At 41.8% G+C, this 144,179-nt stretch overlaps 1 protein-coding gene across 16 annotated transcripts; it reads right to left on the reverse strand.

Annotated features, from left to right (window-relative positions):
* Positions 1–52,989: 52,989 nt before the first annotated feature.
* On the reverse strand, positions 52,990–114,325 carry TAB3 (TGF-beta activated kinase 1 (MAP3K7) binding protein 3). 16 transcript variants are annotated; one of them, XM_074028958.1, is made up of 12 exons: positions 114,165–114,325; positions 96,987–97,088; positions 93,060–93,145; positions 92,706–92,809; positions 91,907–92,024; positions 84,811–85,002; positions 79,470–80,916; positions 78,221–78,381; positions 71,697–71,790; positions 68,111–68,194; positions 59,344–59,445; positions 52,990–57,150 (listed from the first exon to the last, which is right to left on the reverse strand). In XM_074028958.1, exons 6-12 carry the CDS (start codon positions 84,910–84,912, stop codon positions 57,002–57,004), a joined length of 2,139 nt encoding a protein of 712 aa, XP_073885059.1. In that variant the 5' UTR covers positions 84,913–85,002; positions 91,907–92,024; positions 92,706–92,809; positions 93,060–93,145; positions 96,987–97,088; positions 114,165–114,325; the 3' UTR covers positions 52,990–57,001. The 16 variants fall into 16 exon arrangements, 12 of the variants coding, with proteins under 12 accessions (XP_073885059.1, XP_005593292.1, XP_073885062.1 ...); XR_012429803.1 differs by lacking the exon at positions 91,907–92,024 and adding an exon at positions 71,078–71,216 and having other exon boundaries at positions 56,843–57,150; XM_005593235.5 differs by lacking the exon at positions 91,907–92,024.
* Positions 114,326–144,179: the final 29,854 nt, after the last annotated feature.

Below are 144,179 nucleotides of genomic sequence, written 5' to 3' on the forward strand. Positions count from 1 at the left end.
TGGTTTCACTTGCCTTGTTCCTTACCTTGTCTTGTCTTGCCTTGCCTTGTACCTTGCATTGCCTTGCCTTGTGCCCTCCCTTGCCTGCCTTGTGCCTTGATTTGCCTTGCCTTGTATCTTGCCTTGCCTTGCCTTGTAACTTGCCTTGCCTTGCCCCTTGCCTTGCCTTGCCTTGCCTTTCGCCTTGTCTTGCTTTGTGCCTTGCCTTGCCCTGTCTTGCCTTGCCTTGCTTGTGCCTTGCCTTGCTTGTGCCTTCCCTTGCCTTCCCTTGTGCCTTGCCTTGCCTTGTTCTGTGCCTTACCTTGTTCTGTGCCTTACCATGCCATGCCTTGTACCTTGCTTTGGCTTGGGCCTTGCCTTGGTATGCCTTGCTTTCTGCCTTGTCTTGACTTACCTTGCCTTGCCTTAATTTTTGTTTTGTCTTGCCATTTCCTTGTGCCTTGCCTTGATTTGCCTTTTGCCTTCACTTGCCTTGCTTTGTGCCTTGCCTTGCCTGATGTCTTGCCTTGCCTTTTGCCTTGCCTTGTCTTTTGCCTTGCCTTGCCTTGTTCCTTGCATTACATTGTTCCTTGCCTCATGCCTTGCTTTGGCTTGCCTTGCCTTGGTCCTTGCCTGGCTGTGCCTTGCTTTCTGCCTTGCCTTGACTTGCCTTGTGCCTTGCCTTGCCTTGCTTCCTGCCTTGCTTTGCCTTGCTTCCTGCCTTGCTTTGCCTTGCTTCCTGCCTTGCTTTGCCTTGTGCCTTTCCTTGCTTTGTGCCTTGCCTTTCCTTCTGCCTTGCCTTGTCTTCCTTGTGCATTGCCTTGCCTTGTGCTTTCGCTTGCCTTGCCTTGTGCCTTGCCTTGCTTTGTGCCTTGCCTTTCCTTCTGCCTTGCCTTGTCTTCCTTGTGCATTGCCTTGCCTTGTGCTTTCGCTTGCCTTGCCTTGTGCCTTGCCTTGGGCCTTGGTTTGTGCCTTGCCTTGCCCTTTGCATTGCCTTGCCTTACTTTGTGCCTTGCCTTGCTTTTTGCCTTGCTTTGCCTTGTGCCTTGCCTTATTCCTTGCTTTGTTCGGTGCCTTACCTTCCCGTGCCTCATGCCTTGCTTTGTCTTGCCTTGACTTGGGCCTTGCTTCTCTGTGCCTTGCTTTCTGCCTTGCCTTGCCTTGGCTGGCTTTTTGCTTTGTCTTGCCCTTCCTTTGTGCCTTGCTTTGCCTTGACTTGTGCCTTACCTTGCCTTTTGCCTTCACTTGCCTTGCTTTGTGCCTTGCCTTGCCTCGTGTTGCCTGGTGCCTTAACTTGCCTTGTGCCTTGTCTTCTCTTCACTTGTCTTTTGCTTGCCTTGCCTTTCCTTTTGCCTAGCCTTGTCTTGCCTGGCTTTGCCTAGCCTTTTGCCTTGCCTTGCCTTGGCTTGACTTGTGCCTTGCCTTGCATTGCCTTGCCTTGTGCTTTTCCTCACCTTGCCCTTTGCCTGGATTTGCCTTGCATTGTCTTGTGCCTTGCCTTGACTGGTACCTTGCCTTCCCTTGCCTTCTGCCTTGTGCCTTGGTTTGCCTTGCCTTGGCTTTGCATTGCCTTACACCTTGCCTTCTGCCTTACCTTGCCTTGTTCCTTGCCTTGCCTTATGCCTTGCCTTGTTTTCTGCCTTGGTTTGCCTTGTGCCTTGCCTTGCCTTGCTTTCTGCCTTTCTTTGCCTTGTGCCTTGCCTTGCTTTGTGCTATGCCTTGCTTTGCCTTGTGCCTTGTCTTGTCTTGCCTTGTCTTGTGCCTTGCCTTGCCTTGACGTGACTTGACGTGCCTTGTGCCTTGCCTTGATTCGTGCCTTACCTTGCATTGCCTTGTGTCGTGGCTTGCCTTGCGCCTTGGTTTGCCTTGCCTTGTGTTGCCTTGTGCCTTGGTTTGCCTTGCCTTGTCTTGCCTTGCTTTGTATTGCCTTGTCTTGCCTTGCTTTGCATTGCCTTGCCGTGTCTTCTGCCCTAACTTATACCTTGCCTTGTCTTGCCTTGCCTTGTGCCTTGCCTTACCTTGGTTTGTGCCTTGCCTTGTCATGTACCTTGCTTGCCTTTCTTTGTGCCTTGCCTTTTGTTGCCTTGGCTTGCCTTGTGCCTTGCCGTGCCTTGCCTTGTGTTGCCTTGTGCCTTGGCTTGCCTTGCCTTGTCTTGCGCTTTGCATTGCCTTGCCTTGCCTTCTGCCCTGATTTATACCTTGCCTTGCTTTGTGCCTTGCCTTACCTTGGTTTGTGCCTTGCCTTGTGCGCCTTGCTTGCCTTGCTTTGTGTCTTGCCTTGCCTTTTCTTGCGTTTCCTTGCCTTGTTTTGCCTTGTGCCTTGCCGTACCTTGCCTTGCTTTGTCTTGCCATGCCATCTGCCTTGCCTTGCCTTGCCTTGCACCTCTTTACCTTTCCTTGTGCCTTGCATTGTCTTTCCTTGTGCCTTGCCTTGCCTTGCTTTGACTTGTACATTGATTTGTCTTGTCTTGTTACTTGCCTTCCCTTGGCTTGTGCCTTGCCTTGCGTTGCCTTGTGCCCTGCTTTTGCCTTGGTTTGCCTTTCCTTGTTACTTGCCTTGCCTTGGCTTGTGCCTTGCCTTGGCTTTTTTCTTGCCTTAGCTTGTGCCTTGCCTTGCCTTGCCTTGTGGCTTGCCTTGCCATGCCTTGTCTTTTCTTGTCTTGCCTTGCCTTGTGTCTTCCTTTGGGCTTTGCCTTTTGTTACTTTGTGTTTTACCTTGCCTTGACTTTTGCCTTACTTTCCTTTTCCTTGCCTTGTGCTTTGCCTTGCCTTGCTTTGTGCCTTGCCTTGCTTTGTGCCTTGCCTTGCCTTGTACCTTGCATTGCCTTTCCTTGTGCCTTGTCTTGCCTTGTTCCGCGCTTCACCTTCTCTTGCCTCGTGCCTTGCTTTGGCTTGTCTTGACTTGGGCCTTGCCTTGCTGTGCCTGCATTCTGCCTGCCTTGCCTTGCCTTGTGCCTTGCCTTGCGTTTTGCTTTGCCTTGCCTTTCCCTTATGCCTTGCCTTGACTTGACTTGCGCCTTGCCTTGACTTGACTTGCACCTTGCCTTGCCATTTGCCTTCACTTGCCTTGCCTTGTGCCTTCCCTTCCCTTCCCTTGTGCCTTCCCTTCCCTTCCCTTGCCTTTTGCTTGCCTTGCCTTGCCTTATGCCTTGCCTTGCCTGGCTTTGCCGTGCCTTGTGCCTTGCCTTGACTTGTGCCTTGCCTTGACTTGTACCTGCCTTATCTTGCCTTGCCTCGTGCCTTGCATTGCCTTGCCTTGTGCCTTGCATTGCCTTGCCTTGCCTTGTGCCTTGCATTGCCTTGCCTTGCACTTTTCCTTGACTTGCCTTGTGCCTTGATTTGCCTTGCCTTGTTCCTTGCCTTGCCTTGGCTTGTGCCTTGCTCTGATTTGGCTTGCCTCGTAACTTGCCTTGTGCCTTGCCTTGCGATGCCTTGTCTTGTCTTCTCTTGCCTTTCCTTGTGCCTTACCTTGCCTTGTGCATTGCCTTGTGCCTTGACTTGACTTGCCTTGGCTTGCCCTATGCATTGCCTTGCCTTTCCTTGTAGCTTGCCTTTGCCTTGCCTTGTGCCTTGCCTTGCCTTGTGCCTTGCCTTGCCTTGCTTGTGCCTTGCCTTGCCTTGTCTCGTGCCTTGTCTTGCTTTGTGCCTTGCCTTGTGCCTTGCCTTGGTTTGCCTTGCCTTGTGCCTTGCCTTGGTTTGCCTTGCCTTGTGCCTTGCCTTGGTTTGTCTTGCCATGCCTTGTGCCTTGCCTTGCTTTGTGCCTTGCCTTGTGCCTTGCCTTGGTTTTCCTTGCCATGCCTTGTGCCTTGGCCTACTTTGCATTGCTTTGCCTTCCCTTGTGCTTTGCATTGCCTTGCCTTGTGCCTTGCTTTGTGCCTTGCTTTGCCTTGGCTGGTGTGTTGATTTGCCTTGCCTTGTTATTTGCCTTCCCTTTGCTTGTGCCTTGCCTTGCCTTGCCTTGCCTTGTGCCTTGCCTTGCCTTGCGCCTTGTCTTGTGTCTTGATTTGCCTTGTCTTGTGCCTTGATTTACCTTGGCTTGTGCCTTGATTTGCCTTGGCTTGTGCCCTGCCTTGCCTTGGCTTGTGCCTTGCCTTGCCTTGGCTTGTAACTTGACTTGCCTTTCCATGCCTTGTCTTTCATTACTTTGCCTTGTGCCTTTCCTTGCTTGTGCCTTGCGTTGTCTTATGCCTTGCTTTACCCTGTGCCTTGCCTTTCCTTGTGCCTTGCATTTGCTTGTGCCTTGCCTTTCCTTGTGCCTTGCCTTTCCTTGTCTTGCCTTGTACCTTGCCTTGCCTTGCTTTGTTCCTTGTCTTGTTCTGTGTCTTACCTTGCGTTGCCTCATGCCTTCCTTTGGCTTGCCTTACCTTGTACCTTGCCTTGCTGTGCCTTGCTATCTGCCTTGCCTTCATCGCCTTGCTCTGTGCCTTGCCTTGCCTTGATTTTTGCTTTGCTTTGCCATTCCCTTGTGCCTTGCCTTAACTTGCCTTGCGCCTTGCCTTCTTTGCCTTTTGCCTTGACTTGCCTTGCTTTGTGCCTTGCCTGGACTTGCCTTGCTGATGCCTTGACTTGCCTTGTTCCTTGCCTTCCCTTCACTTGCCTTTTGCTTGCCTTGCCTTGGCCTTGCCTTTCCTGGCTTAGCCTTGCCTTGCGCCTTACCTTGCCTTGATTGTTCTTTGCCTTGTGCCTTACCTTGCCTTGTGCCTTACCTTGCCTTGTGCCTTTCCTTATGCTTTCCCTTGCCTTGCCTTGTGCGTTGCCTTGCCTTGGTTTGTGCCTTGCCTTGTGCCTTGCTTTGCCATGCCTTGTCTTGCCTTCCCTTGCCTTGCTTTTTGCCTTTCCTTGTGCCTTGGCTTGCCTTGCACTTTGCATTGCCTTGCTTTTGCCTTGCCTTTGACTTGAATTCCCTTGCCTGTGCCTTGCGCTGCTCTGTGCCTTGATTTGCCTTGCTTTGTGCCTAGATTTGCCTGGCCTTGTGCCTTACCTTGTGCCTTGGCTTGCCTTGCACTTTGCCTTGCCTTGCCTTGCCTCGTGCTTTGCATTGCCTTGCCTCGCGCTTTGCATTGCCTTGCCTCGCACTTTGCATTGCCTTGCCTCGCGCTTTGCATTGCCTTGCCTCGCGCCTTGCCTTGCCTTGCATTGCTTTCTGCCTTGCTTTGCTTTGTGCCTTGCCTTGCCTTGTGCCTTGCCTTGCCTTACCTTACCTTGTGTTGTCTTGCCTTGCCTTGTTCCTTGCCTTGCCTTGCGTTGTGCCTTGCTTTGCCTTGTTCCTTGTCTTGACTTGACTTGTCTTGTGCCTTGCCTTGCCTTGTGCCATGCCTTGTATTGCCTTGCCTTTTGCTTTGCATTGCCTTGCCTAGTGCCTTGCCTTGTGCATTGCTTTGTGCCTTGCCTTGCTTTGCTTTTGTGTGTGTGTGTGTGTGCCTTGCCTTGCGCCTTGCCTTGTGCCTTGCCTTGACTTGACTTGCGCCCTGCCTTTCCTTGCCTTGCTTTGTGACTTGCCTTGTCTTGTGCATTGCCTTGTGACTTGCCTTGTCTTGTGACTTGCCTATCCTTGCCATGTTTTTGGCCTTGACTTGCCTTGAGTCTTGCCTTGCACCTTGCTTTGCCTTGTGCCTTGCCTTTCCTTGCCTTGCTTTGTGCCTTTCCTTGCCTTGTGCCTTGCCTCACCCTGTCTTGCCTTGCGTTATGTATTGCCTTGCCTTGTGCCTTGCCTTGTGCATTGCCTTGTGACTTGCCTTGCCTCGTGACTTGCCTATCCTTGCCTTATTTTGTGCGTCGCCTTGTGCCTTGGCAAGAAAAGGGAAGGCAAGGTATGCCAAGAAAGGGCACAAGGCAAGGCACAAGGCAAGGCAAGTCACAAGACAAGACAAATCAACCCACAAGGAAAGGCAAGACGAGGCACAAGGCAAGGCAGTGCAAGGCACCAGGCAGGCAAAGCAAGACGAGGTAAGGCAAGGCACAAGACAAGGCAAAGCAAGGAAAAGCACAAAGCAAGGTGCAAGGCAAAGCAATGCAAAACACAAGGAAAGGCAAGGCAAGGCAAGACACAGGGCAAGCCAAGTCAAGGCACATGAAAAGGCAAGAAAAGGAAAGGCAAGGTGTGGTAAGAAAAGTCACAAGACAAAGCAAGTGACAAGCCAAGTCAAATCAACCCACAAAGAAAGGCAAGGCAAGGCACAAGGCAAGGCAATGTAAGGTACCAGGCAAGGCACAAGGCATGGCAAGGCAAAGTAAGGCAAGGCATGAGGCAAGGTACCAAGCAAGGCAAGGCAAGGAACAAGGTGTGTTAAGGCAAAGTAAGGCATGGTACAAGGCAAAGCAAAGCCAGGCACGAGGTAAGGCAAGGCAGAATACAAGGCAAGGCTAGATCAGGCAATGCAAAGCAAAGGGCAATGTGATGCAAGGCAAGGCAGAAGTCAAAGCAAGGCACAATGCAAGGCAAGGCAAGGCACAACGCAAGGCAAGGCAAGGAACAAGACATGGCAAGGCAAGGAACAAGATATGGCAAGGCAAGACAAGGCGCAAGGCAAGGCACAAGGCTAAGCACAGGCAAGGCACAATGCAAGGCAAGGCTAAGCCAGGTAATGCAAAGCAAAGTGCAAGTAAAGGCAAGTCAAGGCAAGGAACAAGGCAAGGCAAAAGGAAAGGTGCAAGCAAATGGAAGGCAAGTAACAAGGCAAGGGATATCAGCGCACAAGTCATGGCAAGGCAAGGCAAGGCAAGGCAAGCCACAAGGCAAGGCGCAAGACATGGCAAAGCAAAGTAAGCAAGTCACAAAGCAAGGCAAGGCACAAAGCAAGGCAAGGAAAGGCAAGTCACAAGACAAGGCACAAGACAAGGCAATGGATAACGTAAGGTGAGGCAAGGCACAAGGCAAGGCACAAGCCATGCCTTGCCTTGTCTTGCCTTTCCTGGTATCTTGCCTTGCCTTGCCTTATGCCTTGATTTGCCTTCCCTTGTGCCTTGCCTTGTTTTGGCTTTTGCCTTGCTTCACCTTGTGCCTTGCTTTGTGCCTTGTCTTGTGCCTTGCCTTGCACTTTGCATTGCGTTGTGCCTTGCCTTTTGCCTTGCCTTGTGCCTTGTTTTGCCTTGCTTTGTGTGTTGCCTTGCCTTGCAGTGCTTTGTGCCTTGCCTTGCCTTGCTTTTTACCTTGCCTTGCCTTGCCTTGCCTTTTGCCTTGCCTTGCCTTGCCTTTTGCCTTGCCTTGTGCCTTGTTTTGCCTTGCCTTGTGCATTGGCTTATGCTGTGCCTTGCCTTGTGCCTTGCCTTGCTTTGCCTTGCCATTCCTTGTGCCTTCCCTTTTGACTTGCCTTGCCTTGCGTTGCTTTGCCTTGCCTTGTGCCTTGCCTTGCTTTGCCTTGCCATTCCTTGTGCCTTGCCTTTTGACTTGCCTTGCCTTGCGTTGCTTTGCCTTGCCTTGTGCCTTGCCTTTCCTTGACTTTTGCATTGATTTCCCTTGCCTTGTTACTTGCCTTCCCTTGACTTGTGCCTTGCCTTGCCTTTTGTCTTGTGCCTTTCTTTTGCCTTGGTTTGCCTTGCCTTGCATTGCCTTGCCTTTTGCCTTGCATTGCCTTGCCTTGTGCCTTGCATTGCCTTGCCTTGTGCCTTTCCTTGCCTTGGCTTGTGCCTTGCCTTGTCTTTTTTTTTTTTTTTTGCCTTGCCTTGCCTTGTGCCTTGCCTTATTCTTTGCCTTGCACCTTGCCTCGCCTTGTTCTTTGCCTTGTCTTGACTTGAACTGTCTTGCCTTGACTTGCCTTGCCTTGTGCCTTGCCTTTCCTTTTGCATTGCCTTTTGTCTTGCCTTGTGTATTGCCTTGCATTGGCTTTGCCTTGCCTGTCTTCTCCTCTCCTTGTGCCTTGCCTTTTTCCTTGCCTTGCCTTTCGCCTTCCCTTGCCTTCCCTTGCCTTGCCTTGCCTTGCCTTGCCTTGCCTTTTGTTTTGCCTTGCATTGCCTTGTGCCGTGCCGTGCCTTGCCTTGCCTAGTGCCCAGCCTTGCCTTGCCTTTTGCCTTGCCTTGCCTCATCTTGTGTTTTGCCTTGCCTTACCTTGTGCCTCGCCTTGCATTGCCTTGCTTGCACGATGCCTTGCTCTGCTTTGCCTTGTGCCTTCCTTGCCTTGCCTTGCGTTGTGCCATCCCTTGTTTTGCCTTGTGCCTTTCCTCACTTCTCCTTGTGCCTTGCGTTTCCTGGACTTATACCTTGCCAGGCCTTACCTTGAATTATGTTTGTGCCTTTCCTTGCCATGGCCTTGCCTTGCCTGGCCTTGTCTTGCCTCGTCCCTTGCCTTGCTCCTACTTGTTTTGTCCGATGCCTTGCCTTGTGCGTAGCCTTGTGCCTTGCCTTGCCTTTTGCCTTCACTTGTTTTGCTTTGTGCACTGCACTGCATTGCCTTGCCTTGCCTTGCCTGGTCCCTTGACTTGCCTTGTGCCTTGCCTTCCCTTCCCTTTGCTTGCCTTTTGCTTACCTCGCCTTTCCTTGCCTTGCCTTGTGCCTTGCCTTGCCTTGTGCCTTGCCTTGCCTTGTGCCTTACCTTGCCTTGCTTGTGCCTTAGCTTGCCTTGCTTGTGCCTTAGCATGCCTTGTGCCTTGCCTTGTCTTGTTCCTTGCCTTTTTCTGTGTCCTACCTTGCCTTGCTCCTTGCCTTTTTCTGTGCCCTACCTTGCCTTGCCTCGTGCCTTGCTTTGGCCTGCCTTGACTTTGGCCTTGCCTTGCTGTGCCTTGCCTTGTGCCTTGTCTTGCCTTGCCTTGCCTTGCCTTGCCTTGTGCCTTGCCTTGCCTTGCCTTGCCTTGCCCTGTGCCTTGCCTTGCCTTGCCTTGTGCCTTGCCTTGCCTTGCCTTGTGCCTTGACTTGCCTTGTTTTGTGCCTTGTCTTGCCTTGTTCCTTGCCTTGTTCTGTGCCTTACCTGGCCTTGCCTCATGCCTTGCTTTGACTTGCCTTGACTTGGGCCTTGCCTTGCTGTGCCTTGCTCTTTGCTTTGTTTCGACTTGCCTTGCCTTGTGCTTTGCATTGCCTTGTTCTTTTCTTTGCCTTGCCATTCCCTTGAGCTGTGCCTTGCCTTTTGCCTTCACTTGCCTTGCTTTGTGATTTGTGTTGCCTTGCCTGGTGCCTTGACTTGCCTTGTGTCTTGCGTTCCCTTGGCTTGCTTTTTGCTTGCCTTGCCTTGCGCCTTGCCTTGCCTTGCCTTGACCTTGCCTTGCCTTGCCTGGCTTTGCCTTACCTTGTGTCTTGACTTGCCTTGACTTGAAACTTGCCATGGTTTGTAACTTGCCTTGCTTTGAGCATTACCTTGCCATGCTTTGTCTTGCCTTCTCTTCCCTTGCCTTGCCTTGTGCTGTGCCTTGCCTTGCTTTGCCCTGTACTTTTCATTGCCTTGTGCCTTGCCTTGCTTTGTGCATTGCTTTGGCTTGCTTTGTGCCTTGCCTTGCCTTGTGCCTTGTGCCTTGTGCCTTGTGCCTTGCCTTGCTTTGCATTGCCGTGCCTTGTGCCTTGCCTTGCATTGCCTTGCATTGCCTTGCCTTGCCTTGCCTTGTGCCTTGCCTTGCCTTGACTTGTGCATGAGTTGCCTTGCCTTGTTACTTCCCTTCCCTTGGCTTGTGCCTTGTCTTGCCTTGCCTTGTGCCTTGGTGTCCCTTACCTGGTGCCTTACCTTACCTTGCCTTGCCTTGCCTTGTACCTTGCATTGCCTTGCCTTGTGCCTTGTCTTGTGCCTTGCCTTGCCTTGTACCTTGCATTGCCTTGCCTTGTGCCTTGTCTTGTGCCTTGCCTTGCCTTGCCTTGTACCTTGCTTTGCTTTGCTTTGTGGCTTGCCTTGCCTTGTCCTGCCTTGCCTTGTGCCTTGCCTTTCCATGCCTTGTCTTGCTTTGCCTTTTGCCTTGCCTTGTATTGTGTCTTGCCTTGCCTTGTGCCTTGCCTTGCCTGGTGCCTTTCCTTGTTCTGTGCCTTACCTTGCCTTGCCTCATGCCTTGCTTTGGCCTGCCTTGACTTGGGTCTTGCCTTGCTGTGCCTTGCTTTCTGTCTTGCCTTGACTTGCCTTGCCTTGTGCCTTGATTTTTGCTTTGCTTGCCATGTGGCTTGGCTTGACTTGCCTTGCTGCTTGCATTGCCGTTTACCTTCACTTGCCTTGCTTTGTGCCTTGCCTTGCCTGGTGCCTTGCCTTGCCTTGTGCCTTGCCTTCCCTTCACTTGCCTTTTGCTTGCCTTGCGTTGCCTTGTGCCTTGCCTTGCCTTGCCTGGCTTTGCTTTGCCTTGTGGCTTGACTTGCCTTGCCTTGTCTTGCCTTGCCTTGCCTTTGCTTGTGCCTTGCCTTGCCTTCTGCCTTCCCTTGCTGTGCCTTGTCTTGCCTTTTCTAGTCTTGCTTTGTGGCTTGCCTTGCCTTGCCTTGTGCCTTGCCTTGCCTCGTCCTGTGCCTTGCCTTGCCTCACCCTGTGCCTTGCCTTGCTCCTTGCCTTGCTCCTTGCCTTCTGCCTTGCCTTGTATTGCTTTGTGCCTTACCTTGCCTTGTGCTTTGCCTTGCCATGTGCCTTGCCTTTCATTGTTTTGTGCCTTGGCTTGCCTTGTGCCTTGCCTTGCCTTGTGCCTTGCTTTGCATTGCTTTGCCTTCCCTTGACTTGTGCATTAATTTTCCTTACCTTGTTACCTGCCTTCCCTTGACTTGTGTCTTGTCTTGACTTGTGCCTTGCGTTGTGCCTTCGTTTTCTTTGCCTTGTGCCTTGCCTTGCCTTGGCCTAGTTCTGCCTGGCTTTACCTTACCTTGCCTTGTGCCTTCCTTTGCTTTGTTTTGTGCCTTGATTTGCCTTTCCTTGTGCCTTGATTTGCCTTGGCTTGTGCCTTGCCTTGCCATGCCTTGTCTCTCCTTATCTTGCCTGGCCTAGTTTTGCCTTGTGCCTTGCCTTGCCTGGTACCTTGCCTTACCTTGTGCCTTGCATTGCCTTGCCTTGTTCCTTGCCTTGCCTTGTCTTGTGCCTTGTCTTGTCTTGTGCCTTGCATTGCATTGTTGCTTGCTTTGTTCTGTGCCTTACCTTGCCTTGCCTCGTGCCTTGCTTTGGCTTGCCTTTTCTTGGGCCTTGCACGGCTGTGCCTTGCTTTCTGCCTTGCCTTGACTTGGCTTGCTTTGCCTTGCTTTTTGTTTTGCCTTGCCATTCTTTTGTGCCTTGCCCTGACTTGCCTTGCACCTTGCCTTGGCTTGCCTTTTGCCTTGCCTTGCCTCGCTTTGTGCCTTGCCTTGCCTTGCTTTGTGCCTTGCCTTGCTTTGTGCCTTGCCTTGCTTTGTGCCTTGTCTTGCCTTGCTTTGTGCCTTGCCTTCCCTTCGCTTGCCTTCTGCTTGCCTTGCCTTCCCTTGTGCCTTCCCTTGCCTTGCCATGGCCTTGGCCTTGCCTTCCCTGGCTTTGCCTTGCTTTTGCCTCGCCTCGCCTCACCTCGCCTTGCCTTGTGCCTTTAATTGCCTTGCCTTGTGCCTTGCCTTGTGCTTTCCCTTGCCTTGCTTTGTGCTGTGATTTGCCTTGCCTTGTGCCTTGCCTTGCCTCATGCCTTGCCTTGTGCCTTGCCTTGCCATGCCTTTTCTTGCCTTGCCTCATGCCTTGCCTTGTGCCTTGCCTTGTCTTGCTGTGCACTTTGCATTGCCTTGCCTTGCCTTGTGCCTTGCCTTGCCTTTTGCCTTGCCTTGCCTTATGCCTTGCCTTGCTTCCCGCCTTGCTTTGCCTTGTGCCTCACCCTGATTTGTGCCTTACCTTGATTTGTGCCTTACCTTTCCTCTGCCTTGCCTTGTGCCTTGTCTTGCCTTGCTTTGTGCCTTGCCTTGTGCTTTCCTTTGCCTTGCCTTGTGCTATGATTTGCCTTGCCTTTTGCTTTGCCTTGCTTTGGCTTGTGCCTTGCCTTGCCTTGCCTTGCCATGTGCCTAGCCTTGTCTTGTGTCTTACCTTGTGCCTGGCCTTGCTTTGCCTTGCCTTGCCTTGCACTTTACGTTGCCTTGCCATGCCTTGTGCCTTGTCTTGTCTTGCACCTTGATTTCCCTTGCCTTGTGACTTGCTTTGCCTTGTGCCTTGATTTACCTTGCCTTTTGACTTGCCTTGCCTTGACTTGTGCCTCGCCTTGCCTTGACTTGTAACCTGCCTTACCCTGCCTTGTAACTTGCCTTGCCTTGTACCTTGTCTTGCCATGCCTTGCCTTACCTTCCCTTGCCTTGCCTTGTGCCTTACCTTCCCTTGCCTTGCCTTGTGCCTTGCCTTGCCTTGCTGTGCCTTGCCTTGCACTTTGCATTGCCTTGCCTTGCCTTGTGCCTTGCCTTGCCTTGCTGTGCTTTGCCTTGCACTTTGCATTGCCTTGCCTTGCCTTGTGCCTTGCCTTGCGCCTTGCCTTGCCTTGTGCCTTGCCTTGCCTTGCCTTGCACTTTGCATTGCCTTGCCTTGCACTTTGCATTGCCTTGCCTTGCCTTATGCCTTGCCTTGCCTTGCCTTATGCCTTGCCTTGCGCCTTGCCTTGCCTTACTTCCTGCCTTGCTTTGCCTTGTGCCTTACCTTTCTTTGTGCCTTGCTTTTCGTTCTGCCTTGCCTTGCTGTGCCTTGTGCCTTGCCTTGTGCTTTCCCTTGCCTTGCTGTGCCTTGTGCCTTGCCTTGTGCTTTGATTTACTTTGCCTTTTGCTTTGCCTTGCACCTTGCCTTGCCTTGCCATATGCCTGGCCTTGCCTTGTGCTTTACCTTGTGCCTGGCCTTACCTTGCCTTCCACTTTGCATTGCCTTGCCATGCCTTGTGCCTTGCCTTGCCTTGCCTGTGCCTTGATTTCATTTGCCTTGTGGCTTGCCTTGCCTTGTGCCTTGATTTACCTTGCCTTGTGACTTTCCTTGCCTTGCCTTGTGCCTCGTCTTGCCTTGTGCCTCGCCTTGCCTTGCCTTGTAACCTGCCTTGCCTTGTGCCTTGCCTTGCCTTGCCTTGCCGTGCTATGCCATGCCTTGCCTTGTGCCTTGCCTTGCATTGCATTGTGCCTTGGCTTGCCTTGCCTTGTCTTGCCTTGTGCTTTGCATTGCCTTGCCTTGCCTTGTGCCTTGCCTTGTGCGTTGCCTTGCCTTGCCTTACCTAGGTTTGTGCCTTGCCTTGCTTTGTGCCTTACCTTGCCTTGTGCCTTGCCTTGCATTGCTTTGCCTTGCCTTTTACCTTGCATTGCCTTGCCTTGCGTTGACTTGTTCGTTGATTTGCCTTGCCTTGTTAGTTGCCTTCCCTTGCCTTGTGCCTAGCTTATGCCTTGGTTTGCCTTGTTTTGTGCCTTGCCTTGTCCCTTCCCTTGCCTTGCCTTGTAACTTGACTTTCCTTGTGCCTTTCCTTGCCATGTCTTGTCTTACCTTCCCTTGCATTGTGTTGTGCCTTGCCTTGCCTTGTGCCTTGCCTTGCCTTCTCTTGTCTTGCCCTTTGCATTGCCTTGTCTTGCCTTTTGCCTTGTTTTGTCCCTTGCCTTGTGCCTTGCCTTGCCTTTCGCCTTGCCTTGCTTTGCTTTGTGTCTTGCCTTGCCTTGTACCTTGCTTGCCTTGCTTTGTGCCTTGCCTTTTCTTGCCTTTCCTCACCTTGTCTTGTCTTGTGCCTTGCACCTTGCCTTGCCAAGCCTTCTGCCTTGCCTTGCCTTGTGACTTGCCTTGCATTTCTTTGCCTTTCCTTGTGCCTTGCCTTGCCTTGCTTTGACTTGCTTTGACTTGCTTTGACTTGTGCATTGATTTGCTTTGTCTTGTTACTTACCTTCCCTTGGCTTGTGCCTTGCCTTGCCTTGCCATGCCTTGTGCCTTGCCTGGCCTTGTGCCTTGCCATGCCTTGTGCCTTGCCTTGCCTTGCCTTGTGCCTTGCCTTGGTTTGCCTTGCCATGCCTTGTGCTTTGGCCTACTTTGCATTGCTTTGCCTTCCCTTGTGCTTTGTATTGCCTTGCCTCGTGCCTTGCTTTGCCTTGACTTATGTGTTGATTCGCCCTGCCATGTTACTTGCCTTCCCTTGGCTTGTGCTTTGCCTTGCCTTGTGCCTTGATTTGCCTTGGCTTGAGCCTTGCCTAGCCTTGCCTCGTACCTTGCCTTGCCTTGCCATGCCTTGTCTTTCATTGCCTTGCCTTGTCCCTTTCCTTCCCTCGCCTTGTGCCATGCTGTGCCTTGTGCCTTGCCTTTCCTTGTGCTTTGCCTTGCCTTGCCTTGTGCCTTGCCTTGCCTTGCCTTGTGCCTTGCCTTGCCTTGCCTTGCCTTGTGCCTTACCTTGCCTTGTGCCTTACCTTGTTCTGTGCCTTACTTTGTCTTGCCTCATGCCTTCCTTTGGCTTGCCTTGCCTTGTACCTTGCCTTGCTGTGCCTTGCTTTGATTGCCTTGCCCTTGTGCCTTGCCTTGCGTTGCTTTTTGCTTTGTCTTGCCATTCCATTGTGCCTTGCCTTGACTTGCCCCTTCCCTTGATTGCCATGCCTTGCTTTTTGCTTTGCCTTGCCATTCCATTGTGCCTTGCCTAGACTTGCCTTGTGCTTTTCCTTGCTTTGCCTTTTGCCTTCATTTCCTTGCTTTGTGCCTTGCCTTGAATTGCCTTGTGCCTTACCTTCCCTTCACTTGCCTTTTCTTGCCTTGCCTTGTCTTGGCCTTGCCTTGCCTGGCTTAGCCTTGCCTTTTGCCTTGCCTTGCCTCGATTGTTTGTTGCCTTGTCTTGCCTTGCCTTGGGCCGTGCTTTGCTTGTGCCTTTCCTTATGCATTCCCTTGCCTTTTGCGTTGCCTTGCCTTGGCTTGTGCCTTGCATTGCCTTGCCTTATGCATTGCCTTGCCTTGTGCATTGCCTTGCTTTGGCTTGTGCCTTGCATTGCCTTGCCTTGTGCCTTGCTTTGCCATGCCTTGCCTTGCCTTCCCTTGCCTTGCTTTGTGCCTTTCCTTGCCTTGCTTTGTGCCTTTCCTTGCCTTGTGACTTGCTGTGTGCCTTGGCTTGCCTTGCGCTTTGCATTGCCTTGCCTTGTGCCTTGCCTTGCCGTGTGCCTTGAATTCCCTTGCCATGTGCCTAGGCTTGTGCTTTCTCTTGCCTTGCGCTTTGATTTGCCTTGCCTTGCGCCTTGATTTGCCTTGGCTTGTGCCTTGCCTTGTGCATTGCCTTGCTTTGCTTTGTGCCTTGCCTTGTGCCTTGCATTGCTTTCTGCCTTGCTTTGCCTCGTGCCTTGCCTTGCCTTTCTTTGTGCCTCACATTGCCTTGTGCCTTGCCTTGTGCATTTCCTTGCCTTACCTTGTGTGTTGCCTTGCCTTGTTCCTTGCCTTGCATTGTGCCTTGCCTTGCCTTGCCTTGCCTTGCCTTGTCCCTTGTCTTGCCTTGACTTGTCTTGTGCCGTGCCTTGCCTTGTGCTTTGTGTCTTGCCTTGACTTGTGCCATGCTCTGCATTGCCTTGCGTTTTGTTTTGCATTGCCTTGCCTTGCCTAGTCCCTTGCCTTGTGCATTGCTTTGTGCCTTGCCTTGCATTGCGTTCTGCCTTGCCTTGCTTTTTTGTGTGTGTCTTACCTTGCCTTGTGCCTTGCCTTGCCTTGCCTTGCGACTTGCCTTTCCTAGCCTTGCTTTGTGCCTCGTCTTGCCTTATGCCTCATCTTGCCTTATGCCTCGTCTTGCCTTATGCCTTGCCTTATGCCTTGCCTCACCTTGCCTTGTCTCTCGTTATGCATTACCTTGCCTTGCTTTGTGCCCTGACTTGCCTTTTGCATTGCCTTGCCTTGTGCATTGCCTTGTGACTTGCCTTGCCTCGTGACTTGCCTATCCTTGCCTTCCTTTGTGCCTTGCCTTGTGCGCACAAGGCAAGGCGCAAGGAAAGGCAAGGTATGGCAAGAAAAGGCACAAGGCAAGGCAAGGTTCAAGCCAAGGCAAGGCAAGTGACAAGCCAAGGCAAATCAACCCAGAAGGCAAGGCAAGACAGGGCACAAAGCAAGGCAATGTAAGGCACCAGGCAAGGCAAGGCACAAGGCAAGGCCAGGCAGAAGGCAAGGCATGGCAAGGCAAGGCATAAGGCATGGCAAGGCAAGGCGCAAGGCAAGGCACAAGAAAAGGCAAAGCAAGGCGTGGCACAAGCAAAGCAAGGCCAGGCACAAGGCAAAGCAAGGCCAGGCACAAGGTAAGGCAGAACGCAAGGCAAGGCAAGGCACAAGGCTAGGCACAAGGCAAGGCACAAGGCTAGGCCAGGCAATGCAAAGCAAACGGCAAGGCAATGGAAGGCAAGGCGGAAGTCAAGGCATGTCAAAGCAAGGCAGGAGACAAGGCGTGGAAAAAGACAAGGCACAACGCAAGGCATGGCAAGGAACAAGACATGGCAAGGCAAGGAACAAGACATGGCAAGGCAAGGAATAAAACATTGCAAGGCAAGACAAAGCACAACGCAAGGCAAGGAACAAGACATGGCAAGGCAAGATAAAGCACAATGTAAGGTAAGGCAAGGAACAAGGTAAGTCAAGGCAAGGCGCAAGGCAAGGCACAAAGCAAGGCTAGGCCAGACAATGCAAAGCAAAGGGCAAGGCAATGCAAGGCAAGGCAAGGCAGAAGTCAAAGCAAGTCAAAGCAAGGCACAAGGCCTTAGCAAGATATGGCAAAGCAAGACAAGACACAATGCAAGGCAAGGCGCAAGGCAGAAGGCAAGGCGAGGCACAAGCAAAGGGAAGGCAAGTTAACAAGGCAAGGAATATCAACACAAAAGTCAAGGCAAGGCAATGCAAGGCACAAGGCAAGGCAAAGCAATGCAAGGCAAGCCACAAGGCAAAGCACAAGGCATGGCAAGGTAAAGCAAGCAAGGCACAAAGCAAGGCACAAGGCAAGGCAGAAGGCAAGACAAGGCACAAAGCAAGGCAAGGAAAGGCAAGTCACAAGGCAATGCAAGGCAAGACACAAGGTGTAAGACAAGGCACAAGGCAAGGCAATATGTAGTGCAAGGTGAGGCAAGGTGCAAGGCAAGGCACAAGCCATGCCTTGCCTTGTCTTACCTTTCCTGATATCTTGCCTTGCCTTGCCTGGTGCCTTGCCTTGTGCTTTTCCTTGCCTTTTGCCTTGATTTGCTTTCCCTTGCGCCTTGCCTTGTTTTGGCTTTTGCCTTGCCTCACCTTGTGCCTTGCCTCACCTTGTGCCTTGCTTTGCCTTGCCTTGCCTTGCCATGTGCCTTGCCTTCTGCCTTGCTTTGCACCTTGCCTTGCCTTGCACCTTATTTTGCCTTGCCTTGCACCTTGTTTTGCCTTGCCTTGTGTGTTGCCTTGCCTTGCTGTGCTTTGTGCCTTGCTTTGCTGTGCCTTGTGCCTTGCCTTCTGCCTTGCCATTCCTAGTGCCTTGCCTTTTGATTTGCCTTGCCTTGCTTTGCCTTGCCTTATGCTTTGCCTTTCCTTAACTTGTGCATTGATTTTCCTTGCCTTGTTACCTGCCCTCCCTTGGCTTATGCCTTGCCTTGCCTTGGCTTATTCCTTGCCTTTTTCCTTGCCTTGCCTTTCCTTCCCTTTTGCCTTCCCTTTCCTTGCCTTGCCTTCCCTTTGCTTGCCTTGCCTTGTTTTGCCTTATCTTCCTTTTGTTTTTCCTTGCATTGCCTTGTGCCTTGCCTTGCCTAGCCTAGTGCCCAGCCTTGCCTTGCCTTTTGCCTTGCCTTGCCTTGCCTTGCCTTGCCTTGTATTGCCTTGCTTGGGCATTGCCTTGCTTTGCCTTTTGCCTTGCCTTTCATTGCTTTATTTTGTGCTTTACCTTGCCTTGCCTTTTGTCTTGTCTTGCCTTACCTCATGCCTTACCTGGACTTGCCTTTTGCCTTGCCTTTTGCCTTGCCTTGCCTTGCCTTGCCTTGCCCCTTGCCTTGTGGCTTGCCTTGCCTTAACTTATGCATTGATTTTCCTTGCCTCGTTACTTGCCTTGCGCCTTGCCTTGCCTTTTACCTTGGTTTGCCCTGCCTTGTGCCTTGCATTATCTTGCCTTGCCTTTTGCTTTGCATTGCCTTGCCTTGTGCCTTCTCTTGCCTTGCATTGTACCTTGATTCACCTTGCCTTGTGCCTTGCCTTGCCTTGGCTTATGCCTTGCCTTGCCTTGTGCCTTGCCTTACCATGCCTTGTCTTCTTTTGCCTTGCCATGCTTTGTGCCTTGCCTTGTCTTGTGTTGCCTTGCCTTGTGCCTTGCCTTGCCTTGTGTATTGCCTTGCATTGGCTTTGCCTTGCCTGGCTTCACCTCTCCATATGCTTTGCCTTGTGCCTTGCCTTTTTCCTTGCCTTGCCTTGCCTTTTGCCTTCCCTTTCCTTTCCTTGCCTTGCCTTTTGTTTTGCCTTAGATTGCCTTGTGCCTTGCCTTGCCTAGTGCCCAGCCTTGCGTTGGCTTTTGCCTTCCCTTTCCTTGCCTTGCCTTGCCTTTTGTTTTGCCTTAGATTGCCTTGTGCCTTGCCTTGCCTAGTGCCCAGCCTTGCGTTGCCTTTTGCCTTGCCTTGTGTTTCGCCTTGCCTTGCCTTGTGCCTCGCCTTGCATTGCCTTGCTTCAGCGTTGCCTTGCTTTGCCTTTTGCCTTGCCTTTCATTGCCTTATTTTGTGCTTTGCCTTGCCTTGCGTTTTGACTTGTCTTGCCTTGCCTTGTGTTGTGCCTTACCTGGACTTGGCCTTTTCCCTTCCCTTCCCTTCCCTTGCCTTGTGCCTTGCCTTTGGCCTGGCCTTGTCGTGCTTTGCCTTGCCTTGCCTTGCTGTATGCCTTGCCTCACCTTGGCTTTGCCTTGCCTTTCCTTACATTGTGCCTTTTTTTGCGTTGTGCTTTGCCTTGCCTTGCCTTGTGCCTTGCCTGATTTGCCTTGTGCCTTTTCTTACCTTGCCTTGTGCCTTGCCTTGCCTTGCCTCGTGCCTTGGCTTGCCTTGCCTTGCCTTGCATTCCCTTGTGACTTGCGTTTCCTTGCCTTATGCTTTCCCGGCTTTTACCTTTGCCTTGCTGTGCCTTACTCCTTGCCTTGGCTTGTGCCTTGCCTTATGCCTTGTCATATTTTGTCTTATGAATTGCCTTGCCTTGTGTCTTGCCTTGCGTTACATTGCTTTTTGCTTTGCCTTGCCATTCCCTTGTGCCTTGCCTTCACTTGCCTTTGCCTTGACTTGCCTTGCTTTGTGCCTTGCTTAGCCTTGCATTGCCTGGTGCCTTGCCTTGCCTTATGCCTTGCCTTCCCTTCACTTGCCTTTTGATTGCCTTGCCTTGCCTTGGTCTTGCCTTGGTCTTGCCTGGCCTGGCTTTGCCTTGCCTTGCCTTGCCTTGTGCCTTGCCTTGCCTTGTGCCTTGCCTTGCCTTGCCTTGTGCCTTGCCTTGCCTTGTGCCTTGCCTTGCCTTGCCTTGTCTTGCCTTGTCCCTTGCCTTGTGCTTTCCCTTGCCTTGCCTTGCACCTTGCCTTGCCTTGACTTGTGCCTTCCCTTCCCTTGCCTTGTGCATTGCCTTGCATTGCCTTAGTTTGTGCCTTGCCTTGTCTTGTAACTTGCCTTGCCTTGTACCTTGCCTCGCCATGCCTTGTGTTGCCTTGCCTTGCTTGCCTTGTTTTGCTTCTCCTTATTACTTGCCGTCTCTTGACTTGTGCCTTGCCCTGCGCCTTGCATTGCCTTGCCCTGTGCCTTGCATTGCCTTACCTTGTGCCTTCCCTTCCCTTGTGCATTGCCTTGCGTTGCCTTAGCTTGTGCCTTGCCTTGTCTTGTAACTTGCCTTGCCTTGCATCTTGCCTTGCCATGCCTTGTGTTGCCTTGCCTTTCCTTGTGCCTTGCCTTGCCTTGCTTGTGCCTTACTTGTTTTGTGCCTTGCCTTGCATTGTGCCTTGCTTTGCCTTGCCTTGTGCCTTGCCTTACTTTGCTTTGCCTCGTGCCTTGCTTTGACTTGCCTTGACTTGGGTCTTGCCTTGCTGTGCCTTGCTTTCTGCTTTGCCTTGCCTTGTGCCTTGCCTTGCCTTGCTTTTTGCTTTACCTTGCCATTCCATTGTGCTTTGTCTTGCCTTGCACCTTGCCTTGCCTTGCATTTTGCCTTCACTTGCTTTGTGCCTTGCCTTCCCTGCTGCCTTGCCTTGCCTTGCCTTGTGCCTTGCCTTGCCTTGCCTTGTGCCTTACCTTGCTGAGCCTTGCCTTGCACTTGCCTTGCCTTATGCCTTGCCTTGCATTGTTCCTTGCCATGACTTGCCTTGCCTTCTGCCTTGCCTTGCCTTGCCTTCTGCCTTGCCTTGCCTTGGCTTCCCTCTGCCTTGCCTTGTGCCTTGTGTTGGATTTCCTTGCCTTGGCTATGCCTGGCCTTGCCTTGTTTTGCCTTGTGCCTTGTCTTGCCTTGTGCCTTGCCTTGCCCTGTGCCTTGTCTTGCCTTGACTTGTGCCTTGCCTTCCCTTGGGCCTTGCCTTGTGCCTTGCCTCTCCTTGCCTTGTGCCTTTCCTTGCATGGCCTTGGCTTGTGCCTTTCCTTGCCTTTTCTTGTCTTTCCTTTCCTGGCCTTGCCATGCCTTGTGCCTTGCTGTGCATTGACTTTGGCCTTGCCTTCCCTTGCCTTTCTTTGTGCCTTGAGTTGCCCTGCTTTGTGCTTTGATTTGCCTTGCCTTGTGCCTTGTGTCTTGCGTTGACCTGCCTTGCCTTGTGCCTTGCCTTGCCTTGCTTGGTGCTTCGCCTTGTGTTGCCTAGTGTCTTTCCTTGCCTCACCTTGTTTTGTTCTTCCCCTTTTGTTGCCTTGTGCCTTGCTGTGTTTTGCCTTGCTGTGCTTGTTCTTTGTCTCACCTGGCCTTGTGCCTTTCTTTGCCTTGCACCTTACCTTGCCTTGCCATGACTTGCCTTGCCTTTGCTTTGCCTTGCCATGTACCTTTCCTTGCACCCACCCTTGCACTGCCTTTGACATTACCTTGTCTTGACTTGTGTTTTGCCTTGCGTTGCCTCACTTGTGCCTTTCCTTGCTTTGCCTTGTGCCTTTCCTTGCTTTGCCTTGTGCCTTTCCTTGGCGTGCCTTATCTTGTGCTTTGTCTTTCCTTGCTTGTCTTGACTTACCTTGCCTTGCCTACCCTTGTGCCTTGCTTTGCCTTGCCTGGTGCCTTGCCTGGACTTGCCTTGTGCCTTGCCTTTCCTTGTGCCTTGCGTTGCTTTGTGCCTTGCCTTGCCTAATTTGCAAGGCAAGGTACAAGACAAGCCAAGGCAAGGCACAAGGCAAAGCATTACAATTCAGAAGGCAAGGCACAAGCTATGGCAAGGCAAGGCACAAGGCAAAGCATTACAATTCAGAAGGCAAGGCACAAGCTATGGCAAGGCAAGGCCAGGCAAGGCACGAGGCAAGGCAAAACAGTGCTAGGGACAAGGCAAGGCACAAGGCAAGGCATTACAATTCAGAAGGCAAGTCGAAGCAAGCACAAGGCAAGGCACAATCCAAGGCGAGGCAAGGCACAAGGAAAGGCACAACTCAAGGCTTAAGGCAAGGCAAGGGAAGGAACAAGGCAAGGCACAAGGCAAGACTAGGCACACGGCAAGGTATGACAAGACACAAGTCAAGCCAAAAAAGGCAAAGGAAGGGAAGGCATGTCAAGCCAAGGCACAAGGCAAGTGTAGGCAAGTCATAAGAAAAGGCAAAGCAAGGAAGGCACAAGGCAAGGCTAGGAAAGGTAAAAGGCAAGGCAAGGAGGAAAAGAAGGCAAGACATGGCAAGGCACAAGGCAAGGCAAGTCACAAGGGTAGGGCAAGGCAGGAAAAAGCGCAAGGCAAGGCACAAAGCAAGGTAAGACTAGGCAAGGCAAGACAAGGCACAAGGTAAGGCACAAGGCAAGGAGCAAGGAAAGACAAGGCAAAGCAAGGCACAAGGCAAGGCAAGAAGCAAGGCAAGGCAATGCAAGGCAAGGCAAAAGTCAAGGCAAGGCAAGACACAAAGCAACACAAGGCAAGGCACAAGGCAAGGCACAAGGCAGTAGACAGCTAGGCAAGGCAAGACTAAAGCAAGGCAAAAGGCAACCCACAGGAAGGCAAGGCAAAAGGCAAGGAAAAGCACAAGGCAAGACAAAACAAGGCACAAGGCAAGGCAACGCAAGGCAAGGCACTAGGCAAAGCAAAGGGAGGCACAAGGCAAGGCAACAAAAGGCAAAAGTGGAGGCAAGGCAACAAAAGGCACAAGTGGAGGCAAGGCAACAAAAGGCACAAGTGGAGGCAAGGCACGAGGCAAGGCAAGGCAAGGCAAGCCAACTCATGGCAAAATGCAAGCCAAGGCAAGACAAAGCAAAAGCCAAGGCAAGCCAAGGAAGAAGGCAAGGCAAGGCATGGTAAGGCACCAGGCAACGCAAGGCAAGGCACAAGGCAAGGCAAGGTGCCAGGCAACGAAAGGCAAGACACAAGACAAGGCAAGGAAAAGCACAAACCAAGGCAAGGCATGGAAAGTCACAAGGCAAGGCAAGTGAAGGCAAGGCGTTGCCATGACTTGCCTTGTCTTTGCTTTGCCTTGCCTTACCTTGTGCCCAACCTTGCCTTGCTTTTGACCTTGCCTCCCCTTGCTTTGTGTTTTGCCTTACCTTGCCTTGCCTTGCTTGTGCCTTGCCTTGCCTTGTGCCTTATTTTGGGCTTTGCCTTTCCTTGCCTTGTGCCTTTCCTTGCCTTCCCTATGCTTGTGCCTTGCTTTGCCTTGCCTGGACGTGCCTTGTGCCTTGCCTTGCGTCATCTTGCCTTGTGCCCTGCCTTTCCTTGGTTTGTGCCTTGCTTTAATTGCCTTGTGCCATACGTTCTTGTCATACGTTGCCTTGTGCATTGCCTTGCCTAGTGCCATGCCTTGTCTTGCCTTCTACCTTCCCTTGCCTAGCCTTGTACCTTGCCTTGCCTTGTGTTTTGTCTTGTCTTGCCTTGTGCCTTATCTTGCCTAGCCTTGTACCTTGCCTTGCCTTGTGCCTTGTCTCGTGCTTTGCGCCTTGCCTTGCCTTGTGCCTTGTCTTGCCTTGTGCCTTGTCTTGTGCTTTGTGCCTTGCCTTGCCTTGTGCCTTGTCTTGCCTTGCCTTGCCTTTTGCCTTGCCTTGCCTTTCATTGCCTTGTGCTTTGCCTTGCCTTGCCTTGCCTTTTGCCTTGTCTGGCCTTGGCCTGGGTCTTGCCTTTCCTTGCCTTGTGTCTTGCCTTGCATTGCCTTGCCTTGTGCCGTTGCTTGCTTTGCCTTGCCATGGCTTGTGCCTTGCCTTGCCTTTTGCTTTGCCTTGCCCTTTGCTTTGGCCTTGCCTTGTCCCTTCCCTTGCCTTGCGTTGTGCATTACACCTTGCCTTGCCTTGCCTTGCCTTGTGCTTTGCCTTGCCTTACATTGTGTCATGTCTTGTGTTGCCTTGTGTTTGCCTTGCCTTGTTTTGTGCTTTTCCTTGCCTGGCCTTGCCTTGCCTTGTAACTTGCATTGCATTGCATTGCCTTTGGCCTGGCCTTGCCTTGCTTTGTTTTGTGTCTTGCATTGCCTTGCCTTTTACCTTGCCTTGTGCCTTGCCTTGACTTGGCCTTTTGCCTTGCCTTCCCTTGTCTTGCCTTGTGCCTTGCCTTGCCTTACCTTGCCTTGCACCTTGACTTGCCTTGCTTTGTGCCTTGTGCCTTGCCTTGCCTTGCCTGTGTTGCTTCGTGCCTTCCCTTGCCTTGCCTTGTGCCTTTTCTTGCCTTGCCTTGGACCTTGCCTTTGCTTTGTGCCTTGCCTTGCCTTGCCTTTTGCATTGCCTATCCTTGCTTTGCCTTGCCTTGTGTCTTGCTTTTCCTTGCCTTGTGCCTTCCCTTCTTTTGCCTTGCCTTGCCTTGTGCCTTGGCTTGCTGAGCCTTTCCCATGTGGCTTGCCTTGCCGACCTTCCTTTGTGCCTCGCCTTGCCTTGCTTTGTGCCTTGACTTTCATTGGATTGTGCCTTGCCTTGACTTGGCTTGTGTCTTTTCATACATTGCCTTATGCCTTGTCTTGCCTTGAGCCTTGCTTTGCCTTGCCTCGTGCCTTGTCTTGCCTTGCCATGTTTTATACTTTGCCTTGGCTTGTGCCTTGCCTTGTTTTGCCTTATGCCTCATCATATTTTGCCTTATGCATTGCCTTGCCTTGTCCCTTGCCTTCCCTTGCCTTGTGCCTAGCCTTGCCTTGTGACTTGCCTTGCCATGGCCTTGCTTTGCCTGGCCTTTCCTTGCCTTATGCCTTGCCTTGCTTCAACTTGCTTTGTGCCTCGCCTTGCCTTGTCTTGTGCCTTGCTTTTTCTTGTGACTTTCTTCTCTTGCCTTGTGCCTTGACTTGCCTTGTGCCTTCCCTTGTTTTGCCTTGTGCTTTGCCTTCTCTTGTCTTGCCTTGGCCTTGCCTTGCCTTACCTTGCCTTGCCTTGTCTTGCCTTGCCTTGCCTTGCCTTGTGCCTTGCCTTGTTTTGTTCCTTTCCATGCCTTTCCTTGTCTTGTGCCTTGGCTTGTCTTGTGCCTTGCCTCGCCTTGCCATTTCTTGTGTTTTGTTTTGCTTTGTGTGTTGCCTTCTGCCTTGCCATGCCTTGTGTCTTGTCTTGCCTTGAGTGTTGCCTTGCCTTTCCTTGCTTTGTGCCTTGCCTTGCCTACCCTTTCTTTGTGCCTTTCTTTGTCTTGTACCTTGTTTTGCCTTGCCCCTTGCCATGACTTGCCTTTGCTTTGCATTACCTTGTCTTGTGCCTTGCCTTGTGCCCAACCTTGATTTATCTTTCACCTTGCCTTGCTTTGTGTTTTGCCTTGCCTTGTGACTTGCCTTGCCTTGCCTTGCCTTGCTTGTGCCTTGTTTTGCCTTGGCTTGCTGTGCCTTATCTTGTGTTTTGCCCTGCCTTATCTTGTGCTTTGCCTTACCTTGCTTTGCCTACCCTCGTGCCTTGCTTTGCCTTGCCTTGCGCCTTGCCTGGACTTGTCTTATGCCTTGCCTTGCCTTGCCTTGCCTTCTGCCTTGACTTTCGCCTTGACTTTCCTTGGCTTGTTCCTTGCTTTAAATTGCCTTGTGACATGTGTCTTGTCATACCTTGCCTGTGCCTTGCCTAGTGCCTTGCCTTGCCTTGCCTTGTGCGTAATCTTGCCTTGCCTTGCCTTGATTTGCTTTGTGCCTTGCCTTGCTTTGCCTTGGCTTCTGCCTTGCCTTGACTTCCCTTGCCTTGGTTTGTGCTTTCCCTTGCCTTGCCTTGTGCCTTGCCTTGCCTTGCCTTGTGCCTTGACTTTCCTTGACTTGTTCCTTGCTTTAAATTGCCTTGTGCCATGTGTCTTGTCATACCTTGTCTATGCCTTGCCTTGCCTTGTGCCTAACCTTGCCTTGTCTTGCCTTGATTTGCCTCGTGCCTTGCCTTGCTTTGCCTTGGCTTCTGCCTTGCCTTGGTTTGTGCTTTCCCTTGCCTTGTACCTTGCCTTGCCTTGCCTTGTGCCTTGCCTTGCCTTGTGCCCTGCCTTGCTTTGCCTTGCCTTGTGCCTTGCCTTGCCTTATGCCTTGCTTTGCCTTGCCTTGCCCTGTGCCTTACCATCCCTTCCCTTGCCTTGCCTTTTGCCTTGCCCTACCTTACCTTGTGCCTTGCCTTGCCTTGTGCGTTTGTGTTACCTTGTGTTGACTTGTGCCTTGCCTTGCTTTGTTTTGCCTCTTGCCTTGCCTTGCCTTGTGCCTTGATTTGTCTTGCCTTGGTTTCTGCTTTTCCATGCCTTGCCTGTGCCTTGCCTTGCCTTGTCTTGTGCCTTACCATGGCTTGACTTGTTTTTCTCCTTGCCTTGCCTTGCCTTGTGCCTTGCCTTGTTTTGTGTTTTCCTTACCTTGCCTTTTCTTATGCCTTTGCTACACTTGCCTTGTGCCTTGGCTTGACTTGCCTTCCCTTCCCTTGTGCCTCACCTTACCTTGCCCTGCTTGTGCCTTGTCATAGCTGGCCTTGTGCCTTGACTTACCTGGCCTGTGCTTTGCCTTGCCTTGCCTTCCCTTGTGCCTAGCCTTGCCTTGCCTTGTGCCTTGCCTAACCTAGCCTTGCCTTGCTCCTTGTGTTGCTTTGCATGGAGCCTCACCTTGCCTTGCCTTGTGCCTTGCCTTGTTCCTTGCCTTGCCTTGACTTGTCCTTGCCTTGCCTTGCCTTGGCTTGCCTTGCCTTGGCTTGTTCCTTGTCTCGACTTGCCTTCTGAATTGTAATGCCTTGTGCCTTGCCTTGCCTTGCCTTGCCTTGTGCTTTGCCTTACCTTGCTTTGTGCCTTACCTTGCCTTGCCTTGTTCCTTGCCTTGCCTTGCCTTGTTCCTTGCCTTGCCTTGAGCCTTGTCTTGCCTTGTGCCTTGCGTTGTCCCTTGCCTTGCTTGTGCCGTGCGTTGCCTTGCCTGGCCTTGGCTTATGCTTTACCTTGTCTTGTAGTGCTTTGCCTTGTGCCTTGCCTCGTCTCTGCTTGTTTCTTGCCTTGATTTGCCTTCTGAATTGTGATGCCTTCCTTTGTGCCTTGCTTTGCCTTGTCTTGTACCTTGTCCTTGCCTTGCATTGCCTCCTGCCTTGCCTTGTCTTGTTTCTTGCCTTTCCTTGCTTTCTCTCTTGCCTTGACTTGCCTTGCCTTGTGCCTTACCTTGTTTTTCCTTGCCTTGTGTATTGCTTTGCATTGGCTTTGCCTTGCCTGGCTTTGCCGCGCCTTGTGCCTCGCCTTTCTTTTGCCTTGCCTTGCCTTTTGCTTTGCCTCGCCTTGCCTTGCCCTGCCTCACTTTGCCTTGCATTTCCTTGCCTTGTGTCTTTTGCCTTGTTTGCCTGGCTTTGTGTCTTGCCTTCCCTTGTGTCTTGCCTTGACTTGCTTTGCTTTGCCTGGCTTTGCCTTGCTTTGCTTTGCCTGGCTTTGCCTAGCCTTGCCTTGCTTTTTGCCTTGCCTTGTGCCTTATTTTGCCTTGCTTTGTGCCTTGTTTTGCCTTGTGCCTTGCCTTGGCTTGACTTTCCTTGTGCCCTTCCTTGACTTGCCTTGCTTTGCCTTGCCGTGTTCTGTGCCTGGCCTTACCCTTTGCCTTGCTTTCCCTTGCCTTGCCTTGCCTTGTGCCTTGCCTTGCCTTGCCCCTTGCCTTTCCTTGCAGTGCCTTGCCTTACCTTGACCTGCCTTGTGCCTTACCTTGTGCCTTGTCTTGCCGTGTGTGTTTTTGTTTTGTTTTGTTTGTTTGTTTTGAGACGAAGTCTTGCTCTGTCACCCAGGCTGGAGTGCAGTGGCGCAATCTTGGCTCACCTGCAAGCTCTACCTCCCAGGTTCACACCATTCTCCTGCCTCAGCCTCCCACGTAGCTGGGACTACAGGTGCCTGCCACCATGCCCTGCTAATTTTTATGTATTTTTTAGTAGAGATGGGGTTTCACTGTGTTAGCCAGGATGGCCATGCCTTTTGTAGTGTCTTGCCTTTCTTTCCTTGCTTTCCCTTGCCTTATGCCTTGAATTGACTTGCCTTGCCTTATGCCTAGCCTTTTCTTACCCTGTGACTTGCCTTGCCTTGTCTTGCATTGTGCCTTGCTGTGCCTTGCCATGCCTTGTGCCTAGACCTGCCTTGCCTTGTGCCTTTCCTTGCCTTGTTTCTCCCCTGCCTTGCCTTGTATCTTCCCTTGCCTTGCACTTTGCCTTGCCATGCCTCGCGCCTTGTTTTGCCATATGCCTTGTTTTCTGCCTTGCCTTACCTTGCCTTTTGCCTTGCCTTGCAATGCCTTCTGCCTTGTCTTGCCTTGAGTGTTGCCTTGCCTTTCCTTGCCTTATGCCTTCCCTAGACTTTCTTTGTGCCTTGACTTGTACCGTGTTTTGCATTGCCATGCCTTGCCATGCCTTGACTTGTGCCTTGCCGTGCGTTGACTTGTGCCTTGCCATGACTTGCCTTGCCTTTGCTTTGCATTGCATTGCCTTGCCTTTGCTTTACATTGAATTGCCTTGTGCCTTGCCTTGCCTTTCTTTGTGCCCAATCTTGCCTTTCCTTCCACCTTGCCTTGTGTCTTGCCTTGCCTTGTGCCTTGCCTTGCTTGTGCCTAACCTTGCCTAACCTTTCCTAGTGTCTTGCCTTGCCTCGTCTTGCCTTGCTGTGCCTCGTCTTGCCTTGCCATGCCTCGTCTTGCCTTGCCGTGCCTCGTCTTGCCTTGTCTTGCTCCTTGCCTTGCCTTGTGTTGCCTTGCTTGGGCGTTGCCTTGCTTTGCCTTTTGCCTTGTCTTTCATTGTCTTATTTTGTGCTTTGCCTTGCCTTGCCTTGCCTTTTGTCTTTTCTTGTCTTGCCTTTTGTCTTTTCTTGTCTTGCCTTTTGTCTTTTCTTGTCTTGCCTTTTGTCTTTTCTTGTCTTGCCTTGTGCCTTGCCTGGACTTGCCTTTTTCCTTGCCTTGTGCCTTGCCTTGCCTTGCTTTGCCTTGTACCTTGTCTTGCTTTGCCTTGTACCTTGCCTTGCTCTGCTTTGCCTTGCTTTGCCTTGTGCCTTGTCTTGCTTTGCTTTGTACCTTGCCTTGCTCTGCCTTGCCTTGTGCTTTGTCTCTTGCCTTGCTTTGTTCCTTGCCTTGTTTTGCCTTGCCTTGTATCTTACCTTTCCTTTCCTTGCCTTGTTTGTGCCTTGCCTTGCCTTGTGTGTTTGTCTTGCCTTGTCTTTTGCCTTGCCTTCCTTTGTTTTGCCTTTTGCCTTGCCTTGCCTTGTGCCTTGACTTGCCCTGCCTTGGTTTGTGCTTTTCCTTGCCTTGCCTTGTGCCTTGCCTTGACTTGCCTTGCAGTTTGCCTCACCTTGCCTTGCAGCTTGCCTCGCCTTACAGCTTGCCTCGCCTTGCCTTGTGCCTTGCCTTGCCTTGTGCCTTTTCATGCCTTGCCTTGTTTCCCTCCTTGCATTGCCTTTTGTTTTGCCTTGTACCTTGCCTAGCCTCATGCCTTGCCTTGTCTTGTTTTCTTCCTTCCTTGCCTTGCCTTTTCTACATTTGCCTTGTGCCTTGGCTTGACTTGCCTTCCCTTCCCTTGTGCCTTGTCTTGGTGTGCCCTTCCTTGTGCCTTGCCTTGAGTTGCCTTACTTGGCCTTGCTGTGCACCGTGCCTGGCCTTGCCTTTTTCCTTGCCTTCCCTTGCCTTGTGCCTTGCCTTGCCTTGCCTTGCCTTATGCCTTGTTTTGCCTTGCTTTGTGCCTTGTGCCTTGCCTTGCCTTGGTGTGCCTTCCCTTGTGCCTTGCCTTGGTGTGCCTTTCTTGTGCCTTGCCTTGAGTTGCCTCACTTTGCCTTGCTGTGTGCCATGCCTGGCCTTGCCTTTTTTCCTTGCCTTCCCTTGCCTTGTGCCTTGCCTTACCTTGCACCTTGCCTTTCCTTTTCATGCCTTACCTTTCCTTGACCTGCCTTGTCCCTTGTCTTGCCTGCCTTTACTTATGTCTTGCCTTTCTTGCCTTCCCTTGCTTTGTGCTTTGACTTGCCTTGTCTTGCTATATGCCTAGTCTTTCCTTGCCTTGTGATTTGCCTTGTCTTGTGCCTTGCCATGCCTTATGCTTAGACCTGCCTTGCCTTGTGCCTTGTTTTTTCCTTGCCTTACCTTGTGCCTTGCCTTGCCTTGTGCCTTACCTTGCCTTTGCTTGCCTTGTCATGCCTTGTGCCTTGCCTTGTGCCTTGCTTTGTGCCTTGCCTTCCCTTGCCTTCCCTTGCCTTGTACCTTGTCTTGCCTTGAGCATTGTCTTGCCTTTCCTTGCCTTGTGCATTGCCTTGCCTAGCCTTTTCTTGTGCCTTGCCTTACCTTGTACCTTGTCTTGCCTTGCCATGTCTTGCCTTGTGCCTTGCCTTGTTTTGCCGTGTGCCTTTCCTTATATTGCCTTGCCTTATGCCTTGGCTTGTTTTGCCATACCTTGCCTGGTGTTTTGCCTTGCATTACCTTGCCTTCCCTTGTGCCTTGCCTTGCCAGTTTTTTTGTTTTGTTTTGTTTTTTGTTTTGTTTGTTTGTTTGGTTGGTTGGTTGGTTGGTTTTATTTTGCTTTGCCTTGCCTTGCCTTGCCTTTTGCCTTGCTTTGTGCCTTATATTTCTTTTCACCTTGTTTTCAGCCTTGCCTTGCCTTACCTTGCCTTACCTTGTACCTTGCCTTACCTTGCCCTGTTTCCTGGCTTTTCTTACCTTGTGTTCCATTTTGCCTTGCCTTGTTTTGTGCCTTGAGTGGCCTGGCCTTGTGCCGTACTTGCCTTTCCTTGAACCTTGCCTTGGCTTCTGCCTTGCGTTGACTTGCCTTTGCTCGTGCCTTGCATTGACTTGCCTTGTGCCTTGTCATACCTTGCCCAGTTCCTTGCCTTGCCTTGCCTTGTTTTTTGCCTTGCCTTGTGCATTGCCTTGCCTTGCCTTTTGCCTTGCCTTGCCTTGCCTTGTCCTGTGCCTTGTATTGCCTCATCTTGTGCCTTGCTTTGCGTTGCCCATTGCCTTGGCTTCCCTGGCCTTGCCTTCTACCTTCATTGCTCTGCCTTGTTCCTTGCCTTTTGCCTTGCTTTGTGCCTTATCTTTCCTTTCACCTTGCTTTCAGCCTTGCCTTACCTTGTGCCTTGCCTTACCTTGTCCTGTGTCCTGGCTTTTCTTGCCTTGTGTTCCCTTTTACCTTGCCTTGTTTTGTGCCTTTAGTGGCCTAGCCTTGTGCCTTACTTGCCTTTCCTTGCACCTTGCCTTGACTTCTGCCTTGCATTGACTTGCCTTGGCTCGTGCCTTGCGTTGACTTGCCTTGTGCCTTGTCATACCTTGCCCAGTGCCTTGCCTTGCCTTGTGCCTAGCCTTGCTTTACCTTGTCTTGTGACTTGCCTTGCCTTGCCTTTTTCCTTGCCTTTCCTTACCTTGCCTTGCTTTGCCTTCCTTTGTCCCTTCTCTTCACTTGCCTTGCCTTGTGCCTTGCTTTGCCTTATGGTTTGCCTTGCCTTGCCTTGTGCCTTGTATTGCCTCGACTTTTGCCTTGCTTTGCATTGCCTATTACCTTGGCTTCCCTGGCCTTGCCTTCTACCTTGCCTTGCTCTGCCTTGTTCCTTGCTTTTTGCCTTGCCTTGCCTTGTGTCTTGCCTTGCCTTGCATCATGCCTTGTTTTTTGCTTTTCCCTGCCTTGTGCCTGGCCTTGCCTTGCCTTGTGCTTTGACTTGCCTTGCCTTGTGCATTGCCTTGCATTGCTTTGCCTTGTGGCTTGCCTTGACTTCTGCCTTGCCTTGCCTTGCATTGTCTTGCCTTGTGCCTTGCCTTGCCTTGTGCCTTGCCTTGCCTTGTCTTGCACATTTCCTGGAATTACCCTGCCTTGTGCCTTACATTGCCTTGCCTTGTGCCTTGCCTTTTCTTGCCTTACCTTATGTCTTGCCTTTCCTTGCCTTACCTTGTGTCTTGCCTTTGTCTTGTGCCTTGACTTGCTTTTTCTTGCCTTGTGCCTTGCCTTGCTTGTGCCTTTTCTTAGGTCGCATTGCCTTGTGCCTTGGCATGCCTTGCCTTGTCACTTTCCTTGCCTCTTTTTGCTTTGCTTTACTTTGCATTGCCTTGCGCCTTGCCTTGTGTTGCCTTGCATTGTGCCTTGCCTTGTGCCTAGCTTTGCCTTGCTTTGTGCCTTGCCTTGTCTTGTGCTTTGCCTTGCCTTCTCTTGAGTTTTGCCTTAGCTTGCCTTTCCTTGTGCCTTGCCTTGACTTCCCTTGCTTCGTTTTGTCGTGTGCCTTGCCTTGCTTTTTCCTTGCTTGACCCTGCCTAGACTTGTCTTTATTGCCTTGCCTTGTTTCTTGTTTTGCCTTGTTCCTTGCCTTGCTTTTTGCCTTGCCTTCCCTTGTACCTTGCCTTGCCTTCCCTTGTACCTTGCCTTGCCTTCACCTTGACTTGCCTTGTGATGCCTTGCCTTGTGTATTGGCTTGCCTTACCTTTCCTGAGCCTTGCCTTTCTTGCCTTGCCTTGTGTCTTGGCTTGCCTTTCCTTGTTTCTTGCCTCTTTTGCCTTGCCTTGCATTTTACTTTGCATTGCCTTGCCTTGTGTTTAGCCTTTCCTAGCCTTGTAACTTGCCTCATCTTACCTTGCATTGTGTTTTGCCTTGCCTTGCCTTATGCCTTGCATTGCCTTTTGCCTTGCCTTGCGTTGTGCCTTTCCTTGCCTTGTGCCTTGCCTTGCCATGTGCTTTGCCTTGCGTTGCCTTGTGCCTAGGCTTTCCTTACCTTGTGACTTGCCTTGCCTTATCTTGCATTGTGCCTTGCCTTGCCTTCTGCCTTCTCCCTTGCCTTGACTTGCCTTGCCTTGCACCTTGCCTTTTTTTTTTTTTTGCCTTTTTTCTGCCTTGTACCTTGCCTTTCCTTGCCTTGTGCCTTGCCTTACTGTGCCTTGTCTTGTGCCTTGCATTGACTTGCCATGCCTTGTGTCTTGCCTTGCCTTGCCCTGCCTTGCCTTGCCTTGTGCCTTGCCTTTCTTTTCCTTGTGCCTTATCTTGCCTTGCCTTGTGCCTTGCCTTACCTTTCCTCATGCTTTCCCTTGACTTGCCTTGTGCCTTCCCTTCCCTTGCCTTGTGCCTTGTCTTGTGCCTTGTCTTGTGCCTTGCCTTGCCTTGCGCCTTGTATTGACTCAGCTTGTGCCTTGCTTCACCTTACCTTTTGTTTTACCTTGCCTTGCCTTGCCTTCTACCTTGCCTTGCCTTGTGCCTTGCCTTGCCTTGCTTTGTACCTTGCTTTGCCTTGCCTCGTTTTGTCTTGAACCTTGCCTGACTTGCCTTGGGCCTTGCTTTGTGTTGCCTTGCTTTGTCTTGCCTTGGCTTGTCTTGCCTTGGCTTGCCTTGTGCCCTTGAATCGCCTTGCCTTGCCTTGGAATTGCCTTCTTTGGAGCCTTGCCTTATGCCTTGCCTTGCCTTGCCTTGTGTCATGACTTGTTTTTTGCCTTGCCATGCCTTTTGCCTTGCCTTGCCTTGCCTTGTGCCTTGCCTTGCATTGCTTTGCCTTGTGCCTTGCCTTGATCTGCCTTGTGCCTTGCCTTGCCCTGCCTTGTGCCTTGCCTTGCCCTGCCTTCCCTTGTGCCTCATCTTGCCTTGCCTTATGCCTTGCTTTGATTTGCCTTGTGTTTTGTCATGCCTTGCCTTGCCATGTGCCTTGCGCCTTGCCTTGTGTTGCCTTGCCATGTGTTTTGCCTTGCCTCGTTTTGTTCTTTGCTTTTCCTGGCCGTGCCCTGCCTTCTGCCTTGATTTGTGTTGCCTTGGCCTTGCCTTGCATTGCCTTTCCTTCTGCCTTGCCTTTCCTTGCCTTGCCTACCTTGTCCCATTCCTTGCCTTGCCTTGTGCCTTGCCTTCTCTTGCCTTGCTTTGTGCTTTGACTTGCCTTGCCTTGCCTTGGTGCTTGCCTTGCCTTGCCTCGCCCTGTGTCTTACCTTACCTTGCCTAGTGTCTTGCCTTGCCTTGCCTTGCCTTGTGCTTTGCCTTGCCTTGTGCTTTGCCTTGCCTTGTGCTTTGCCTTGCTTTGCCTTGTGTCATGGTTTGCCTGGCCTCACCTCATTTTGAGCTTTGCTTTGCATTGCCTTTGGATTTGCCTTGCCTTGCCTTTTCTTGTGCTTTGCCTTCTGCCTTGCCTTGACTTGTGCCTTGCGTTGCCTTGCCTAGTTTTTCTTTGTGTCTTGCCTTGCATTGTGTCTTGCCTTGCATTGTACCTTGCCTTGCCTAACCTTGCATTGTGCCTTGCGTTGGGACGTGCCTTGCATTGCCTTCCCTTGTGCCATGCCTTGCCTTGCCTGGTCTTGCCTTGCCTTGTGCTTTGCTTTGCCTTGCCTTGCATTGCCTTACCTAGCCTTCCTTTGTGCCTTGCCTTGCCTTGTACCTTGCCTTGACTTGCCTTGCCTAGGCTTCCATTGTGCCTTGCCTTGCCTTGCCTTGCCTTCTTCCTTGCCTTGTCTTGTCATTGCCTTGCCTTGCCTTGCCTTGTGCCTTGCCTTTCCTTGTCCCTTGGCTTGCCTTGACATCCCTTGTCCCTTGTCTTGCCTTGACTTGTGCCTTGCATTGCATTGCCTTGCTTTGTGCCTTGCCTTGCCTCGTGCCTTGCCTTGCCTCGTGCCTTGCCTTGCCTCATGCCTTGCCTTGCCTTGCCTTGCCTTCTGCCTTGCCTTGCCTCACCTCGCCTCGTGTCTTGCCCTGCCTTGCCTTGCCTTGCCTTGTGCCTTGCCCTGCCTTGCCTTGTGCCTTGCATTGCCTGGTTCTGCCTTTGCCCTTGCCTTTGCCCTTACCCTTGCCTTTGCCTTTGCCTTGCCCTTGCCTTGCATGTCATTCTATCACCCAGGCTGGAGTGCCTGGGTGGTGTCATCATGGCTTACTGCAGCTGAGCCTCCTGAACCCAAGCAATTCCCCCACCTCAGCCCCTGAAGTAGCCGGGGCTACAGTTGCATGCCACCACACCCAGTGAATTTTAAAATTTTTTGTAGAGACAGTGTCCCACTATGTTGCCAAGGCTGGCCTCAAACTCCTAGACTCAAGTGATTCTTGTGCCTTGGCCACCCAAAGTTCTGAGAGTACATGTGTAAGCCACCGCATTTGGCTTCCCTGTTGTTAATTAATTCATAACTGATAAGAATTTATCTGGTGCTGCTTAGAGGACAAAAAATTGTAGAACAATTCTATTTTTTATCTAAGATACTTGCATGTTGAGATGCTGTCCACATTTAGCCATTTAATACATAATATTGGTTTAACATTTTATCAAGGAAAGCCTGCCCTAGTACCAACAGAAAAAAATGAAACAACAAACAGATGGGCTGTTAGATCTTTCAAAACTGTTTATGGGCCAGGTGCAGTGGCTCAGGCCTATAATCCCAGCACTTTGGGAGGCTGAGGCAGGAGGACTGCTTGAGCAAGGAGTTCCAGACCAGCCTGGGCAACATAGCAAGATCTGCCTCTGCAAAAATAAAAAATTAAGGACAGAAAACCCTAGCTGGCCATGGTGGTGTGCACCTATAATTCTACCTGCTTGGGAGGCTGAGGTGGAAGGATTGAGCCCAGGAGTTTGAGGCTGCAGTGAGCTGTGATTGCACAGCTGCATTCCAGCCTGGGCAACAGAACCAGACCCAAACCCTGTCTCAAAAAAAAAAAAAAAAAAATGCTTAGGGAATAATGCTCATATTGTTTTATCGTTATTTGCTTGAGAGAGAATTAAAACTGGGATATTTTTGAAGAGAAATGTTGAAGGTTCACAAAAACAAGTACTATTATTCTTCAATTTATTACTATTTTCTGGGTGGTAGAAAAATAACCCGATAAATATTTCAGAAATTTTCCTTCAAACTTATTCATTATTCATTAATTCAACATTCTTTCAGTAGATATTTATTGAATGCTTAGAATATGCCAAGCACTGTTTTAAACTCTCGGGACTCGTCAGTGCAGGGTGGACATTCTGATTGTAAAAGTCTGTCAGCCTCCCTTCACACGCCGCAGCAACTGTCTTTTAATTACTCTAGATTTTATTGTTCCTTTTGCCTCAGCATAATGATCCATGTGACACTGAAATGGTAAACATTTCCTGTCCCTAATGAGACTCCAATATCCAAGACTAAATCCTCCTTTTTTAAAAAGCAGAGTGTCTTCCTTAGCTGCTATGAGAAGGATTTTATAGCTCATCCTGGTGTTTTTGGTAGGAAGAGAGCACTTCTAGAATGATTATGATTTGGAATGGGTCTTCCTTATACTCTGTGATTTTTTTTTTCCTGAATCCCACCATCAAATATTCTCTGAGCTACAGCAATCTTAGTTAAAATTTTTCCTCTTCACCAAAAAACACAAGCTGTATATCAAGTTCAAAGTGAGCAAAACTGATTGGTAAGAAAGCAATGGTTACCCTTTCTGTAGAACTAACTCAGATGGGTAGCAAAAGAGCCTTCTGAGATGCCTGAAATATTCAATATCTTGATCTGTTTGAGTACATGGGTGTCTATATATGTAAAAATTTTCAGGCTGTACATTGAGGATGTGTGTACTTCTATATATCAGTAACTTAAATAAGGAAATAGATTCTTATTCTCTCTCATTAAAATAACTCATCTGTTGCTCTCTCTCCAGTTTTTCCATTTAATCTTTTCATTTTAATTTACATGTTTATTTTCAAATATCTCTTAAACATTAAACTCTTTAGTTTTGCAGCATAAATTATGAGTAATTAAAGTCCCTGGCATGAGAAAATGGTAGGGATTCTGGTCTAAGTTGTAATCATGTGGAGAATAAAATAACGGAAACTCACATATAGATCACAAACAGAAGCCATACTCTTATGTTCTGTAAACTAGAACTCAGAGATTTCTAGTACTAAAGGGAAGATGTGGAAAATGAATCCTGAAGGACAATTAAGGGCTATACCAGACGAAGTATTTCTGGGAATTCTCAAGATCCTTTACCTGTGTCCACAGTTCTGGTGGATAGAGTTACCATGGCCAGATAAGCTGGGATCCCACTGCTGAACCTCTCTGCCCCCCAAGCTGAAGTTCACATCTGTGTCTTCATGTCCATCTGTGATGATTTCAAAGTTTCTTCAGCATTTACACACACCCCTTTAAAAATAAGAGAGCATCGGGCACCCCCTCCGTCTTTCTCAGTAGTGTTAATAGAATGATCCTAGAACAGGGTACTCGGGCCTGGGAACACTGCAGAATGGGGTTTCTGCATGCAGGCTTTGCCCCGAGGGCATAGCACACTTCCTTAGTGGCCCGGGCCAGGGCTGCTCTGGCACTGTTGGACAACCTGTGTTGTCCTCATACTGGGATCAGAGCCATCACTGCCTCTCAATCCTCCACTGAGACTGGCTGGCTGTATTAAGCTTCTCTTTCCTTTGTGACAAAATATCTCAGTGGCACTACCATTCATTCATGAAATATGACTATTGTCAGCTCCCCATCCCCACCCCCAACAATCTTCTTGACTTATTGACCCAAGTATACCAGACATTCATTCAATCGAGTCTTTGTTTTTTCTTCTTCTTTTGAGACAAGGTCTGGCTCTGTCACCCAGGCTGGAATGCAGTGGCACAATCTCGGTTCACTACAACGTCTGCCTCCTGGGCTCAAGCCATCTTCCCACCTCAGCCTCCCAAGTAACTGAGACCACAGGTGTATACCACCATGCCTGGCTAAATTTTGTAGAGATAGGGTTTTGCTGTGTTGCCCAGGCTAGTCTCAAATTCGTGAGCTCAAGTGATCTACCTGCCTCGTCCTCCCAAACTGCTGGGATTACAGATGTGAGCCACTGCACCCAGCCTCAATCAAGTCTTTATGCAGCTCCCATTATTTGCCAGGTGCTATGTACAACTGTATAAATGTATAGAAAAACCTCATTTGGAGACATGAGGGTTTTTTTTGGTCTTAAATTGTTCCTCAGCCATGTGTAAAACAAGGGCTAGCATTAGGTAGAAAGATGTGACTTAAATCTACTTACCAGAAGATTCAAGTCCCAGCTCCATGTCAGAAAAAAAAATGCTCAACCACTAATTTTTTTGTTTGTTTGTTTGAGATGGAGTCTCACTCTTGTCGCCCAGGCTGGAGTGTAATGGCGCAATCTCGGCTCACTGCAACCTCAGCCTTCTGGGTTCAAGCTCAGCCACTTATTTTTTATGAGAGATAAACCTAGAATGTTCCAAGTGGAAAGCCTATCTGTTGACCAAAGGTAATGTGTTTATACTAGTCCAAATAACTGGTTATGAAAAAGCCAGAGTTCTAAAGTTAAAATGGAAAAGTAAGCCTGTGTATGTGAATTTTTTTCATTTGATCTCTCGTGTCAAAAGCACAAACAGCACAAAAGCTATCAAAATTTAAAGGGTTAATGATGTAAGAGTACTTTAAGCCAAATATATTTTGATGACCATGTGACTCAACCAAATCTACGACTCACTTTCAATGCAAATATACTTAAAAATCTCAAAAAAAGCCCCACTTTAGCGAAGTCGAATTTTCATGACAATTGCTTCACATCCATGGGATCTCAGGTATTTCACCAAAGTAGATGGTGTATGGCTGGTCATGGTGGCTCATGCCTGTAATCCCAGCACTTTGGAAGGCCGAGGCAAAGGGCTCTCTTGAGCCCAGGAGTTTGAGACCAGCCTGGGCAACATGGCGAAACCCTGTCTCTACCAAAAATACAACAAATTAGTTAAGTCTGGTGGTGTGTGCCTGTGGTCCCAGCTACTCGGGAGGCTGAGATGGGAGGATCCCTTGAGCCTGGGAGGTGGAGGTTTCAGTGAGCCGAGATTGCACCACTGCACTCCAGTCTGGGCGACAGAGTGAGACCCCCTATCATAAATAAATAAATAAATAAATAATAAAGTAGGTGGTGTTATCAGGAGGTCAAAATCCTAGTCCTCAGACATTTTAAAGTAAAAACTTTTGCAACTCTAGTCCAGTGGTTCTAATCCCTGGCTGGAGATCAGAATTATTAGGGAGTTTTTAAAACATTGATTCCTGGGTCCCAACAGCTATTAACTTCTGAGTTAGGTGGCCTAGGGTGAGGTCTGAACAAGATCTAGTCATGTAAAGCATGACTGTACCTTCGATTGGGGAATAAAAATCTGCAGCTCACATTGGCTTAAAGATAATACAGGACATAAAACAACAATCCATCCATCAGCTGAAATTGTATAACTCTAGCAATCTGAGGGGGCCCAATCATCAGGCAAACATCCTTAAAGATCACACTAAAGACAAAGATCACCTGCTCAAAACGGGTATTAAAAATCTCAAGTTTCTGAGGCAGAGATAGGCATCTTCCATTCCACTGCTGGAGATGATACGTGGGACTCCCTCAGAGAAGACTTAGAGACCACAAATGAAATCAGTAGGTGCTTTTGTCAAAATACCCACTTGTAAGAGTTGCATAGAGCTCAGGAGCACAAAAAAGTGCTACAGGGTGGGTCCAGTGGCTCACGCCTGTAATCCCAGCCCTTTGGGAGGCCCAGGCGGGCAGATCACTTGAGCTCAGGAGTTCAAAACCAGCCTGGGTAACATAGTGAGACCTTGTCCTTACAAAAAATTAAAAAATTAGCTGGATGTGGTAGCATGTGCCTATAGTCCCAGCTACTCAGGAGGCTGAGGTGCCTGACTTCATAGAGTTAGGAAACTCATCTGCTGCCAAAACCTGCCTGATCCTTCTTTTGTAAACAATCATAATCATTTTTAGTGTGGTTTTAAAACCATGGACTTGGCCGGGCGCGGTGGCTCAAGCCTGTAATCCCAGCACTTTGGGAGGCCGAGACGGGCGGATCACAAGGTCAGGAGATCGAGACCATCCTGGCGAACCCGGTGAAACCCCGTCTCTACTAAAAAATACAAAAAACTAGCCGGGCGAGGTGGCAGGCGCCTGTAGTCCCAGCTACTCGGGAGGCTGAGGCAGGAGAATGGCTTGAACCTGGGAGGCGGAGCTTGCAGTGAGCTGAGATCCGGCCACTGCACTCCAGCCTGGGTGACAGAGCAAGACCCCGTCTCAAAAAAAACAAAAAACAAAAAACAAAACAAAACAAAAAAACCATGGACTTTTCCCATAGTTTAAAATTCAAAACCTATGTTTTTGGTGAAACAACTCAAACGACCCAAAAAATCTGACACATTTTAATTAGTATTTCATTACTCCCTTCTGAATCATAAGAGTTTTTCAAAACTATGGCATTAAAACCGGGGTATGGTGGCTTCTGCCTATAGTCCCAGCTACTCAGGAGCCTGGGGTAGGAAGATTGCTTGAGCCCAGAAGTTGAAGTTGCAGTGAGCTGAGATGGCACCACTGCACTCCAGCCTGAAGGACAGAGTGAGACCCCATCTCTTAAAAGAAAAAACTAAAAATAAAATGATGGAGTTCAAGTTTATGGTTAAACTTCACCAGCATGGCCAACATGGTGAAACCCCGTCTCTACTGCAAATACAAAAATTAGCTGGGCATGGTAGCAGGCGCCTGTAATCCCAGCTGCTTGGGAGGCTGAGGCACAAGAATCTCTCAAACATGGGAGGCAGAGGTTGTAATGAGCCAAGATCACACCACTGTACTACAGCCTGCACCACAGAGTAAGATTCCATCTCAAAATAAAACAAAACGAAAAACAAACCCTGCCCTGTTAACAAATGTTAAGTATATAATACAGCATTGTTAGCACTATGCTCTATAGACCTCCAAAACTTAGTTTGCATAACTGAAACTTTGTACCCTTTAACCATCACTTCCCCATTTCCTTGTTCCCCTAGCCCTGGCAACTGCTAGTCTACTCTGTGCTCTATGAGTTGACTCTTGATTCCGCATACACATGAAATCATATAGTATTTGTCTTTCTGTGCCTGGCTTATTTCTCTTAACCTAGTACCCTCCAGGTTCATCTATATTGTTGCAAAGGGCAGGATTTCCTTTGTTTTTAAAGTAGAATAATATTCTGTTGCATGTACATGCCATAATTTCTTTGTAACATTAGAAAGCTATATTTCTTAATAGCATTTGCTACATGTGTGTCTATACACACCGTTTTACATCTTCAGTATACACTGCTTCATTCATTTGAGCTCCATGGGAGAGGGTATGTGGAAGAATTTATTTCCAATTGGGGAAGTGAGGCATTGTCTGTAAGAATTTTTGTCGGGGCACACATAATTCTGGAAAAAGTGGACGCCTTAGCAGACAGGGTCCATCTGCCTTGTGCTTTATATTTCTCTAAGAATGAGCAAAGATTCATATTCCTAACGGCACAAATACTTGCAAACTTGAACTCCATTGTTTTATTTTTAGGGTTTTTTTAAGAGATGGAGTCTCACTCTGTCGCTCAGGCTGGAGTGCAGTGGTGCATTCTCAGCTCACTGCAGGTTCAACCTCCTGGGCTCAATCAGTCCTTCCACCTCAGCCTCCCACGTAGCTGGGATTCTAGGCAGAAGCCACCACACCCAGGTTTTAATGCCACAGTCTTTAGAAACTCCTATGATTCAGAAAGGAGTAATGAAAGAGTTACTTTTGGTATGATGTTGAGGAAATTTCTGTAATTGGGTTTAGAAATCAAAGTAGAAATTAGATTATGATTCCATTGTATTAACACAAGTTTCATTTAGGTCTAATTTAGATTGTTGAGAGTCAGCATTACAGAGCACTTTTATATATATATACACACCACACATACATATATATGTGTGTGTGTGTGTGTGTATGTGTGTATATATGCTTGTGTATGTATGTGTGTATGTATGTGTATATATATGTGTGTGTGTATGTATGTGTATATATATGTGTGTGTGTGTGTGTATGTATATATATATAAAGGTTTGTAACAGCAACATTGTGAAAACTAGAAGGCCTAGTCTGGATGCAATATTCAACATATCACTTTTGAGAACAGGATTAATGGTTTGGGTTGCCTAAGATAACTTGATGTCCTTACAAACTTTTGATATTTAAACTTTTATCTTTTAAAATAATTGTAGATTCACAGAAGATAGCAAACATAGCACATAGAGTCCTATGAACCCTTCACCCAGCTTCTCCCAGTGGTAACATCTTTTATGACTTTAGCATAACACCATGATACTTGATATTAAAAATGGTTTAAGTTCATTCCAGGTTTGTAGCAAAGGAAACAAACGGGCCAAGTAATTTCATCTGAGATGTAATTTCATCTGGCCTCCACTGTGGAAGATTGCATAGAAAAAGAATAGTGGTATATGCTCTTTTAAGATAAATAACCATTAGTCATGTAAAAGGTGGTAATTCGTGTATGCGAGAGAACCATTCATTAGTTAGAATATGGTGTAAGACTCATCTGCCTTACATTTAACGTAGTGCATGATGGTTACCGACCAAGCTGGAGTCCCCACAACTTCATATATCCTCAAAATTGTAATTTAAAGTTTTCTATATTCAGTTGCCTATAATTAATATGACAATCCTTAAGTCACATAATATGTTCAATTCTGTAGAATAAATTGCACTATTCTAAGAGATTGTGTGGCAGTTTAAAATCTAATGAGACTCCCACACATTAATATTTCAATATAAATAATCATTAGATTCACTATTTGATATCTGCTTAATTGAAATATATATAAATATTTTGACAAAGCAGCTTATCCATGTGGATGGATTTATAAGAGCTAAGATTTCCAGTATCTTTATTTTTTTGACTGCCTTATTAAGGTATGATTGACATCTAAAAAGCTGCACATACTTAATCTTGATGAGTTTGGGGATAAATATATATCTGTGAAAGCATCACTGTCAAGGTCATCAATATATCCAAAAGTTTGTGTGTGTGTGTGTGTGTGTGTGTGTGTGTGTGTGTGTGTGTGTTTTATGAAACAGGGTCTCACTGTGCCACATAGGCTGGAGTGTAGTAGTGCAAACCATACTTCACTGAAACCTCAAACTCCCTGGGCTCAAGCAATTCTCCTGCCTCACCCTTCCGAGTTCATGGGACTACAGGCACACACCACCATACCTAGCTAGTTTAAACATTTTTTTGTAGAGACAGGATCTTACTATGTTGCCCAGGCTGATCTTGAACTTCTAGCCTCAAGCTATTCTCCTGCCTCAGCCTCCCAAAGTGCTGGGATTACCGGTGTGAGCCACCATTTCTGGTTGCTTGTTTTGTGGTAAGAACAAAATATAAGATCTGCCCTACAGATCACTTGAAGATAGGAGTTTGAGATCAGCCTGGCCAAGATGGTGAAACCCCATATCTACTAAAAGTGTGAAAATTAGCTGGGCATGGTGGCGGACGCCTGTAATCCCAGCTACCTGGGAGGATGAGGCATGAGAATCTCTTGAACCTGGGAGGCAGAGGTTGTAATGAACTGAGATTGTGCCACTGTACTCCAGCCTGTGGGACAGAGTGAGACTCCATCTCAAAAAGAAAAAAAAATAAAAAACTACCATTAACAAATGTTAAGTACACAATACAGTAGTACTATGCTCTATAGATTTCCAAAACTTAGTTTTGTATAACTGAAACTCTGTACCCTTTAACCATCACTTCCCCATTTCCTTGTTCCCCTACCCCTGGCAACTACTAATCTACTCTCTGATTCTATGAGCTTGACTCTTTTAGATTCCACATATAAATGAAATCATATAGTATTTGTCTTTCTGTATCTGGCTTATTTCTCTTAAGGTAATACCCTCCAGGTCCATCTACATTGTTGCAAAGAGCAGGGTTTTTTTTTTCTTTCTTTTTTTTTTTTTTTTTTTTTTTTTAATTATAGTTTATTGAGACAGAGTTTCACTCTTGTCAGCCAGGCTAGAGCGCAATGGCAGGATCTCGGCTCGCTGCAACCTCTGCCTCCCGGGTTCAAGTTATTCTCCTGCCTCAGCTTCCCAAATAGCTGGGATTATAGGCGCCCACCACCACACCTGGCTAATTTTTGTAGTTTTAGTAGAGATGGGGTTTCACCATGTTGGCCAGGCAGGTCTCAAAGTCCTGACCTCAAGTGATCCGCCCACCGTGGCCTCCCAAAGTGCTGGGATTACAGGCATGAGCCACCGCTCTTGGCCCCAGATTTGGATATGCTAGTTTCCAATAGTAAACATGAACTGCTTTCAGGATTAACATTTAGGTACAAAGAAAAAATGTTTACTTTCTGAATGGGCACAATGAATGAAACACTATATTAACTCCTCCATTTGTGTTAAGCTCATTTTAAAAAAATACCCATATTTCTGCAAGCATAAGCATACACATATACTACATCTTTTTATGCCATATGAATTCCTATGATGGTGTTTTATTTTTGTTTTAGGGTATAGCCTAGACTATTAATGGTTAAGGATTCTATCTATGAAATCCTTGTTCCACCTACCACCTACTTGCTTTGTCATCTTCTATAAATTGCTTTATTTCTCTCAAATTCAGCCACCTCATTTTTAAAATGTAAATGATAATAGCACTCTGCCTCATTGAGTTGTGAAAATTAAATGAGTTATTACAGTCAAGGCACAAAGAATAGTGCCTAGCATATCCTAACTGCTAAAAAGCTGTTAGCTATTATTATCATTATGCTATAATTACTATTTTAAAACTATCATTATTACAAAACATGATGCAAACTGACAGAATTGATGGGCGAAATACAGTTATGCAATAATAGTTGGAAGCTTCAGTACAACACTTCAAATCTTGGATAAAACATCTAGACAAAAGACCAATAAAGAAATAGAGGCCTGAAACATTAAACCATCTAAGCCTAACAGACATATATAGAACATTCCATTCAACAACAGCAGAATGTACATTCTTATCCAGTGCACATGGAACATTCTTCAGGATAGACCATATATTAGGCTTTACAAGTCTCAATAGATTTAAAAAGAGTGAAATCATACAAGGTATCTTCTCTGACCATAATAGAATAAAATTAGAAATCAATAAAAGAAGGAAAACTGGAAAATTCCCAAATATGTGGCAATTAAACAACAAGAACAACCAACGGGTCAAAAAAGAAATCAAAAGAAAAATTAGAAAATACTTAGAGATGAATGAAAAGTAAATCACAACATATCAAAACTTATGGGATGCAGTGAAGGCGCCCTCAGAGGAAAATTTATAGCTGTAAGTGCCACTACTTGGCCCGATGTGGTGGCTCATGCCTGTAATCCTAGCACTTGGAGAGGCCAAGGTGGGTGGATCGCTTGTGGCCATGAGTTCAAGACCAGCCTGGCCAACATGATGAAACCCCATCTCTACTAAAAATACAAAAATTAGCCAGATGTGGTGGTGCATGCCTGTAATTCCAGCTACTCAAGAGGGGGAGGCATGAGAATCGCTTGAACCCAGGAGGCGAAGGTTAAAGTGAGAGCCAACATGGTACCACTGCACTCAGCCCAGGAGACAGTGAGATTCTGTCTCAAGAAACAATAGCAAAAACAAAACAAAACAAAAAAACAACCACACAATGAAAATCTTAATAGCTAACTTTACACCTTGAGGAACTAGAAAAAATAGTGAATTAAACCAAAAGCTGGCAGAAGGAAGGAAATAATGGTTATACCAGAGATAACTAAAATAGAGTATAGAAAAACAAGAGACAATAAAAACAAAAGTTGGTTCTTTGAAAAGGAAAAGAAAATGGACAAACCTTAAGCTAGACTGACAAGGAAAAGATATAAATATCTAAAATCAGAAATGAAGTTGGAGACATTATTACTAATATTACAGAAATAAAAAGGATTGTGAGAGAATACTATGGACAATTACACACCAAGAAATTAGATAACCTAAATGAAATGGACAAATTCCTAGAAACACACAAGTTACCTAAAGGACTCAAGAAGAAATGTAATTTCTTAGACTTACAGCAGATTGAATGAGTAATCAAAAACCTTCTAAAAAGGAAACATCCAGGACTACATGGCTTTAGTGGTCAATTCTACCAAACATTTAAAGACAAATTTACACCAATTCTTCTCAAATTCTTCCAAAAAATAGAATTGAAGGGAACACCTCCTGTCTTATTCTGTGAGGCTAGCATTACCTTGATACCAAGCCAGACAAAGACATCACAAGGAAATTACTGACCAGTATCCTTATGAATATAGATGCAAGAATCCTCAACAAAATACTAGCAAATTGAGTCCAAGAGTGTGTTTAAAGGATTGTACACCATGACCAAGTGGGATTTATCCTAGGAATGTAAGGTCTCAGGTAGTTCTCTTTTTTTTTTCCCCCAAGTTGGGGGACTTTTTCACTAGAATCAATCTCTCTCTCTCTCTCTCTCTCTCTCTCTCTCTCTGTGTGTGTGTGTGTGTGTGTGTGTTTTAAATTTTTATTTCAATAGATTTTGGGAGAACAGGTAGTATTTAGTTACATAGATAAGTTCTTTAGTGGTGATTTCTGAGAGATTTTGGTGCACCCATCACACAAGCAGTGTACACTGTATCCAGTGTGTAGTCACCCCTCACAGCCTTTCCCCTGAGTCCCCAAAGTCCATTGTTTCATTCTTATGCCTTTGCATCCTCATAGCTTGGCTCCCAATTATGAGTGAGAACATACGGTGTTTGGTTTTCCATTCCTGAGTGAGTTCATTTAGAATAATGGTCTCCGGCCGGGCGCGGTGGCTCAAGCCTGTAATCCCAGCACTTTGGGAGGCCGAGACGGGCGGATCACGAGGTCAGGAGATCGAGACCATCCTGGCTAACACAATGAAACCCCGTCTCCACTAAAAATACAAAAAAATTAGCCGGGCGTGGTGGCGGCGCCTGTAGTCCCAGCTACTCGGGAGGCTGAGGCAGGAGAATGGCGGGAACCCGGGAGGCGGAGCTTGCAGTGAGCCGAGATCGCGCCACTGCACTCCAGCCTGGGCGACAGAGCGAGACTCTGCCTCAAAAAAAAAAAAAAAAAAAAAAAAATAGAATAATGGTCTCCAATTCCATCCAGGTTGCTGTGAATACCATTATTTTGTTCCTTTTCTTGGCTGAGTAGTATTCCATGGTGTGTATGTGTATGTATGTGTGTGTGTGTGTGTATATATATATATACCACAGTTACTTTATCCACCACAGTTTCTTTATCCACTCATTGATTGATGGGCATTTGGGCCGGTTCCATATTTTTGGAATTGCAAATTGTGTTCCTATAAACATGTGTGTGCAAGTATCTTTTTCACATAATGACTTCTTTTCCTCTGGGTAGATACCCACTAGTGTGATTGCTGAGTCAATGGTTGATCTACTTTTAGTTCTTTAAGGAATCTACACATTGTTTTCCATCATGGTTATACTAGTTTACACTCCCACCAGCAGTGTAAAAGTGTTCCCTTTTCACCACATCCATGCCTGCATCTATTATTTGATTTCTAGAAGTATGGCCATTCTTGCAGGAGTAAGGTGGTATTGCATTGTAGTTTTGATTTGCATCTCCCTCATATGTAGAAGCTAAAAAGGCAAATTCACAGAAGCAAAGCGAAGAATGTTGGTTATTTAGAGGCCGGGGAGTGGGAAGATTGGGGAGATGTTGGTCAAAGGATGCAACATTTCAGTTAGGAGAAATAAGTTCAAGAGATGTATTGCACCACCTGGTGACTGTAGTTAACAATATATTGTATTCTTGGCCAGGCGCAGTGGCTCATGGCTGTAATCCCAGCACTTTAGGAGGCAGAGGTGAAAGGATCACTTGAGGCCAGGAGTTCAAGACCAACCTGATCAGCATAGTGAGACCCCCCCCCCCCACCACCCATCTCAAAACAAAGCAATATATTGTGTTCTTGAAAAATGCTGGGAGAGTGGATGTAAAGTGTTCTCACCATAAAAATAATGATGTGAGGTAATGCATATGTTAATTAGCTCAATTTAGCCATTCCACAATGTATACATATTTCCAAGCATCATGTACATAAGACAATTTTTATCAATTTAATAATAAATTAGGGGAAATAGGATGCGGTATGAGGTGCTTTTACTTTGGTGAATGAAATTTTTACAAGAGATATTTATGTCTACTATCAGATATTTTAGTCATTTCATACTCCTCACAAAGTCAGTATAAGTTATTGCAAAAAAAAAAAAAAATTATCTCTGGTTCCCAGCTAACCATGAGAAGGATCTGTTGTAAGAGCCTGATTATTGATAACAGGTCCTTAGTCCCAAGAGGAAGAGTCAGTGTTAAAGCCTTTTCAGAAACTTTCAAATCCATAGTTTCTGATTCAGGACTTTTCTGTATGGAATCTTATTCACTCCAAGCATGATATGATCCTCTATACTGAAATCTAGAGCTTTGTCTGTTCCAGAATGAACTTCTGTTTTATTCTTTATATTTTTTAATATCTTTGTAAGAATTTTTGCATCATAAATGGTCTGTCTTATTGATGGGATTCAGAGTGTTTGACTTCTGAAGAAATAGAAGTTTTCCCACAAATGCTTTGTATATGTTTTCACCTGTTTGTTTCAAGTATGCGTGATAAGAATTAGGGGCAGGAAATACCATCTTCTGGGTGTGACACACGTAAGGCTTCCTTTAATATGCATGCAAACCTGACAGGTCAGTTTGCTGCTAGGTTAGGCAAATCTCCGTCCACTCCTCTTTCTTAGGCATATGACTTCTCTCCACTAGGTGTCTGTATTAGTCTGTTTTCACACTGCTACAAAGAACTACCTGAGACTGGTTAATTTATGAAGGAAGGGTTTGATTGACTCACAGTTCCACAGGCTTAACCGGAAGCATGGCTGGGAGGCCTCAGGCAACTTACAATCATGGCGGAAGGCACAAAGGAAAGCAAGCACCTTCTTTACTTGGTGGCAGGAGAGAGAAGAGAGTAAATGGGGAAGTGCTACACACTTTTAAAACACATCAGATCTCTAAGAACTCACTAAATGAGAACAGCAAGGGGGAAATCCACCCTCATGATCTAATCACCTCCCACCAGGCCCCTCCTTCAACACATGGGGATTACAGTTTGACATGAGATTTGGTTGGGGATATAGAGCCAAACCATATCAGTGTGTTTGCGTGATACTGAGACTGCTAGCGGTTGCGAATTGTAAATCACATATATCACATTTACAGGTTTTTTTTTTTTTTTTCTTACCATGATACATGTGACTATGGGTGATTACCCGGCATGTTTGAGCTAAGCCTTTATCACATAATTCACATTTGTAAGGCTTCTCACCCGTATGAGTTCTTACATGCGTTTTCAGCTAGTTACAATGCATACATACCTTTCCACAGACGTGGCAGATACAGAGTTTGACTCCTTTATGTATACTCACATGCATTCTTAAGCTGATGGCTTCTAAAAACACTTTCTCACACATGTTACACATCAGCTTGGCCTTGGAATACTTCTGATCCAGCTCTTTCCCCAGGGCTCTCCAGTTCATGAGGATTCTTGACACCGGCCGTATTGACAGAGTGTTCTCTCAGACTATCGCTGGGCTGCAGAGTTTGACATGATTTCATTTCATTGTTAGAGTTTGCATAGAGACATCTTGTGTTGGAAATGTATTTCCCACAAGTGGCATCAGCTACGGTTCTGAATTATTTCTTTGTGCAACAGCTTCTATTATGAGTGCGGACAATTCATTTACATCTAGAAATAATTCAACATTTGCACAATATAAAACATCACTGGGATATGGCACTCTTTTATTTTCTCCTGTTCTTTGGGAGCTGAACATCTTTTTAGTCTATGAGATAATGTCTTTGCCACAGGCTCTTGTTGAGTCACCTGAACTAAATCTGACAATTATTTTTTATTCCATTTTTGAATTATTTGGAAGAGCTTTTTCTTTTCATTTTCAGGTGGCTTGATTTTAGTTATTTTTAGATTTGATGCCTTACAGTCAGAAAAATGTGGCCTGTATAATTCCGTTTTAGGAATTGAGGTTTTCTTGATTTTTTGGGGGGTAAATGTTTGGACATTTGAAAGAACAGTTGGTTATTGGGAGGTATAAAGTTTTATTATAGTAGATTTAACCAAACTGATAATATTCACTATTTGTCTATTTTGCACATGAAAATCAGACAATTGTGTTCCTTTATTTGACCTTTATAGGTAAGATTTTTTCAATCCTCCTGTCCCATGTTTCTTGTATCTTCATTGCTTCTCTCCTATCTGCTGTGTTTGTTTTTTCTGGTATTCCTTATTGCATCTCCTGAGTCTAGTTTCACGTTTATTTCTTCTCTATGTCAGCTCTTCATCTCAGTATCTCTTTCCTCCGAATTCTAGAATCTCTATTGACTCAGTTTTCTGAACTTCACTACCTGTATTTGTATTTTAGAGTTTTAGCAAAAATTAGTTTTCCTTTGAAGGAAACCTTTTTTGATCTGATTGTTCCTTTTTGAGAGATACAACATGGTTGTAAATTTTGTTTGGAATTCAATTTAGAAATTAAGGTTTTCTCTTTCCCTTCTGTAGAATGAGATTCTTTTTTCAGAATGCTACATCTTCATGTACATTTGATTTTTAAAGAATTGTAAATACCATGTGGGTCACATTGTTTAACTCTTTTAATATCTTAAGCAAAAATTTGTCTACTTCTGTAGTCTAATTTTTCTTGGTTGGAAATTACTAAAAGTATTAGAAAGATCGGGAAGTTCAGTGCTTTGCTAAGCATTTCTTTTCAGCCACTCAGTAACAGGCATCAGTGGGTGCTGTTTTAAGTATTCATTGCGGGGTTGAAAACTGCTCCCTGGAATCCTCAGCTGGGCCAAGCAAGCTTTTCCTCTATGTTCATTGTGGCAGCTTGAAGTTACTTGGTGCCTTATGCCCCTTAACTAGGTGGCCAAACCACTCCCATTAAATGCTTTCTGTAGTGAACTGTGGTGCCAAGTGAGCCAGAAAGCAAATGCTGCAATCTACATGCTTCCTGTCCAGCACACAGATCCCTTCCCATTTGCCCACTGCTCAGAGTTTGGGGGTCTTCATGGGTTCTTTTGAGGAGTCCCATAGACTTGATTTGCAGGTTGACTTTCACTGATGGCTAGAATTGTGGGCTGGCTGACACTGGTTGCTACTGCCCTCCATACATCCCCATCTGCTTCCTGTAATTTCTGACCCTGAGAGCCTATTCTCTAGTCCTTGAAAATGCTTTTGTTAGTTACACCAGTGGAATTTGGGAAGAGAATCTCAAATCGTAATCTTAAAATCAGAGTCTTCCTGCCACATGTGACCATTTGATTCACTGTCAAAGTGTATAGAGAATGCAAGCTATTTCCATATGCTAACCCAATTTTCTCCTCTCCCAACCCCAAATACCTTCCATATATCTTTTTTTGAATCTTGCACACCCAAATCAGACTAAATGATTTGAAAGAAAACAGAATTGGGGGATAGGATTTAGAAATTGCTGTAAATGTTAGCAGTTCTTGATCAAGGGAATGGAATTGCCTGAAAACTGCCTCAGTCCCCAGGAATAAATGCACAAGTCAGTCAAAAGAAAACAAAGTAATATAGAATGTAGTAACTGGCATTTTGTTCCCACCGCAGTGCAAAACTCTAGAGAGCTAGGCAGCACCACTTTTCTTGCACAATATATTATCACTGTCATGTTATGAAAGGGTGGTCAAAAGCACACCCACCAATGTTCACGAGGCAGGACAAGTGAGATGGTTTGACTGCTCTGAGAATAAGGAACTTGCAAAACAAAATCTCACTCACATATTCTATTAATATCTTTGAAATCTCCATCATAAAACATTACCTGGTCAATGTTCTAGAAAAAAGGCCAAGAGGACAAAGTCAAGTCAGGAAGTCTTCGGAGGAATGCAGGTGGGATACACACTGTGCATCTCCTACACAACAGTCCTCCAGTCTTCTGTGTGGAAAACTGAGCTGGGCAATACCTAAAATCATCATAGTGATAGTGGGATTAAAGACTAATTATGGGCCAGGTGCAGTGACTCACACCTATAATCTCAGCACTTTGGGAGGCTGAGGTGAGCAGATGGCATGAGCTCATGAGTTCGAGACCAGCCTGAGCAATATGGCAAACCCCTCTTTCTACTAAAAATACAAAAGTTAACTGGGCATGGTGTCACACGTATGTAATCCCAGCTACTTGGGAGGCTGAGGTGGGAGGATCATTTGAGCTTTGGAGTTTGAGGCTGCAGTGAGCCAAGATCGTGCCACTCACTGTACTCCAGCCTAGGTGAGAGTAAAACCCTGTCTCAAAAAAAAAAAAAAAAACAAAAAAAAAACCCAGATATGTCTCTGCAAATGAGCACCACAGTGAACCATTGTTGTGGTAACCAAACAGATTTGAAGTACTTTTCTATTTAAAAATCAGTCGTTTAAAAGGGACAACCCAGGGTGCAGGAAGCAAGGGGAAGGGAATACTGCACACACTATTTAAAAAGTTGTCTTAAAAATTATCTTTCACATTCTATGCATAATTGAACTATAAGATGTGGTGGAGGATAACTCAATAGTAGATGAGGGAATTCCCCTGTAAAAATATTCCGAGACTGGGCAACATAGCAAGGCCCCATTTCCTAAAAAAAATAAAAATAAAAATAAGCTGGGCATGGTGACACCACTCAAGCCTGTGGTCCCAGCTACTGAGGAGGCTGAGGCAGGAGGATCACTTGAGCCCAGGGGTTGGAGGCTGCAGTGAGCTGTGATCGTGCCACTGCACTCCAGCCTGGGTGACACAGTGAGATCTTGTCTCAAAAAATCCAGTTAACACATGACTGGGCTTCTGACAGAGACTATGAGAATGCATATAGACTTAAAAGACATAATCAATTTCATGTACTCTATTTAGACCCTAATTTGGATAAGCTTGTTAAAAAATCTTTGAAACCGTTAGAGAAACTTACCACTGGATATTCAGTGTTTAAATTATTTTGTAAGGTGTGACGAGTGTACTTTGCTTATGTTGAAAGTTTATTTACCAGTGAATTGATATGATGTCTGGGATTTGTTTCAACATAATCTAGGGGGAGGTGGAATGAAAACATAGATGAAATAAGAACGCTTATACATAGATAATTTTGGAAGCTGGGTAGTAAATGGGGGATCATTATATCTCTACTTGCGTATGTTTGCAATTTTTCATGTATTAAAACAGTGTAGTGGAAATGCCTTTTTGAGACAGTTTCGCTCTGTTGCCCAGGCTGAAGTGCAGTGGCACAACCAGGGCTTACTGTAACCTTGACCTCCTGGGCTCAAGCAATCCTCCCACCTCAGCCTCCCGAGTAGCTGGGACTACAGGCCTGTGCCACCATGACCAGCTAATTTGCATATTTTTTGAATGGACAAGAGTTTCACTATGTTGCCCAGACTGGTCTTGAACTCTGGGTTTAAGCCTTCCTCCCACCTCGACCTCCCAAAGTGTTGGGATTACAAGCATAAGCCATTGTGCCCAGCCTGGAAATGATTTTGAATTTAAATGTGCTTAATCACTGAAAGTGTTACCTACTATAATTCATTTGTGGTAATTTCTGTGTAAAAGTTGTAAAGGTTTACTACAGACCCTAACAAATTATCAGAACGTTATTTGCCTCTGAAATGACAAAGATTTTTTAAAAAAGAAAACTACGTATTCTTTTGTAAATAACATTCTAAAGTGGAATGAAAAGAAGTTCCTAACATATTCCAACTTTTATATAAAACCTGCTTATGTATAATTTTACCAATTTTTCCAATTGGAGTAATGTGCACTTAATACCCCAAATCTAACATTACATGTTCTAACAAAGGAAGACAAATGTGATGATTAGGTTTGTGAGACAGCATATTTCAGTCCAGACATATGAGTGCTGACACTAGAACTAATTTGATACTGTAAATTTCTAACTACACAGAAAAGATGCAGAATGTAGTGTTCGCTTTTAGTTTATTTATTTTGCAGGAATCTTTGACTCTCCGAATATGTACTGTTTGGAGGTACGATGCATGCAGAGCCTTTTAAAATGCCTTTGTACAATTTCATCTCAAAATGATTTCATTCACAGCATACACAGAAATCTAAAAGAGACATGGTATTTACAAGATTTAATAAGTTTTTGCTGCTTTAATGAAGAAACTGATCAATTCTTTTACAGTAGGGAAAGAAACATGGACATTTGGTATCATAAATAATTCAGAATTGTTCAGTCTTAAAGTAACTTTTCATGGCTTTAGAATTAAAATTGAGTCATCATTCTATTAATCTCTGAATGCCCAAGCCATGCAGAATCTACTTGTATTAAATATTTGGGGATGCAAATAATAGAGGAAAAGAAGTCTGGTGAATGTGAAAGCGTCATCAGAATTAACTTTTACAATAGGCAAATACTGTTAATTCTTTCGAAAAGATACAGTAGTGGCGCAACACAGGCAGTGCCCAATTTATTCCGATTTTAAAAAGTAACATTTCAGTTGTCATTTTTCTTTCTCTACAGATATACAGACACACACGGTAACATGGACTCATTCAAGGTCTAACAATGGTACAATATTAAAATAATTCGATTTTTAACTCTAAAGAGACATCTTCACATTCCAGGATACATCATTGATATTTTTAAAGGACAATTCGTCTATGCCTTATATTCTTTTTGTTTATACTGTCAGAAATACATTACAATTACCTCTTAAAAGACTATATAAAATTGAATTGCCACAGAAGGTTGGATATGAACCCTAGACAACTGTGACAAAGCAATGACAAAATTTAAGGAAACATTGATTTATTTGCATAATTAAAAAGTACTAAAATTGAGACCAGCTCCTTAAAAATTAAACTGCTTATCACACTTCCCATTTCTTCCAGGGAAATAAACAAATTAGCAACACTTTCCCCACCATCATTATTAATCTGCTCTAAAACTACATTTTTACAATGCATTTCTTTGTTTCTTTAAAACCCCCTGCCTCTACTCTCTTCCAAACAAAGTCAATATCAATTCAAAACATTTTACAATGCTTAGAAAGTTTCTGGCTCCTCTATTACCATTTTAAACTTTTAAAAACTACTCCAAAATTTAAGGGGCAATGTACTTTAACAAAATGGCAAACGTGCTTTCTAAAATCCCAGTTTACAAAATAGTGAAATAATGTAAAATGTATAGTCAGGTCTATATGTTACCAGATACATCAAACTAGTCATTTTAAAGAAGCAAACCTCTTACAGGAAACAAGAAGTGCACCAGCTGATCCAGAGAGCACAGGCACCTCAGCAGCCAGGCATCATCCGATTTATATCCTACCACTTTCATGCCAACTGTCTGTACATACCAACTGATTACAAGATCCTTTTGAAAAGGCACCTTGAAAGTTCGGTGAATTCTTGTTCAAACTGGTCATAGGCAAAAAGCAGTATACATACGGGACACAGTTAAATATATCAGATTTATCAGTGTCAAGTCATTTTGCCTGTTTTAAAACTGAATACAGCCTATGTTGGCATATGAAACTTATGCACAATTAAAAATTAACATGTACAAAACTTCCTTAAAATCAATCTGATACTGCATACCCCACCCTTTACACCTATCCAATAGACTGTTTGCTCTCTTTTCCTGGCAGGTGAAAACAATGATTGACTAGATATATCACCAAAGAATTGAAACCATGCATCTACTGTATAACAGCTAATTAACCTTGATGTATTTTCATGCAATAGTTTTAAAGTCATCTACGTGGTTTTATAAAGCATCAGACTGTTTTCAGACATGCTACTTTCATTCTCAACTGACAACTGCCAAGTTAATTGCCTCCACTTCAGCATATCACTATGAATACTGGTAAACCTTTTAGCTAGGACACCAAGCAGTATATATATATATTTTCCCCTAAATTGTAACTTAAAAACAAGTGGGGTTGACCATCACTAAAGAGATATGAAACCATACAAAGGCAAAGGCATATTACAGAACAGTAGGACGGCTAGACTGTTATTGGAGACAGAGACCAGTGTTACAAAAACCTTTAAAGAACATTGTTTTGGGGACCATGCTTTTGAGCCCATCTGCTTTCTCACCGTTATTTTCACAGTTTTGCCACAGTTGTTGTATGAGAGATGTTTTATCAGTGTAATTACCACGCTTCCTTTGGGAGACAAGTGGATATATTTTGGGGGAATTTTTCACATATGAAAAAATGTTTTCAAAGCTGTAGGCAGAGTGTGAAATGATGATTCTGATGGAAAACTATGATGAGTTATTACGCCTTTGGTTTCATTATGCTATTAAGAGCAGCTTGCTTTTCCAGGTCTGCCAGAGATTACTGCTAAATTAGAAGGGGGGTGTGTGTCTGTGTATGGGGGTTCGGGGAGATACCTGATGGGAGAGTCTATGGATATTCCTAAGATGATATCCTCAGGTAAAATCTTTTAGGATGGGAGAACCTACTAACTTTATTGCTGTTTATACTCACCAAAATGAGGGGAAGATTCCAAAACTCCAATTCTGAGCTAAGAAGGAACTCCAGCAATGGCAGAGACCTTAATGAAACGTGCTGTTAAGTTTCCAGTGATGCGCCTTAGTGAGTCACATGATTTTATATCTCTTCACTTATCCACACCCTGAAGTTCTATTTCATAAATAAGGAGTGCTTTAAAATGACCTGAACTGCCTGTAGAAACTCAATTGACCTCTAGATACAGTTATGTTAAATTTTAAAAGTTCTGTTTCAAAGTCCTCTATATTCACCTTTCTCTTAATAATTTTTGACAATCCCTCTCGTTTCCCAAATAATGCAGTGTGCAAATTTGTCATTGGCCAACTGTAATTCCCCTCACATTGGTTTATTAACATGTGCAAGTAAGTTTTTATCCAACAGTTAATATTGATTTCTTTTCAGCTAAATTAGGATTATGGCACAAAGTTTTATCTGTGCTGTAAACATCATGAATTTATCACAAAATTGGAAGGAGGAAAAAAAAAAGGCCCTATGGACTGCCAAAGTGTAAGAACCACAGCTGAGTTTAAGATTTCCAAATGGATTTTGGAATGGACTTGCATTTGGCATACATTCTCTGTGCTACTGGCAAAGCGCAGTGTTACGAGAATATCATTTATAAAATCATACTTTGTAAGGACCTGTTATTTTGAAAACCGGTGGCCTTAATAAAAACATGCAGTAACTTAAAAAATGCATCTCTTATGTGGCATAAGTAGGTCTTAGTTACCAGTGTTGATAGAGCTTGATGAATCACTGTACAAGCCAAAGGCATCTTACCACCTCTGATTGTACTTTTAAACAAAGGCATGATATGCCTAGTTCCTGACTGCTACAAATCACATTTTAAAACATTTTGTTTGTGTGCATGTTATGTGTGTTGGAAATAACCCCTGAAAAAAGCAGCAATTACAAATACCCTTAATTAATTTGCCCCCCGCCCCCCCAAAAAAATATTCTAGGTGCTTTTTCCTGTTGTCCTCTTTAGTAGGAAGCAACCGGAAGAAGCACGGGGAGCCTTGGTTTTCCAGAGAGCAGCGACCAGGTAAGTCTGCTCTGGGAATTCACAGTTTGCATAAACTGTAACATTTTATACTATGATTCAAAGTTCTAGTTTGAAAAATAAGGGCCACTCAGCAGTAACTTTAACAATTGGGATTCCACCACAGAAGAGCTCTTGACTTCTGTGTGTACATTCTTTCACAGAGTGAATCCTTTCCCAGTTTCAAGTATCCCTTCCTATCTCTCACACTGTAGTGAGTTAAGAAAGGAGAAAAAAAGACCTCCCCATTTTTCCTTTCGTGAGCACAACGACCACAAAGCCATTCCTCCTCCCCGCTGTGCAATCGAAAATGAAAAGGCTGGGTGGATGAATAGAGTCCCGAGGTTTCCTTTTCTTCTGGTGGTGCTCAAAGTTTCACTTTCAACCTGGCGCAGACTTTTCTGAATTCAAGTGTACCGTGGCATCTCGCACTGCTCACAGCGATTTAGTGCTGGGTGGTTAAGAAAGGTGCAGCTATCACAATTCCATGGAGCCCCTTCGTAGTCTTCATCTCGAGGTTGTGTCCGAGGACTTTGTGTGGAGCCAGTTCGATGCTCTGAGGGAGGTTAGGATTAAGGGGGGCGGGGGAAGGTAAATAGATTAACCTTTTTCCAAGTATAATCCCAAACTGAAAAGAAAAATACCACAAAAATCAAGGGAGTTAATTGCCTACTTTAATATGTAAGCCAATTAGTAAACATATCTACTGGAAATGCATAGTTGAACAGAAAGTTGATCTTTTACTTTGTTCTAATTACTTTTTTTTTTTTTTTTTGGCTATAAGAAGATGGATATATGTCCAGAATAGACTGCCTTCCTAGGTCATTACCTGTAAATAGTGGAGAGTTATGCTTTATTCCAGCCAAATGAAAAAAAAAAGAGAGAGAAATGTTTTATAGCATGTTAAATTCTGTCGCCTCTGTAAGTTTTCCCTGACGTTCAGCCCACCTTGACTTTTCCTCTCTATAGTATAATACTATCCATACTATAGTAAACATCTGACTAAATGTGTGCCTTCTTCCATGACAACTTAAGTTCTACAATACGCATGTATTTTATATTAATGGTTCATAAATAGCAGTGGCAGTTCATACCAAAGTTTTCCCCAGAACGGTGAAAAGAGAAAGATTCTACAGTTCATTTTTCATAAAGCTAAATTCATTCAGTATAAAAGACTTTTATTCTCATATTCTTTCCTACATTTTTGGCATTAAAAATCCTTCATATATCAGTTTTTAAAAATGCCCATACCTGGCAACCTTATGTTGGTCCCCAGGATTTGATAAAGAAATCCAAATTTGCATTCCTCTTAGGTCCTTAGTCCCTCTGGCTTTGTGCTCAAAAAAGCTCTTTGCATCTAGAGTTAACCTGTAATTTCTGTCTTTTAGGTCCCTATTGAGACTGAGGTCAATGAATAGGAGACTAAAGATCTCCAGATGGAATTCACCCTGGAATCTGGGGTAACTGGAAATGGTCACTATGAACTGGAAATGAGATTAAGATCTAAGGTAAGCAACACCTTTTTAAATAGGTAACAAAAGAAACAGATCTAGGGAAGCTTTGTCAGTTACTATTTTGGGCTAGGCATATCTTCCACTGGAAATTAACAAGCTGACTTCTAGTTTATCAATTTGCCTTATATGACAAATGTCATAACATTCCCCAAGAGGTAAAGAGAACTGAATTTTAGACCCTGAACCTTACCCCAAGGTATGATAATGCTCAGCCTCAAACAGGAAGGTGATCTTAGCCTTACGATGTAACAGAAAATTACTGGGTTCTTCAGTCGCTTTCTATGACTATAAATAGGAGATGGGCTTGTTTCTCTTGCTTCAACTATTGCTTTTTAACTGCCAATATCACCCACCTTGTGTCTTTTGTTTGGCTCATGACTCTAAAACATGTAGATTTAATACAGTTTTCTTTTTTGTCTCATATGGAGGAATAAAGCCTTCGGTTGGAGGAAAAATGTTTACTATGCCATTTTCTTGTTTTTTTTTGTTTTTTTGAGACAGAGTCTCGCTCTGTCGCCCAGGCTGGAGTGCAGTGGCACTATCTCGGCTCACTGCAAGCTCAGCCTCCCGGGTTCACGCCAGTCTCCTGCCTCAGTCTCCCAGGTAGCTGGGACTACAGGCGCCCGCCACCACGCTCGGCTAAATTTTTGTATTTTTAGTAGAGACGGGGTTTCACTGTCTTGATGGTCTTGATCTCCTGACCTCGTGATCCACCCTTCTCAGCCTCCCGAAGTGCTGGGATTACAGGCGTGAGCCACCACACCTGGCCTACTATGCCATTTTCAGAAAAGGACCTCTTTTGTCTTTACCTTTTAAAAGAACAATATGCCCAAAAACCTAACACTTAAAAAAAATTTGTATCTTACTGTTGTTGGTTTTTAATAGACATGCTCTAAAAACTCAGTGTTGCTATAAGTGTAAAATATACACCAGATTTCAAAGATTTAGTATAAAAAGGATGTAAAACATCTCCCTGATAATTTTATATTGATTTCATATTGAAATAATAGTTTGTATATACTGAATTATATAAAATGTTAAAATTTCATCTTTGCTACTAGAAAATTTTAAATTATATATGTGGCTTACATTATATTTCTATTGGACAGCACAGCCTTAGAAACTTGGTAATTTTTTAAAGCAGAAAATAAAGGTATGGTTTTACTTATAATTCTACACAGATTAACATGTGTCTTTGGACATTCTGCACAAACTCTGGACACACAAGTACAAACCATCTGCAGCTGCTGCATGGGTGTCATGGATGTCTGCCTGTACTTTGGAGGTCACGCTAATTCTTCGGGCTTTTCTCTCAATTGTGCAGGGGTCTGAGGAGTCTGCATAAGAAGAAACAACGCCAGAAAGAAGTGATCCAGTCTTTCAACTCCAAGAGTGAACAGGCTCACAAGATCTTTCATGCAACCCACGCAGCTGAGTGCATTTACCCTTCCTATTACTTCATGTTACCTTTTTAGCAAGGGCAAGTACCATATTTAATACTGTTTTTACAACTTATACAGAGCAGTGGTTCTTACGACTTTTTCCATCTTCTCCAATTACATCTTGTCCCATTACTTAGAACAAATGCCCTATTTCACTGTTTTCTACTTTTTAATGGATTAAGGGTACAAACTCAGTGATAGCAAATATATGTCAATGTGAAAGCAAAATTTGGGAAAATATACTTTAGCAAGTATCTGATTAAGCAATAATTATTTAAAAATTATGGGTACTATCCATACAGTAAGGCTATTAGAATGATGAAATGTGATGAAAATGACAGTTTTTTTTTTTTTTTTTGAGACAGGGTCTTGTTCTGCTGTCCAGGCTGGAGTACAGTGGCACAATCATGGCTCACTGCAGCTTTGATCTCCTGGGCTCAAGTGCCTCAGCCTCCCAAGTAGCCAAGACTACAGGTGCATGCCACTACCACGCCCAGCTAATTTTTTTAATTTTATTTTTTGTAGAGACAGGGTCTCACTATGTTGCCCAGGCTGGTCTCAAACTCCTGGCCTCAAGTGATCCTCCCACCTCAGCCTCCCAAAGTGTTGGTATTACAGGCAACTGTGTCTGGTGGATTTTTTAAATATAGCAGTACTTGAAAAATCAGAACCAACTCAATATTATATACTGACAACCATGTGCTCCCAAATCATTTCCTGAATTCCAGTTACCTATGTGTGCAGAAGCCCAGCAGACACTTTGCAACACAGACAAGAACTGTAGGCATCCTAATATCTTGCTAGAATATTGTTTCTATAAATTTATAGTTTATTAGTAAGCAACCCTTTGTATTAAAAATGAAAAATGGCAGCCTTTATATTATTTGCCCTTAGGAACCAAAGAAAGATCTTGCATTTTCTAATCAATTCTGAGCTGACAGTACAACTCATCTTTGGAAATCACCGCTCCAGAATCCAAAGCATGGTGCTCAGGTACTTAAACACTCCATTGTCCAAGTAAACAAAAGCAGAGTTAATGTCTCCTTAGGCTCCAAAGAATAAAGTTCTGTTTCTTAGATTTGCAAAGTACTTCTACAGAGTCACATACCTTATCTCACTAACTCTTCCAACCTTGGGAGTACTTGGCGGGATTGTCCCTCTGTGGTGCTCAGATTGAGTTTGAACAAGGTCAGGTGGCCAAGATGACCAGGACCAGTGCTCAGATTGTGGGACACCAAGGTCAGTGTGCTTGCTTGCTTACTGATGAGGATTGGGGGAACTTTCTAACTTTCTAAGCCCACTGAAGAGCACACATACCCACTGTATTGTTTAACTACAAAGTCCAATCTGCCACTGTTATGAGTTACTAATAAGGGTTGGGAGACTTTCTAAGCCCGCTGAAGAGCACGTACACACTGTATTGCTTAACTACAAAGTTCAATCCAAAAAGGCTTGTTCCTCTGTCTCTTTCTCTCTCTTTCCCTCATATTCTTTCTCTCATTATCACACTTACTATTCAGATCAACTATATTCCACTTGGATTTCTGCTATATATCTGTAATAACTCCAAGACATTTATTCAAACCAATAAACCTATTCTACCAGTAATTTGTGTTTTACTGGTTTATCTTTTTTTTTTTTTTTTTTTATTTGAGTGGTATTGCAAGCCAATCTGTGCTATGTACTTTTAGAAAAGGCCGATTTAGTTTCAAATACAAAATGAGAATCTGCAAGTGCTTAATGGAAAACAAACTTGATTTTATGGAGAAAACTAAATAGCTTTTATAAATCTGATAAAAGCCTCAACAAAAAATTATAGAATTTAATCAAGTTCTACTGTTTCTAAGTTTTAGCAGAAAAAGATAAAAAAACGGGTTAAAGACAATTTGGCATATAACAGAACCATTTATACTTTTACCAATAATATATATTATTATAGAATTACAACTACTAAATTTCTAAAATAGAAATTCATTTATAGCAAAGAGGACTATTTGAGATGGCTTCCTAGTCTCCTTTTTATTAAAAGGGTATATATGTAGAGTATAAACTGCTTGGGGTAGGAGTCATGTTTTCCCTTTGTAACATCAAGCATCTATCTACATAATACATAATCGAGATACGCACTGAGCATTCAATACATATTTAAGAAATTGTAACCGAAATCCCATTATAACTAACTCTAAGGGACTATCAGTTTTAGCAAATTGTATTTGAGTCAAATGAGCCATAGAAGAGAGTCTTTCAGACCAGGAACAGTGACTTATGCCTGTAATCGCAGCACTTTGGGAGGCCAAGGCAGTAGGATCGCTTCAGCCCAGGAGTTCGAGACCAGCCTGGGCAACATGGCGAAACCCTGTCTCCACAAAAAATACAAAAATTAGCCAGGTGTGGTGGTGTGCGTCTGTAGTCCCAGCTACTCGGGTGGCTGAGGCAGGAGGATGGCTTGAGCCTGGGAGGTCGAGGCTGCAATGAGCTATGATCATACCACTGCACTCCAGCCTGGGCGACAGAGCGGGACCCTGTCTCAAAACAAAAACAAACAAACAAAGTCTTTTTAGTGTAAAGGTACCTGTAGAGAGCTAGATGAAGCTTGATATTAATGGGACCACATCATGGAATATTAATGCAAGCCTTGTTCAATTCCCAGCTAAGGAGGATACCAAACAGGAACCTCCCACCTCGAATACATGGTGTTGGTCCCAAAGACAGAAGGCAAAATGACTTTTTTTTTTTTTTGGAGACAGCATCTCGCTCTGTCACCCAGGTTGGAGTGCAGTGGTGCGATCTCGGCTCACTGCAACTTCCACCTCCCAGGTTCAAGTGATTCTTCTGCCGCAGCCTCCCAAGTAGCTGAGATTACAGGTGCACGCCACCATGCCCAGCTAATTTTGGTATCTTTAGTAGACACGGGGTTTCACCCTGTTAGACAGGCTGGTCTCAAACTCCTGACCTCAAGTGATCCTCCCTCCCTGCTGGGCCTCCCAAAGTGCTGGGATTGCTGGCCTCAGAATGACATATTAACACGAACATCACCATTGCTAGAAAACCACAATCTGACTATACAGGATCCTGGCAGCAGATCCATTTCATAACCCCAGGAAAATTTCTTCATATTTCTTTTTTCATCGTCTTTCATATCTATTCCTTTGTCAAGTGTCTGTTCAAGTGTTTTACACCTTTTTTTATTGAGTTGTCTTTTTATTACTGTGTTGTAGAAATTCTTTATATAATCTGGATACCATCCTTCATCAAATACATATTTTACAAATACTTTCTCCCAGTCTGTGGTTTGCCTTTTCATTTTCTTAATAGTGTCACTTGATGAGCAGAAGTGTAAAACTTTAATGAAGACTAATCTATCAATTGTTTTTCTTATTGCTTCCTGCGACCTGTCTAAAAACTTTTATACCTATATTGCAAAGATATTCTGTTTTGGAAGCTTTATAGTTTAACTTTTATACTTAGGTGTATGATCTATCTCAAATTTGTGTGTATGATGTGAGGTAGAGATCAGACTGTGTGTTTCTTCCACATGGATATCCAGTTCTTCCCAGCTCTGCCTGTTGAAAAAATGTTCCTTTCTCTATTGGTTGCTTTGGTGCTTTTGTCAAATATCAAATGACAGTGTGACTGGGGGGTGTAAACCTGGGCTCCCTATTCTGTTCCAGTGATCTATGTCTTTATTCCTATACCAATATCACTCTAAGTCCTGAAGTTGGTTAGTCTAAGACTTTTTTTTTTTTTTTTGAGACAGGGTCTTGCTCTGTCACCCAGGCTGGAGTATGGTGCTGCAATCACGGCTCAACCTCCTGGGCTCAAGCAATCCTACTGTCTCAGCCACCAGAATAGCTGGGACTATAAGTGAGGCTGCAGTGAGCTATTTTTAAATTAGCTCTACACTAATACACTTTTAATACACTTTTAATTATACCATGTCTGGCTAATTTTTAAATCTTTTTGTAGATGAGGTCTCATTATGTTGCCCAGGCTAGTCTCGGACTCTTGAGCTCAAGTGATCCTCCTGCCTTGGTCTCCCAAAATGCTAGGTTTACAGGTGTGAGCCATTGCACTGAGCCAGTCTAAGACTTCTGGCTGCTCTTTTTCAAGATTGTTTTGGATGTCCTAGGACTTTCTGTATTTCCATATGAATTTTATAATCAGTTTGTTAATTAAAAATGCACTACCACCTAATGGGGTTATCATTGGTATTACACTGTATCTATACATAACCTTGTAAGAACAGGTATCTCAAAAATATTGATTCAGTCAGTTATGAACATGGTATATCACTCCATTTATTTAGGTCTTCTTAAATATCCTTTGACAATGTTTTATAGTTTTCAATGTATACATCTCTGGATAAATTTATTCCTGTTACATGGTTTTTGATGGCATTGTAAATGAAATTCTCTTTTAAATTTTATTTTCTAAGTGTTTACTGATATTGTAAAAATGTTTATATATAGACTTTGCATCCTGAGGCCTTGTTAAATTCACTTATTAGTTCTAATAGTTGTTTTTCAGTATCCTTAGGATTTTAAAAATAATTATGTCATCTGTAGTATATATAGTTTTATTTCTTCTTTTCCAATATTTATTTATTTATTTATTTCTCTCTCTTACTGCATGGTCTTGGAACTCCAGGTACAACGTTGAATAAAGGTGGTGAGAATAGACATCCTTGCCTTGTTCCCAATGTTAGTAAGTTCAGGATTGCATTATTTAAGTAATAATGGTAGCTAAAGGTTTTCGAAAGATGCCCTTTATGAGACTAAAAGAGTTCTTTTCTATTCTTAATTTGTTAAAAGTTTTTGTCTGTCAGGAATGGCTGTTGAATTTTGTCAAATGTTTTTCCTGTATCTGGTGAAACGATCACATGCTTTTTCTCCCTTTGTTTCATATGGTAAATTACACTGGTTGGTTTTTTAATGCTTTTATACCAAGATTACATTCCTAAGCTAAACTCAACTTGATCATGATGTATTATTTTTTTTAATATATTGTGACTATAAGTCAATGAGATAGAAAACAGAATTATGGATTTTTTGTTTCTATGTTCATGAGGGATATTGATCTGAAATTTTGTTTTCTTTTTGTGAGGGGCAGATACATAATGTCTTTACCAGGTTTTAGAATCAGAGTTCTGCTAGAGCCATAAAAAAAGATGGGGTACAACACCAACAGCGAACCCTAATGTAAACTATGGACTCTGAGTGATTATGAGGTGTCAATATAAGTTCATCAATGGTAACAAACGCACCACTCTGGTGTAGGATGCTGATAATGGGGCAGGCTTTGAATTTGGGGGGGCAGGAGGTATACGGAAAATCTCTGCAACTTCCTCTCAGTAATATGAAAAGAAAATGAAAAAACAAAAAAGAAATATGGGACGCATTCCCTCCTGTATTTTCTCAAAGCATTTGTGTAAGATTGGTATTTTTACTTTCTTAAATATTTGGTAGGATTTACCCACCAGTGAATCTATCTGGATCTGGAGTTTTCTTTGTGGGAAAAATTTTGATAGTAGATTCAGTTTTGTTTTCAGTTTGGGTAGATTATATGGTTCAGGAAATTTGTCCACTTTATCTAAGGTGTCAAGCTGACTGGCATAAAGATGTCCATCACTTTCCCTTATCATCATTATCATTGTAATGGATAACCCATCTTTCACTTTTGATTATCATAATTTGTGTTCTCTTTTTTTTTTTTTTTTTAACAGATCAGTCTACCTTGAAGTTTATTGATTTTGTTTACCTTTTCAAAGATCAAACTCTTGCTTTGTTATCCTTCCTTTCTTCTACTTTGGTTTTACTTTGTTCTTGTCTTGTTTCTTAAGGTAGAATTTTAGATCATTGATTTTGGATATTCCTGTCTTATATGAGCATTTAAAGCTATATGCTCCCTTCTAAGCACTGCTTTATTGCATAGGAAAGAATTCTGCCTTGCCCAAAGAGAGGTCTGGCTTTGTCCCTGGCTCAATACCTTGACATTTCCTGAGTAACGACAGTGTCTGTTATTTATGGTGGGTCCCTCAGACCACATGATATGGTTTGGCTGTGTCCTCACCCAAATCTCATCTTGAATTCCCACGTGTTGTGGGAGGTAACTGAATCATGGGGGCAGGTCTTGTGATAGTAAGTCTCACGAGATCCGATGGTTATTATAAGGGAGAGTTTTCCTGCACAAGCTCTCTTTAAGATGTGACCTGCTCCTCCTTGCCTTAGGCCTCCCCAGCCATGTGGAATTGTAAGTTAATAAATCTCTTTCTTTTGTAAATTGCCGAGTCTTGGGTATGTCTTTATCAGCAGCGTGAAAACAGACTAATACACCACACCTATAGGGAGTTTATGCTGAGGGATGGCTCATGGTGCATGTGTATTCCACCATTTCTAATCAACTTGATCCTGTTTCCAGGGTAAAAACTTTCCAATGCACTCCCTTAGATAGGGCAATTCCTCTAAGACAGCTCCTTGAATCAATGAACTAAAGTTTGTCTGGCGATACTTCTTTAGTAGACATTCAGGCAAAATCAAGTTTAAAGACTCTGATTTTATGAACCCAGAAGACTAAATTGATCAATGATAACTATACACTTCAGAGACTTTCAGCAAGAAACTGCATATAATGCTGCCAAAGTGCCAAATCTGGCACTTGGCAGTCATCCACTAAGATGATTCTTTGTATCATTTTTAGAAATCAATAAAACCATTTTTTAGCCAGGTGCGGTGGCTCACGCCTGTAATCCCGGCACTTTGGGAGGCTGTCACTTGAGGTCAAGAGTTCAAGACCAGCCTCGCCATCATGGTGAAACGCCGTCTCCACTAAAAATACAAAAATTAGCCGGGCATGGTGGTGGGTAATCCCAGCTACTCGGGAGGCTGAGACAGGAGAATCGCTTTAACCCGGGAGGTGGAGGTTGCAGTGAGCTGAGATCGCACCACTGCATTCCAGCCTAGGTGACGGAGTGAGTCTCCATCTCAAAAGAAATCAATAGACTGTTTTTAAATGCAGATCAGATGAAACAGCCATGGTAATATTAAACAAAAGAAGAACAGATACTGTGTTGCAACTTATAAATGAAAAAAAAAAAAAACCACACTGTAATGAGCTTAATACACGTAGAAAACTATTCAACCAAAATTTAAATAATTAGGTCAGGTAGTATTTAGATAGAATTTATATATTCTTTAATTAAAAGTAAGTCTGATGAGATGTTAAATGTTATACTCTCTGGTAATTTTTTTTTAAAGAATAAGGCATTCTCCACTATTCTATGTGTCTTCACGATCAATCTACCTGGAGTTGCTTAAGGCAAAAAGAATTAAAATATTAAGAATGAGGCAGAAAGTTAATCTACATTCAATGACTACTTATTTATGAAAGAATGAATAAATGACAGGGTCTCTGTCGCCTAGGCTGGAGTGCAGTGGCACGATCTCGGCTCACTGCAACCTCCGCCTCCCGGGTTCAAGTGATTCTCATGCCTCAGTCACCCGAGTAGCTGGGACTACAGGCGCGTGCTATCAGGCCTGGCTAATTTTTGAATTTTTAGTAGAGACGGGGTTCTGCCATGTTGGCCAGGCTAGTCTCAAACTCCTGGCCTCATGTGATCCGTCCGTCTCGGCCTCCCAAAGTGCTGGGATTGCAGGCATGAGCCACTGCATCTGGCTTAAATGACTAAACGTGTAAGTTCAATTAAAATTAATTTTTTAAGATATGGAAATGCCAGTTAAACATCTGGTGCATAAAAATAAGAAGAACACATTTGATATCTTTAATTTTAAATCATTTCTATGTAACAATTATCCGGAAATGATTCCTTCAAACCTTGGTTATGTAGGATTTCTTTTGTTCTTGATGGGAAAACACCTAGTCGCTACTAATTGCTATGCTCCCCTTTTGAGTACACAGGGATTCTTTTGTTGTCTGAAAAATAATCTTAAGTCTACTGCAAATCTAACTTTCTATTATCACATTAGACCTTTAAAATCCTCATTATTTTATGAGAATTATCTTTTAGGGTTATAGTTTTTACAATGCTAAGTAAATTTATAATGTTAACTATGTAATACAGCGTTTCAACTTCTGTTTGTAAAAATTATATATTCCATCAAATTACCTCTGACAGTAATTCTAAGAGTTACTAATTTCAGTACTTTTTAAAAACTAAAGTTTGGGGACATTTCATTATTGCCACATTAACACCAATATGGTAAATTTGTTGAGACCAGTAAGCAACATGGTGACATCCCATCTCTACAAAAAATAAAAACAATTAGCCGGGCATGGTGGTGTGTGCCTACAGTCCCAGCTACTTGGGAGGCTGAGGCAGAAGGATCGCTTGAACCCAGAAGGTCAAGGCTGTAATAAGCCAGGATCGCACCACTGCACTCTAGCTGGGCAGCAGAATGAGACCCTGTCTGAAAAAGAATAAAAATATGGTAACTTTATGGTGAATAAGTTAACCTCTAGTGGAAGTTTCTTCAGATATAAATGTGAAATCCCAAATTATTTTGATATTTATTTCTATCATATTTGTGACATTTTTCATACTCACCTTTTTTAGATGGCTTGGGTGGTACAATTGGGCCAGGTTCTATGTTGTCATAAAAATTATTCATGGCTTTTGGATCAAAGTTTCCTATAAAGGAATTAAATTCATCAGGCATTTAAGAACTCTTTTTTCCTGTTATTTGATTTTTTAAAAGAAAATATGTAAATAAAACACATAAGGGAAAAAATGTTTTCCAGGATTTCAGAACTCATTACATAATTCTATCCTCCCAATGAAATTGTGTTTTCATTGCTATGAGAAAAGACCCAAGAAAACCACTACATAGATGTATGTCTACAATGTATTACACCTAAAGGAATATTTTTCTAATTGTAAGGCTAGTCTCCTTAGGCAGGATTAGGCATGTGGGCATTTGGGGAGATAAATGAAGAGGAGAAATGAAAGGATGGTTGAACTGTTTTCTCTTTCTGCTTTTGATTTTTAATGAACAAACCGTGAGAAAGAACACTTAATGAAAGCTTACTTTCATATTTTTCATAATTTACCTTAAAAATTCATTATAAATTGAACTATGGAAGAAGCCAAATATAAACATTTACAAGGATTAATCAAGTTATATTTTGAGACTACTGAACAACCTCAATACATCTGAAATAACATCAACAGTTTATGTATTCTTATTTTCAAGAAAAGGAGAATCATAAATGTTAAATGTTTCCTAAAGATTTATCAATGATAAAAGGTGCCAGTTTCAGAATAGATAGAACAATACCTGAGAATTTTGTCTTGCCACAAAATTTTCACCTGTCTTCAAATGTTCATTCCCTGGTCTAGTGTCTATTTCAGCCACATCTCCTGCCGTGTCTCCTCCAAGGCTGGTTTTGATCTAGTGCCAGTTTTGGGTGCTGCCTTCACTTCTGTGAACCTATCACTGTGCTCTGCTTGTTCTAAACAATTACGGTTAACTGTAGCCATACTTATTTATAGAAGATGCTGTATGGTACTAACACTGATAGTTTAAATATATGATATCTCTTGATTTCCAGATCTACTTTTTTTTTCCCCAACACGTTTTCCTTACCAAAAATCACCAAAAAAGCTGGTTTTCATAAAATCATGCACTGATTTGCATCTATTCTAAATGCTTATTTCCCTGCCTCCCCCCTCACCACCAAAAAAGGTTTAGATTCCTTCCCTAGCTTAAAAGTTTAGATTGGGAACTCAGTATAAAAAGTTTTCTGCAGTGTGGAAGAGTAGAATTTAGTATAAAATGGATACATTTAGATTCGTTATGAAAAGAGATTTAGAAATGCCTACGTATCCCAAAGAGCTCATTGTCCAATGCAGACAAAAAAAAACACAGCTCTTTGCTTGTAAAACCTTAATAGTGGTTTCCCTTGCAGGCCCTTTCACAAATGTTTTATCCACTTGAATATGCTGTTTTAAGATAATTTTCTGAAAATAATTGCTGTGATAGCTCATAAAAGCCACAGTGCTATCTGATGTATTAATTGGATCTTTTTATGCTTTAAGCTGCATATGTATTTCTTCAATTACTTGTTACAGCTCATGTTCTAATTTCTAGATCACAAAAGGCTTACTATAAGTATCCTAACCAAATGTTTCACTGTTTTGCTTCAAAGACCACACAAGTAGAAAAAATTGATGCAATCTTGTAAAATACAGTAGCAATAGTTTATGTAACCCCTACATCATGCATAGTCATTCTTTGATTGCTTCAAGTTAGTGGGCTAGAGAGTGACTAGGCTTCTGCAAATAACTTTAAGGGTACCTGACTAGATTGCTCAATTTTCACATTCAAATTTGCTTCTGTCTGTTCAGATAATGCCATGTCTTTTGGGTTCACCTGCCACTAATCTTTAATCTCTCTCTGTTTTTTAGACCAAGTCTCTTTCTGGTGCCTAGGCTGCAGTGCAGTGGTGCAATCATGGCTCACTGCAGCCTTGACCTCCTGGGCTCGGGTGATCCTCCTGCCTTAGCCTCCCACGTAGCTGGGATCACAGGCACATACCACCACACCTAGCTAATTTTTAAAAAACGATTTGTAGGGATGAGGTCTCCCTATGTTGCCCAGGCTGGTCTCTTAACTCTTAGGCTCAAGTGATCCTCTTGCCTTGGCCTCCCAAACTGCTGGGAATACATGCATGAGCCATTGTGCCCAGCCTACTGTTTGTTTAATCTTGCCTAAAAATGGCAATGAGATATTTTATTATATACTCTTAAAACACTGTAGAAACTCTTAGCTGCCATAATCAAGAAAAGTGTGGGGGATGGGGGGGCAGGAAAGCTGATTAATACACAGAATCGTTAAGAAAAATTACATGTCAACTTTAACGTAACAAAACACTTGTATATAGCTATATTTTAAAGTTAGACGAAGACCTACTTTTTATGTGTCTGTTGGCTGGGGTTCCATATTGTATTTCTTACATAAACCACACCCATGATGACCTACAGCAGAGGTTGGCAAACCTTTTCTGTCAAGGGCCAGATAATATTTTAGACTTTGTGGACCTGTGATATAGTCTCTGTTGCAAGCAGTCAACTGTGCTGTTGAAGCACAAAGGCAACCACAGACAATTTGTAAACAAATGGGCATGGCTATCGCTCCACTAAAACTTTTATTCACAGAAACAGGCAACAGGCCCTAGTTTGCTGAACCCTCAACTATAATTCTGATTGCTTTAGAATGGAGCAAGAAAGATATTAAGAACACTTATAATGCAATTTGAGTACAGAATCCTTTTAGACTTACATGATTTTCTCCCTTAACCTTTTTCAGTTGTTTTCACCAATAGCTAATTCACAATCCCTATTTTTTGAGTGATCTGCCTTTGGCTTTCATAGAAAGAGCAACTTTCTCCTTCATGTCAGTTTATGAAACATTAAAATGCAGAAATACAATAACTGGTATAAACAGGTTTGGGGACAGAATCAACTCTTGGTAAGCAGACAATTAACCGATGGGAGCAATATTCATAGGCCTACCAGAATGCAGCCTACTAGTCAAAAGTATGCAGCAGCTGTGGACATCAGTCAGTATATTTTCCACAGAAAATGAAGACCATCTCTAATCTGGTGAGTTGGGTAAATGAAAGTTTAAGAGAGCTTCTGCTGTAGTATACTTCTGTAAAAAAATCCAAAAAACTAAAACTATGATTATAGTTGAATGTTTTCACATAACATAACATGAAAAATAACATATAGAGTTTATTTTAAAACTGAGAAATCTGATACTCTGATTTGGGATCCCTTTTTACAGATACTTTAGATGTCTATCACATAATATGAACTCTACTAAGTTTTAGAATTAAAACCCATCAATTTATAAAATATTTACAGTAAATGACAAAAAAAGGATAAATGCAAAGTAACAACAGAGAACAGTCTAAATGATAAGAACTTGATGAAATTGCCAAAGTAAAACTATTTTTTCATCCCCAAATCTGATCCATGACCATGGGACAGGGCGATCTCTTTACCAGGATTGTAATCTTATCATGGATAAAAACTGTCTCTTAAATCTACAAAACCAAAGTTATTGCTATTTAAGCAGCTTAAAATACCACACTATTACTTATGGTTTACCAAATAATCAAGTCTATACCTCTAGATTGAAGGAGGTCAACTTCTTTCAGTGTACAGTCAACATTTATCTGGAGTTGTCTGTTCATGCTTCTCAATCTTGTCATTTCCTCAGGCTAGTAAGAAAGGACCCAAAATAGCAATTGTGGGAAAGTCATTATCAAGCCCAACATTTAAGAACTGCGTTTCATGTTAATTGTAATGATTGGGTATTACCAAGAATATGGCCTTAGTCCATAAGAGGGCATGTTTAAGAAGTCCTATGTGTATGTTTTTAAAGGAATAGTCAGGTAAAATGGGGACATCAAAATGGCCACATATAAACAAAATCTGCATATAAAGTGGCGAGCTGCAACAGTGGACTGTGTTCTACCATACAAGATACTACCATTTTAATCACAGAGCACTGAGAATATTTTGTTTCTATGTTTTCATGGTAAGGGAAAATGTAAGAATCAACCTTTTAAATGAGTCATGTCCATGATCTTAGTCTTGTCCAGCCTGGTAAAAATTACAACAGTATGGTGTTTACCAGAATTCTCTCATTCCTTCTTCTTAACAATCTTTTAAGGTAGGTACTAATACTGTGCCCAATTTGTAGATGAGGAAACCGAGGCACAGAGAGGTTATATACTTCTCTTAAAGTTATAAAGCTAGTAATTGGTAGAGCCAGGATTTATATAAAAGACTCCTATATAAATTCATATATAAATATTTTTGTCATCTTTTTTTCTAGATTGAAGGAGGCAATTACTCTAGTGCATGAAAACTTCAGAAACAACTGAATTCCATTTTTTCCCCAACTTTGTTTTCTTCTGCCTCCACCTCTTCAGGCCAGCCCACTCCTTAGGCCTTTCAGGGGCACATATGAGGCACTGAAATGTGAAGAGAGTCCTAATCTTCCATTCAATAAAGCTTTTTGGAAGCCTTTACTTCCCATGCCATTCTTAATTTATTTTATACATACATGTGTACATATGTGTATATGTGTACATATATATATATACACATGTGTACACATGTATGTACAGTAAAAAAGTCAAAGTTTAGAATCTAGAGGCTGAAATACTGAAGCTTTCAGCACAGCCCAGTTATTAATGACTAGGGTGATTTTAACTATAACATATAAAGTGAAAAATTAAGTATCTGCTACTCTAGGAAGGCAGAACAAAATCCTATTCTGTTAAAAACATGTACTTTGCTGAACGCTAAATATGTTAATATGCCAGTGAAAGAAAAATGAGCAGAAAGGATATCTTAATTCATATGATGTTAGGAGGTATTATCAGAATAACTGAGAATGCCCATTAAATAAGCAGGTATCAAAGTTTAAAATAAGTGATAAAAGGCAGAATATAATAGCTACAATTCCACAGAATGCTAGAGGAACAAAAAAAGTCATTCAGAAATATTTATTATGGACTGCCTTTTCTAATTCCTATGGGCTAAAACTATGTGACATTAATGTGTAAAATGCTTTGTGCTTTGCCTATCAAGCAATATTCAAATAGTTTAAAATACATACTTGAACATTTAAATTAAAGATAATGTATTTAGTTAAGGGCTCCAGACAGTGATGCTGTCTTCCTAGGAACACATGGAAGAACCTATCAGGAAAGTCAAGCACCTGAAAAGGATGATCTTTTCCATAGGTTTTAGGGAGTTGGGGACAAGAGAGATGTTTCAGCCACAGTGGCCCTAAACAGTGAAGCGGCCACCACACATTTGCTCATAACAAAAAACATACTCTCATCAGGCCGGGCGCAATGGCTCACTCCTATAATCCCAGCACTTTGGGAGGCCGAGGCAGGTGGATCACTCGAGGTCAGGAGTTTGAGATCAGCCTGGCCAACATGGCGAAACCGTCTCTACCAAAAATACAAAAATTAGCTGGGCGTGGTGGCGCATGCCTGTAGTCCCAGCTACTCGGGAGGCTGAGGCAGGAGAATTGATTGCACCTGGGAGGTGGAGGTTGCAGTGAGCCCAGATTGCACCACTGCACTCCAGCCTGAGCAACAGAGCGAGACTCAGAAACAACAAAAAGTACTCTCATCAACAGGCTCATTTCCAAAGATAGTAGAAGCACTCGATCTTACTAAGGGTTTATCAGTAAGATTCCTATGTCCTTTTTCATATAGCTTCTGATTAAACTGAGGGGGGAAAAAAGCAGTTTCTGAGAAATTACCGCCATTTGTCAAAAGTAGTTTTTGTGGAGAAGGAATTTCAAAATTGGGTATGTATAATTCAAAGTTGTCTGTAAGATAACAGGATGTTTGTAGCTAACATTTCAAAATAAAAAACGGTAAGCTTTTTTTCCAAAGCTGGCATAGACCAGCGTCAGAGACCACTGATGTTCTTTTGTGGCTTGGCCTCAGTTATGCCTCTGGGACTCAAAGCTGTGGGACAGTCCAAAAACCTAATCAGAACAGGAAGAATGGGGGGAAATAACTTGAGGGAGGGGGCAACTGGCAGCTTTCTGCATATTAAAATCTTATCTTTCAAGGTAAAACTTACATTTCCCCCTTCTCCTTGAAACTGTTTCATCTATAAACTTTATAGGCAAAAAGCTAACATTTCTATCTCAATACTTTGAGAGTACTTATATTTTCTCTCACACACAAATACATACAGACTCACAGATATACCTATCTCATTTCACATGCAGATCTAAGAGATGGCATCTTCGTCAGCATTTAATACAATGCTTTGCAAATAACAGATTAAGGGAAATGACACCATCATGCATCTTACATGTACTTCTGCTCTCCTTAGAAAAAGATTATTTCACTGCTACTCTAAGTTTCTACAACTCCCCCTACCCCCAAATGTGCACTGCAGTATCATTAGGCAAGCAGCTTTCTAATCAATTTTGTATACACTGCCTGATAAGCAATTTGTTTGAAAACTTGAAGGTAGCAATGTGTGCTTTAGTAGCAAAAACATCAGTTCTCTACTGGGTATTCCTATACACAAGTGGGACAATGATAAGGCTAGCCATCTACTGATTACCTACTTCATGCCAGGCTTATTACATACACTGTCTCTTTATCTTGACAATTATTATAATGTACCTGCTATAATTCTCTTTTACAGATAGGGAAAACCAGATGCAGAGAAGTCAGATATAGCCAGTGAGCACTTGAGCAATTCTGACTCCAAAGCCTATGTGGGCTCTCTTTCCACTATGTCATGGTTCTTCAAATGAGCCTTGATGAGCAAAATGGGCATTCTGACTAAATGATTTATTTCTTGATTAATTTCTTACATAAGAATAATCTTATATATGTTCCTCAAGTTCAAAGGAAGTCAAAGTACAAAATGCTTTAGATTTGTGTGTCTAAACCTCAAGCAAATTTTTCTAGTATTTTGCAACCAACACTTTTATAAGAACACTTACTGTTTGTTGGGCATTGTGTAAACTGCTTCACATAAATTACCTCATATAATCCTAATAAAAATCCCGTAAGATGGGTACTATACCACACATTTTATAGATAACAAGCATAGAGAAAGTTACTTATCCAAGGATACATGAATGACACAAATAGAAGTAGGATTCAAACTGGCACCTGACTTGAAAGCCTACTCACTGTCTCAACCACCACGTACAACTGTCCCTCTGCCGTGTACTACAATTGTCCTCCATTTTACTCTAGGCTTGGCAACACATGGGAAACACACTTAAATGTCTTCTCTCTCAGATGTTAGCACCCACATGAACTACCAATTTCTCAGTCTAGGGGATGGCTACATGGGGGTTCATTATACTATTTTATGTATCTTTGAAATTATAATAAAACTTTAAATTACAGCCCAGGGCAGCAGTTTCACCAACTTCTCTTTTTCCTTTCTCAAGAAGATAGACTGGGGACCAGGTGCAGTGGCTCATGCCTGTAATCCCAGCACTTTGGGAGGCCGAGGCGGGCAGATCACAAGGTCAGGAGTTCAAGACTAGCCTGGCCAACATGGTGAAGCCCCGTCTCTACTAAAGATACAAAAAATTAGCCAGGCATGGTGGCGCACACCTGTAATCCCAGCTACTCGGGAGGCTGAAGCAGGAGAATCACTTGAACCTGGGAGGTGGAGGTTGCAGTGAGCCGAGATTGTACCACTGCACTCCAGCCTGGGTGACAGGGTGAGACACTCTGTCTCAAAAAAAAAAAAAGAAAAAAAGAAAAAAAGATACGTCAATAAGAGCTCTGATATAAAATCTGGAGCTTTTTTTTTTTTTAAGTACTAACCTATGCTACATTAGACAGTTCTCCACTTCCAATGAAAAACAACAACAACAAAAAACCCAGTATTTTATTTAGCAGGGATTATCACACAGCAAGTAGTTGCTAAATAAAATGTATATGATTAAAGAAAATTGGCCGGGTGCGGTGGCTCAAGCCTGTAATCCCAGCAGTTTGGGAGGCCGAGACGGGCGGATCACGAGGTCAGGAGATCGAGACCATCCTGGCTAACACGGTGAAACCCCATCTCTACTAAAAAATACAAAAAAAAAAAACCCAAAAAACTAGCCGGGCGAGGTGGCGGTGGCCTGTAGTCCCAGCTACTCGGGAGGCTGAGGCAGGAGAATGGCGTAAACCCAGGAGGCGGAGCTTGCAGTGAGCTGAGATCTGGCCACTGCACTCCAGCCTGGGCAACAGAGCAAGACTCCGTCTCAAAAAAAAAAAAAAAAAAGAAAATTACTATACTAAGAAAATTCGTTTATGCTCTACAGGTACCTAAAGGTTTCCAAAGTATTCAATCACCATAGGTGGATTCCCATATGGGTTATGTTCTTCAATATCTTCCACAATCAGAGGATTCAATTAAGATTTCAAATGGAGAAAATGAGGCAGAAATTTGATTTGTAGTAACATCACCTTTCCATTAAGGATGGCTCTGTTATTTTTCCATTGCTTTAAGTAGTTAAAATCTTCCTCCTCACTTCTAATATTGACTATACTGAGGACTATAGACGATATTACAAAAAAGTCATTAAATTAGTGAATATGACTATTTCTCAAGACTCTCTTTCTCAAAAACTCCCACTTGTTCCCTGTTACCAGCAGAATAAAGTTCAAGCACCTCGACCTAGCATTCAAGGTCAAAGCCCCACTTACCCTCTGTTAACTCTTCAGAAATCTCATGCTTATGCCAGGGAATTGTAGTCACTGTCTCCTAAAAGTCACTCTCCATCTTGACTTCAAGCCTTCATTACCTTATTGTTGTTCTTTTCTAAAATGCCTTCCCCTTTTCTCTCTGCCTATTGTTTAGGGCAGTGGTTCCTCACTCTTTTTTTCCTTCAATATAATAATCTTATGAAAATCTGATGAAAGCTATAGACCCACTTCCCGTATTAGACACACTTATGAAACTCTGCATATAATTTCAGAGAATTCACAGATCCCCTTTGAAGCCAAGAACCTCAAGTAGAAACTTCTCTATGAGGGAGTGGCTGCAGACATGCTGACTGCAAGAGCCCTGACATATGCCCACTTCTCTAAACCTGTAAACTCAGAGATTGCCCTAAGTTTAGAGAGGGTAGGAAAATGAGGAAAGGCTTCATGGAAAAAGTAGAGGTTAAGTTGAGCCTTGAAGAACAGAACAGACAAGATTTACACGTGCAGAGCTTTTTAGACGGGCATTCCAGCAGGAGGATAATGTAAGAGCAGAGAAGTGCATTGAATCTGCACAGAAACGAGTTGATGTATGAATTCTCTCATTACCCATGAACATATAGAGCACTTACCACACTGTATTATAATTATCTGTTGATGTATCTATTTTTCCCACTGGTAGGTATGTACTAAGCATCTAGCATAGTATCACATTTCATAAACTATATGCACAAAACTGCTAAATGTTGAAAGGTAAAATGATAGGTTGGATCATAGCTTGTGAAGTCACAAGATTTTAAACATGTTTCAAAATTATCAGTTGCTTGGGATCGTTAGAACTCATATACATTAACCAACATGTTAAAAATATATTATCTGAATCTTTTCATTAGAGCAGTTCCCTTTAAGACTGCTATCAATCAATACTGTTACCTCAGTTTCTACAATTATTTATACTTAACAAAACTGCTCTGCCTTAAAATATTCTACAGTCAACACTTCCCCAAAACTCATATTGATCTATTCTAAATCATCTGAACTAATGTACTTATAAAAATAATTTTAAATGTTTAAAAATATATATATATCATACGCTTAGAATAATAAATGAATACACAAAGAATAATTCATCAAATTTTTGGTCAGTGTGCACTTTTCTATTTTGACAGAAAGCAATTTACAAATAAATGAGATGCTATACCTTGATTATTATCATCAGTGTTTGAAAATACTGATGAGCCTATGGAATTTGCATACATGAATTATTTTGACAAGAACTACTAAAGGCAAAAGTCCTTCATCTATTGTTTTAAAAAACAGCAACAACAACAACAACAAAAAACCCAGAACTCTGTCAGGAATAAAACCTAAAGAAAAATAAATGACCTGATAGCCAATATCCCGACCCACCTATTAACACATCTAACAGTTCACTTACCGTAGGGATCGCAGTGGTGCAGCTGACTCTTCTGAGCCGTCTCTGCATCAGGTCATGCTCCATACCGTTAACTTCAGACTTCAACCGCTCTAGCTCCTCTTTCTCAAGTTTCAATTGCTTTGCTAACCTCTCCATCCTTGCTCGTTGATGTAACAGCAAGGCTACAGCATTATAGATAACGTCATTGCAGAGAACAACACTGAACAAGTGACTGGAAAATTTCGATATGTATTACTAATGTATAAAAGACTCATTCAACTTGGGGGTTGGCATTTACTCTCATGTCTTTATAATGCTATGCTGCCTCCATATCTGCTTCAATTTAGCTCTCTGAATGCTACCAAAGTGACATCACCTGAACATCCCTCTTGTTCTATTGTCCTAAGATTCTCTTTATACTTGTGTGTGTTTTGAACAGGCTGACTACCAGGCATACTTAATCATTACTTCCCTTCTTATATACTGAAAGAAAACTAAATTCTCAGGTATCTTGAAACAATCTGAATAGACGTTTTAAAAACTCTATATCTAATTTAGGTCTACTATTAGCTAATCCAATAATTCCACTTCTTATATATTATTTATATGTAAATATCATTATGCCCTCTGGGCCATCCTCTTTAGAAAAGATTCAAATTCTTTCATTTGATGAACTTTACTCCATTTTCCATGAATCTCTTTTTTCCTACTCTGTAGTTTGTACTTTTGACAATTTCCATTTCACTTGTATTTTTTGCTCTATGAATATTCTTTCTAAACTAAGCCTTATTAGGCCTACAATTTCATGTTTTAAAACAAAGTCTATAGATGACTCTGAAGCACTAACTTCATTCTTTTTGTTTGTTTCAGACAGTCTCCCTCTGTTGCCCAGGCTGGAGTGCAGTGACGTGATCTCGGCTCACTGCAACCTCTGCCTCCTGGCTTCAAGTGATTCTCCTGCCTTAGCCTCCCGAGTAGCTGGGATTACAGGCGTGCGCTACCACACTTTAGCAGAGGTGGGGTTTCTCCATGTTGGCCAGGCTGATCTCAAACTTCTGACCTCAGGTGATCCACCCGCCTCAGCCTCCCAAAGTGCTGGGATTATAGACGTGAGCCACCACACCCGACCACTAACTTTATTCTTAATAGCAATGCTACTGCCCAACATTTAATACTAAACATTTAATTAAAACTAAACAGCTAATATATTTGAATGGGAGATTGCTGCCTCACCACAGAAATGAAATTTCATAAAAGGGTTAAAGTTTACCTTGTGTGTAGGCATAGTCATCTGATCCAGAACTAGAACTCCTCTGATATTTATGGCTTCCCTTTTCTCCCCCAGAGCCTGGTATCACTGAAATGGGCTGAATAGGTTCTGGTGCTGCAGAGCGCTCTTCTTGGTCCACTAAATTTAAAAGATTTTCAGTCGTTGCTCGGCCTACGGTAATTTTAAAAACTGTAGTTGGGTTTGGTATCACTCGAGGAGATGGTGATGGAGTACACGAAGGTCCAGTTGGCTGTGTGTATGTAATATACACAGGATTAACACTAAACGGAGGTTTTGGTTGACTAGATATCCCTCTTGAAGGAGAACTTGAAGGTGGCGTGGTGGCTGTGTATAGTGAGTGTTGATTCCGTGGAGATGGTTGATTACTGATGGGTGAAGGACTCCTATTAATTGCTGTCCCAGGTCTTTGAGAAGGTTCAACTGTAATTTCTATCTTCTTCATGGAACCTTTGGATAAACTAGATGCTGTGTATGGAAGATAGGCTACTGAATGGCTTCCCTGTTTCTGATAGCTAGGAGGTCCTTGTTGATATGGATGGGGTGGAGTAGTTGAAGGACTAGGTGGCATAAAGATGTGGCCCAACTGGGAAGGTTGCACTTGATGCTGTGGAGAGCTGAAGGGTGAAGGACATTGAGAAGGAGGTGGTGAATGGTAAGCAGACTGAGGGATCTGCTGCTGTTTGGGAGAATACTGAGAAGGTTGATAGTTCTGTTGGTGTGGATAAACAGGTAAAGGACGCTGGCTATAGTGAGGCACTGGGCCCTGTGGTGAGGACTGCCACGGTGTATTCTGAGGAGTTTGTCTTCCTGATGAACTCTGAGATGTCTGTCTAATATAAATAGAACCAGGAGATCCATAGAGATTGCTTGGAATTTGTGGAAGAATTTGTAAAGCTCTTGGTACAGTCTGTCCAGAAGGGAGGTTCTGGGATACTGTAACAGTAATTGGATTTGTACTATACCGAGGTATGTGCATGTATGAAGGAGGTGGCGGTGGTGGTGAAGGCCCTTGCATAGCAGACGGATTCATTCCTGTTTGCATGGAAGATGGCTGTTGAGGTGGCTGTGAAGGAGGAGTAGCTGCACTTCTGTTCTGTTCATTCATAAAAAATGGATTGTAGTTGGGAGTAGCAGCAACAACAGCTGGAGCTGAGTGTGGTTCTTGAACTAAACATATCAGCTGTTTACCTGCTGCATGCTGTGGATCAATATGTCCATCACTTGAGCTATGTACCAGTGTTCGACCACCATTAAGTTGGGCTCCATCTCCTGGGTGATAGCTACTAGGAGAATGGACACCCAGGTTAATATGTAAAAGGCGATTTCTATTCATCCTATTGTCATCTGGACTATGGTACTCCATATATAAGTATTTGCTACTCTCCTGGGAAAGGGCTCGGCAACAGGCTTCAAGATTGTTGTTATTCTAGGGGAGAAAAATGGTAAAAGTAACATTGGCAACATTAACAAATTCTAATAGTGAAAGTCAGGCTTTGCCAGAGAGTTATGCAAATACTACTGTCACAGAATAAATAGAGAGCAGTATCTTAACCACAAAAAGCTTCATGGTCATCTATCCTGAAAAGGAGATACCAAACGATCCATATTACTTTACAAACATTTAGCTCACATTACTAGTACTACCACTACTGCTACTGCTACAGAAATGTAAAGTACCTACTAATGAACACTGTGACTCAACCCCAAGTTTTCTGACTCCAAATCCAGGACTCATTTTATACTTGTTGCATCTCAACAAATTAAAATGTTGGGCTTATCTCGGATTCACCACAATTGCTGCAATATAAGTATAAGTAATATCCATGATTAATATTTAAATCGATAAAAAACATAAAAATAACCATGCTTTAGTTTTTAAAAGGCACTAAAACCACAAAAGGAGAAAAAGAATTACAATAAAATTCCTCAAGAGTTAAAACAATAAAAATTCTAAAGCAGCCCTCATTTTTCTTTTACCTAAATTTATCCTTGAATAACTTCAACTGTCTGAACCATTATATAAGATTTAAGCAAAATGAATACGTATTAAAAAAATCCATAACTTAAACTATGGCTCCATAACTTTGCCCGAGTTAGGGTAATTTAATTAAAAACCTGGTGTCGACTGCCTTAATTAAATTCATTCATACCCTCACAGTCTCAAAAGTTTTTACCCGCTGAAAGGTGTCTTGGTATACTTTCAAAATCACTGAAAGATGTGAATTGTTTAGTTCTACACACTCACAAAGAAGGTAATAGCAAACTGACACTTTAGAAGTTCCAACTGACAGTAATCAGACTAATAAAAGGTTCCCTCTTTGTAAAATTTTAATATATCAAAAAGCAGTTTTCTATTGAAATACAGAATTCCAAACTATTTTACTAGTGTAAGACACATATTATCCACTGCTTTTGAAGTAATCCATAAAAGTTTCCCAATTATTGTGACTTTCTCTGTAGTTCATAAATATACACAGAGATATGCACATGCATAGATATTACTATATATTTTAGGAAAAATGTTTTATATAAAAACGAAAGGAAATAATTCACTTCTGCTGAGAACCAAATGAAGTTAAACCTAAAACAGGACCCATAATGTTGTAATTTTAGAGTTGGGAGAACTCCTATTAGAGTTCATCTGCTCCAATGCAACTCACATTTACAGATGAGGAAAGAGATGCCTGGGAAGTTACATTGCTTGACAATAGGCACTTAACTAGTTAACTGGAAAGTCAATTCTAGATTCTTACTCTCCTGAGTCCCAGTGCTCTTTCCACATGGTAATTTCAAGGGAAAGGATGTTTGGCCAAAAGGACATTATTAAACTAGAGCTTTAGGAAGTTTAAAAAAAAGTCAAGCAAATCTTTGCAAAATGAATTCTTAGAAATTTAATGAATTGGCTTTATTAAAACTCTATAGATCATTTTTAACCTTTTCTTTATATAAAGTTTTTGATACTAAAATTCAAATACTTTAAAAAATGAGATCATGCATGTAAAACATTAACATCCTACCCAGATGATAGTAACAAATAGTAATTATTATCAATATAGAAAATTTAAAATTCAAATACTTTTAAAAATACTTTGAGTCACAGAAAGATGTATTAATTGAAGAAGAAAATCATTACAACTCAAAGATCTGAATTATTTTTACCTTGCTTGAAAATCGTATTGAGCAAGGAAGGGAAGATATTAAAAGCAAATTTGGAGCCAAAGGATTCAAACTGATTGGCAACTAGAATGTGTCACTGACAGACATCTGAAGGAAAAAAAATATGGAAGGTGAAATAAAGTATTCTATTTTTTTTTTTTTAATAGACCTATGGATTGGGGAAAACAAAAACTGGAGAGTTTTCTTTTAAACATAAGGTAGTCATGGATACTTTACCATCTGATATTTTTATTATTAATAACCCTGAAATTCCATGTTCTGTACGCTGAGTTAGATAGCCTATGTAGTATTGTCACAAAAAGTATCCAAATTCAAAATGATATAAAGTTGGAATTGTCAGCATGTCTATAGTGACAAGTTGAGTAAATTTTCCTATGAAGAAAATTTAAAAACCACAAAACCAAGATATTAAAGTATTATTATTACAGAAGTATTTTAAAAAGAAAACTACCAGAATAGATTATAATAAGGATAAAAAATGTATCAAACAGTAAACATGAAGAAGAAATCAAAATCATTTCAGAGGTAAGAATTTTTAAGACATATAATGAACACTTTTGAAAGGAATGAGGCAAAAAAGCATCATATTCCTAAAAAGTGATCCTAAATTGAGGATGATACCCCTGAGTGAGGCTCTAAGGCTTGCGCATTAAATGCAAACTACTGAGCCTCATACATTTTAATGTGAAAAACAGTTTTCCAGAGCCAGTAGGTGGTAAATCTCCATACAATATATTTTATTAATCCCAAAGGAAGAAAAAAGTGGAAGACTTAGGACAGTGTAATTATCAACAAATGTTCACTGAGCTGAATGTAAAGTTCTATTCCTTCAGTTTAGTTAAATGGTCATGAGAAATGCAGGTAATAAAGGGCTAAATGAAATAAAACAAGGTCAGGGCTAGGTGGGGCCCTAAGATAGGTGAGGAAGGTGATTGCTAGGAAGTGGTTTAAACTAAAAGCTTCACCCTTACTTGGTTTCACTCTGGTGGGAAGTATCTTTGCTCTACCAGAAACCAAAATGGGGCTAAAGTAAAGAGCTGAGATTCAGGCTGGGAATGTGTGTGAGAAAAAGCAAAGGCAAGCTGTAACACAAAAACCATAAGCCCAAAGCTCTAGACTAGTAAAGGGCTTGCAAACAAAGGAAGCACCTCTGTTACCATCATTGTTCTGTGAGTCTCTATTTATAATTAACCACACCTGTATATAGGTTTAGGTTATATCCTGAGCTGCTCACACTGCCATAAGGTAGAGTTTGAACATGAGTACTAACTGTGTGTGAGGAAGACCAGTGAGCATGGTAGAAGTAGTGCTGCCCACAGTTAAGCAAATAGGTAAGTTCCATAACTCAAAACACTACGATCCTGTGAAGGATGACATAAAACACAACAAGGGGACAGTGGGACAGGGGAAGTGGTAGGCCTACTTCTCTGTTGTCCCCTGAGTGGGAAAGACACATTCTATCTTAGAGATGAGAGATTCAATGTAAGACACACAGCAAGACAAAGGTAATGTGAGTGAAAGTGGGCTTACATTTAAAGTGGGCTTACATTTAAAATTAGATATCAGTAAGGATTTAGCATTAGAAAAACAAGGAGTGGATTATCTACAGACTTAAAAAAAAAAAAGACTCAAAAGTGTATAGTCCAAGAAGTTAAAACGATAAATTTGAGATTCAAAATTCAACTCTAAGGACTGAGGGACTGATAGTACAACCCAAAATCTTCAAAAAGTGAAACATAAGGAGAATCTGTTTTTCTTGTTGCTACCTGCTTTTACTCTCCAATCTGTGGTTCTCAATGGTGGGAGATTTTGCCTCCCATGAGACATCTGGCAATGTCTAAAGACATTTTCAGTTGTCACAACTGCGGGGAAGCTATTGGTATTTACTGGGTAGAGGCCTCGGATGCCTAGAATGTTTAGTAATTCTACAATGCACAAGGCAGACTCCCACAACAGAGAATTATCCAGGATAGACTGTCAACAGTGCCAAGGTTGAGGGGAAATCCTGCTCTAAATGTTCCCCCCGACCACACATACACACACACACAAAGAAAACATAACTGGGTTCTAATTACATCACACATCACCAGCTCTAATAGGAAAAACTAAAACTTAATATCATTATCACTGGTAGGTAACTTACCTGTAACATGCACTGAGACACCACGCCCTCTGGAATTTCAGGGAAACGTTGTCGAAGATCATGGAGAACCTGAATATCAAGCTGTGGGCTGCTTTGCGCCATGCCAGAGCAAATGGTGGCCAAGTTTCTCTTAGGAAATGGATGTTAACTGGCTTTCCAAAAGTGATGATCTTCTAGCACCACAGTCATTTTCTATTTAAAAAAGAAAAAAAAAAAAGTATGGTTAAGTCTAGTTACATATTTCACTTTATTCCTATTGATCCTGTACAACTCAGTAGTGGTGGCATCTCCTCTAAGGAGGCTTCCACTGACCCTCCCCGTCTTAGTCCTGCTGCCTTGCCTCTCCCCTCCATGATGCTGCCAAAGCAGGCTTTGCTTACCCTCACAGGAACACTAAACACACTATACTGAAACCATCTATGCACCTAAAGCTCTCACCTATTTAAAAAAAACCAAAAAAACCTGAAGCCCCACCTGGAATATAGCTCATTATTACAGACAGTGAGGATGTACTCAAGAAGTGATGGGAACATATAAGGACCTGGAAGTCAACTTGAAGAGGTGCACTCACTGGCCACATTTGCAACAATTTGAATACCAAAATAATAGAAGACAGTAATGAGTTATAAACCTGTAGAAAAGAGGGAGCCGTGCATCCGTATCAATGAAGATAGCTAAATACATACATACAAAAATAGGGGAGAAGGGAAGTCCCTGCTTACAGTAAAATCCAATCGGTAAACATGCAGGAGTGCTGGAGCTGGAAAAATCATTTTGCAGTCATCATAGTATAGAGACTGCTTCAAGCAAGTATCATCAATGGATGCTAAATCTAGGGGAAAATCTGCACGAAGAGTAGGAAGTACACACAGTTTTATAATTGTGTACCCAAAGCTTATTAGTTGCAAAGGGGAAAAATTTAATTATACAGTGGACAAACTGAACAACATCTTGACTGGGTGATCAAAATGAACATCACCAATGAGGGCCAGATGGACTGCATAGGCCTCCAGATGTGACACCATGAGAAGAACACATCATTTTATAGTATTATAGTCAGGAATGCATAACCTGAAACTAATCATGAGGAAATAGAACATTTCTCATTTTGGGTTTTTCTATAAAAAAGGGTGGGGGGAGGAAATGTCATTTTAAGACAAAGGTTTGAAAAATGTCCCAGGTTAAAAAAGAGAGAGCCATGACAACTAAATCTTTTACCTGATCCTAGATTGGATCCTATACTAAAAGGGAAAACTGTTATAAAATAAATGAGTGGATCTATTAACCGAAGTGAAATGTTGACGGTAGATCAGAAGTATTCTGTATCAATAAATGTACTGAATTTCCTGTTTACTGAATTGATAACTGTGCTGTGGTTACATAAGAGAATATTCCTATTTTTAGGTATTAGACAATGAAGCATTCAGTGGTAAAGGGCATGCAACTTACTCCCAAATAGTTCAGAAAAAAAAATATGTACATGTGTGTACATACAAACGTGTACATGCACACATACCTGTGTGCACAGACAACTATAAAGCAAACAGGAAAATGTTAATAGGTGAATTTGGGTAAAGGGTATACAGTGTTCTTTCTCCTATTTTTATTTTCATAATTCCTGTCAGTTTAAAATTATTTCCAAATAAAAAGTAAAAATGAAAACAAAAACCAGCTAACCAAACAAAAGCCTGTAGCTCTACTCAAGGTCTGTGCCTTGTTCACCACTGTATTTCCAGAGCCCAACCCCATATCTACTCAAGTATCGTTAAATGATGAATCAATTTCACTATACTAAATCAATCTACCTAATAAGATAGATTTGGATAAAACAATATTCATACTCAAAAATATATAGACAAGCCTTTTAGATGAATCTTGTCCCCCCATCTCCTGCCATCCCCCACCCAGCAAATATCGAGGGAGTGGAGTCACCTATATAGGGTAACTTGTGAACGCTTAGGGAAAAAAAATTGGTTTAGGCTACTAAATCAATGGGTATATTTTTCCAGTTTGTCCCTGTTGAAAATCCCAAATCTGAAATACTAAGAGATTCTACCAGATTAACAATCCAGGATTTAAAATGTTTCAAAGTCCTTAGTGTTAATTTAACTTTTTTCTGAATGGGGTTTGAATTATCTATCTTCCATTTTCACAGTAAAGCAATTTCTAATTTCCACTGGCCAAAGGAGCCCTAGCTAGATGTATAATCTTACCAAGTCACTGAGGCTCTAAGGCAGCGTTGTCCAGTAAAAATACGTGAGTCATATGTATAATTTGAAATGTTCTAGTGGCCAACTTAAACAGGTGAAATTAATTGTAACATTTAACCTATGTCAAAAATATTGTTTTAAATGTAACCTACATAAAATCATTGTTATTTTATATATATATTTCAAATGATATCTTTGAAATCCAGTGTATATTTTATACTTACAGCACATCTTAATTCACACTGGTCCCATTTCCAGTGCTCAGTAGCCACCTGTAGTTAGTGGCTACTTTACTGGACAGTGCAGCTCTAAGGCTTTAGGATCTTCATTTAAATAATAGGCAACAACCTAGAACCCTTAGATTCCTTAATTCAACATCTCCTTTTAGGGTATACAATCAAGTAGGCACACGGCCTAGCACAGGCTAGGTGTTCAATAAATATTTATTAGGAGAAATGGGGAGAAAAAAGGAATTCACTGAATTTAATGGTAGGGATGACCTTAACTCATCAAATCTGCTTGTATTTACAGAAATAACAGTTTTCCTAACAGGAAGTGATCCCAATATTTGAGGTGCTAAACTACATTCAGAACAGTTCATGGCTATTTAATCAAACCTTCAATAAAGAGCTTCTGAAGCAGCCAAAGGCCTAACTCCAGCTTTCCCAGTGGCTCCCAAAAACGGTTTTACTCATTTCCCAACCTTACTTACAAGCCTTTAAAATACAAGGGCAATACCATTGTCTTTTTTATGAGATAGAAGAAAAGGCAAGAAGGATCAAAACAAGGACAGACAGGCTTCACGTGTCAAAAGCATAGGCTCCATATACTTCAGAGATCTTGAGAGCGGTCAGCTCTCACCTAGCTTTGTCAGAGCCTTCAGAAACCTCAGATGCTACTGAATCCAAGGTTACCATTATTTTTATCACTATTATTAGCTACCATTTATTGGTAGCTAATAATATGCCCTCAAAGGTAGTTATGATTATCTCCATTTTACAAATAAGAAAATGAACTCAAAGAATGAACATACGGCAGAATCATGACTCAAATCCATGCCTGCCTTCTCCAAAGTCTGTGTTCTTTCTACTGTGTCACTAGTAGGTATCAGAGCATTTCTAATTATGAGTGCCTTTCTCTGACTGGCTAAGGAGCAAACCCTCATTAAGTTTATCATTCAAATAGGGAGCTAAAGGTGTGTGGTGAGGTGGACGACTGAGAGGGAAGGAAAAAATTCTTGTACAAATAAGTTAGCTGTTTAAACACACAAGAAGAAAATGCCTTTTGAAAAAATGGTTATAAATACTTGCCTTTGAAGAAACATGTGAAAGCATCTTTCAAATGGAAGCCAACAGCTTACAAAAATGGCTACCATCTGAAAAGATGATTAATAGACTGACTTTTCACAACAAATAGGAATCTAAACTGTTAAACACATATCCTCCCTTAAGGGATTATGTATGTAATCTTAATAGTGGTTAGCACTCTGCCCTGTACAAACATTCACTCACATAAGCACTAATTGACATGAATAATCATTTAGTATTTCACTGTAATATATAACACTCAAACTTAATTTTTTGATAACTATATCATGTTAAAATACTTTAAAAAAGCAATTTCCATTTTGCTCACTGGGAGGCTTTCTGTTTACAAATAGAAAATATTCCAGCCAATAAATTAAGTCAGTGATACAGTTTAGATGTTTGTCCCCTCCAAATCTCATGTTGAAATGTGATTCCCAACATTGGAGGTGGGGCCTGATGGGAGGTGACTGGATGATAGGGGCAGATCCCTTGTGAATGGTTTAGCACCATCCTAGGTGAGTCCTTGTTCCATTCACTCAAGATCTGATTGTTTAAAACTCTAGGACCTCTCCCCCACCTGCCTTGCTCCTGCTCTCGCCATGTTACATGCCTGCTCTTGCTTCACCATCTGCCATGATTGTTAAGCTTCCTGAGGCTCTCACCAGAAGCTGGGCAGATATTGGTGCCATGCTTATGCAGCCTGTAGAATCCTGAACCAATTAAACCTCTTTTCTTTAGAAATGACCCTACCTTGGGTGTTTCTTTACAGTGATGTAAGAATGGCCTAATATAGTCAGTTTCCTTTAAAAACACAAAGTTTTACAGTAAAGTATTACACTGTACTTTTATATTTAATCCAATTGAAAACACTGTCATATAGTGTCATATTATAGATGTGGCTACCATGCAGATCAAAGCATATAATCTATTCTTGTCCATATATATCAATGTAGGCAACAACTACTAAGCAAAATACACATTGAGTTTGTTTCTTAACATTATAATGGGCTTAATACAATAAGCGCTGAATGATGATTTGTCACTTTAAAACCAGACAGAGGACTCAAGCCGTATCTAAACTGTACAGGCTAGGCTCAGGCATGACCAAACTCCTGGGATACCCTTGAAACACTCCCACTAAAGTCCAGATGGCCACAGCTGTGGATTGTGGAGCTGTGTAGGTGGTAACCCTAGATCAAGAAAGAAGAAATACTAAAGACATAAACCCTATGATCATCACACAGTTCAGGGGCCACATGAACCAAGAGATTCTGCAGAGTTTTAAGCCTTTAATGCATGTCAGCTTTGTGAGGATTTTTTTCTTAAAGGCAAGACACACTATGGGGCCCAGATGCTATGCTTAGCAGTGGAATCAGAGGCTTCCTTCAGTGGTGCAGCTACCTCCCTAATTCAAGACTGCTGGTAACACAAGGCACAGTGGTTTCTGTTCCTGAAAAAGCAGTTGCTAGGATGTCTCCCAACAGAATTGCTTCTCCCAATCAGAGAGGAAGCTCCCCCAGAGCTCTGCTCTAATGCCACAATTCCCCACACTCTAGAAAATGATGTCGACATCTAGTGCTTTGTTTCCACAGTTTTTTTCTGAGCTCAGCAAATAAACAGGGTGGTGCCATTATGGCCCAGAGTGTTTTACCTCTGTCAGAATTTTAGGTCACTTCCTAAAACAGTTGTATCAGAGGTAGTAAAACCAATGGTCTGTGCAATGAATTCAGCCCACAGATTTGCCTGGTTTGGCCGCCGCAGTGTTGTTTTAAGTTGAGCTACATTTAAAACTGGGAGACTGGCCTGGTGCGGTGGCTCAAGCTTGTAATCCCAGCACTTTGGGAGGCCGAGACGGGCAGATCACGAGGTCAGGAGATCGAGACCATCCTGGCTAACACGGTGAAACCCCGTCTCTACTAAAAAAATACAAAACAAACTAGCTGGGCAAGGTGGCGGGCACCTGTAGTCCCAGCTACTCGGGAGGCTGAGGCAGGAGAATGGCGTAAACCCGGGAGGCGGAGCTTGCAGTGAGCTGATATCTGGCCACTGCACTCCAGCCTGGGCAACAGAGCGAGACTCCATCTCAAAAAAAAAAAAAAAAAGCTGGGAGATTTCACATAAAAATTTACATATCTAGCTTTTCTCTGAAAAATCACATGATCTAGCAACTGCAGGCAACAACTGGCTGAAGCTAAGGTACCACTCCCCTTTTAGAAAGGACAGTTTGCCTAGTTCCTATACTCCCTAGCTGGTCCCAAGCACTGCAGCCTGGCCTTGCTTCACCCATCTAGGTATCTCCTGGGTTTGTGACACCCAAAATGTGTTCTGCAGAAAGGTTTAAAGATACAACGGTAAGTATCAGTGTACTCTAGTGTGTCTCAACGGCATACTATTGATGCAATAATTTGGGGCACAAGAATTCCTTGTCATGCAAGACTATTCCAGGCAATGAAAGGTATTTAGCATCCTGGCCCCTCCCATAAAATCTCAGTAGCACCCCCAAGTGGCCTCTAGAGAGGCAATACGTTCTTGGGCTGACAGCCACTGCTAGCATATTAAGGTAATGAGGTGAGTGAGCATTTCCCAGGTTTGAAGAAAAGTTAGCCTTGTCTTGAGAGGAATTTTAGGATTGCAAAATAAAAGAATCATTAATTTTTCTGGTTGGTCTGGCCCAGTAATAATTGTTGAACAAAACACAGTATGTATATGAGTATAAAGCTTTCAAGCTTTCACCCATTTTTTTGCTGCTTTGGGAGGTTTTGATTTTAGATCACATTTATTGAGCTGTATCTGTGTACCAAGTACTGTGCTAAGTGCTTTACCTCATTTAATCCCCAAAATACTTCCATGAGAGGTAATATTATCATCCACATTTTACAAATAAGTAAACTTGAAGTTCAGAGAGGGCAAATAAATTGCCTGTGGTTACACAGTCAGCCAGTAGCAAAACTAAGATACAAATTTAAGGTTATGCTCTTAACCATTATTCTTCCGTACTACTGGCTACCTGGTAAGACTCTGATGATGTCATAACTCTTAACAGTTTAAACCAAACCTTGCTTTTAAAACAGAAGTTTTTATACTAGAGTGTGAATTATTCAAGTTAAACAGTAATAAAAAGTGGCTAATATTGAGGCATAACAAATGATATTTTACTGGCAGAGATAAGAGTTCCATTTTTCAAGATTTTTAATGCATACATGTAAAGGTGCTACCAAATAACAAGGGAGAGAGGAATACGATAGTTATTATTTCCCCTAAATTAAGCCTTCTAAATAATTTATGAAACAGTCATCCTATAGGATTTTTATTACAATAGAAACCATTTTGAAATAGTCACATATTCACTGCATCTATCTCATATTCTGTTATAGTCTCAAGAGATATACTATAAGACTGAAATATTTATATTAAAATAATCCTCAAAAACATTTTCAATTTAAATATGGCCTCCAGAAACAATATATTCATATTTAATTTAAACTTAACAGCCCCCACAAAGAATGTTTGTTAGCTGCCACATTAAACTTATACACAAGAATATTTATAAATATGCATAAATATATAGAGACTACATACGCAGAAATTTCAGCTGAGAGGACACAGAGGCAACAATACCCCAGGAGTAATGAGCACACCCAGAATCCAGATCTTGATTTCTAATTGCATTCTCTCTTTAATAAAGGGAACCAAGGCCCTGTGGAGAAATGGATGATTCTAAAACTGGGGCAGGGAATATATAGGATGAGCCTGGAGCATCTTGTAGTACCAGAAAGTAAGGAAGTACTAAAAAATCAAAATCCCATGATGATGAGGGCATGTCAAAATGACACAGGAGCCAACTGAAGGCGCTCCCAATGGTCAAAGCTGGAAAATTTTGAACACCAAAATAAAGTAGTATTGTATTATAACCCAACGTATAAAATAAATAGCCATGAGCCCATGCTGATATAAAGAAATGACTGAATAAATGAATGAATGATAAATAAATGAGGGTTGGGGGGAGCCTCCCACGCAGAAATCCCAAACAATTTACATAGATAATTCACCTCAAGGAGGTGGAGCATAACCTCCCACCTCTTCAGTGTGGACTGCACACAGTGACTGCTTTCCAAAGAGCACAATACAGGAAAGAGGTGTTTAAAAAAAAAAAAAGATTACAGTGAAGAAACGTAACAAACACGTTCTCAGCCAGGTGATCAAGGTCAACATCAACAGTGATAAGTCAAGTTGATAGTATGGACTGTTTGCATGGTGTGATGAGAATGTGAGAGTGGCACTTTATCTTTGTGGTCTTCCTCCTCAAAACCCATAACCCCATTCTACCCACGAGAAAACCATCTGACACATCCCAATTGAGTGATAGTCTACAAAATACCTCATCAGTACTCCTCAAAAACAAAAGTCTGAGAAACTGTCACAGCCCAGAGGAGTCTAAGGAGACATAACAACCAACTGTGATGGGGTTTCCTGGATGGAATCCTGAAAGAGAGAAAAACATGTTTAGTAAAAGTTAAGGAAATCTGAATAAAGTACAGACTTCAGTTAATAATAATGTTTCAATATTGGTTCACTAATTGTAACAAATGTACCATGTTAATGTAAGCTGTTAATAATAGGGGAAACGGAGTGCAGGGTATATGGGGACTCCCTGTACCATCTTCTCAATTTTTCTGTAAAACTAAAACTGTTCTAAAAAATATAGTTATTTAAAAATAGAAAAAAAATATACCTCAAGATGGTTTATCAACCCTGGCACAGAAATTTTATTCACATCTCCAGCTCTGAAAGCAACTTCTTTTCAGTAGTCTATAAAATCTGAGAAAACGAAAAGATGGTTATCTTTTTGCTAACTTCCCAACTCAATATGGAAAGTAACAAAAACTAGTAGACTTCTGGTGCCTCAAAGTAACAGCAGACAGGATGCTAGACCACACTTTCAGGGCAGGTTGGCTCTTTCCCAAGTATCCTTACAAGCTGAATCTTCTTTTCTTTAAATATCTTCTACAGCAAGTAAATTCTACATTATCCCACAGAAGACAGCAGAAGTTCAAAAAGAAAAACAAGTCCACTACTTATTTTCTTAAGTCAACACCTGGTTCTGACTTAGCATCCTGAGCCTCCATTCTATTTAGAAAAGAGAGGATTAAGCCCAGGCCTATGAAGCATGCATATAATTTTTTTTTTTTTTTTTTTTTTTTTTTTTTTTTTTTTGAGACAGGCTAGAGTATAGTGGCAAACTCACGGCTCACTGCAGCCTCAACCTCCCAAGCTCAAGTGATCCTCCCATCTCAGCTGCCCAAGTAGCTGGGACTATAGGTGTACACCACCACACCTGGCTAATTTTTTTTATTTTTTATAGAGACAGGGTTTCACCATATTGCCCACGCTGGTCTCAAAGTCCTGGGCTCGAGCAATCCGCCCACCTGGGCCTCCCAAAGTGTTGGGATTACAGGTGTGAGCCACCATGCCCAGCCTATATGATTTTTAATTGCATAGCATACAGTGTGTATACCTTTTTGAAAAATGCTACCTCTATTATAAATCCTGTTTCTGGTCTGTGAAAAACTACATATATATATATATATAGAGAGAGAGAGAGAGAGAGAGAAATAGTAACCTTATTCACTTATTTTGACAGATGAGCACTCTCCCCATTTAGAGATTATCTGCATTCTCAGTAAACCTAGTAATTCAATGTTAATATTATCATTTTAGGGCATATATTGGCTTTTATCAGAGCTATCATACACACAAGTTTCTAATTGAGCTCCTGAGTAAACTTCATTTTACAACCACAGTAGAGCTAAAATAACATACCCTGTTTATATCATATATTTAATTTAGCAGTTTACCAAACTTTCTTATTTTTTAATTTCTCAGTTACTTTATCAAAAAAAAAATGAACTTCAAGTATGAGCAAGAAGCACTGTGCACTGACATGAATGCTGCTTCTACCATGTGTAATTTTTTTTCTACTTTCTGATACAACAATGCAAAATCCACCCCACATTTTTTTTTTTTTCCTTTGAGATGGAGTTTCGCTCTGTCGCCCAGGCTGGAGTGCAGTGGTACGATCTCGGCTCACTGCAACCTCCGCCTCCTGGGTTCAAGTGATTCTCCTGCCTCAGCCTCCCGAGTGGCTAGGATTACAGGCACCCTCCATCATGCCTGGCTAATTTTTGTATTTTTGTAGAGATGGGGTTTCACCATTTTGGCCAGGCTGGTCTTAAACTCCTGACCTCAGGTGATCTGCCCACCTTGGCCTCCCAAAGCACCGGGATTACAGGCGTGAGCCACTGCGCCCGGCCTTTTGTTTGTTTTTTGCCATCCCACATTTATGTTAACCCCTTCCTACATGCCTATAAAGTTTTCTCCCTTTCGTAAATGCCTATAAAAGTCACTGTGTGTGGATTATCACTTTCAACATTTAGTATATTAACTTTTTAGTCTCCTCTAGGAGTTTTCACTATAAATCTTGAGAACAAGAACCAAACATGCTCTTTTGGCTACAGTGCCTTATACACACTAAATATTCAATATAAATGAGAAAATATAGGCCTTGAAAATAACTGGAAATCTAATATGCTCTGGTTAAGGTGTTTTAAGGTCTTGGTTGCATCAATTCCTAAATGACGTTATTTTAAAAGAAAGACAGAATAACCTATTGGTGACATATGCCAGAGGCAGATCATCTGCACATTTTATTACTTAAAGAGATTACTTAGAACAGTGTATTTTAAATGGTGGGTTCTGACCTATTAATGAATTGTATAACAAATGTACTAGGTGATGACTATCAGGGAAAAGAAAAAGAACAGAAAATATCAAAGTGTTTCACACACAGTAATGGCAAATACTAATTCAAAAAACTTGTTTCAGGTATGTGCATATGTACTAGATCACGATTAAAATGTATTTCTTACTGTGGGTTTGAGAAATAGTGACTTCAAATATGGTGATATATTTTAGGTTATATAAGGAAAAATATTACTACTTTCCTTGTTACCTTTTTCTGAATAGATGGAAGCTTTCTGATTAAGAAGCAAAGTGGAGGTACTGGAGAAACCCTCTAGATATGAAAGTTGAAATGACTTAACTCTTCACGTTATGAATTTCTGTGTGATTTCTCTCAAGTGCAGCCTAGATGTGTTCATGTAGCATCCTCACATACATATAGGAGGCTCCTGCCTTATAATATATTTAAAAGATTTTTTTAAAAAATGAATAATCAGTCTCATTAACCCTGAAATCCAAGATCACAACTATGGGAATTTCCTAGTGGAAGAGTTTGAAAGATTAACAGAAATGCCATTTATAATCATTAACTAAACAATTTCTAATGCATTGCCCATTCATTTAATACAATCTAAGCTTGGCGATACTGAAGACCCATGTCCTCGTAGTGAGAGAAACACACTGGCAGTTATAATAGAGTGGGGTGAGTTCCATAATTAGTAGTCAGAAAAAGAAACAATGAAGGTAGAACAAAGAGAAGGAGAGCTGAGGAAAGCTTCAGGGAAGAGACGACATTTAAGCTTGATTACAAAAAATAGGTTTTTTTGTTTAAAATAAAAACTATAGAATAATAAAGCTGGAAGAAACTCCACATCATCTAACCCAGTAGTTCCCAATCAGGGGTGACTTTGCTCTGCAAGGGACATTTGGCAACGTCTGAAGATATTTTTGGTTGTCATACTGAGGAAAGGTGCTATTGACATCTGACAGGCAGAGTCCAGAGATGCTGCTAAACATCCTACACTGCACAGGACAGCCCCTGACAACAGAAAATTATCCAGCCCAAGATGCCAATAGTGCCAAATCCGAGAAACCCTGAACTCAACCCAAATACAAACACTTCACACAAGAAGATAACTAAAGGCTGGAGGGATTTTAAAACTTGTTAAAAGCCAAGATTATTAAACAGGTGTCACAACATCTTGCCTAAGTACTTAATTCACAGCACATACCCGTGTGTGTTATTATACTAGGAAACAGATGTTAAAAAAAGTGGGAACATTTTCATAAGGTAGAAAGATAAACTGTCTAGAAATCACAACTGATACTGTTATGTAGTCTTTCCTGATACAGATCTACCAATGGTTCAAAGCAAGAATTATGGTTACAATACCACTAACAAAATTATACCCTTATTTGTTCATAATATTGTATTTACCATCTGCTTAATTCAGTTATTCAACATGGATTTGAGAATAAGAAAGATTACAAAAACTAGGAAGTTGGAAGATTTGTATATCCCACACACATCTTGTTATTTCTTGGGGCAGATCTTTCAATCTCCACCAGCTCTAATGCTGGGGATCTGGCACCTGAGTAGGATTAGCCCCTTTTATTCAAAATAAACTGCTAAATTACCCTTCTATTTTCTGGTGAAGTTTCTAATAGCAAATGAATTGTCCAAAGAATTTATAACTCCCACTAGCAGCAGTAGTAGTACTAGTACTAGTAGTAGCAGTAGCAGCTGCTGCTCTTAGGGTCTTGACTTAGGGCCTAAATCTAAGCACATGAAATCACTTGGACATCTTTTGTCATCCTTGCTCTTAAATACACAAAGGACACGGAATATAAATGGAGGGGAGGGTGTAAACATGTTAACAGTAATATAGACTCAATTTCAAAAAAGAAATATACTCCTTACCTCCAATTTTCAACTGGTAAAAATTCAACTAAGATAATTCATCCAGTTTGACACAACACAATTCACGGTTAGAAACTTGAAGAAAAGGCTGAAGACAGTATCCTAAAAAATAAAAGGCTAATGAGGTAAGATTCAAACTGTGAAAGCTTTAAATACAACAGTGTGAGCAAGTGATATAGTGTATGAACAAAAGGTCATGAAAAAGCAGGCAGCCATTTTACTACATGAAATTTCAGTGAATGAAATTTATGTTTAATTGACACTAAGAGATAGTTTTCCTGACTGTCTGAGCCACCCTGCTCCTCTCTCATCACCTCGAGTGCCTAAGGCAGAGCTTTACAACAGCAGAGGGGATGAACAAAGCTTTCCTGAGATTTTAGCTTCAGAGAAAGCTAGCAAGAAGAGCTTTAGCTGCATCCCTGGAAAACCATCAGGAGTCCCTGCAGCTTCCCAAGATGTACTAGTCATTAAAATTAAATGAATTTGATTGCAAAACTGTGCTGAGGCCCTTTTAGGGCCATAGGTCTTTAAAATTTAAAGGACTCCGTGGTGAGTCTGATTTAGTCTCTGGTAAAGTAAAGGAACTTTTTAAAATTCCCATACCCCAAGTAAGCACCACACTCGCACTGCAAGCCCACAACAATGACCAGAGTATACAATCTTTTCTTCTGTTTTGTTGTTTGTTTGTTTTTCCCTGTTACCTTACCTCTTCTCAATAGGATTAGAACTGTTCACTCAGGATTAGAAGGCCTTCCCCATGACCCAACCCACAAAAATCACTAATCTAACATTCAGGAATAGCTTTAACTTCTTCAAGTTATCAAGTTTTCATAAACCTTAGTAAAATAATAGAGTTATACATTTAACAACTCAATAAATGACTACATATTTCAGGTTAATCAAATAGCTCTTGTGAATGAGAAAACAGTTTGTCCATATATAAATATTTCAGCTAATAATAGCAGAAGTGACCAAATTGAACAATCACAATTTTGCAACCTTTAATTACATAACTAAATTCATGCACTGGTAATCAATGGATGGTAAAAGCATTAGGTAAAAGGTTGGGCTTCACAAAGGGATCAAGCTGTCACCACTTGAACCCTCTGATGAACCTTCACAACACTTAAGGTGAAATGACCAGACAATATATGCCTCCAGGTGTAATGTAATATGAAGTGACCACAAGCACTCTTGCCCACCCCTCCAAGAAAATATATTCTGAACCTAATTAAGTACATAGATCTAATTTCCAGTCCATATGAAATAAGAGGATAAAGAAACAAGTTAAACAATACTTCACCAGAATGGGATAGTCTGAGGATGAAAAAAAGCAGACAGGATTGTTATAAATTATAAGAGAATTAAGAGACTTAAGGGGCATAACCAAATACAATGAGTAGCTCCTGTTGCAAAGAAACCAACTATAAAAAAAGAATTTTTTTTAGACGATTAGGGAAATTTAAGGATGGGCTAAGTACAGGTGGCCCTTGAATGGCACAGGTTTGAAGTATGTGGGTCTACTTATATGTGGATTTTTTTCAATAAAAAAAAGTTACATCAAGTGTGCCTGTCTCTCCTTCCACCTCCTCCCCTTTTTCTGCCTCTGCCATGCCTGAGACAGCAAGACCAACCCCTCCTTTTCTTCCACCTCCTCAGTCTCTTCAACATAAAAATGACAACGATGAAGACCTTTATGATGATCTACTTCCACTTAATGAGTAGGAAATATATTTTTCTATGATTTTGAACATTTTCTTTTCTCTAGCTTACTTTATTGTAAGAATACAATAATATATGTAACATACAAAACATGTGTTAATTGTTTATATTACTGATAAGGCTTCTGTTCAACACTAGGCTAGTAGTAGTTAAGTTTTGGGGGAGTCAAAAGAAGCTCACGCCGGTAATCCTAGCACTTTGGGAAGGCAAGGCGGGAGGATCCCTTGATCCCAGGAGTTCAAGACTGGCCTGGGCAACATGAGGAGACCGTATCTCCACAAAACAACATAAAAAAGTAGTCAGGTGTGGTGGTGCATGCTCATGGTCCCAGCTATTCAGGAGGCTGAGGTGGAAGGATCACTTGAGCCCAGGGGATTGAGGCTGCAGTGAGCCATGATCATGCCACTGCACTCCAGCCTGGGGGACAAAGTGAGACCCTATCTCAAAACAACAACAACAACAACAAAAGTGCAGGTGGATTTTTGACTCTGCAGGCAGTCAGCACTCCTAATTTTGGCTTTGTTCATGGGTCAACTGTATTGTATATGCTATTAAGAATTCTTATTAGGTGTGCTGTATAAGATAATAACATTGTAGCTATATAAGAAAATGTGTTGTTTTAGATATATTAAATTATTGAGGAGTGAAATTATGTGTTGGCTATGCCTTAAATTCTTGGAAAAAAGAGGAGTAAGGAGATGAAACTAGTATGGTAAAACGTACATAACTGTAGCATCAGAGGTTCATTGGACTTTTCATTTGTGTACATTTAGAAATGTTCAAATAAAACGTTCAAATGTCAAGTACCTACAAATGAACAAGGGTATTTGACATTCACAGGCCTAACGTAAGATAATTGTTCAAGGCTATCATTATAAGTGAGTAGCAAGGATGTTGCTGGATGCTGAAAACAATGATTTGAAAATGAGATATGAGGGGGATTCAGAAGCAGAATCACCACTAGAAGTATAGGAGCACTGACTCTATTGCTGGGAAAGAAGTACAAGGCAGATAAGCTTTTTGCCCTTCTTAAGATTCAGAAGGATAAGGCAAACACAACTGGCTAGGATTTCATCAAGAGTGACTGGAGAAGCAACAAAGGAAGCCTTGAGTGCCAAGAAAGACGGCAAATGAACTGGAAAGCAAAGACGCATCTTTTTAGAACTGGAAAAATTGAGGCATGTCTAAAAAGAGATAAAGGGACTGTATGTGTAGGGATGAGAAAGGACTAGTGACACAGCAAGCTTTCTAACAGGGCAGAGAGGTGCTAAATTTCAGAGCTGGTGGTACCATGTTCTAGAAATGGGGTGGGAGGCAGTGAGGATGAGATATGAAGGAGTAATCTCCTAATTGTCTCAATCTTCAGGACATGAGTCATGGGGTCAGGATATTATATGACTTACAGAAGGAAGAAAGCATAACATGATAAAACTGGGAAGTCAGTGAACATCTGCAGGCAAGAGTTACCTGGCCATTATAGCTGAAACACAATGTTGTAATAGTAACAGACAAAGAACATATGCCATTCACCAGGTGTGGGACTACCGACAAGTTACTTAACCTCTTGGGCCCTGTTTCCTAATCCTTTGCTTAATATCACACCTAACTATCACATACTTACCTCACAAGGCTGCTGTGGGTTATTAATTTACATAGAAGGAAAAAAGTTAGTAAAACACAATGTTCATTGATTAGGTTGTTTGAGGGTTCTCATATGGCAGAAATCTAAGAATCTCAGCAGAATTGCCTTTTTTTTTTCCTATTTCACAAGGCAGATACATATTATACCAACATACAGGTATGCTAAGACAGAAGTTGTGACTGCAAAAGTGTAACTAGAAAAGTATTCTCTTCCATGACAGGAAAAAACTTTAGTTGATATTATGCATGCTAATTTCAATAGCAATTAAGAGGGATTTCATATTTTGAGCCATTCCAGACATAGCTGAAATTTAAATAAACCTGTCCATTGTCAAGGTCTAGCAACTGACCAAGGTTGAAGAAACTTAAAATATTGTTGAGTGTTTAGTAAACAATTTACTTATATTTACGCACATACAATGTAACCTTTCAATTTAAAAATATATATAATTATACAAGTGAGTACAGCTATATAAAACAAAGCTTAAACAGAACTAGGGCTGAGTCTGAAGTCTTAGAGAAAATGATAGTCTCTGCCACTTCTAAGAAAATCCTGCCCATAAAGAGCCAACAAAACACCTCCCTATCTGAAGGCAAGTAATAGGGTTGGTTAAAATATAAGAAATGGCTTTCTTAAAAGGGTCAAAGAGCTAAAACAGAAGGACAAAAGGGAAAATCCTCTTCACCCACTTTCGGGCTGGGACCCTGAAGGGGCTACACCTTAGAAATAAGGGTGAACCACAATAAATCAGTTCATACACTGAATGCAGTGTGGCCTTGAGTCATCTGGTTGGCCCAGGAAGGTCTCCAAAGCTGAGATTTGATTAAGCAACTCTGGATTTTCTGGATTCCCTTAAGCAGATGTACACACACACATATACTCCTTTCTGAAAAACTATCATCCTTGGTCTCAAATGATTTTTCAAATAATTTTTCAAATACAATGCCCAGCATGCAATTAAAGACAATCAGGTACACGAGGAAACAAGATAAGATGACCACAACGATTCAGAAGGACTCCAAGTATTGGAATTATCAGACATGGATTTTAAATTATGCTTGCTATGTTCAAGGAGATGAAAGCCAAACTTAAAAACCTCAGCAATGACCCAGAAATCATAAAATGTGACACAGCAGAATTTGGGTGTTTTTGAGACCAGGTCTCACTCTGTCACCCAGGCTGGAATGTGGTGGCGTGATCACAGTTCACTGCAGCCTTGACCTCTGGGGCTCAGGTGATCTTCCCACCTCAGTCTCCTGAGTGGCTGAGACTACAGGCATGCACCAGCATGCCCAGCTCATTTTTGTTTTTTTGTGTGTTTTTGTTTTTTTTTTTTGTAGACATGGGGTTTTGCCATGTTGCCTGGGCTACACAGCAGATTTTTAAAAGAAGCAAAGAATAATTTTATTACTGAGAAATGCAAAAACCGAAATTAAGAATTCAATAAACAGGTCTAACAGCCAATAGACACCGTTGAGATAGTGAACCAAAAGATAGGTCGGGGAAAATAAAACGCTCAGAATGAAGAGAGGGTAAGAAACCTGGAAGATACAGTGAGAAAGGTCTAATATCCAAGAGTTAATCAGAATCTCAGAAGGAAAAGAGACAGAATGGGGCAGAGGCAATATTTGAATAAATGTTCCAAAAATGATGAAACCTGTCAAACCACATGTGTAACAATCTTAATGAATTCCCACCAGACAAAGGAAAGTTTTAAAGCATCCTGATGGAGGGGCAGCGGGGGCAGGGGTGGGGAGATTACTTTCAAAGAAGCAACTGTTAGATTGACAGCTTAGTTTTCAACAACAAAAATGGCAGCTAAAAGACCGTGTATCTCCAAGGAGCATGAAGAAAACAACTGCCAACCTAGTATAGGAGAAAATATCCTTCAAGAAAAAAATTAAAATACAGACTCAGACAAATAAAAACAGAGTTCATCTCCAGCAGACCCTCACTACGAATGAAGCAAAAGAAAACTGCCTCAGGATGGAAGGTCACAGATAGAGAAAGGAATGAAGACCCATGAAGTTCAAATAAGCATGTGAAATCTAAAGGAATATTGACTGTATAAAATAATAATGTCTTGTAAGGTTTAAAATACATACAGAAAATTAAATTACAGGACAACAATATGTATGTTACAAGGTAGGTAAATGGAACTAAGGTGCTTTAATATTCTTGCTTCAACTAGGAGGAAGGTAGAAGTATCAGTTAACACTAGACTTTGATAAGTGAAGAATACATGCTATAAATGCTAGGGTAATCACAAAAAGAATACAAATGAATAAGTGATATCTGAAGTAATAAAGGAAAAACGATATAAAAATACTCAGTCAAATAAAAGAAAAATACAGGGGGAAAAAGAAATACAGAGTTAGTAGAATAAAAATGTGATGTTGTACTTAACCCCAAAATGTCAATAATTATATTAAGTATAAATGAATCAAATGTTTCAAAAAAGAACGATTATCAGATTGGGTTAAAAAATAAATCTACAAATATATGTTGCTTTCAAGAGACCCATCTAAAACATGAGAATACAGAAAGGTTAAAAGTAAAAGGATAAACATATATCATGCAAACATTAGCTAAAATAAAGATGGTATTGCTATATTAAAGATGGTGTTGCCGTATTCGTTTCAGACAAAACAGAATCAAAGAAAAAGGATCACTAGAGTTAAAAAGAGTCCCTTCATAGTGATGAAATGCTTAATTCACCAGAACAATATAAAGAACTAAATCTGTATGCACTTGATAACATGGACTCAAATTATATATAAAGCAAAAGTTGACAAAACTTCTCAGAGAATTAGACATGCATTAGTATCTCAGGGGTAAATTTTAAGATATCTCTTGGCTGGGCGTGGTGGCTCACGCCTGTAATCCCAGCACTTTGGGAGGCCAAGGCAGGTGAATCACTTGAGGTCAGGAGTTCGAGACCAGTCTGGTTAACATAGTGAAACCCCGTCTCTACTAAAAATACAAAAATTACAAAAACTAGCCAGGAGTGGTGGTACGTGCCTGTAGTCCCAGCTATGTGGGAGGCTGAGGCAGGAGAATTGCTTGAATCCAGGAGGCAGAGGTTGCAGTGAGCTGAGATTGCACCACTGCACACTCCAGCCTGGGCAACAGGGCAAGACTCCAGCTCAAAAAAAAAAAAAAAAAAAAAAAGAAAGAAAGAAAGGATATCTCTCTCAGTAGTTAAAAGAATAAGAAGACAAAAAAGTTAGTAGGGACAGAGATACAATATGATTACCAAACTTGATCAATGGGCATATATAGAATGCTATATCCAATAACTGCAGAATATATACTTTTCAAGTGCTTACATATTTGCAAAAACTGACCACAAGCTGAACCATAAAGTAAGTCCCAGGGCATTTTAAAAGATTGAAATCACTCAAAGAAAATTCTCTAAGGAAAATGTGTTAAAGCCAGAAACAAAATACAAAAAATACACAGAAAATTCTCATATTACTGGAAATTAAGAAATATACTTTTAAAAAACCCATGGATCAAAAAAAGAAATTACAGTGAGAATTTAAAAATATTGTCAAATAATTAAAATATTACATCTCAAAAATGATGGGATGCAGGTAAAGCAATACTTGAAAATGAAATGTATAGCTTTAAATATGTATGTCAGGAAGGAAACAAGGGTATAAACACCTACCTACCCATCCCAAGAAGTTAGAAAAAGAGCAAAATAATTCCTTAAAAGGTATATAAAATATAATGAATATAAAGGCAGAGATTAACAAAATAGAAACACTTGAAGAATACTATTAGTATTTTTAAAACTGCATCTGTAATTAAAAGCTTTCCCACAAAGAAAATTCTAGGCCTAAATGGCTTCACTGCTAAATTCTATCATGCATTTAAAGAAAAAATAAAACCAAATTTAACCTAAACTCTTCCAGAGAATCAAAAAGCAGGTATCTTCCTTAGCTCATTTTACAAGGCTACTAAAGCCTGACAAGGACAGCACAAGAAAAACAAAATTTCAGGCCAACCCCACTCACGAAGATCTAAAATTCCAAAGTAAAATTAGAGGAAAATGTGATGTTGACCAAGCTGGGTTTATTTCTGGAATGCAGTTTATTTAGCATTAGGAAATCAATCAATATAATGTAACTTGAGGAATATCCTATGGCTATATTAACAGTAGGAAAAACATTTGATAAAATCCAGTATCTATTCATGATGTAAGCTCCTAACAAACTAAGGACAGAATAAAACTTCCTTAATCTGATGATAGCTAGAAAAAAATTAAACTAAACATCATATTTAATGGAGAAATGTTCAAAGTTTTCCTTTCAAGAAAGGAAACAAGACAACAGCGCCACTATTACTACTTCTCTTCAACATTATAATCGAAATACTAGCCAGTACAGTAAGATAAGAAACAAAAGTATAACATTTCAAAAGGAAGAAACAAGACTTTATTTGCAGATAAGACTGAATACATAGTAAAAGATTGAATACATACTCTAAAGATACATAACTAAAAGTTTAGCAAAACTGTTAGATACAAGGTCACTATAAAGATATAAACAAACAAAATAATGGCTATAAAAAACATTTACGATATCAAAAATATCAAATATCTACAAATAAAACTCTCAAAAGTTGTGAACAATCTTCTGGAGAAAATCACAACCATTACTGAAAGAAATTAAAGACCTAAATAAATGGAGTAGTGTATCATGTTCATGAATCAGAAAATGATAAAGATGTCAATTCTTCCCAAATTGCTCTCTAGATTCCATGCAGCTCCAATCAGAGTAGCAACAGGTTTTGTGGGCGTGTGTGGAAAATGACAAGATGACACTAAAATCAAAGAAATGTGCGAAGGGTCAAGAATAGCGAAGATGCTTTCGAAGGACAATGTGGAAGAACTTGTTCTACTAGATATCAAGTTTTATGATAAAACTATAATAAACAAGACAATGTGGCATCAGTACAAGTAGAGACAAACAGACCAAAGGAACAGAACAGAGAGCACAGAAACAGAACCACAGATATATGGACATTTGATTCCTGAAAATAGCAGGGAAATAGTGTGCTGGGACAATTAGCTATCCATATAAGAAAAAACAGTATTATCCCCTACCTCACACAATATACCAAAATCAATTTCAGGTATATGCTAGATCTATATGTGAAAGCTAAAACAATAAAGCTTCTAGAAGATGAGAGAATACCTTGAAGTAATCTTATGAGAATACCATGAAATAGAAAAAGCATGTCACACAGTGGGAGAAGATATTTACAACCAGCAAGGGCTCATTTCCAGCATATAGTAAAAAACTCCTACAAATCGGCAAGTCAAAAAGACAAGGAAGTACATGACACATTTTTGAAGGAATTCCTCCCAAAATAGTCATGAAAGCACAAACCTGTTACCTGGAAGATTTAGTTAAAAATACTAACATTCTCCCTGAGATTTAGAGAGTATTTTTAACTATACATTAACATTAAAAAAAAAATTAACTGCTCATATTTCAATAAACCAGTTCTCCCATTCCTTATCCAATCTAAACTGTAAAAGAAATAATTACTCTTGAAAAGTCCTGTTGAAGAAATCTTTGCCTACTCCAAGGTCACAAAGACATTCTCCACAAAATGAGATCTACCTACATATCCATCAACAATGATATATAATGATCTATTCATACAGTGGAATGATATACAGTAATGAGAATGAACAGTCTACAACTACATACAATATAAATACATCTCAAATTCACAATGTTGCATAAAGGAAGTCAGAGACAAAAGAGTCCATTTAGATAAAGTATAAAAGTAGGCAAAACTAACCTGTGGTGTTAAAAGTTAGGAAAATATGCGGAGGTGGGGCTGGAGGGGGGTAAGGTGGTAAGAATTTCTTGATCTGGGTGCTAGTACACAAGTGTGCTCAGGTGGTGAAAATTCACTGAGTTGTTCACTACCATACTTTCTGCGTACTTTCTGCATATTAAACTTCAGTAAAAGGTTATTTGGGTTTTTTTTAAGTGTAAAGGAGTACATTTTTCACAATTGTTTAGGGAATATGAGAACAAAAATGTTTGAAGTTCATTGCTTCAGGGTAAAGCACAAAAATCAGATAATAAAATTTTAAAAAGCAACATACTAATTACCAAAAATATATAAGAGGTGTCAAACCAACTAGTGACTCTCAAACTTACAGTAATATTGGTTTGAAACTATTTGAACCCAACTGATAAACTGACTTATATCTAGACTTAGTGACTCGTGTTGATTCATAAAGATTTCAGATAAGCAACTTGATCTTGCAGGTTTTTGTTAAACAAGAGGGTTTTTACATCTTAGAAGTTAACTAACAACTAGATTTACACATCTAGTCAAACTCCCTAATTTTACAAATGAAGAAACCAAGGTCCTTTGAAGTTGGGTGATTTGTTCAAGGTCATAAGAAGCTCTGAATACGTCTAAACAATTCAAGTTATTTAATTAAGTTAACCTCCTCCCAATTTTCTGTAACTTCTAGGGGATTTCCACCTACCAAGAGTTTGTTTACTGGCAGTGTCCCTCAATACACACTATAGTCAACTGAAACATTTTTATCCAAACAACTCAAAATTAATTTCTTTGCCATCCATGACTAATAGCCAAATGCTATTTCTGTGGCATAAAAGATAAGACTTTCTAAAAGTAAAGTTCATGATGTGCAGCCTAACAGATAACTTGCTGTTTACATTAAATGATGACTTTGACATCAAACTGAAGGCATGTGCAAAAAGTTAGAGTAACAATGGCACCTATTACATATGGTATCCCTGAAAAAAACAAAAAGACTCTATTGTTATCACAAATTGAAACCAAGGATTTTCTAAAAGCGCATATAAACAAATGTTCTAAATTACTGAAATTTAATTATACTAACTTAATATTAATTTATTAAGTCAATCATAACTATGATGAGTACTAAAAAATTAAATTCTCCAATTCATTTCAATTAGCTTCTATATCCAAGAAGTATGCTTAACACTTTTGAAATCAAATCCATCAAAAGTGAATAGTGCATAAACGAACTCATTTAGTCCCATGAAAACACAGTTTTAAATTATAAAAATGCTTTAGCCTAAACTCCATCACCATAGTGTTCTTTCCACTATAATAGGACTCTCTCCTTTTATTTCAACCTATAAAGTTCAGTGCCAAGATAAATCCCTGGACTTGCCATCCCTAGAGGAAACACCTAGCCCTCGAGTATGTGCAGAAAACTTCAAACTAAAACAGAGAATGGTTTTATAGCCACAGAAATCTATTCACTAAAGAACTGGCGGTCTCCATGATATAAATACAAATAATTAAAAATGACTTAACAACTAAGTGCAACATGGTATTCTGGAACAGAAAAAGGACATTAGTGCGATTCTGGTAAAATCGAGTAAAATCTACAGTTTCGCTAACAATAATGTACCAATGTTAATGTCTTAGTTTAGACAAATGTACCAGGGTTATATATACTTGGGTATATGGGAATTCTGTATAATCTTTGCAACTTCATTGTAAGTCTAAAATTATTGCAAAATAAAAAGCTTATTTAAAAAGAAATGACTTAGCAAAAACTACTAAAAGTTGAGAAATTTGTAACTCAATTCTGACTCAATTAAATGCCCGCAGTCAGTATCTTTCTTAAAATAATGGTCTCCATCAACACAAGGCCTAAATGGGGAAACAGAGTGGGTTCTCAGAAGGGACTCTTTAAATGCTATTTCTCCAACATTAAAAAATAAAATAAATCCCCCAAAACTCCTTACAAAATACTTCAGGCAGGAATGAAAAGTCTGAAACCATTCCAAAGTGGAAAGGAAAGAGAAGAATTCTGTTTAGTGCAGAAGATGTGGGCAGTGGACAGCCAAGCAGACAAAGGTATTCTAGAAATCCTAGACCAGTAAAGCTTAATAATTAAAAAATACATAACATTTCTTATGCACTCACTTATGGGTCAGGTGCTATTTTAAGTGCTACACACGTATTAACACATTTAATCCTCTTAAGAACCCCATAAGGGAGGCACTACTTTTACCTACATTTTACAGATGGGAAGTTCTGTAAGTAATGGAACAGAGATTTGAAGATAAGCACTCTGAGTGGACAGTCCATGCGTTTAACCACTATACTATACAGCCTTTTGAGGAGCCAAGCCAGAAAAAAGCTACTGCCTTCTAGAGACCAGTCTCCACTACTTACCCTCGGCCTCTACCAGAGGAAAAAGTTCTCTTCCCGAGGCTTGACGGTCCTTGCTAGAACTGCAAAGGAAGATAGCCCTACTGCCATATCTGCAAGATTGTGGTCATAATCTTTCAGTACTTGATGTACTCAGTGCATGTTCCTGCTGAGACACTGTTACACATAAAAGTTAGTTTTTATAATACTATCAGTATTCAAATTCATATATGTTGGGCTGGCTTGGGAATATGAACACTATTACGTGACATTTTTCTGTGGGAAAATGGTGCTGCTTAAAAAAAGTCTTACCAATGGATCATTTAGAAATTGAGGCTCCCCCTACACAGACTCTAGCCTGTAGATACCAAGATAACTGAATTTTAATAAAGACATTGCAATCACTCAAATAATCTAGTTTTGCTCAAACATCAAAAAGGCATAGTTCTTTATACCTAAAAAAAGGGATGGTGTAACTGAAAAAAATAAGCTTAATATTCTATGAATTTCCTGCACTATGGCCAATTGTGGATGTATCCAGCAGTTAACATACTGCTCTCTCCCTGAACCTCTCAAATAAACTCTGCATTAAAAAATTGCTACCAGGTAAACAAATATCTTTCATGCCCACACCACAGAACAGAAGGCATATCATCTTAGAAAGTAGCTAAAGTAATAACAGTAATAGTAGTAATGATGATGACAATGTAATAATAAGAACTACCTCTTTTTGAATATTCACCATTGCTAGGCATGTTTTAAATATGATACATCCTCTGGCTCATTTAATCCTTATATGAGGTAGATACCACATTATCCCCACGTCAAAAATGGGGGAAAAGGTCAGAGATTAATTTGCCCACGAACACAGAGCTAGTTAGTGTCAGATCTGAACATCTGAGCATTTTACCGCTAGAGATCATATTTTTAACCTCCGCACTCTGTGTGTAATTAAATAACTTGGTAAACGCTAAAATGTCTTAAAATGAACAGAGCATGCTTACTGAAAGTCATTTTTCAAACAGAAGAGTGGTTTGGAAACTAAAAAAAAAAAAAAACCCATCTTGCCTTTTATTAGGAGTATTTCCTTCAACCAAGGTAAGACTGAACACATTTATGGAAAACAAATTTAAAATGTACTTAGTTTTGTTTTTATCACCTTCAAATCCCTCACTTAATTGTCTGAACATCACAAACAGTGGTAACAGTATGTAACCTCAACACACTCTTTATTTTAAAATCTTGAAGTAAAACAAACACACTGTCCCATGTTATTTACTCACTAAATAAACGAGGGTAAAATAACTGCAAGAGATCCAATACTTTTGAAAAGTTTCAAATCAGCAGTAATTCACGGTGGGAACGAGATATTCCTTTTATGAAAAACCAAAACTATGCTCTTTCAACAAAACTTCAAGATATGCCTGCTTTAATGACAATATTAGGCTGAGAGGGACTAACTTAAATTTTATTTCAAAACATGTGCCTAAATTTAGAAATTCTTCATTGACAATCTAAAAAGCCTATCAGTTTATCTCCCAGAAGAGTCATCTGATCCACATAAATCTAATTCCGGACAGCTAAAGGTGTACTATTAATACCTACCATTTCAGTGAATAATTAACAAAAAGCAGGCAACCCTCAACAATTTCTGGAGCACAAGCTGATTTTTAAAATCATCTATTTGAAACTCAGATTTTGCCTTTCCAGGAGACAGTGATCAATATGCTAGGTTTCCAAGCCGGCTCACAAAAGCCTAAATGTCCAAAAGGTTACAGAAGTATAACAAAACACAGAACCCGTGCAGACAATGTTTCTACAGGAAAATCAATTTAGCATTCCAACTGAGGATAACAGCAACTACTCCTGACCCATTTAGCCCTGGAGGTAGAAAAAGGAAATCTTCCCTTCCATAACTGGAAGTCTGAGGTTCTCTAGGACCATAGACTTCGGCTTCCACTATGAAGGAGGGCAAAAAGGCAGAGCTGGGGTGGGAGGAGATCCAGGGATGAGGAAGGCAAGACCAACTGGGAAAGAAGGATGGAGGGGGGGATGGCAGCTGAAAGGAGTGAGGAAACAGTGCGAAGATGGTGGGCTGCTGAAGAGGATGAGTGTACAGTGCCTGTTCCTGCAGCACGTGGGCTTTTACCAACTTTCCTCCTTGATGCTTAAGGAGAGGGAAGAGGAGGAGAAACCATTGGAGGGTCTTGACAGTGCCTCCCTCACTCTGGCTATTCTCGTTCTCCTTTTCAAGAAAGAACAGGGTGGGTTAAGAGGTCTTATCCACATCCCTCTTGACCTCCTAGAGCACGGGAATGTGGAGAAGGGACTTGGAGGAGTTTTGGTGCCTTCCTTGTTAGTATCCACCCTATCAAAGACTTCAATGTCAACGGAAAACTAAGGGTGCCAGGTAAATGGCAGGAACAGCATCAGAAGGAGAGGATGGAAAGTAGAGAAATTTGAAGCAGGGAGGGAAGTAGGATGTTAGAGTTGGACAAATAGAACTGTCCATGAATTAAACTATAATAAATGTTCTTATTTAGGATTAATTCAGTTCGATAGTTCCAAATATTTCGTCAGGTCCATTTCACTTTTAGAGAAATAAATATTTGTGGCCATGGTAATCATTTGAGGTTACTATATAGAAGGTATGAAAATAAACTTATAAGTAGATATGAGGCAATTTCCCAATGTTTTATCTTTATACAGTGGCAATATAAATCATTTCAGAAAGGCTTTGTTTACTTGGTAAGCATTCAGTTACATTATCATTTGTTGATTTTTTTCGCCCTAATAAACAGCCCAAATACCATGAGTAATTACTTTCACAAGTAAGGAAGTATATTTTATTTAACTCTTTCTTGGGAGTATAACTATATTTAAAAACTTATTCAGATCAAAGATTGCCCATCAAGATGCCAAGGGATTATTTAAAACAGTCTCTAAAGCCACATAATACACACACATGCTGATGTGTACTGAGGAACACAAGACTTCTTTTTCTGTTTCCATGAAGACAGGACTACTTAACTGAAGGCCCCCGAACAATGTACTTCTTAAATGAAGCAGCAAATCCCAAATTTCATAACTTTTCTAGAACTTTCAGCCAGAGATAATTAACTAGGCAGCTAAACCTGACCAAATGACTTGGTGGAGGATGAGTACCAGATATTTAGTATCTTTTTCTCTTTTTTTATGATTTCTGTGGCTGTTCTTCCACTTCAACTCTACTCAGATGTGGAGCCCTTCTCTTGAGCAGAGATAAGGGCCAGGATGGCAGGCTCTGCAGCACATAAGAAATGCAACAGCAGAGACAGTGGGAGATAAAAGTGACCACCGGCAAGATGTTCACGCTGTTTCACCAACACCTCAGATACTGCCTGGGAACCTGTTAAGGTCTTTTCATTCCCTTGCCCCATAGCAGATTATGGTAGATCCCAGAAGAGCTGCCGTCTTTTCTGCAAATCATGAATAGGGTCCAAAACCTTTGTATCAAATTTTTAAAGAGAAGAAAAACAGGGTCAGCTGTCAAGTACTCCACTTGCTGGAGAAGGCTGGGGTGTGTATGCGTACCTCCAGGCTCTGATAAAGCAAATTCAAATCCCTATAGATAGTTGCCATTTTAATAATGTAATTTGAAATACTATTCAGGACCAGAATAAACAAAATATTTGTTCTTTGAAGTATCTTGGGCATGCTGACGCAAGAGGCAAAGTTGCTGAAAATATCTGAATTTCAGATAGGTCACTACCAGCTATTAGGAATCTTTACAGATTAGCAGACTTCTAACTCAAATATTACCTCTGGCTAGAAAATGGACACATCCGAAAAGAAAAAAAAAAAAAAAAACCTTGAGATTATCTGGAGCCAAGGACACTGAAAGCTTTCAAGATTACCAACAGAACTGAAAGGTTTCTTTGTAACACAAATTTCCATTTTCATAAAGTTTGTATCAGTCAGCACAAAAACTTATGCAGAGTACGGTGAAAGAACACACGCTCTAGAATCAGACCTACATGGGTCTGAGTTCTAGCTCTGCAATTTAAGGGCTATATAATCTCCTCAGGGAAGTCACCAAAGAATATTCGAGGTTAGTATTGTTCTGTGCAATCGGGATAACATTATCTTTTTAACACGGGGTGGCTGTGAGGATCTCCAGTGCCTGAATATAATCGACGTTAGCTCTGTTTGCTCCAACAAACTGTACACAGTGTGGTATCTATAACTGAAGAGAAGACTCCATCAAATAAACATATGGAAGAAAATTCAGGGTGATTGAACGCAGATTATGTTCTTTCGGATGTGAAGATGAAAATCACATATTTAATATTTACCTTCACTGAAGTCTAACTTTCCCTTGATTAAGCCAGTTGTAAGCAAATGGGGGCGGGGGCTGTCCCTAAGGTTGTAAAGATTCATATCACACACTGACTAAAAAGCATGTATATGTATATGCCTGCATTCTTCCGGTGTTCATAAAAACATACCATCACAAAATTTGCCATGGGTGATGAGGCCCCTTATAATTTAACACTGTGCAAAATTAAACTCTCATCTCAAAAAACCCTTTCTTTCTTCTTCCACGTGTTCTTGTATACTACTGCAAATCATTGCTAAAGCAAAGAAAAAAGTAAATTCTCTTATCCTTTCAAAATGAAAAAGTGCGCAAAGAAAGCTCAGTTTGCCAAACCGTTCCCTTTTCTCATTCATTCTTGTTCTTTTAGAAACCAGAAGTAAATATACTGTAGGCCAAAATGACTGCCTGATTGACAAACGTCACTGAAGAAACACACCGAACTGACAAGCCCGGTCTGGACCAAAGGTGGCAAGTTTTCTTAAATAATTCAAGTAAGTTACATTTCAGTAGAAACAGAAGGCTTTACATTTTAACACATTAACAGTGTTAATTTTAACACATTAACAAACTTCGGATTTTTTTAATGCAGCTTACTTTATGCCTCACCTGTCCCTCACCCTTCAAATCCTACTTTTACGCACTTTATGAACTGGCACACCGTAGGAAGCTACAGAACTCCAACTGGGAATAACTAATCTGATGTTGGACCTCAGAGGACTGCTTGTGTGATCTTTAAAGGAAAGCAATATTGTCTCCTTACTCAACACCTACCAACAGTCATCTGTAAACCTTCTCTCCAACAATTCTTACTATACTGCTACTAACCTTCACATCTCTCAACACCCTCAACGGCCCCTACGCTGGTGCTGCTAGTCCTCATCCTCAAACACCTTCCTGGGGGCTTAAAGCCGGTCCACAGAGGCTCACTCTCCGCAATGCCTAGGGTCCGGCGAGGAAGGGCATCTTCCCCTCCGTTGAGGGGACCAAGGCCAATAAAGTCGACACCCCACCCCAGCCACTCCCTCTCCCCTCGGCCTCTCAGGGCGTCTGGGGCGGGCGCGGACGCGCCAGGCCCTGCGCAAACCTCCCGCAGCCCCGCAGTTCCCGCTGTCAGCCGCAGTCCCGGGCCGAGCTGAGTCCCCGGGACACCAGCAGTTGCGCACACGCCCACTGTCTCAGGCACAGGGTCACTGGGACGATCCCGGGGGCGCCTCCGACGTCCCAGCTCCGGCAGGTGCCGGGCCTCCCCGCGGACACTCACCAAGCGGCTGCTGCTCTCTGGTCGCCGCCGCCGCCGCCTCGCCCTCACGCCCGTTGCCTGCTCCCGCGGGGGGTCCGGGCCGGCGCCGCTTCCCCGCCCGAACCCCCAGGGTGCGCGCCGTGCGGGGCCGGGATCCGGTGTGAGCCGCCGCCGCCGCCCCCTTTCCTCCCTCCTCCCTCAGTGCGTCCCTCCCACCGAGGCCCGCCTCGTATTTCCTAGATCCGGTCTGAGCGAGAGCTTGGCAAGCAAGCTCTGGCTTCAGGGCTTCCGTCGGGCGCCGTCGTTCGCCAGGTACAAAGATGGCGCCGCCGAGTACGGCCAAGGGCGATCTCGCGAGGCTTCCCCCACAGGAACAGGAGGGCGGGGGCCCAAAGGAAAGGTGATAAATTAGGGAAGCCTGAGCAAACACTTCCCATATCGGAAATGGGCAGTACCAGTTACCGAGGAAGTTACTGCGCCTGCGTGCGCGGGTAATGACGCATGCCCGGAACGGCCCCTAAAGTAGGACCTGGTTCTCCAGGTTTTACCTGTTTCCACTAGTGGCGCGGGGCGGGGTAATGAAACCCAGTCAAGAAACCCAGTAAAGGGCTTGGCAGGACCAGGCACCAAGTGAGAGGCGTCCCTTAAGGCTTGGTCATCCCTCAGGAGCCCGAATGGCCAACACACTTTTGCGTCCTCGGGAGTCTTCCAACCCTTTGCTTGTCCTTATGGGTTCTGTCACCGAGTATTCTTTGCAAAGCCTCAGCTGCACCTTCTTCATCCTGTTATGAGTTCACATTATTGATCAAGAGCTTCTTGCTGTGTGCTTGCAGATGGCCTCACAGCTGGCAGCCACAGTCCTGTCTCCCACATCACCATCTAACTTTCTCTTTCATTTTTAGTGCTACATGAGCCATCTGATACGAATAATTCTTTTTCCTATTTTATTTTTTCTTGCTCATTCATTCAAACGTGTGTTGTTCAGTTTCCTATGTGCTAGCTACTGAGGAAATGCTGTAACCTCAGGGAGCTATTGGCCTGGGATGGAGATGAATGAGAAAAAACAATGATGACACTTGACCACAGTAAGTTCTGTGATAGAAATGAGTACAGAGAGGAGTGACAGATATGGGGGGAGGATATCATAAAATACATCAAAGAGGAAATCCCTTTTTTTTTTTTTTTTTGAGACCGAGTCTTCCTCTGTTGCCTAGGCTGGAGTGCAGCTGTGTGATCTCGGCTCACTCCAACCTCTGCCTCCCGGGTTCAAGCAATTCTCGTGCCTCAGCCTCCTGAGTGGCTGGGACACTGAGTAGTGTGTACCTGTAGTCCAGCTGATTAGTTTTGGTAGAGACAGGGTTTCACCATGTTGACCAGACTGGTCTCGAACTCCTGACCTCAGGTGATCCACCCGCCTCGGCCTCCCAAAGTGCTGGGATTACAGGTGGTGAGCCACCGTGCCCAGCCAAAGAGAAAATTCTTGAGAGGTGTCTAACAGGCATAAGATTTAGTCCAGTGAATCACTCGGGGTGATAGCAGGAAACAAACCACCCCAATTATTTCAACCAATAGAATTTAATATCAAGAATTGATTATTAGGCAACTGGTAAGGTCAGAGAGAACTGTTAATGTACCACAGAGGTAGCAACTGCAGGAAGCAGCTACTATGCCTAGAGCTAGAAGGAGGACGGGAAGAGGTTGGGATTATTACAATTTATACGTTTAGAGGAGTTGCCTTGTGGAGGTAAAACTCAGACCTCTGAGAAAGGAACAGCATCCGCTGGTGTTATGTCTCTGGGCAGGGCTCAAGGCGTTGCCTCTGCAAGTGTGGGCAAACTGCAAACGATCCAACTGCTGCTATGGGAAGGAAGTTCTCCTGTCCCTCTGGGAGCTTCCAATCTCCCTCTAGCCTGGGGATGAGAATGTAACAGCTGGACCGGAGCTGAATTTGACCCACATCCTGAAGTAGAGCAGCTGCAGTGTCAAGAGCCACTCATTTTGGAAGCTGGATGTGGTCAGAAAGGGGCTCATTCACTCCTATCACACACCCCACACAGTGGGGCCCATCGTGCTGAAACATTTGTAGAAAACCTGCTTCAAGTTCAGGTTTCGGACCAAGGAGAGCAGCCCCAGCCAAATCACAAAACCATGAGTGAGAAAAAAAGTCTCAGTAGCATGGCACTGAGACTTTTGCTTATTACGTGGCAAAAGTGGACTAACACGGCAGCTCTGTTCTACAAACTGAGCCATGGTTTAGTCTCCCTATGTCTTCTTGCTCCACCATTCCTAGACTGTTGTCCTAGTCTACATGGTCCAGAATGGCTCAGCACCACATCACATTTCAGTCATCAAGGGGGAGAAAGCCTACCCATTTCCTTTAAGAGCATGACCCAGAAGTTGTTAGCATCAACTTATGTTCACAACCCATTGGTCAGATCTTAATTACGTTACTGCATCTACCTGCAAGGGAGACTGTGAAACGTGGTCTTATTCTAAGCAGTCCTGTAACTAGCTAAACATTCCATGACTTTGGAAAAAACATTGAGGGGACAACCAGAAGACCCATAAAATAATCAAAACTCAGACCTTATTTGAAATTATATCTTGTCCTCTCTCCCAGTTGGATCCTGCCACCGATGAGGGGCTTCGAGTCAAGGAAGCAGGTGTAACCCTTCTCTTTCTGTCCCTTAGGCTTCTACTTCTCCTACCCCATCTTGCTAACCATAGCTGTATCTCCTCCGGGGGTGATAGAAATGGAGGTGGCAAGGTGTTGCTTTACTGATCCTTTCATAACATGGCTTTGTCTTTTCTGGACATGGAAAATGCTGAAAATTGGCTCTCTGTTGATTTCTTCTGTGACTTCTTCTTAGGGTCCCACTGGGAAGATTCAGGAGTACCTGTCAGGACACAAATGAAGCTCTTTCTTCCATCTAGCCTCTCTTTTCTCAGCCCTTTGTCTCTCTTACTTTTCAGTGCTGCTGTAAGTCCTCTCTTGGTTGTCAATGCCTTCTATATGACTGGCATCCGAATGCTGGCTCTTATAGGGTGAGTATGATTGTTCAGGACCCCCTTCACTGCACATTTCTTAAATATGGACTAAATCCTTTTAAACTTCTCCTCAGCCCCTGTCTCTTGTGGAATACCCATAGTTTCTTACTGCCAGTGTTACTTCAACAACTGGCAAGCCCTTTGGCAGGCACAAGCAAATAGCTCAAGCTATTTTGCCTTCTGAGACACTCACCTGATCCATGAGAAGTTCACATGTCCTTGCCATACTGAACAACAGACATGCTGCCTTGTCATTGCTGCTCCAGCAAGTTTTCTGCCTTTAGAATTCTGACAAGAGGCAGTGTCAGTGTCTATACTGACATGGGCCTCCAAACTCCAGGGATACATAGCAGGCTCTCCCTAAAACTTTCTCTCTGGGTTGGACCTACAGATAGCTTCAGTTCAGTGACCAACCATCTGGAGGGTGATATGTCTTGAAGACATTCTTAATCAGCTCTCAGAGGCCACCTCACTCTCATTTTTCTCATTGGCTTCCCCCTTTTCAGTGGGAGAGAAAATCTACAACACCCCCTTGAAGATAATAACTAAGATACCTCTCCCTTGTAGTCTTCTCTTATTTAGGCTGGAGGAAGTGTTTGAGTGAGGTCATAGAACCGGTTTTGTCACCTCTGCAGTGAGTCCTGTAGAGAAGTGCCTAGGAGCTCTCTTTGGAATGTGGTCGTACTTAGTATGCATTCTTTTCACCTGTATCAGACACATCTTATGTATCATTTCAGATATTTCAGATATTTTTGGCCTCACCTGTTGTATCAATATTCTATTGTCCTGCAACAAACCACTTCAAAACATCAATAGTCTAAAATCATAATCATGTTATTTGCTCATTATGCTGTGGGTCAACAAATTGGGGTGGGCTCAACTGGGCAGTTTTTCTTCTGGTCTCACATGGGGTCACTCATGGTAAAAAGAATAGAGGCTATTCATGGGACCAACGACATTCGGTGTCACTCCCAACTCCACAAGGTATGGTCTAAAAGCTAAAAAGTTAGCTGGGCCTTTCATGGACCATTTCATGAGGCTGTCTGCTTTTACATGATGAGGTATATGATGCCAGCAGTTCTCATTGTCATATGCAACTCCTTTGCAGTAAAATGGGTCCATTGGTTTAAGGCAATACTTTGTGGGATACCATGTTACTATATGACCATTTGTAAACTTCTGAATGGTGGTGCTCATGGGAAAACTGTGGATAGGTAAGCCAAACTCATATTCAGAGTATGAATCAGCTCTGGCAAGAATGAACTGCATGCCCCACACCCCATGTGGAAAGGATCCAAAGTAATCAATCTGCCAAAGTGGCTGGTCTCCTTGAGAAATGGTGCTGTACTGTGGGCTCACTTTTGATCTCTGCTGCTGGTAGATCAGGCCAGTAATAGCTAATTGAGCCTTGGTAAGAGGGAGCCCTTGCTGGGCCTGAAGGGTAACACTGGGTTCAGTTGAGAGAATCCCTTGCCCCTTTGCTTTCCCTTCTTATAGTGCAAGTCTAAGAGAAGCCTTGTCAGTGATGGACTACTCAGGCTGCTTGATGCCAGGCAATCTGAAGTTGCGGTGCCAACTGTTTATAGGCATTGTCTGGGACCTTGGGGTTAATTAGATATTACAATTCTTCTATGAGGGGAAGAAGTCCTATGGGAAGCTGAAATTGGGTGCAGCTTTTCTCTTTGGTAAAAGGGCAGATCCCTGGTTCCAGTTAGCTTTTTGCCTGTAACCCAACATGAGTTCTCAGGATCACATTTAGACAAATCTGCTCTTTGTACTAAAATACCCTATTTAAACTATGTTAATGTTCTGTGTAGACCCCTTGATTTTTACTTCGTGATTTAGTGATTCTCAATGGAAAAGTGGTTTCTTATAATCTAATTTTTTTTCTGTATATTCTACCCCCTACTCTGCTTCCCACCTAACCTTCATTTAGTACTTGCCCCTGTACTGGCCAGTACCTTAAATAACAAGTGTAAGAATGCCTTCTGAGCTTGCTAGAAGAATTAAGAGCAACCTACTCTAATTTTCCCTATCATAAGCACAAGAAACAACTGAATTGAGCCCTCTTATACCAAGACACTGAAAGAGGGAATATAAAATTATTAATTAGTTCTATATCATGACTATAGTGGGGACTCTGTCTAAAGAACAGTACCAACCCAAAGGTAATGAACTGAGGGATAAAGAGAGAGACAGAAGAACTAGATTTGGGGGATATCATTTGTACTCCTGCATCATGCAGTACTTAAAACCAGTCCTATCTTCTATACTATTAGTTACATGATCTCTTTTCCTTTTGCATAAGCCTGTTTGGGATATGTTTTCTGTCACTTGCAAAAAAAAGATTCTAAATGAATATATCATGAATGAAAGAGTTTAAGAAATGAATGGTTTGAATACTCAAGATCATGACTGAGTATAGGGAAGGTGATAAGGTTTGGCTCGATGTCCCCACCCAAATCTCATCTTGAATTGTACTACTATAATTCCCATGTGTTGTGGGAGGGACCCAGTGGGGGATCATTGAATCATGGGGGCAGTTTCCCCCATAATGTATTCCTGGTAGTGAATAAGTCTTCCGAGATCTGATGGTTTGATAAGGGGAAACTGTTTCGCTTGGCTCTCATTCTCTCTCTTGCCGCCACCATGTGAGATGTGCCTTTTACCTTCCACCATGATTGTGAGGCCTCCACAGCGATGTGGACCAGTAAGTCCAATAAACCTCTTTCTTTTGTAAATTGTTCAGTCTTGGGTATCTCTTTATTAGCAGCCTGGAAATGGACTAATACAGAAAGCAAAGTGACCAAAAATATTTATATTGTTTCAATAAAATGAATCCAATTTTTGCCTATTGCTTAGGGCTCAACATGTAATAAATACTCAAGACATAAGTGCTCAATAAGCATGTGTTAAATTAATTGTAATTCTACAAAAGGAAACACACCTGGAGAACCTAAGGTGACACAGTGAGTGGACAGGGGCAGGATTTAAACCCCTCCCCACCCAAAGTAAGTGATTTATGAATCAATACTGCTTACAAAATATTGTAGCTGAGAGTATTCTTGGCTTTTGGGAAGACTATAGACTACCCTTCAATACACATTAAAAAATGGCTTGTTTTAGCAGCTTTTTTTCCTGATGGTTTTGAGGTTTTCCTGAACCACAGAGTTTCCTTTTCATAGTAAACATGTAATAGTACAAAGAGACATTTGACAGATGAAAACTGAGGTTAAGAGAATTGCCCAAGGTAATAGGTAACTGGTCCAGCCAAGATGGGAATTCAGCCCTTCCCTTCCCAAATGCAATGAGCTCTCTGCCAGGAACACCAGAAACAGTAAGTATCATTTATTCACAGCCTTAGGGATTAATTCATCGTTCAACATACATTTATTGAGCCATGTTCTGAGGATACCGAGATGAATAAGACAAAGTCCATGGCTTCAAGGTATTTGCAGCCTATTAGAAAGAATGTCACATAAACAAATAAGCATAATGGAATGTAGCAAATGAAGCCATAGCTCATGCCTTTGGTGTTCTAGAAGCTATGGGCCTGGAGGAAGTGTTTGGGAGAGTGGGGGTTGGGAAAAGTTATGGGTAGGACAGAGTTGTCTGCAGTTGTCCTGAAGGAGGTCATGTGTAAACTTATAATAAAAATGAGTAAATATATGTCCAGTTGTTATAAATAAAATAACAAAATTCAAAATTAAGGTTTATTATTATTTCCATCTTACCTAGGAGAAAGTTAAAGCTTTTTAACTTTTTTTTTTTTTTTTGAGATGGAGTCTTGCTCTGTCACCCAGGCTGGAGTGCAATGGCTCAGTCTTGGCTCACTGCAACCTCTGCCTCCCAGTTCAAGTGATTCTCCTGCCTCTGCCTCCTGAGTAGCTTGGATTACAGGCGTTAGCCACCACGCCCAGCTAATTTTTGTATTTTTAGTAGAGACGGGGTTTCACCATGTTGGTCAGGCTGGTTGGTCTTGAACTCCTGACCTCAGGTGATCTGCCCTCCTTGGCCTCCCAAAGTGCTGAGATTACAGGCGTGAGCCACCATGCCCGGCTAACATCTCCTTTTGCTACTTAAAAAGATGACTTGCTTCTTCCCAAAGTTCTGAGATTACAGGCATGAGCTACCATGCCCAGCTAATGTTTCCTTTTGCTACTTAAAATGATGATTGGCTTACTCTCAAATCTCATGCTCTCAATCAGAGAGTGATGACACCATAAGAACTCTTTCTAACTTCTTTTTCTACAATCTTCTGACTCACTGTTGTGAGCTCAGAGATGTGAGAGGGAACAGTTGGGAGATGCTAAATCATGGTGCATGCGAGTGAGTCCTCTTGATATTCCTTAGACAAAGAATAGTCTTGGAGTAGCTGATAAGGTGCATGCATAGATCTTTCAAACCCAGATGGGTTAAAAACCAGTTTCAGGCTGGGCATGGTGGCTCACACCTATAATTCCAACACTTTGGGAGGCTGAGATGGGAGGATCACTTGGGCCCAGGAGTTCAAGACCAGCCTGGGCAACACAGCAAGACCTTGTCTCTACAAAAAATTAAAAACTTAGCCAGGCATAGCGGCACTTACCTGTGGTCCCAGCTATTTGGGTGACTGAGATGGAAGGATTGCTTGAGGTTGGGAGGTTGAGGCCATAGTGAGTCATGGTCATGCCACTACACTCCAGCCTGGGTAACAGAGCAAGACCCTGTCTCAAAATGAAATTCCAAAAAATGAAAAAACCCTACTAGTTCATATTATGATTCATGTGTGTAATGTCCAAAAGACATGTTGAGGAATAATCATTGATAATACTTAATTTGGCATATTTGATTAGAAAATTATAAATAAAGCATATTAACTTATAGTCAAAAGTCAGTGGATGATTATTTAAAATATTACATTTAATCGTCTGTAATTCTATTATTATAAAACAATTACTTTCCTTTTTACTCATTCATTCATTCAACAAATATATAAGGAGGCTCTGTGATGTTATGTCTTATGCTAGAAGCCAGGATCATAGCAGTGAACAAAGATCTGTGGTTATAGCTTTCCATTTAAAGGGATGGATACACAAACAAGTACAATAAAGTGTAATAAGGGTAGATATGAGGAGCACCTAGTAGAGATACCTAATTTGGACTGAGGAACTCATGAAAGGCTTCATGGAGACAATGACATCTAAATTGAAGGAAGTGACAGGATCATTTACTTTTACAAATGCAGTAATACTTGTATCAGTTAGAGTAGGCTAATAGAACTCAAAAGAAATCCTCAAAATTTAGTGACTTAAAGAACACAATTATTTCTCCCTAACATAACAGTCTAGGTCAGGTATTGTAGGTTGACAGGTGTTCTCCTCCACATGGTGATCTAGGGACCCACGGTCCTCTTGCTTTGTGCCTCTATAACTTCTATAGCCTTGTTACCTACAAGGTTGAGGTTGGATTGCCACAAACAGATATCAGCTAGTAGGTGACAAAAAATGTGTAAAGGAGGCACCTGGCCAGGGAGTATTACACATCCCTTCTACTCATATCTCATTGACTAGGACTTAATCATATGACTACATCTAACTTTATATGCCTAGGAAGCAGGTTAGAATGGATTTTGGTGAACAGTTACCAGAATTCACCATGATGGTATACGTAAACTCTTTTTGTAGATTCTTACTTTACTTTTCTTCATATCAAACATTTTCCATGTTTCTTCATAGTCTTCATTAATGTGGTAGGTTTTATTATTCTTCAACAAATTTCCTTCCCTTCTCCTCTGGGTCCATCTCTATAGAACCTCTTCCGGGGGAGGGGCCTCCCTGAAGGAGTAGTATCTGTCCCATTGATAGCAGGCTTGGTCATGTGACTTTCTTTGGCCAGTGGAATTTGTCCAGAAATGAAATATTCCACATCTGAACATAAGCTTTAAGAGCTGTTACTCTGTCCATACTTTTTGTCCACTGCCATGAGACCAACATGGGGACTGGTCCTTCCAACTGGGTCCTAGGATGAAGCAGAGCTATAGCTAACCTGCAAAGGGTAGGTAATGTGAATGAGAAATAAATCTGTGATAAATCACTGAAATTTGGGAATCATCTGTTACTACAGCATTTAATTTTTTTAATTTTTTAAGCCATTTAAAAATATTGGACATTTAAGTGGTTTCCAATTTTCTGCTATTATATGTCATGCTAAAATGGACATCTTTATGCAAATATTTTATTTCTTTTATATTATTTTCCAAAGCCACTTTTTTCAGATTAAAAAACTGAGTCAATAATGATATGACATCATTATTGCTCTTGTTTCTAAGAGGGTTATATTGTCTGTGTATTAAGACAGGGCACAGCAATAAGCACAGAAACTACTCTAATACTGTCAAAAAAGGAAAAATTAAAGAGGAAATTGATTTCACAAATAATGAAGAAGCTGAGAAGTCAGTGATGAAACTACCCTGAGAATGGCAACAGCAGAAAGATGCTGCCATCCCTAGGGATGGGAAACATTTATTTGGAGGAGGTGGTTTTACCAGATCCCAGAATCCAGGGCAATTTAAAGGGAACCTGAACCATGGCTATGTCTGCCTGGTCAGAATTGTCCAGTAGTAGCTTGGACCATCAAGGGAGGTTTGGTTTGGCAACAGCTAAATCCATGGAAGAGATGCTTTAAGAATCAGAAAAAGAGGGAGAAAAATACTGCAAACTCTTCCCTCTTGCTCTCCAGTCTCTCCAATCTTCTGCCTGTACCATTGCTATAGTTTGGATATTTGTGTCCCCTTCAAAATTCATGTTGGGACTTAAACCCCAATGTGGTAGTATTAAGAAGTGGAGTTTTTAGGAGATGATTAAGTCATGAAGACAGAGCCCTCATGAATGAGATTATCAACTTTATGAAAGGGCTGTAGTGAACTAGCTAGCTTTTGCTTATCTATCTCTTCTGCCATGTGAGTGGGGAACGTTTGTCCTTTTTGCCCTTCTGCTCTTCTGCCATGTGAGGACGTAGCAAAAAGGCCCTCACCAGGCACCAAATGGCAGCTCCTTGATCTTGGACTTTCCAGCCACACATAGAACAAACTCACCAGTTACCAATGAAGAAAACTCCAAAATACAAGTCTGTTACCACATACATCTCAAAGTCCAGGATCTCTGAATGATGTGCTGATGTGTGATCCTCTATATCAGGCTCAGATGTGTCTCCTTGTGATCCTGTGATTTATAAAAAGCAAGACAAGTTATGTGCCCCATTCACAACATAATGGTGGACTAGGAACAAGGTAATAAGAACAGAAACACTGATGTTGGAAAGGGAAAAGGGGAACCACTGAGCAGTCATTATTAGTTCATGGTACTTATTAAGTCCTACTGGCTTGGAAATGCAAAAGCTCCTTGTCCTAACATTGGATTGAATTTGTTAGTTAGCTCATCTGACAGCCCTTAGCTCTGCTCTCTTAAGAAAACTCCTTGTCCATTGTCCTTTATGGACCTTGTCTCTGCTCTCTGGAAGGTTCATTTTCATTGATTATTATGGCCATATTTGCAGTGGGCGGTTCTTGGGGATTGCTCAGCTTTCACAGCCTGTTTCCTACTGAGAAGTTTGGGGGTTCCTAACACTACATGAGGGCTCTAATCATGATAGGCATTTGCAAACCAGCCTTTTGGTTTCTGTGGCTTTTGGATTCCCTCTACTACTCAATAGGATTCTGGTCTATTTGCTACTTGCCAATTACATATAGAAGTAACCATAGTCGGCCGGGCGCGGTGGCTCACGCCTGTAATCCCAGCACTTTGGGAGGCTGAAGCGGGCAGATCACGAGGTCAGGAGATCAAGACCATCCTGGCTAACATGGTGAAACCCCATCTCTACTAAAAACACACACACAAAATTAGCTGGGCATGGTGGCGAGTGCCTGTAGTCCCAGCTACTCGGGAGGCTGAGGCAGGAGAATGGTGTGAACCTGGGAGGCGGAGCTTGCAGTGAGCCACGATCACGCCACTGCACTCCAGCCTGGGCTACAGAGCGAGACTCTGTCTCAAAAAAAAAAAAAAAAAAAAGTAACCATAGTCTAAGATCTCTTCCAGGTAAATTCTTTTGCTGTCACTGTTCTCTGTGCTGATTCATCTTCCTCTCATTGAACTTAATAGTTGTTTCCTTAGGTTCTTCTGAATAGGTTTGTGTGAGAAGTTGGCATACTTAACATGATCTCTACCTCTGCTCTGGTTCTGATTTACTGGTCAAGAGGAAGATGTGTGAGGAGCCACAATATTATTTCCTGCCAAGTCTTCCTTTATCTGCAGCCTCTTTAAGCTGCTTTACTGTGAAGTTGCAGAAAGCAGATGGCTTTTTCAATCGCGTAGGACTCTGAAATTGCAGGCCACGGGCAAAGAACGTACTCTTGACAGAGCTATGTTCCCTTCCATTTTTTGTTGCTTTCTGTCTAACTCTCACCGGGGTCCATCACTCTATAGGATGTTGTTATAAGTACTCAGATACAGCATACACTCCCCAAACATTTGGAATCTTTCTTATCATTTACCCCAATGCCATTGCTTGCTATGCTCATGAGTTATCTTCTAAGATCTTGCTGACCTTTGTTAATACTGTTACTAGCTAAAATTTCTATTTCCATGGAAGAAAGAGAAAATGGATATTGGGGAAGAACTTGCATGCTCACACAAATGCCTATTGATTTGGACAGGTTCTTAATTCCATTCCATAAAGTGAGTCAGCAACTTGCAGAAGGCATGGGGCCAATGAAATAGAAAGCTGGCACCCTCAGATTGCCATACAATACAGCATGAAAGGACTCACTGTAAAAAGGAAACCCAGACAGCCTCCTCCTCACCAAAACAAAAAATTGTGGCTAAATTTTTGCTAGTTTTGATATGACTGGTATAGATGCCTAAAGATTATCTCATAACTAGCAAATCCTGACTTTCTGGGTCATGTCAAAAACTAAATAAAAAAGAACTTAATTTTGAAAGTCTAACAAAACAGCTACCTGCTGATTTTAAAAGCTACAAAGGTGAGAAAAGCCATGCACTATTATAATTTTTTCAATATGGTTGTCGGATTGCTGAAGTTACTTCTGAAATTCTTTTGTTTCCTTTTAGAAATATTCAATGTTGATTTGGAGCTTATAACATATTCTAAATACCTCATGATATTTCTTTCCTTCTTACGTTATAAAATAAACCTTTAAAGAGAATAAAAAATGAATGATTGTCACAGAGATTTTTCCTTCTCTTCTCAGCATGTTCATATTATTTATTATGTCATTTTCTTGATGTTCATTTCATCCGATAACTGCACTCCAGATTCCCTCATTTCTAGCACAAAAAATACCTTCATTAGTTTGCACTGTCAAAATACAAATTAAATACCAATTTTATTTAAAAATGGGAATAATGGCTATTCTAAGAAGTTCTGAGACAAAGCCAATAGACTTTGAGAAATGCATATTGCTATAGTTTTTTATACCAATAGAAATATAAGAAATTTTGCCTATTTGTTCACTGCTACATACCTGGTGCCCAGAACAGTACTTGGTGCACACTCAATAAATATTTATTGAATTAATACATTGAAATCAATGAATTTCCTTTTAATAATTCTAAAATACCAAATGTCCATCAGTGACAGATTGGATTAAGAAAATGTGGCACATATACACCATGGAATACTATGCAGCCATCAAAAAGGATGAGTTTGTGTCCTTTGTAGGGACATGGATGCAGCTGGAAACCATCATTCTTAGCAAACTATCACAAGAACAGAAAACCAAACACCGCATGTTCTCACTCATAGGTGGGAACTGAACAATGAGATCACTTGGACTCAGGAAGGGGAACATCACACACAGGGGCCTATCATGGGGAGGGGGGAGGGGGGAGGGATTGCATTGGGAGTTATACCTGATGTAAATGACGAGTTGATGGGTGCAGCACACCAACATGGCACAAGTATACATATGTAACAAACCTGCACGTTATACACATGTACCCTACAACTTAAAGTATAATAATAATAAATAAATTTAAAAAAAAAATTCTAAAATACACTGGAAATATTTAGCTAAAGTAGTCAAAAGAGAATTAGGTCTTTTCAAGTCTGAAGAGGAGACAGCATGATGTGAGTATTTAGTGATGGCCGTCCAAAACTCCAAGTGGACATCTCGGCCCAGGTAACATAGACTGGATCAGTATGGCATTGAGCACTGTTTTTGCCTAGACTGGAAACTAGCCTAAGGGGTCTTTCCTATGTGTCCTTTCTCCTGAGCCCAAACTTAATTTCTTATCAAGTGTCTAAGGGGTACAAGTAGGAGTAGAGGTCTTTTTCTTAGGCGAATGAGTGAGGAAAAGAAGGAATATGGCCCATTTGTCATCACCAGTCACAGAAAGAGGTCATGAGTAAGGCTGGGCGTGGTGGCTTACCCCTGTAATCCCAGCACTTTGGGAGGCCAAGGCAGGTGTATTACTTGAGGTCAAGAGTTCGAGACCAGCCTGGCCAACATGATAAAACCCCGTCTCTACTAAAAATACAAAAATTAGCCAGGTGAGACTGAGGCACGAGGATCGCTTGAACCTGGGAGGTGGAGGTATCAGTGAGCCAAGATCATACCACTGTACTCCAGCCTGGGTGACAGAGCAAGACTCCATCTCTAAATAAATAAATAACAATAAAAAATAAAAGATTCTGAGCAAAAAACCTCCAAAAAGGGAATTCAGAGGGAGAGGAATCCCAATGGCTTATATACCATTTAAGTTACCATTTAACTTCCTAGTTTATCATGCAAGCTGAGATCATTGATTTGAGATCTTTGCTTTTTTCTCAAATAGGTGTTCAGTGCTGTAACTTTTCTTCTAGGCACTGCTTTAGGTACATCGCACAAATTTTAATTTGTTATATTTTTGTTTTTATATAATTAAAAATTCTTTCTAATTTCTCCTTTGATCTGTAAGTTATTTAAAGTTGTTATTTGAGGATTTTCCAGAGATCTTTCTGTTATTGTTTTCTAATTTAATTTCATTGAGGTTATAGAACACATCGCAAAATTTGGATCCTTTTAAATTCATTGGGACTTGCTTTGTGGCCCAGAATATGGTCTATCTTGCTAAATATTCCATGTGTAATTGAAAAGAATGTGTATTCTGCTCTTGGTACACAGAATGTTTTATAAATGTTAATTAGGTCACTTTAGTTCATAGTATTATTCAAGTTTCCTACATACTTGCTGATTTTTTGTTTACTTGTTTTTTCTGTTTACTCTGGATTGATTATTGAGAGGGCTGTTTCGATCTCCAACTGTAAATATGGAATTATCTATTCCACCTTTCAGTTCTATCAGTTTTTGTTTCATGTATTTTGAAGCTCTGTTATTAAGTTTATAAATACTTAGCATTATTATGTACTCCTCATGAATTGACTCCTGTATCATTATGGAATGACCATCTGTATCCCTTATATTCTTTGCTCTGAAATCTACTTTCATGTTAGTATAGCCACTCCAGCTTTATTTTTACTAGTGTTAGTGTGGTATATATTTTCCCACGCTTTTATTTTTAACCTTATTTACATCTTTAAATTCAAAGTGGATTTCTTGTAAGCAGCATATTTGGGTCTTGTTTTTTCATCCAATCTGATGATCTCAAAAATTATCAGAAGTTCTTTTCATATTTAGTTTGTATTACAAACTTTTAAAAGTTTTTTTAATGTGTGAGTATGTATATATTGTATCTGTGTATGTATATGCAGATGTATATATTTTATAAATAAAGGTATGCATATATATTGGAAAGTGTCATCAAAAATCTTATTTATTCACAGGGTAAACAGTAAACAAGGCATGGAGACCACAGCTTTAGGGGGAATGTGAACAAGTGACCAGTACTTATTTCAGGTGAAGAAAAATAAGGACTGAGGGGTGAGACAGAGTCTGGACATCACACAACTCTAGTTGAGTGGCATCCCTCTATCATATACGTGAATGATATTCACTGGAATTGTGTTAAGCTATGGCTTTTGCTAGAGGATCGATTTGGAGGAAAGAATAACAGAGCCATGTGTGAAAGAGGCTTTGAAGGGTCTGTTCCCAAGTGGACTCAAGGCCAAGCAAGCTGTCCCAACATACATCATTGGTCATGAGTCCAGAAGGATTGTCCAGTGGAGGGAGATATGCATATTGGAGAAAGGACTGGAGGGAAGAGGGCAAGACAGAAAAGATCCAGAAAGCTGCATAGGGGGCCCTTCTAGTCTGTGGCTAAATCTAAGTTATGCATGTTCATTGTTTAAATACATAGTGTGTCCAAAAGTTGGAAAGGCAAAATGTTAAAGTACCATCTCTGAAAAGGAGATATTTTATAAAAGCTCATGCTTACAAAACATGCTGTTAAAATAGTTCACTTGGATAACAAGTATATTCTGCTGAAGAATATTGGTAATAATAGTTCTAAGGACTAAATGTGTACGTGAACTGTCTAAAGATTACTTCACTCAACATCAGATTTCTTGAATTTATTTTTTGAACTTCCAAAAGCAATCTAAAGCCTGCTATCTTCCAAGTTGTGCACTGAAGGTGTGAATTTCCCTCAGCCCTTATAGGGAAGCACTTTGGAATTCATTTCCCTGACATGAGATTGCTTTACCCAAAGCAATTTTGGAGGGAACATTAAGTGCTATAGAACTAGAATAGGAGAAATGAGCCCCACAAAATGTTTTTAATCAGAGTAGAAGCACATTTAATCACTGTGTAATAGAAGACTTTAAAGGAACAACACTTTAAGAGACTTATTGACTAGGAAGTTAATTTAAACTGGTCGTCGTCTTCTCTTTCGCTTTCCATTTTGGAAATGTATGGCCAAGGTTGAGCTCAATATTTTATTTCTTTTTGGTAGTTATTCTACAGCCCACCATTGCCACTCCCTTTAGCATCTTCATCCTTTGAACTATAAATGGGAATTCTCATGTTTTGGTTTTTGTTTTTGCAAGTTATACTTGTCTCTGACAATTCCCTTTTCATTTGATAAAAGCCAGAGTGGCACTGTGTATTTTCAGTCATATTCCCCCTGGTATCAAATGTCACAGCTGGGTTGCAAGAAGGTTTATTTGTATTATCATAGCATTTCCTTTAGATCTCAAGGGGCCTCTATCTCTAAAATCACTTGTCTACAGGAACTTCAGGGAGAATAATTTGACCTTTTAGAAAGTAAACTTTCCAACTGAGTATCTCCCTCTGGATCTAGGTTCAGATGGTTGTGCATGCGCGAGCGTGCATGTGTGCCTTGAGCTTTTAGGTTAATATATATTCTGACTTTTCAAGGTGATATAGTGTGTCTTTGATTTCCCAAACAGAAAGAACTTTTGTTGATTGTGATAATGAGTAAACTATAAATATTGTGGCAGGATAATGTATTGAGATCATAATGTATGTTCCTTCTTATTATTTTTTCCTCCTTCATTCCAGAAAGTTAGTAATTTTTTTTGTGCACCTTCCCAGAGGATAGTTTGTATTTTATTTGTAGGCAGAAATAGGGTAACTAACTATCCCAGTTTGCTCAGGATTTGTAGGGGGGTTTGAGAGGGGAACAGTTCCTAGCACATGAGACTTTCAGTACTGAAACCAGGAAAGTCCCAGGCAAGCCAGGACAAGTTGGTTGCCCTAAGCAGAAGTCATGTACGAGATCCTTCCCATCTGGATTTTTTTCTACACCCTGAGCTCATTGAGGAGAGGTGCCCTTAAAGGTAAACGGGGAGAGGAATGCCATGTTTGTGTAGATTTCTTATTGAAATATAACATACAAATTTAAAATGCACAAATCATAAGTGTGCAGTTCTACAAATTTTCACCAAGTAAACACACATGTAATATCCAGATCAAGAAAGAGAATATTTTCAGGATCCCTGAAGCCCTCTTTTCTTTTAGTCACCACCCCCTTGAATAACCATTATCCTTACTTAAAACATTTTAGATTAGTTTTACCTGGTTTTAAAATTTATTTCAATGGAAACACACAATTTACAATCTCATTTCCAGTTTCTTTCATTCAACATTATGTTTGTGAGATTCATCCATGTTGTTGTATGTTATCTAGTTTGGTCAATTCTTATTGTTATATATATCCCATTATATGACCATATCACACTCTTAATCCTTTTCTGCTACTATAATAGAATGTCACAGACTAGATAATTTATAAAGAAAACAAGTCTATTTGGCTCACAGTTCTGGAGGCTGGAAGTCCAAGATTAAGGGGCTGCTTCTGGTGACGGCCTTCTTGCTGTGTCATATCATGGCAGAAGGGCAAGCAAGCATGTGAGACAAAGGAAATCAGGCCAAACTTGCTTTTGTAACAAATTCAGTCTCATGATAACTAACCCACTTCCATGATAACAGCAGTAATCCATTCATGAAAGTATAAACCCAAAATAAAATTGTAAGTTCTACAAATGGCCACCCCCCACCCCCTTGGCCAAGAGCATTTCAAAGTAAACGTGAAGATCTAATTCAGGCCATGATGGGAAGTGAGGGTCAGGCATATTATACCCTCCTCCCTTTGGAATTGAGGCACAACTGACCAGTGCTAACATTAAAACAGAGATCTTAAGACTGACCAAACAGACTGTAGCGATAAGGTACATACATGACAGATAGAGGATCTGAAATAAATCAAAGTATTTTACCCTGAAATATATTTCTTTGACGTATTTAAAAATGGTTCTGCAAAGCTGTCTGTTGTGGGGAAAATCTACATTCTGTAGAGAGTCCCCTTCCCTTTCCAGGTCTTTTCCTGACCCAGGAGAGATTAAAAAAGAGTCTGGCACTTCTTTAAGTCTGATAAGAAACATTTATCATGTTCTCTCTCTGAAGCCTGCTACCTGGAGGCTTCATCTGCATAATGAGAACCTTGATCTCCACAACCCCTTACCACAACCCTGACATTCCTTTTTATTGATTCCAGGCCTTTAGGTGAACTCAACCATTTGCCAATCAGAAAATCTTGGAATCTACTTATGACCTAGAACCCCCTCACCCCCACCCACCCCACCTCCCCTTCAAGTTATCTCACCTTTCCACACCAAACCGATGTAAGCTATACATGCATTGATTGATGTCTGTCTGTAACTCCTATCCCCCTAAAATGTATAAAATCAAGCTGTAACCCCACCATCTTGGGCACATGTTCTCAGACCTCCTGAGGCTGTGTCATGGGTATGCCCTTAACCTTGGTAAAATAAACTTCCAAATTGATTGAAACTTGTCTCAGATACTTTACGGTTTACAAAGGCAGAGCCCTCATGGCCTAATCACCTCTTAAAAGTCCCACCTGTGTTATAATAGCAATTAAATTTCAATCTGTGTTTTGGAGGGGATATTCAAACCATAGCAACCACAATTTACTTATCTATGCTATTTTTGATGAACATCGTTTCCACTTTGGGACTATTATAAATAGTGTTACTGTGGATATATTAAAATCAGGAAAAGATGCCTAGGGCAGAGTGTGGAAGGATTCCCAAGGATTCCAAATGTGAAGCTCCCATTGTTCTCAGGATGCATTACTCTCATGACATCAATGTGTAACAATACCCACAAAGGATTGCCAACAATATTCTGTGCAAACTGTCAACCGAGGAAGCTCACTTCAGCTTTTATATCCAGAGTTTTTATTGGGGCTTCATTGTGTAGGCTTGAGTTGTGGTTGAATTCAATCTCCAGCTCCCAACCCCATCACATAATTAACCTTTCTGGTATATCTAGCCTCCACCAAAAGACTATCTAGTGTGGCTTGCCCCACCCTTAGCATGCACTGTTGGGTGTGGTCCAAGTGGCTGACCATGGATAACAAAGACAGTCCCATTTCTCCAAAAATTCCAAGGCTTTAGTGGTTACCTTCAAAAGCCAGGACAAAGGCCAGAACACTCTTTGAACAAGGCCAAATTCCTTACTACACAGGACCCTTCCTTTCCCCTTTTTCTATAAGACTCTTGGATTCTGATATAACAGTGAGAGAGGAGCTAGGCTAGTAATGATTGGGATCATCTGCCCAGTGGGAATGGAGACCCAAAACAGAATTTAAGGTGATTTATAGAAAACAAAGCAATACCATATTTCCTATATGTGTGATATTGCAGAATAGTATTTTGCAATATAAACCAATGTGTTTTTCATTATTGGTAATTACTTTTTACCCCCACAGCCCTCCCCTTACTAAAATGAACAGAAAGAAAAGAGAATCATTTACTTTTGGGCTACGAAATAGGTTTTTGAAGCTCTTTGTGGAACTTATATTTATGAAAGAAAAGGTTTTGGGGCTACAAGAGCCTGAGTAGTTTGAGTATCAAAACCCAAGGTCCTGAAGGCTTCAGGATAGACACAGAAAGATCTGGAAAAAGACCAGATCAATAATAGCTGCCTAAAGCTGTATAAAGTTTTCCCAGGACTAGCAGAGAGGAGACTCATGGGAAAAAGAACCCTATAAATGTGTTCCTAAGAAGGGGCTCGATTCTCTGCATGCACTCTCTCTACCCCTACCTAGGTTCTCTAAATAAAGGTGGGAACTAGGAAGGGTTTTTTCTGTCCTTTGTCAAAGAGTAGAAGTAGAATGCACACAAGTAGTGTACCCACCCTGGGCCATTGGCAAAAATAGAGCTACCTGCAAGAAATTGGAACCCTGAATATGATCTCTGCCTGGGAGTGAGTACAAATTTGTAATACCTTGGACTGTGAGTATGGCAAAGAGAATGAAAGGGCAGAGACACAGTCAAAAGTTGCTTGTAGCAGACACTCTCAGTGCCCCATCCATGGCCCCTTGACCTTCATCATTTCAACGTGTTCTCTGTGACTTCTGCTGGCCAGTACCTGCATCTCTGGACCTACAAGCCCTTCTCCCTCCAGCAGGACTACTCTGTTTGGTGCAGCAGATTAGGAGTGCCAGGGAATCAACTCTCTGAGGGCAGTCCTCAGCCAAAAACTCTTATTATAGTTATTATCACCCATTATAAATTATATCTCATTATTAATACCCCAGATCCTTCACCCCTTGGGTAGTATAATTCTGATGTGTGTATATTTTACACTTTTCCTCCATGGGGTTGTCCTGTGCGGTCAAGTTCCAGGTGCCCATAGTAGTTGACTTAATAACATATCTGCCTTTCCTTCTCTGCATTACTCCCCCTACCCCTACTCCCACACACAGGTGATTTCTTTACCTCCCAAAGAACTACTTGTACTTGAATTCTTATCTCAGAGTCTACATCAAACTAAGGCACAATTCTTCTTAATGTTTGTAAAGATGCAAAGGTTTTTTTGTTTTTGTCTTTTTTTTTTTTTTTTTTTTAAGAAGAATAAGAGAAAAGGGAGAGGATTGTTCCTCCTACACCTATTAGATTTCTTTGGTGGTTCCCTGCAATGGATTTGCTGATTAACAGCGTCTGCTAATACTCAGGGAAGAAAATATCCTCATGTGCTTTGTGATTTTTTGCTGTGAACTCATCTTCCATGGAAATTAACTTCCATGAGAGTCCTCTGTGTGTCCTGGGTTGAGGAGGTGTTATAATTGGATGGTTTAACATTTGCCTTTGCTCTGGCCTTGCAAATTTCATAAATTCAAGATCAGTTTTAAGTAAATTTCTCAGCAAAGGATATTCACCGTCCAAGGTATTACAAATATGTACTCACTCCCAGGCAAAGATCATATTCAGGGTTCCAATTTCTTGCAGGTAGCTCTATTTTTGCCAATGGCCCAGCGTGGGTACACTACTTGTGTACATTCTACTTCTACTCTTTGACAAAGGACAGGGAAACCCCTTCCTAGTGCCTACCTTTATTTAGAGAACCTAGGTCCAGTTTTCCGGTTTGACTTGTTCCTTTAGCCTGAATTCCAGTGCTATTCTTATGTTAGAAACCTGTGCACCTTGAGGTGCATATCTAGGGCCAATACTACAAAAGCCGTCTGACCTCAATTCCTTCTCACTGCTTTGACCCCTGCAGATTTGCTTTTGAGCTCAACTATGTTTTAGAGTATTTTTTCATATCACTTATGTAGCATGTCTTTCTTTCATTTTTCTTTTTTTCTTTGGGATATGGTCTCACTCTGTTGCCCAGGCTGGAGTGTCATAGTGCAATCACGGCTCATTGCAGCTTTGACCTCCCGGGCTCAAGTGATCCTCCCATCTCAGCCTCCTGAGTAGCTGGGACCATAGACACGTGCCACCATGCATATACATATATATACACACATATGTGTGTGTGTGTGTATGTATATATGTGTATATACATGTATATATATGTGTATGTGTATATATATATTTATTGTGTGTGTGTGTATATATATAGAGAGAAACAGAGTTTTACCATGTTGCCCAGGCTGTTCTCAAATTCCTGGGCTCAAGCAGTCCTCCCACCTCAGCCTTATCTAGCCTTTCACTGAGGTAGGAGTAAAAGGGACTTTAACATCTTTCCAGACAACAATAATTACTGTGAGTTAAAGCACTGTAAACTCTCAGCATGTCACCCTGCCCACAATGAAAACAATTTTTCACATTATGCAGAGTCCATTCAGGCCTCCCAAAGCAAAAGAGCCCTCAAAGAAGAATTTTAGCCTCTGTTTCAAGCACTTAGGCTTTGTTTCAAGATTTCAACAATCTCTGTAATAATTTTTTTAGGCAGATTTCATGGTCAATCTACCTGAGCTGTTCCTTTCACCAGAAGTCTTGGCAAGAGGAAAACTCTTCCCCAAAACATGGTCCAAGATGGAGGCATAGCCTTAACATAAGGAGAGACACAGCATAGGATTTCTTTCCCAATTCCAGAGAAAATTAATCTCAGGGAGCATGGCTCTTCTCCTAGTCCCATATATATTGGCATGCTCATCTTGAAAGGTAATCTAGTATAGGAAAAGACCAAGGACTTTGAAGTCAAACATTATAGCATCAAAGAGTGATTTTCAAAAGTTAAAAACATGACCCTCATACAAATACAAAATGGAAATATGTCAGAGATTTTATTCAATTCATGAATGAGGGAATCAATAAGATGGTAAGTGAACCAAAATGCTCTTCTGTGGAAATTAACTTCCATGAGCGTCCTCTGTGTGCCCTGGGTTGAGGAGGTGTTATAATTGGATGGTTTAACATTTGTCTTTGCTCTGGCCTTGCAAATTTCATAAATTCAAGATCAGTTTTAAGTAAATTTCTCAGCAAAGGATACTCACAGTCCAAGGTATTACAATTTTGTACCCACTCCCAGGGGTGGTTCAAAGAGCATTTTTACTACTGGCATATTTATAGTCACGGGGAAAGCCACTTTGAAATAAATGTACTAAGTTAGAGACAAAACGTGTTAATATCCAAACAGCAATGAAATCATTCCTTTGGGGTTATATTTTCTACTGGACATAAAAATTAACATATAACTACAGAGTCTGAGCCCTTAATTAATAGTAAATGGCAAAGTTGCCCACAGATACATCTCCCTTGAAAATTAAATAATGCTTAGGTAATCCTGTCAATACCGCAGGGTGACATTAAAACATCATATAATCCAATTTCCTCCCTTATTTCACAGGTTTTAAATATGTATCTTAACAATAGCTAGGATATCTAACTATGCAATATACTAGCTTTTGAACAATTACCTAATTTCTCTGGGACTCAATTTCTTCATCTGTAAAATCGAGATAATAATATCTGCCTTGCCTGATTATCTTTTCTTACTCTTCAACTAACGGGAGACTAAGTAGAGATAACCCCTGGGTAGTTGGAGTTGGGTAACTTTTACACTCATGACTAGGAGTAGAAAACTTTGGATCCTAGGGTCAGGCACCAGAGCCTAGGTCACCATATCTGGGGATGGGAAACTTTGAAAGAAAACAAAGTAAAAAGGAGTAGCAAATCTAAAGAGGAGTCAAAAGGAGAAGAAACCCAGAGATAAAGCCAAGAACATGTGTCAGCCAAAGTCATACACAAGTTTGGAGTTCAAAAAATAAAATGCTAAGAGAAAGGAGACAAAGATGAAATGTGAACCTGACTCACAGAATGTGGCAGCTTTTGTACTATTCAGTGTTACCAGTGGTGTGGGATGGCCTATCCTTGAAGATTAAGGTTATCCTTGGACAGTGAATAGTGTAAAGGTTAAAGATAATTTATGCCAGCCTCCTTGTTTCGTCTCTAAAAATAGCAGGTGTTTAATAAATGGTAGTGATTATACTTTTTATCTGCTTTTCTCTCAGTGGAGGTTGTAGGTGAAGCAGTTATCTTTAAAAATAATCTATGAGAATTAAAGTCTCTGCGACTTATTTGTTTAGTATAGAAGAGATTCATACTACTGATGAAAATGAGGTGGACATCTGTTGTTTTTGCCTGCTGTGGCAAACAAGGTATGCCATTTGCATCTTCTTTAAAGAAAAATCCTGTTAATCAGCTGCAGAGTGCAGTTATCTGACAGTCCCCAACTACAGTGTCTTCAGGATCTGCCTCAGCACGTAATTGTGAGGCCCTGCTCTTCCTGGGCAAGCATAATGTGGTCACAATGACGTGGCCATTTCTGCCGAACATAGGTCTTCATTAACAGGCAATCTTTTTTCAGAGCTCCCCACTGGGTTGGCTGAGCCTTTGTCAGATCTGCATTGCAGTCTGAGGCTTTCTCTGCCTATTTCTACTTCCTCTCTCACTTTTTTTTTGATAGATGTCAGATTTGCATCACCATCTTAAGGCTTTGTATGTTGATCCTGCTTTCTACTTCTTCATTTTTTTCTGTTAAACCCCTCAATAAACTTTTTGCACTCCTCATTCCATCTTACTATTTACTTCCCAGGGGACCTGAACGGATGCAGTTGGTACTGGAAGTGGTCTGAGAAATCAGGAGAAAAGATGGGGAATTGTGACTGAGTCACTCACCACCTGATTGGCAATGAGGAACCCATGCTGGGAGGTATGATGGACCCTGGCCTAATCTTGCAGTCTAATTGCTATAACTTCCACTGGTAGTGATTTGAGAAAAAAAATCTGATGGAGGGAAATGCTCTGGCTGGTGCAAGGATTGAAAATTCCATGGTGTGGGGAGGTAGGAGTGGAGGCGTGGGGTCGTAATACATATAAGAACAGTGGAATTGCCTGGTTGTTGTTGAGATTCAATGACACCCTACAGAGAGATAAATAAATACTGAGGGAACTGAGTAAATAATTGAAAAACAGGTGTGAAGGCAAGAAGTCCTCTTTGGTAGTTTACAAAGAGGCCCTTACGTCCAGGGGTGGGATAGTAGAAAAAGCTGAGGACAAAACTCAATAATTAATAGTTATATTCATTGACCTTCAGAAATGATTGAGTGTTCAGCTGAGGGAGTTTATTATACAAAAGTTGGAGCCCTGTTTGGGACAAACTTGGACTCTGGTACATGGGATCAGGACATGTGGGTGAATGCTCTTGATGATTTTGGTTCCCCAGTCTCTTTAAACTCTGAGAACCTTCACAGGGGCCCACCTTTCCCTATTACAATTTATCATGCTCCCTCTTACCCTCCAGTGTAGAAAAATACACCAGCACTATCTTCTTCCCCACAAGGCTGTAGAGGCTGCTCTCAGGATCTGTCTCCACTGTATCTCCTGATTGCCATGGCAATAACTAGGATTATGTTATGTCTCCATTGGGAAAGTGCTGAGTCTGATAAGGGAGGAAAGGGAATTTACCCCAAAGGGGTAAGACCATGCAAGACCTATCAAGCATGCACTGACAAGAGCTGGGGAAGTACTTACCAATCGGCTGGATTTTGAGGGTAATTGATTAATGGGGCTGAAAACTATGACTGGATAAGGGAGGGTTTATTGACTTGATGGTACTTTCTTGGGACATGCTGGCAAGGACCTCGGGCGTGGGGTAAAGTCACTGCTGGGTGGTTCCAGATAAAGTGGCAGCCTAAATTGAGCAAAATTGAAGTATCTAAATTGCTATAACAAACTGTAGAGCAAGGAATAAAGAGTCTGAGATAAGTGGGCAGACAGGAATGCATATATTATGCAAGGCCAAAAGGTCCACCAGTGGATTATGCCCATGGAAATGCCCAGAGGACACACTACTTGCCAAGGCCATCAGAAATGTGCTGGTGAGATGGTCATCCATCAGCATCATTAAGACATTTAGTGGTGGCTTCTGCTGCATGTCGGCCTGGGTTAAATCAGGGAATCTGTCACAAAACTTGGTTTGTTGATAGCAATAGGGATGATGGGACTCAAAAGCAATAGAGGCCAGGTGGTGGTGGCTTTAATCACCAGAAGCCATGGGGGTGCAATTATCATTATGACTAGAAAGATTGAAATGACTGCCAAAGGGCCTTAACTAGCAGAGAATTGTGAAGAGGGTTAAAAACTACAGCTCCCTAAGGGCAATACCCATGAGCATACAACCAGGATGCTGGTTAATCAAAAAAATGCAAAAATGTACGCATAGAAGGCTTAGAGTGTTGATTCAATAGAAAGTCCTGACACATTGCCCATTTCCTGGGTCTGAGCCAGATTTTAGGACCAAAACCCATCGACTACAGAGATGATCAGGGAACCAGGTCTCCAGGTCCCCAGGAGGAAGGACACTGAAACACTATGACAGTGTAGAGTGTGACAATTCCCCTAGTCCTTTCCCAAAGGGACTGTTATTAACTTAGATGACTGTTACATTGGGGAAAGGGAAATATGCAGACAATTTGAGGACTATTGGATCCTAGTTGACATTGAGGTCTAGACACACTAAGCATCATCGTGGCCCCCTGCTAGAGTGGAGGCATATGGGAGCCAAAGTCTAGCTTACCGATTTTTTGGACTCACCTGGTGGTTATTTTCCTAGTCTCTGTGTAATTGGGATGGATATACTTGGCAATTGATTTAACCCCCATATTGGGTACTTGGCCTGTGTAAGGCCAACAGCTATCATAGTAGGGAAGGCCAAGTGGATGAAACATACCTCTTTCTCTATCACTTACCCTAACCCCCAACCTGCCAAGGCAGTAACTCAAAAATAATATCACATCCCGGGGAGTTGCAAGAATTAGTGCTGCCCTTAAGAATCTAAAAAAATGTCATGAATTATTTTATTCGCTAGTGTGGCCTCTGCAGGAACTGAATGGATCCTGGGGCATGATCACAGATTGTTCCAAGCAATCAGCCCATCCACAGCTGCCAGACTGAACATGGTGTCCATGTTAGAACAGATTAATGTGGCTTCAGGTAAATGATAGGGAGTCATTGATTTGGCATGTGTTTTCTTTTCTATCCCAGTCAGGAAAGAGGATCAGAAACAGTTCTCATTTATCTGGAATGTACAAACTATGCAGTCACAGTTTTGCCACAAGGCTTTCTTAACTTGCCTGTCCTCTGTCATAACATAGACCAAAGAGATCTGGGCAGTCCCACAGAATATCACACTGATCCATTATATTGATGACATTATGCTGATTGAGAAAAGTGAGGAAGAGGTGGCCAGCTGGAATTTTATACTTCAGTAAAATTTTTAAGGGTCCAGTGCTTGGGCACACTGGGACATCCTCCATAAAGTAAACTAATTGTTGCATCTTATATCCCTCCCACAAAGAAGGAATCATAACATCTGGTGATCTCTTTGGGTTCTGGAGACAATACTTTTCATCCCTAGGAATAGCGTTTTAGGCATGTACTGGGTGACACAAAACACTACCAACTTTGAGTGCATCTAGAGCCTGAAAGGGCTATGTAGCCCAGGGTACAGTGCAATCAGCCCTACAGATCCAGTCCACCCGGTGGCATTGGAGGTGTTGGTGGTGGAAAAAGATATAGTATGGAATTTATGCCAAGACAGATATGATCCCCAAGACTATGAGGTGGATGCAATAACCGGATAGGACTTTGGATTTATCTTTCTTAGAGAGGGTATGTATGTGTGTGTGTGTGTGTGTGTGTGTGTGTGTGTGTGTGTGTGTATTTGAAGATTATATAGTCATGTGTCACTTAACAATGTGGACATATTCTGATAAATGTGTTATAAGGTGATTAGTGTACTTACACAAACCTAGATAGTACAGTCTACTACACACCTAGGTTATATGGTACAGCCTATTGCTCACAGGCTACACACCTCCATGGCATGTGACTGTACTGAATACTGTAGTCAGTTATAACACAATGGTAAGGGTTTTTGTATCTAAACATAGAAAAGGTATAGTAGAAACACAGTATAAAAGATAAAAAATAGTACCCCGGTATAGGATACTTACCATGAATGGAGCTAGCAGGACTGGAGTTGCTCTGGGTGAGACAGTGAGTGAGTGGTGAGGAAATGTGAAAGTTTAGGACATCACCGTACATGACTACAGACTTTATAAACACTGCACACTTAGGCTACACTAAATTTATAAAACATTTTTCACTTTATAAACTTAATTTTTAAAAACTTTTTGACTCTTTTGTAAAACACTTAGCTTAAAATACAAACACATTGTACAGCTGTGCAAAAATACTTTCTTTATACCCTTATTCTACAAGCTATTTCTATTTTAAATTTTTAAAATTTTTACTTCTTAAACTTTTTTGTTAAAGACAAAGACACAGCACACACATTAACCTAGGCCTACACAGGATCAGGATAATTAATATCACTCTCTTCCACCTCCACATCTTGTCCCACTGGAAATTCTTCAGAGGCAATTAACATGCAGGGAGCTGTCATCCCCTATGATAACAATGCCTTCTTCTGTACTACCTCCTGAAGGACTTGCCTGAGGCTGTTTTACAGTAACTATTTTTTTCACAAGTAGAAAGAATACACTGTAAAATAATAATAACAAGTAAGCACATAACCCAGTTACATAGTCATTTATTATCATTATCAAGTGTTATGTGTTGTACGTCATTTTATGTGCTATGCTTTTTTTTTTTTTTTTTGAGACGGAGTCTTGCTCTGTCACCCAGGCTGGAGTGCAGTGGCCGGATCTCGGCTCACTGCAAGCTCCGCCTCCCGGGTTCAAGCCATTCTCCTGCCTCAGCCTCCCGAGTAGCTGGGACTACAGGCGCCCGCCACCTCGCCCGGCTAGTTTTTTGTATTTTTTAGCAGAGATGGGGTTTCACGGTGTTAGCCAGGATGGTCTCGATCTCCTGACCTCGTGATCCGCCCGTCTCGGCCTCCCAAAGTGCTGGGATTACAGGCTTGAGCCACCGCGCCCGGCCTGTGCTATGCTTTTATAAGACTGGTACGCAGGTTTGCTTACAGCAGCATCACCACAAACACATGAGCAATGTGTTATGAAAGCTGAGAAGTCACCAGGTGATAGGAAGTTCTCAGTTCCATTATAATCTGATGGGACTACTGTAGAATATGTGGCCCATCATTGATGAAAATGTCACATGACTGCACATTGATATCTACTCTCTACTTCCTCTTTACTAATAGAACCTACAACAATTTTTAGGGAGGCACATGGATGTCTGAAATAAAGACTAAATTTCTCAGCCTCATTTGCAGTTAGGTGAACTTTTGACTAAGTTCTGGTCAACAGAGTACAAGTTTAAGCGCCATTATAAAGGGGAGAGTAAATACCTTCAATTCTTCTGCTGCCTGGAAAGTGGATGTGAAGACTGAAGCTGAAGCAACTGTCTTGAGCCATAAATGTGGTAGCTTGTTTTAAGGATGGTCAAACAGCAAATTACACAGAGCACAGGTCCATGATAATAGTTTCCCTGCCAGCTCAAGATTGCTTAGGATTCCACTTAGGTGAAAGAGAAATAAACTTCAATTGGCTTTAAGCTAAGGTTACTTTGGGGTTTTGTCACTCACAGCCAATCCTAATCATGAAATAGGATTATTTGCCCAAAATAATTGTGGTGTTTTAGAGTAATTGATCTTAAGAAGTATTTACTGTATTTCTGATAATTAGATAACAGAACTGCCTATTGATATTGCTGCCAGTTCATGTCAATTAAAAAAATACTGATCTTTCTATTCTACAATGGGAGTTAAAGTGAGAGGGTATGATTCTAAGTTATCTAAAAGGTTTGCAAATAGTCAAGATACGAGGCAAGGGAAGGGAGGTAGAATGCAGTCTTATATTACATCACTTTAAACCATTGATTGTCTGACCTCCAGACCTTTAAGAGAATAAATCTGTGTTGTTTAAGCCAGAAAAAAAAAAATTCCATCATTGATTGGCTGGGGGCAGTGGCTCATGCCTGTAGTCCCACCTACTTGGGAGGCTGAGAAGGGAGGATCCTTTGAACTCAGGAGTTCAGGGCCAGGCTGGACAACAAAGCTGGAGCCTGTATCTAAAATTTAAAAAAATTTTTTTGATTTATCTGTTAGGGGGCCATTAGGACAGACCACAAGTCTCACAATAGTGCTGAGGCTATGGGTCTAGTAAGTATGAATAATAAGTAGTCCATATTGAAATCACAGAATTGTTATTCATATCTGTCAGTGAATGGTTAAGGAGCAATCAATTAAATTAGACCTGCAATTGACTCATATTTCTTAATAGATTATTGGCAAAAATTATAAATGAGTATATTAGTGGCCGCTCATGCCCATGTGAAATATTGTCTGCACAGTCTCACACATATAGTTTTTCAAGTAGGAGCAGACGCTGAATTTAAATTCATTGATCAGCAGACCAATAGGTCTGTAGTTTGGGCTGAATTAGAGAAATGTCCATAAAAATAATGATACTATGTGAAAGCCTAATCAGGAATGCAATTTAAGAGGCTTAATAAAATTATAAGCAGTTGCTTTGGATTATGAAAGATGAGTAAAGGAAACTTTCTGGGTGTCAGCTGAAATCTGAGCACGCTGCTTCAATCTCATTCACCAGATTCAAAATACGGATTCATAATGTCCTCTAAACCATGTTCATTAGTGCTTACAGAGGCCTAATTTAGGTCAATTGTGTAATGTAACAAGGACATGTTTTACATATGCATTTTTTTTTTACTTAAAATATTTTAAAACTTATTACTTTAGTTAAGCACTTCTTATGCAATAAGTTTGTA

The sequence above is a fragment of the Macaca fascicularis genome, chromosome X (genome assembly GCF_037993035.2).
Source record: "Macaca fascicularis isolate 582-1 chromosome X, T2T-MFA8v1.1".
Lineage (NCBI taxonomy): Eukaryota > Metazoa > Chordata > Mammalia > Primates > Cercopithecidae > Macaca > Macaca fascicularis.

Bases quoted from the DNA above. Each gene is read 5' to 3' on its own strand.
- TAB3 (XM_065538362.2), bottom strand. From the start codon at position 84,912: ATGGCGCAAAGCAGCCCACAGCTTGATATTCAGGTTCTCCATGATCTT. The intron at 78,382-79,469 runs GTAAACTTTAAC...ATAATGCTGTAG, and splicing joins TGACTATGCCTACACACAAG to CCTTGCTGTTACATCAACGA. The intron at 68,195-71,696 runs GTATAGACTTGA...ATTCCTTTATAG, and splicing joins TGACCTCCTTCAATCTAGAG to GAAACTTTGATCCAAAAGCC.